The following is a 144,179-nucleotide window of genomic DNA, read 5'->3' as shown; positions in this document are numbered from 1 at the left end:
TTCCATCCTTGTGGCATGACTCTGGTGTTCACTGCATTCAAGACCTCATCCACCAAATCCTCGCCAAGCATATCCCAAAATCGCTTGTAAAATACCGCATGTAATCCATCCGGCCCTGGGGCTTTGAGATCACCAATAGAAAATAGTGCCTTCCTAACTTCCTCTGCGGTATAAGGCGCCAGAAGAGTATTATTCATCTCCTCGGATACACGCCTGTGTACCTTATTCAACACATTTAGATTCGGACTTTGCACTTCTGCCGTAAATAGGTTCATAAAATAACCAGATATGATACTATCCACATCATTAATATCTTCCTTCCATACTCCTGTATCATCCAGAAGTCGCTTTATACAATTTCTTTTTTTCCGAGCACTTGCCGCTTTATGAAAGAACGACGTGTTCCTGTCACCATGGAGGAGCCAATTGGCCCAACCCCACTGCAACCAAATTAACTCCTCTTGATCAAGTAAATTTTCAATAATAATTTGTGACTCTTTTAGTTTCTGACGCACCTCGACTGTCAATGGCCCTCTTCTCAATTTCTCCATCTCTTTCTGCAACTTTCTAATTCTTATTTTCGGACCCTGAAGAGTATCTTTGTCCCACTGGTGTAGTTCAGTCTTAACTGCTTTTGTCCGATCCGCTAGTGAAGGCCCAATACCAGCTAATTTTGCGTGCTCCCAAGCAGTATTAACTATTTCCTCCACGGCTGATTCACTCAACCATCTTGCTTCAAATCTCCTTTCTACTGTTGGTCTTCTTCCCATGGCAGCGGCAAAATAATCTGTATCTAAAAGGAGTGGTCTATGGTCTGAGTGGACATGATGTTCGTGAACTACTGCTGCATACGGAAATATCTCAGCCCACTTCTCATTACAAAGTGCCCTTTCCAGTCGCTCTCTGCTGATTCCACGGCTCCAGGTGAATGGGTCCCCGATTGGCATGACCTCTTGCAACCCACAATCATCTATACAGTCTCTAAAATTTTGCATAAAATGATGAGGTCTAATACTTCCACCTTCCTTCTCACTAGACACAAGAATTTCGTTAAAATCTCCGATAATCATCCATGGTCCTATAGCGTTGTTATGAAGATTCCTCAAATGTGTCCAGGACATATGCTTCATCTCCCAAGAAGGCTCTCCATAAAAGCATGTGAGACGCCACACCACATTGTTACCATCCATCACAGAACAATCTATAAAATTCGGCGAGGAGTAATTTAACACAACTTCATTGGAAAGATTGTAAAAGAGTACAAGCCCTCCCGACCGACCATCACTCTCAACTATATGGATCAAATCAAAACCTAACTTCACTCGGATTTCATTTGCCTTATCAGTATTCAGATGTGATTCAGACAAGAAAACCACATCCGCTTTCACCCACCCTTGTAGATCCAAGAGCTCTCGAACTGCCGTGGCTGAAAGCATTCCACGACAGTTCCATGCCAGGGTTTTCATTGCGTCCGGCGGTCCTCCGCCGTGGAGGCCGCCGATTCTCCTGTAGAAGAACTATCAATGGCTACACCATCTGTACCTTTCAGCTTCTTTCTACTCACATTTTCTTGTGAAGTACCCACAAGCCCTTCCTTTGGTGTCTCTCCACCCCCATCAAACTGAACAACGATGTTTCCTGTGTACCCAGCCGGAACTATTGCCCCGTTGCTCTCATCCAGTGTCATTGCCGAGTTCATTGGGAGTGTGCGTACATAAGCATTTCCTATTCCAGTTATGTTTGCATCTTCAGCAATTCTTTTCCCTTGCATATTCCCTGTCCGAACATCCTGACTTCTATTCAGGATGAATGCACCTGACTCTGTCTCCATGTCCTGCACTCCATCTTTCTCTAACAGTGCATTGTGGCGCCAACTCATCATGTTGCTTGTACCATTGATACTGTCAGACATGTCACCCCTACCATGACCAGGAACAAAGTGGGGAGGACCCCTTCCACGCCCAGGACCAAAGGAGGGATCACCACGTCCGGCTCCTCCTCTACCCCATCCAGAATTTCTCCCTAAACCGCGGCCTCTACCATGTCCTCTTCCTCCATCCATGAGTATAAAATCACCCCACTCTAATTTTGTCACATCATGCTCTCCCGAACCACACTCCTGGTACCAATGTCCAAGCATACCACATTTGCCACAGAAAATATGGATCTTTTCATACTGAACTTGATAGTATTCGGTGACCTCACTTTTTGTTATGGAGACAAATCTGATCAGCTTCCTAGTCACCGTTAATTCCACCCTAACACGAACAAATTCACCAACCAAACCAGCTGGGAGAGTAGTCTGGACTTCGAGTACCTTACCCATCTTGCGACACATGCATTTGATTGCCACCGGAATCAAGAAATTGTCGGGCAGTTTTAGAACCCTAGCCCACACAACGATCTTATCCAGAACCACAGATCGTGGGTTCATGAACCCATCATACTCAGTTATTAGCAGACCTTGATCCCAGAACAGCCACGGTCCCATATTCATGGCAGTATTCCAATCTCCTAAGCATCCAAATTGGACTGTAAACAGATTATCTTCAATCTTGCGCCACCGCACCTCCCTTGCTGGATTCCAAGCCGCTCGCATATCAGAGTACAGAGCTGAGGGACTGAAACCCTTGTCGGTGTGGACCTTGGCAATTGCGAGCCACTTAGCTGTGATCGGCTCTTCCTTGAACTCCTCCTCCCAGACGAATTGCTCTTCCTCATCCTCTTGCAGGTCCAGACGACCTAGTAGATCCTCCACCGGCTCCCTGTCTTGTCTTGCAGAACCTGTCTTTCCTTGTGCCGCCATCTAGATGACTTCCAATTGCCCTAGCCCTCTTACGAGGAGAGAACGAACCCTCCAGATATTCTCGTTCCTAACCAGCCTGATCAGGGGTGAGGAAAGACGAGCTCCGGAGAGGATTGAATTTTATTGATTAAGAATAAAACTCACGGCAGGGGAAGCCGCCGAGAGGAACTCGAAACCCTAACGGGGAAGAAAACGTATTCGATACTTATATTCTCCTCATCGACTTTGTATAGATACTTGGAGAAGAAACTTGACATCATATCCTATGATAGGAATGAAATGAGAGCTAGCCTAGCCATCGTAGCCTTCACATATGTATGGATGACGTGGTGCAAGTTGGATATTTCGTGCGTGCGCAATTCCTACACATATCAATGGTTACCCACTCTTCACCGACTCAACTGAGTTGAGATTTTCCACATAGCACTCTAGCACGAGTCTTCTTCATCTCTGGCAAAGTTCGGTGCTTAAATAACTCGTGGGTGACTTTATCTATCTATCTATCTTCTATCTATCTATTATATAATTAAGATAGAAGACAAATAAGACACCATGTTAATCCACATAGATTAAATTATCTTGACCGTAAAATATAGATATGAACGGTTGAGATTTAAAAGATACAGCGTTACATATAAATATTATTCCATACAAACAGTTGGACATGTCACGTGTCATATACTAATAGTTCAACATGTTATAAGAAAAAAGACGTGTTCATAGGAAAATAAAAAAACACTACCTTACGTTGGCGTTACACAAGAAAAGTACACATGGGGACAGAAAAAGTGAAGTTAGGTAGCCAGCTATGTAAGAGTCCAGTTAAGAAAAAAGGAAAGAGTCCAACCATAGAAAGGAAGGGTTCTGATAGAATATGTCTGCTAATTCCTAAAAAAACAGAGATGACGTCAGATATAGTTTTAGCAAAGTAATTAGGCTAGACGTCTTCCGCGTTAAATAAGTATTCATGTGTCCATATCCCGTACGTTTCTGCGTGCCAAGTAATGCGATGAACTGATTGAAAAAAGAAAAACATGGCGGCGGGTGAGAGTCCAATTACCATACGGCCATGTACCTGTTCAAAAAAAAGGCCATGTATCCCATGCGGGCAGCAGTAAAAAGAGAATAAAGACTCTAAAAAAAGAGAATAAAGAGCATGTAGTGTTCAAAAAAAATCATATACACGATCATCATTGACACGTCTAACATTTTTTTTGCGAGAATTGACAAGTCTAACATGGATACGTACACATTAAAAAACCCTTCCCAAAGAAACTAAAGGGAGGTCCATTCTTTTTCTTTGAACTCTGGGATGGTCTATTCGGAATAAATAAACATGCAGAGATGACACGTACAAGAAGGTTTCTGGAAGAAAAAAATAGACCATGTATGCATTTTAGAAAATAAAACCGCAAGAAGGTTTCTGGAAGGGAAAAAACATCCACATGTAACTCTTCTTACCTATTTTTGTGCGGGTAACTCTTCTTACCTACAAGGAAATATAACTACGAAGCCTTAGACTCCATATGCATAGCGCATGTACTTGCACGAGCAGAATTTTCGCACTATGTTCGCATGCAAAAGGCCATGCAACAAAGAAAAATAGTTGTGCAAAAAAAAATCCAAACAAACAGACAAGCGACCAAATACAATTCATCATGTTTGATAATGTGAGTTTTTCATAATAAAATTACTAGATATGTCTCTTCTTTGATAGACAAAAGAGTACAACTTGATTTATATGTGAATTGCAAAATAATAAATAATAAATAAATTATTAAATATATAAAACTCAACTATAGGGCTTAAATTAACCCGTAAAGTTGAACATGAAATTAAAAATCACATAAATTATTATCCAAATAAATATGCAAAAAATATATAAGATAGCCCAGAACAACGAGTACAAAGAAAAAAAATCTATGACAAGCTATGACAAGACATAATTTAATACCATTTTAAATGAATATACACCAATAGTTACTTGGACTACAACGTAAATAGTTAGGGTGAGAGGACATTGTCATAATCATCTAGAAGCATGCATGGAAGATGGACGTACATGATATTGTGCTATCTAGAATCGTAATTGCAAGAAAGATAGTGGCGAGACAGATTGGGGGAGAGGACATGAATTAGGCATTTAATTACTGATGAAATGTTTCCATGTTGTAAGAAACAAACTTCAGTGCCATTAGTCATCTGCTAACATGCACCGGTGACTTTAATAGCAATAAATACCGGTGGAGAAAACAATATTGAATATATATATATATATATATATATTATTGACTGAATCATATAGAATGTTATATAAAGAACACTTATGCATGTCAAATATGTAATGAATTGTTTTAATTTCCTTCAAAATACAATTACATTAAAAATAAATTGGCATCATCCGAGGTGACAAGCTCCAGCGAGCCCGAGTGAGAGATTGTTTTAGAAAAATTTCCACCATTCGCTGACTACATCCATTTAGAGTAAGAAGTGGTATAGATATTCACGCTATGATGAGAAGACATTGAAGAACATATATTGATATGTGGATATATGAGAATGTACTAACAACACATACAAACACTATATGGCCGGTGTAGAGGCATGTGAGGCAACAAAATAAAAAGGTATGGGTATAAGTCATGAATGTTTATATTTTCTTGGTGAAATTCCCAAAATATATTATGTGAAAAGATAAATTAAAATGGATGAAAATGGGTGGAACACTAAAAACTATATATTAGTACCAAAGCCTATCGCATGGCATTGCTGCTTAATAATGTTTTATGATGATATATATTTTAGCTTATTGTTTTATATAAATACTCATGCAGCTTAAATACGAAGGTAGGGAAACCCACCAAGATAGGAATTCTAGCCACGCAAATGCGCGGGTCACCCCACTAGTTAAAAAAATGACAAAAGATAATCATGCTGGGCAGTTTTACCGTGCACCAAATAACCTGTAATTTTCTGCATGCCATAACAAAATGAAGATTTAATATCCCTACGGAAAACTCCACTGAGTCATTGCAAACTGTGTTGCCGACTTGTTTGCGAATTGTCCATTGGTGATACCTGTGAATTTGTCGGAATTTCTACTTTGGGCCAAATAGACTCAAAATTTATGAGCATGCCGCTGTGTGGGTTGTTTACCCCTCTGGATAATTTCAGAAATATTTACCCTTGGATGATGGACGTTTTGTCCGTTTATCTCAAGGCGGTCTTGAGGTTTGACCTGTAAAATAGAGCACGAGATGGTATGTTTCTCATCTCAATGAACATGGCCATAAAAGGAAGCATGTGGTGCTCATGATCTCATCGCCGCCCTTCCTTCGAAAGAATACGCCACGGGCAATACCTGTTTATCTCCCATCATAAGGGTAACCTGTAAAAATGAAGCGCGAAATGGTAGGTTCCTCATCTCTCCGGTCGTGGCCGTATAGGCTCGCATGCCGTGCTCATAATCTCATCGTCTCCCCTCAGAAGGGTACGCCGCCACGCGCAAAACCAGTTCATCATCTTGAGAAACCTGTTCGCCATGATTTGAACCTGCTATTTTATATCGGTGAACCGATCTGTGCAGGCGGCTCCATTGCGGCACCAGCCATGCATACATATATGCCTTGACACCTCTTTTTGTGCTTGCCGTCACCAAGAGCAAGGACCAACTTTCGGTGGTTTCTTCATCTGTACTTTCAGTGGCATCTGTAAGCCCTATATGCTCGGTCCCTCCTCCTTTCTTCCGGGCTTGGAATCGGCTATGCAAAGATATTAGCATGGGCGGAGTTACCCCCCCCCCCCCCCCACCCCCAACACACAGACACTAAATGACACATGAACCCAACAATTTTAACCACTCGTGTACACAGAGCAAACAAATACTTTTTTTGTGATATGCATTTTCCTTTACTGCAAAAGGCAGTAAAATAAACAAACAATTTTTTTTGCATTTTTAAATTTGCTAAAAAAGAAAAATATAGCAAACAAACACTTCTTTTGGTTTTCTTTTGAATCGGCTTCACTCATTGGGTAATTTCCTCTGACTTCTGCATTACACATGTTCCTTTTCTTTCAGCAAAAGTGAAAGCTAATTTTGTTTCTCCAATCCAGATATGTTTATTTGGAAGGGAGGATTACAAGGCACGGTTCTGATGGCACCTGATATATGCTGCAGAAAGATTCTGAAACCTTCAGTTGATGCACAGCAAGCGTTTCATCAGGGACATTGACACTGTAATTGATAACTACAGCCTTGTGTTTGTGTATGAATCAGGGAAGGTAAGAAATAAGATGGAACATGCTTACTGTTCGATCCCGAACCTTTTGGTAAGTGGCATAATACTGTGCAACTACAACTGTTCTGCAGGCAAGTGTGATAATTTTCAATCTTAACTGCCCTTCACATCACAAAAAGGCACTTGAATTTCAGCATCAGGGTGGTGTCGTGGTTCTAAGTCTGACAGTGATGTAGGGGGGTAAGTATGGAGAGGCTAGATATTAGCTATGTAGGAGTTGTAAGCACACAAGGATTACGAGTTCAGGCCCTTCGCGGAGGAAGTAATAGCCCTACGTCTCGGTGCCCGGAGGCGGTCGATTGGATTATGTGTGTAAGAATAACAGGGGTGCGAACCCTTGATACTGAGGAGGGGGTGGCTTATATAGAGTTCGCCAGGCCCCTCCAGCCCTCAGTAATGCAGGGTTTAAAGTACATTACGGCTGGGCGGTACTGGTAACGCCCCTAATAAAGTGCTATAATGACCATAAGAGCTACTTAATGACCGACCGTTTGTGTGCGGAGTGACTGTAGAACTCCTTGCAGTCGAGTGCTTGGCTTCGTGGTCGAGTGATAGCGCCATGGTCGAGTGTCTTGAATCCGTCGAGTGGGATACCTCCAAGTCGATTGAAAGGTGACTTCTTCTAGGGATGTCCTTGGGTAGGGCACTTAGGACAGGTCCATGCCCCTACCCTAGGTACATAGCTTCATCATTAGCCCCCGAATGGATCGAGGTTTGAGTGGGAAGGAGTCGGGGACCCTTCCGGCTAGTTCTCTGTGCTATATGAGCGCCTTGTTTTGGATCAATTGTCACGGATGACGTCGTCAACCTCTTTCAGTCGCCTTGATCCATTCTAGGACTTTTGTCGAGTGAATTTCCTTACTTGTGAAGTTCCGAGTGATAGTGTGAAAGGGATCTTCTGTCTGACGAGTTGTTCTGCAACCCGCGGATTTTGCGGGATTTGAATTTCGGGAAGCGCGCGGGACGGGAGCGGCCGCAGGAATCGGACGGGATAAGATGGAAGCTCCTCGATCCCCGCTCCATCTTTTTCGCCAAGTACCGCGCGCGCGCCTGTTGCGGGATTTGACGGGATTGCCCGGGCCTACCAGTCAGCCACTCGGAAGTGACCTCTTATAAGCTGCCGGCTCGGGACCTCAGAACAGTGTGCCCTCAACTTTCCTTCTCCCTTCACAAATTCCTCCGCCACCTCCGCTCTCACCCTAGTGCCGTAGGTCTGTTCGAGCCTCGCCGACGACGATGGTGAAGGACAAGACTTCAGCTCTGGAGCGCGCGAAGAAGGCGGCGGTGTAGGGGAAGGGAAAGAAGTCTGCTCGGGGCGGATCTTCCTCGAGGACTGCTCTGCCCAAGGATTGGATCCAGGGCGACTGGATGCCATCGGTGATTCGGCAGGACGACCTTGATGATATGGTCGAGGGGGGAGTCATTCCCCACGAAGCCGCGCGTCTCCCGGGGAAAGAAGTCGAACCCCGGCCTCTCGATGGTGAGTGCATCCTCCTCGCCACACATATCGATCGCGGATTTTCTCTGCCTCCTCATCCTTTTTTTCGGAGTTTTCTGAACTTCTTCGGAGCGCAGCTCCATCACTTCACTCCCAATTCCATCGTGTATCTTGCTGCTTTCGTTTCCTTGTGCGGAAGTTTCTTGGGTTGCCGCCCCCATTGGGGACTCTTCAAGCACATCTTCACTTGTCGCTCTCAATCGGTAAAGAAGGCCAAGTCGAGTGATGAGCAGACGCAGGTGATCCAGCTGTGCGGGGGCCTGGCGATCCAGATGAGGGGAAAAAGTTCTTTTTCGTCTATTACTTTCCCGGAGTCGGTCCGCGGTTGGCAGTCGACCTAGTTTTACTGTAAAGACCAGGCGACCCCAGGGCAGTCGACTGGGCTTCCCCCTTTCTCTCTGGACCGAGCTCAAAAACCTGCCTCTCTGAAAGTGACGCCGGAGGAAAGGGCGCAAGTCAAGGTACTGGTTGGTCGAGTGGTTCAGCTTGTCCGAGAGGGCGTGACCGGCATGGACTTGCTGGAAGTCTTCCTTCGGAGGTGCATCCAACCTCTTCAAGCTCGTGACCACCCGATGTGGCTGTACTCGGGTCTCGAAGACACCACTCGGGTTCACCCAGAGGAGGTCACTGACGAGATGCTGGAAGGGTGGCTGTCGAGCATCACAGGGAACAAGGACAACCCCCGAGGAGCCAGGAGGGTTCCTCCACTTGACAACACATACGAAGTGGACCAGGTCTGACCTTGTGTTCCCGACTGAGATCTTGCTTTCTTCATTTGCTCTCTTTGAATCGGTCGATTGACTTTCGTCTTGTCTGCTGTTCTCCAGGCAACTACAGAGATGTACTCGACACCCAATGGAGCACAGGAGCAGGACGAGGAGGCGAGCGGAGGCGAAAGTGGAGACGAACAAGGAGAGTGGGACTCTGACGGCGAAGGAGAGGGAGACGACGGCGTCGACTCAGCGAAGAGGAGGAGGAGGAGGGAGCTGAACCTCCCCGCTCGGAAAGGCGATCCAAGCTTACACACGACCCTGCGCGGAAACGTGGTAAGGCGACTGCTCCCGTTGGGCAGTCGTCGAAGCGCCCTCGGACCTCTTCTACAGCGCCGACTGAAAAAGCTCCCAAGCACCCACGCGCGGCGCCGTCCAAGCCGCCCAAGGCTATGCCCAAGATGAAGATGACTGTCCCCACCATTTCTGGGTAATAATACAACTTGTTTTCCTTTGTCGACTGTGGACAGATCCTTGGTCGATTCATTGAGCCCACTGACAGACTTTCGAAATTTGCAGTGCTGCTACTTCTGAGATCTCCGCGAAGGACGATGATCAAGAGATGGAAGATGCTGTTACTTCCAACCCTGGTATGATTACTGATGTTCTGCCTTGAGTCGACTGAATATTTCTTATAACTCTGGTCGATTGAATTTTTCTTGTAGCTCCTCCTCATGTTATTAACCTCCCTGATGACGGCGACGAAGTGCCGCTGAGAGTGAGAAGGAACAGGAGGGCGTCGGCTGGCAAGACCCCCCAATCTACTCTGGCGCCTGAGGCCGTAGCTCGGGATGGTGGTGATACCACTCGGGCTTCCGTGACTTTCGCTGTTCCTCTGACGAGCGTGCGGCCTTCGACGTCGACTGCAAATCCGCCTTCGCTTTTTGCCACATACCCCGTCCCTGAGGACCAAGTGGGTGCCGCAAAAGAGGCTATATGCCAGGCGGGAATCATGATGGAGCAAGTGAAAGTGGTTCGGGAAGCCAGCCAAGCAGCTTATGACGCGAGTTCAGCTCTTCAGAGCAACGTCCAGGTCAGTCGACTCAACACTTGTTCTGTTAAGATATGCTGTTTGAAGAATCTCTTTTCCGAAGATCTTTATATCTGTACACCCACTGGGTGTGTCTGTCAATTCTTGGACGAGTGGGGGCACGCTAAGTGCACCCACTGAGTGTAGTCCCCGAGACTACGGTGGACTGCTGGCAGTCGACTGTAGTCTTTATATTGTGTTGCTGTAGTTGTATTTCTTCACTCGGTCTGGTCAGGCCATGTCGAATGGAATTGTATCCGGTCGACTGCGGGCAGTCGATTTTTTTGGTCAAAACAGTGAGGGCACGCTGAGTGCACCCACTGGGTGTAGTCCCCGAGACTACTGTTGACTGTTTTTGATTCAGTTGTAGTCTTAGAAACACCATCATTGTCTCTTAGTTACTCGGAAGCAACTTATCTTGAGCGTCTGTCGACTGATTTTTTGCAGAAATCCCGCGAACTTGTAGCTTGCTACACTGAGTTGGAGAATAAGCAGATCCAGCTTTATTTCTCTGTACCACATACGATTGGGACCCACACAGGATAGAGGTAGAGAGAAAAGGCCACGTAGCGGCAGTTAACAGAGATAGACGAGGCACCGTTATGGTTGATGGAAATTGTACATTACAGATGTAATTAACTCCTTTTCTGAAGTCTGAATTTTTGCGTGTAGTTAGATTCCTTTGCTTTGGCTCTGTTTTCTGTAGAACTGATACGTCTTAGGATGTCTCTCAGATCGGTGATGTGTTATCAGCTGAGAAATGATATGTTAGATTTGAATTTTGAAGTTCGTAGTGTAAGTTTTGTTTTTCTATAATGAACTGTTGGAACAGTGTGAAAATTCAGTGTGAGAGAGAGGGGTTTGTTAGTACATTGTTGAAGATAAGAGAAAATTCACCGATAAGGTGTCTTTTTTTTGCGAAAAGTCCACCGATAAGGTTGTCTACGCCCAAGATGAATATGCCCACTGCAAGTCAACCGTAGCTTGTAGCTACGGATCCAACACATCAAGCTGCGAGAGTGCCTCCACACACTTATAGCTCAGGGACCTCAAGATAATGACCGTTTTAATGTTTGTTTCTGAAGAAAAACGCTTCGCTCCTGCTGTGAGATGTTCATCGAACGACTGCATACTGACTGCTTCGCTCAGGAGACGAAAACTGAGATGAAGGATGAAGCAGCGTAGCTGCCACAGCCAGCCTATTTGTGTAATCGGCACCGATCGTGGCGCAGATCGGATGGCCACCAAGGTTACTCTGTTCTTCAACCACAAGGTAACTGACGGCACAGACAAATTCAGAAACTGAACTTGGCCTTGATTGCTAATTTGGTATTGAATTCGTCTTCTTCTGTAGTTACTGCTCATCTTGATACTACTTGGTGGCTGTAGTTACTGCCCTTTTAACATGGAGAATACACACTAGACTGTGACTGTGTGATAGTACTCAGATCTAATGGCGCCGAATCCACATCAGGAATCCTAGCTGGCTAGGTAGTATAGAACAAACTTACAGATCAAGCCATGACGACTTCACTCCAGCTCTGCAACGAGATGGCGCTGGGGCTACGGGCAACCTCCGCTCGCTGCCACACCGGCATCTCTCTCTCTCTCTCTCTCTCTCTCTCTCCCTCTCTCTCCCTCCCTCCCTCCCTCCCTCTCTCTCTCTGTTATTTGTCGCCACCGAATGCAATCGTTGTTGTGGACGATATCCTGGTCTGTTATTCCTTAAAATAGATAAACCTTGGAGGCTTGCATATTGCCAAGGAAACTTTGAAACTCAATTTTTCTTTGTGGCTTGCTTGTGGAGTACAGTATCTTAACCGAGGCTAGTGTTAGCAGAAGGGGCTGGAAAGGGAGAGCTGAGTGTATGTTGTGTAGTGCTGGAGAACTTGTGAAGCGCTTGTGGCTCTTGTGCTCTGTTTCTAAGTGCACACTGGTGGTCTATTTATGTACGTAGTTGAGTTGTGAAGCTTACTTGCCGGAGGCCCGTTGATGATGGATGCCATCAATTCATTCTGTCGCAACCTCTGCTTTCGCTCTGTTTTCTCAACTCTGCTTTACCTGTAGTTAGCCTCCTCTACTCCTCTGCTCTGTTCTGTATTGTCAACTCTGAACATTTGCAAGTCCTTTCCTCTTCTTTTGCTTTGTTTTATGAGTTCTGAATATTTGGCTGTAGCTTCAGAGCCGTTTCAGGCGTCAGGTTGACTCCACTCGGGGCCTGACAGACAATCATCCTCCTTCTGACCACGGGTCAGACGGATGCAGATGCTGACGGCCTCCTCACGTTAGCGCCCCTTTTCGAAAAAGACTGTGATACGGCGCTGAATCTACTCCACCAAAGGCACACCAGCCAGAATGGTTCAAATGTTCAGTTATTTTCTTTTCCAAAGAATGAGCTATCGAATCAGCGAGATCGGAACGGTCCTGCTCTGGACGGATTGCAACTGCATCGTCTCGAGCCTGGTGTTTTCACTTTCGTCAGTCAGAGAAGTCGACAGGGGCGGTTAATCTCGCTCGAGACAGAGCTGGGGTGTGTTCCAGGTATCAGGTTGGCATTTTAAGTCGCTGCAGCTTCTATTGCCTCGACAGCTGGGTTGCCCTTTATAGCCTTTGGACATTGTGCTATCAATTTCTGATGCGGTAATGACGGATTCTCAGGTGCTGGGTGTACCGCTATGGCTATGGGGATTCGTCTCCTAAAAGACGATAAAGCGCTTCTCATAAGTTTGTCCTGAATGCACATGAGTTTGTTTCTCATGAATTCAGATTTGGTGGCTTCCTGCTATCCTGTGACGGTCCATCATTTTATGTTTATGTTGTTGGACAATGGTTCCATGAATGTAATCAGGACATCACTTGCCGATTATGTGTGTCCTTAATTATGCGTGCTAATTGTGCATACTAATCTTAGTAGTAATACTATTCATCACCCACGATGCAGAATAAGTTATTCTTCATCCAAGGTAATCTTAGGATCGCTTCATAAATAAATTATGTTTGGAATACAAATAGTTACATTTATATTGATTTACTACGTAAAATTTGATATAAGAAAACAAAAATATAGATTATAAGACCAGAAAAATCGCATTTTATGTATGTTTTACGCTATGTTTTTACATTCGTAATTTTTACATAACATAAAATATTTTTTACGGCGAGTATATATTTTCTTACATTCTTTTTTTACGTATAAAATAAGACTAAATTTACAAAAGTAAAAATACGGTGCATTGATGTCAAAATAGAGACCGGGTGAAGAATAACTATTCCTCACCCAGGGTGACGAATAGCGTGCCCCTAATCTTAGAATGAAAATAATATAATACAACGTTGCACTTTACACCAAACACTAGATTTGGTACAAAAATAATAATTTGGGGGATTGCACATGGGAATTCGGGATGGAGGTTTGTTACCCTGCTTGGTAATGGTAACTCATGGTTTTTTTTTTGGAAAAGGAGGATATCCCCCGGCCTCTGCATCAGAACGATGCATGCGGCCATCTTATTACAGATGAAAACACAAATACTGGAGTAGAAAACAAGTTTCCCCATTCTCCTCGCAGTATTTGATTTGCTGCTTGGGACTGAAGAGACGAACAACTCTTCTCTGCTATGCAACTGAAGCTCTTGAACAACATGTTAATGGCGGACCGAGACGCTGCCTGCCCCTCTCCTCGCGTCAATGGCGGATGCTACCTTTTTTCCCTTGGAGCACGGACCGGACTATTTCAGAGTTAATTCCCTCGTCCACCTGATACAAAATGAGGAAACAACGGGTCAGTCGAAAAGGACATGGAATTTTACTCACATACAAGCTGTTTGAATGGATCGTTTGAAGAACTTGGATGACATCCAACTCCAAACAGACCCAGTAGGCTGGAAAACTCTGTTGACCTCCAGCGACATAAGCTGAACTTCCTCTGTTTTTCTGAACTCTGAATATTTGCAAGTATTTAGCTTCATCTGCTTTTGCTCAGTATTCTGAAAATAAGAAGCGTTGGCAACAACAAATGTACTGTATGATTGAACGGAATCAGCAACCTGGTCTGGAAGACCATCACGTAAAGCATGTTGGTGTGCCAGCGAGTGAAGTAAACTCTGTAACAAATGGAAGTGGCGAGACCTGACATAGCCAATGCAGCTGCATCTTTGACAACTGGGACCATCTCTCATTTATCCCGAGAACAACACATGCATGCAATTGGAATCAAACACACCAATTGTTGAAGAAACCACGCGAACGGAACCACTGACTGCATCCCTTGTTGACCCATGCCTTTGTACGAGCTCCATGTGTTGGGGATGTACACGGAACGGAAGGGTATTTCTCAACAGCCCAATGGTGAAGAACGCGGTTGCAAGGAATGGTGGCGTGCTGTGGCGGCTTGGATGTGGTGGCGTTGCGGCGGTTATGAAGCTGTGGTGTGGTGCTGCAGCCCCACCGATGGCGATTTTTGTTGTTGTTGTTCACCATGTTACAGGGCCTTCTCTTTTGCCGAGCATATGAACTTGGAAAATCATCTGTGCCAAGTGGCAACAACGCTGCTGTCCGCTCTGTTCCATCTGGTCTTTTTTTTATGTCGTGTACTGGCTTTTAACACTTAGCAAATGCACGACAAAAAAAAACTCGGCAAGGAGCCCTTTGCTGGAAGTGTGTATGCCGATTGTAAACTTCGGCAAAGCCTTTACCAAGTGTTTTTCATCCTTATTTGGCACTAAACTAACAATTTGATTCCAGCACCGGGCACTAAGCAATACACATCAACTCTATAAGTCAGGTTATAATTACTGACGTGGCAACCAACATGTTACAAAACTATGAGTAGTCAGAGCCAACGCGCAAGCAATACTTGCCAAAGCCAAAAGTTGACAGTGAGCACTAGCGTCAATGTCAGGCACAAAATGCTTGCATAGTTCATCATATGAAAACTAGCTTATCTTTCTAGTTTGATATGAATCATATCACTACCTGCATATTTCGTCATGCTAAAACTACCTTGTATAAATAGGACAAAAACCATCTGAAACTAGCTTGTATAAATGAGTTGTTTGATATGAATCATATCACTAGTAGAAAACCATCTGAAACCATAAACTGAGCCAATAGAAGAAATAATCTGCACTACTTGTATATATCTTCGAGCTAGAATCTAATGTTCGATGCGTACGGAACAAAAAATATGCACCGTTTGGAAGAAAACATGAGGGTAAGGAAGAAAACAAATTAACACGGAGGCTATGTAATCATAAGGAAAGAAACAACAATGTGCTAGCCAGATGAACATTCATGACCAGCAGGCAGGGATGACAATGCCCGTTTGGAGATAATCAAGATGATCAGTAGGTGATCGTTCAACTGTACTTGTTGCATCGTTGGACGGTGTGATGGATCAGGCTCTATGCACCAGACAGCGACGATGATCACTTGAAATATCTCACTTGCGATCACAGCTCCCGGGAGTGGGATCCGTGTGTCCAGCAAATTCCGAAGCAACATAGTTTTGTCGACAATGGATGAAAGGAAATCACCTGGGTGATATCCCATGAACAACTCTAGAACTAGCACTCCGAAGCTGTAAATATCACACTTCTCAGTCACCCTTGTTGTGTATGCAAGCTCTGAAGATATATCAACATTCGAGAGTCAATTTTGCTACCTATATCATCTAAATGCATTGATCAATAAAAACTCTTCTAGTATGTTTATCTAAAAGTACCAACATAGTGATATAATTTTACCTGGGGCAAGATATCCTTTTGTCCCGGCAAGATTTGTGCAGTTTGATCCATTCACATCTAGTATTTTTGCTAGACCAAAATCCGAGATGCAAGCATTAAATTCAAGATCAAGCAAAACATTGCTGCTCTTTATATCTCTGTGGACTATCGGCGCGAAACAACCGTGATGCATGTATGACAAAGCATGAGCAACATCCCCAACAATATTTAACCTCCTCGTCGAATCCATTTCAACTGCAATTTCTAGACAATCTAAAGATGTTGCTAAGCCCCTTCTGTCCATGTATTCATATACAAGGAATCTTCCCTGAGTTGCAGAGCAGTAACCAAATAACTTTGCAATGTTGCGATGTCGAATGTGCACCAATGAGTGTATTTCAAGGTTAAATTGCTCATCATCTTCTGCCACATGGATCTTCTTCACCGCTAATAATTCACCTGTTGGTAAGTAAGCCCTATAGACAGATCCATTCCCTCCAGATCCGATGCAAAAATCATTGCTGAAATTGTTTGTGGCATCAATAATTTTCTTGTACACATCTTTCCCATCAAAGTTCCAGATGGCGTACATCATGGTCTGTTCTACTTCATTTGATGTTTCTATCTTATTCTTCTTCCTTTTGCAATGCCATGTTACTAGTGTAATGACAAACACAAAAGATATAACAACTGGTATAATAACTAGTAAACTAGCATGAGATGTTTTCCCTTGTTTACTACTTCGAGGAAGGTCACAAGGGGGCAAAACTTCCACAACACAACACAACACAATTTCTTATTATTCCTGAACCATTTGATTGGAGCTTCTTCGAAAAACCTAGTATGTGGCACTGACCCTTCTAGTTTGTTGTATGACACATCCATGGATAGGAGACTGGTCATGCTTCGAAATGATGGCGGGATGTTGTCCTTCAGTGCATTGTGAGAAAGATTCAAGGCTTCAAGAATACCAAGACCGCCTAACAAACTTGCAATAGAGCCAACAATTGAATTGTCCCTTAGATCCAACATATCTTGTAGGTTTACTAACATCCCAAGTTCGATAGGAATTGTACCATTTAGGTGATTGTGGCTCAACTTTAGAAAGTGAATCTTTAGGCACTGCTCAATTGATCTTGGTATTTTCCTAGTTAGGTTGTTTGATGACAGATATAGATACTCCAAGTTGTTCAGTGATACAATTTCTTGTGGCATATTTCCCTGGAGCAAGTTACCAGAACAGGCTTAGGCTAAACAACATCGTTACGTTGCTGATTTCTCTCGGAATCTGTCCTTCAAGCTCGTTTGATGAAACATCAAGCATCCCCAAATGAGTTAATTTCCCTATACTTGATGGTATTACTCCAGTTATATTATTGTTTGATGCACGTAGCACAGTAAGTTTGTAGCACTCACCCCAAAGATGAGATTATCTGTGGAACGATTTATTTGAACTGACATCACTATAGAGAAGATTTGGATAAGCTCCCATCCCGGTGATATCTCCTTCAAGGTTATTTCGTTCAAGTCAAACCCTTACTAGGCTCTTACAACTTAGCAAGCTTGATGGTAAGGGTCCAACCAAGTTGTTGCCAGTAGCAGACAAATGTTGTAGCTGACCATCCAGTAGCAGACAAATGGTAGTGGTAGTGGTAGTAGAGCAGGAAGGAGATGTTGCAAGTGTTTTTTGGTGGGCTGCGTTGGGTTGCTGCCGTCCAGATTAAGGGCTCAGCGGGCCTCGAAGCGCCGACTACGATCAGCAGTTCGCACCTACGCGTCCTCGCCGCTTCGTCCGGCGAGGAGCCTGACCCTGAGCTTGGGCTCGGCGGTAGGATCACGGTGTCGGCACTGACTTGGATGACATCGCTCCGGCGCACGCGCTCAGAGCTTGATCTCCAGCGTGGACATGGCGGTACGTGACCACAATTCTAATATGGGCTGCTTTAGTTATTTGTAGGTCGTACATAAACTGAGCCTGATCTCTGGATTTACTAATTAGCCAATACTTTCTGTCTCAGGGTCGTCTGGCGAGCCCAGTCTTGTACACGATGCTACTCCAACGCAGAACATCTTCCCTGCTTAACCGCCCTCCGGCCACCCCGCCACCCTGTCGCCCGCCGGCTACCCTGCCACCATGCCGCAGTAGCCACTTAGCCGGCGGGCCACGCAGGCCTCGTGTAGGGCACTGAGGAGGATGCCGCAGTGGCCATGGTGAAGGGCATGCTCGGCGGCGGGCTGTGCCGGCCTCATGCAGGTCACCAAGGAGGATGCCGCAGTGGCCATGGTGAAGGCGATGCAGAGGTAGAGCAATGTGTTAATATGAGGGGGCCAATGCCCCCCCCCCCCCAGCTAATTTGAACCAATTTTTGAAAGAAAAAAGGGAGGGCTTACACGGGTGTAAATTGCAAAAAATCACCACAATTGGGGACCCTAATTCCGAAAACCACTACCATTCAGATTTTTTTTTCAAAAACCCACCATCTTTGTGATGACAGTTTGCAAAAAATGCTGATCGGTTGATTAAAGCTGTTTGACGAAAAAACTGACAGCTGGGTCCCTCCATATATGATGATGTGTCATGAAACAACTCACAAGTTTGAGTCAAATATTAGGCTGGTGTAGGCACCACCCATCATTCTCACTCCCACTCCTCTTCCTCCTCTGGTCAATACCAACACACTCGTCATGAACGCATCGATGCCCTTGCCATCGTCGTCCCAGCCACGGGTGCTTGCCTGGAGACTCAGGAGAGCGGGAGAAAGGGAAGGCGGAGCTCACCAGGAGTTTGTAGCCGATGCAGGGGTGGCAGGGGAGCTTGGGTTTCGATGGCTTGGAGCGTGGCGGCTACTGCCGGAGCTAGTAGGGTGATGACGGGAGGTAGGAGGAGGTTGTTGGGCTCGTCGTGAAGATGCCCTGTGGCACTGGGGTGTTGATGCAAAGCATCTAGTGGACACGGCGAGGTCTGGCGCTTGACTTCTCGACCAAACCGAGCTTCGCCTCGCCGAGTGGGCAGGGGAGAGGGCGCGCTGGAGCTCGGCCTCGTCGGAGCGGGATGGCGCGATGTGTGTGCCTGAATTTTACTTCTTAAATGTAAACTTAATCACCTAACTGTGATAGTGGCAGGGATGCATATGAGAGAGGCGAAGGTTAGGGTTTTGGCTCCTCCATTCCTGCTAGTTGGATCGGTGTTCCACTCGGCTATGGCACCCTCTTGGAGAAACATGGATGTGTGTGTGTGTGTGGGGGGGGGGGGGTGGGGGGGCTAGCTACCATCTGGTTTGGGTGGGGCAAATTGTTTGGTTTTGGTGGTTTTGGTACCAAGGGGGAGGAGTTGAGACAGCAACGATGACCTCTCTACTAAATAAGTCCTCCTGGCTCCACCTCTGTTCTGGCATTGTGATGTTTGCCAGTGCCGGGGAGCGAATGGAAGTGGTTCTTTGCTGCTTGAATCTACTTGACAGGGTAATTTGTTAATTATCAACGACCGTCGCCACCTCAGCACTTATCATGCAGCAGAAGCTAGGAGCAACATGAAAATAAGAACCCAAGAAGTTGGTTGAATATGCAGACTGAGCTATGTGTTTCATGGCCATGATCTCTTAATGATTGGACTTTTGGTTGCTCTAATGTTGTCCTAAATTTATGATTATTCGTTGGTGTTCCTCTTGGAGTTCAGGCACCTAATGAGGTATCACATTCGTGATTGAAAAAGGTCAATTTATGTTTTTGGACTGATCACCTAATTATTATTATCTCATCGGTCGGATGTTTATCAACAAGTTTTCTTATTGTGCTTCGTAATCATGAAGTATATATTTTTTTTCAATTCAGGTATGCATTGCAGCGAAAATTGTTCTTTTACTATATGTATAGACCAATTGTGCTCACAAGCAGCGCTGATTGAGCGCCAGAGAGTTGAACGACCTTTTTTAATATTATGAAATTGTATTTTGGTTGACAATTGAAAATATATCCCTACTCTTACATATTTGTGCTTTCTTTATAATTGTAACTCTTTAATATACAACAAGTATGTGTGTAGATGATATATGAGAACGTGTTCTAGAGGCTGCCCTCATATTTTCCGCCTTAAATTGTTTATTGGAATGTTATTACTTTTTTTTCAGCCAAATGTGTTTGGTAAGATTTTTTTTCAAATGCATAAACAGGTCAACGACTTATAACATTACTTCTGCCAACCTTCACCACTCAATATCTTTTTGTACAATATCTCTTTATTGACTAAAAATTCCACTAGATGTTTTACTGTGATGAAGTGTAATAATGCTCAAAAACATTATTGGTAGCATATAGTTCCGCAGCAATCGCTCGGGGAATCATCTAGTTAATATATATGACCTTGCCAAGTATAACTGCATGTGGCCGCATCCTCGTGCAGCCAGCCAGGCCACAAGCTCGATGAAAAGGACTTGGGGAGCTGATTCTCCTCATCGACTTTTTTTTTGACAAATAATATATCTTACTCAATCACCAAAACAGTGGCATCATTTACAAGCAAAGGAATGACCGCACTAGGGGCAGTATCCATCCAAAAACCAGGCGTAGAAAATTTAGCTAATCTCGCCATTTCATGAGCTACCTGGTTAGCTTCCCTATTACAATGATCATAAACAACATGATTAAAATCTAATGACATGAAATAACAATCGTCAAAAATTTGCGCTATCAACCGAACAGGGCTCGCCGGAGCTGGGGATCGCCGGCGTGGAGGGAGGAAGAGGCCGGGGCGAGGCCGGCCGGATCCGGGCGATGGCCGGCGACGAGGGGGCAGCGGCGGAGCTGCGGAAGCCGAGGCGGGGCGGCGCGGCTCCCGGAGGCGCGGTCGCCGGCGATGGCGGCGCGACGGCCGGAGGCGACTGGCGCCCGAGGCGGCGGGCGGCGCGAGGCGGCGGAGGGCGAGGTGAGGCGGCTCGGGCCCACGGGGGCTCTCCCCGGGCCGAGCGGGCCGGAGCGGAGGCGGGTGGCGGCGCGCCACGTGGCGCCACGCCACTGGCTGCGGGCGGCGGTGGCGATCCGTCCAGTTGGAACCGGACGTGTCCGGTGACGGCGGGGGCGATTTTAGGGTTTCGGAGAGGGAGAGAGATCCGAATTTCGGGAGGGGGTATTTATAGAGGTAGAGGGAGCTAGGAGTGTCCAAATGAGGTGCGGTTTTCGGCCACGCGATCGTGATCGAACGCTCTAGGACATGGAGCAGAGTTTGGTGGGTTTTGGGCCAAATTGGAGGGATGTTGGGCTGCAACACACACGAGGCCTTTTCGGTCCCTCGGTTAACCGTTGGAGTATCAAACGAAGTCCAAATGGTACGAAACTTGACAGGCGGTCTACCGGTAGTAAACCAAGGCCGCATGGCAAGTCTCGGTCCAATCCGGAAATGTTTAATCCCCACACATGAAAGAAAGCTAGAAATGACCACCGGAGGAGAACGAAGCGTCGGAATGCAAAACGGACAACGGGGAAAATGCTCGAATGCATGAGATGAACATGTATGCGAATGCAATGCACGTGATGACATGATATGAGATGCAAGAAAAAGAAAACAACACACGGCGACAAAGACCCGAACCCGAGAAATAAATATAACTTAATGCCGGAAACGGCAAGAGTTGGAGTACAAATTGGGAAAGTTATAACTGGGGCGTTACAACACTCCACCACTACGAAAAGATCTCGTCCCGAGATCTAGGACTGAAAGAACTTTGGGTACTCAGAACGGAGGTGATCCTCGCGTTCCCAGGTAGCTTCACGGTCGGAATGGTGTGACCACTTGACTTTGAGAAATTTGATTGACTTGTTGCGAGTCCTGCGTTCAGTCTCTTCAAGGATTGCAACTGGGTGCTCACGATAGGAGAGATCTTCTTGGAGCTCAATGTCCTCGAAGTTGACGGTGCGTTCAGGCGTCTTGAAGCACTTTCGGAGTTGGGAGACATGTAACACATCATGAACATTTTCAAAGTTTGAAGGAAGCTCGAGTTGATAGGCGAGGTCGCCTCTCTTGCTGACAATCTTGAAAGGTCCGACGTATCTGGGGGCAAGCTTCCCTTTGATACCGAAGCGACGAGTCCCTTTCATAGGAGAGACGCAGAGGTAAACATGATCTCCGATCTCGAAAGCCAAATCACGGTGCTTACTATCATAGTAGCTCTTCTGGCGGGATTGGGCTGCTTTGAGGTTATCACGAATGACCTTGCACATTTCTTCTGCCTCTGTGATTAAGTCATTACCCAGCAGCTGACGTTCACCGGTTTCAGACCAGTTGAGAGGGGTATGGCACTTCCTACCATACAGAATTTCAAATGGGGCCTTGCCCGAACTTGCTTGAAAACTGTTGTTGTATGAGAATTCAGCATAAGGAAGACAATCCTCCCACTTCATGCCGAAGGAGATAACACAAGCCCTGAGCATATCTTCAAGAATCTGGTTGATACGCTCGACTTGACCGCTTGTTTGAGGATGGAAAGCAGTGCTTAAGCGGATGTTGGTGCCCATGGCCTTCTGAAAAGAATCCCAAAACTTGGAGGTAAAGATGCTGCCACGGTCTGAAGATATCACTTGAGGAATACCGTGCAGAGAGACAATTCGAGAGATATAGAGTTCCGCCAATTGAGCTGCAGTGATTGACTCTTTGATAGGCAGAAAATGAGCCACTTTGGTGAGCTTGTCGATGACAACGAATATAGCATCATTGCCATGCTTGGACTTTGGAAACCCAGTCACGAAGTCCATTTCAATGTGGTCAAACTTCCATTCTGGAATGGCAAGAGGTTGGAGGAGACCTGCTGGCCTTTGGTGTTCTGCCTTCACTCTTCTGCAGACATCACATTCATTCACGAATTGAGCGATTTCGCGCTTCATTCGAGTCCACCAATAAGTTTGCTTGAGATCCTGATACATCTTCGTGCTCCCAGGGTGGATGGAGAGGAGAGAGTTGTGAGCCTCGTTCATGATCACTTTACGAAGTTCACCTTTGGGCACAACAATTCGATCCTCGAAGAAGAGAGTGTCCTTGTCATCAAGGCGGTAGCACTTGTACTTGGACTGACTCTTTGCAATCCCAATCTTCACCTTTTTCACCATAGCATCAAGAAGCTGGGCTTGGCGAATCTGGTCTTCCAAGGTAGGAGAGACTTGAAGGTTGGCGAGGAAACCTTGAGGAACAATTTGCAGATTAAGTTTGCGGAAAGCTTCACAAAGCTCGGGTTGATAAGGCTTCAGAATCAGACTGTTGCAATATGCTTTTCTGCTCAAAGCGTCAGCAATCACATTGGCCTTGCCTGGAGTATACTCGATACTCGGATTATACTCTTGAATCATTTCGACCCATCGAGTCTGCCTGAGGTTGAGATTAGGCTGGGTGAAGATGTACTTGAGACTCTTGTGATCAGTGAATATATCCACTTTCCTTCCCAATAGAAGATGTCTCCAAGTCAACAAAGCATGCACAACTGCCGCCAACTCGAGATCATGAGTGGGGTAGTTCTTCTCATTAGGCTTCAACTGGCGAGAGGTATAAGCAACAACTTTCTTCTCTTGCATCAGTACAGCACCGAGACCTTGGAGAGAGGCATCACAAAAGACCTCGTACGGCTTGGTTTCATCAGGCGGAGTCAGAACTGGAGCAGTGATCAACTTCTCTTTCAAAATGTTGAAAGCAATATCACACTCCGGAGACCAAACGTACTTGACGTGCTTCTGAAGAAGATTTGAGAGAGGCTTCGCGATCTTAGAAAAGTTTTCAACGAATCTTCGGCAGTAGCTTGCAAGACCAAGGAAGCTACAGAGTTGCTTCACGTTCTGAGGAGGTTCCCAATTAACAATTGCAGACACCTTCTCAGGATTCACGGCAATGCCCTTGGCAGAGATGATATGACCAAGATAAAGCACCTCATCGAGCCAAAATTCACACTTGGAGAACTTGGCGTAGAACTGATGTTCCCTGAGCTTGTCAAGAACCAAACGCAAGTGCTTGGCATGATCTTCCTTGTTCTTGGAGAAAACCAGAATGTCGTCGAGATAGACCAAAACGAAGTCATTGGTGTAGGGGTTGAAGATGAAGTTCATCATGCGAGAGAACGTCGGAGGAGCGTTGGCGAGGCCAAAATACATGACAGTGTATTCATATGACCCATAGCTTGTCCTGAAAGCCGTCTTGGGAATATCTTGCTCACGGATTCGAATCTGATGATAACCCATACGGAGATCAAGCTTGGAGAATACTTGGGCACCCTTGAGTTGTTCGAACAGCTCATTGATGTTGGGAAGTGGATATTTGTTCTTGATGGTCTTCTTGTTCAATGGACGATAATCAACACAAAGTCGGTCCGTTCCATCCTTCTTCTTCACAAAAAGAACACCACAACCCCACGGAGAAGTACTAGGCCGAATGAGACCCATTCTTTCTTGAACATCGAGTTGTTTCTTCAACTCCTTCAACTCTTCAGGGCCGAGCTTGTAGGGACGTTTGCACACAGGTTCCGTACCGGGCTCAAGTTCAATAACAAATTCAACCGGCCGGTGCGGAGGCATTCCTGGGAGCTCTTCTGGGAAGATGTCTTGATACTCAAAAACAACCGGAATCTGCGAAATAGCATCCAATTCACCCTTCTCATTGAGAGAAAACAACCGGATGGTATTATCCCGAGCAGCAAAGACAATTACATCCTCAGACGAATGAGTCAGTTGAATCTGCCTGGCTGCACAATCGAGGTGAGCCTTGTGCTTAGAGAGCCAGTCCATGCCAAGAATAAGATCAATATCGGAATCGCCAAGAACAATTGGGGAAGAAAGGAACTTGTAGTCGCCCAAAGTGATAGTAACCTCCGGAACACAGGTGTTAGCTGTCATCTGCTTGCCCGGTGACACAATTTGCAAGGCACTTTGCAGATACTGATAATCACACTCATACTTTGATGCAAAAGGTTTGGAAATGAAACAATGCGATGCACCCATGTCAAAAAGAAATTTTGCAGGAATATCGTTAACAGGAAGGTTACCCATGATGACATCAAACGAATCCTCTGCCTGAGCTGCGTTCATCAAGTTAACCTTGGCGGACTTGGGGTTATGCTTGACCACTGCTGTACTTGCCGATCTGACAGGAGGAGGAGGAGGAAGACGCCTTTGGTTGAAACATTTGTTGGCGTAGTGACCCTTCTGTTGGCACTTGTTGCACGTGACCTCTGAAAGCGGACGGTGGTACGGAGCACTCGATCTTGGAGCTTGAGACGAAGTCTTGTTCTGAAAGCCTGGGTTGGGTGGGTGGGAAGAACCACTGCCACCTTTGCTCTTCTGCTGATACGGCTGACGGAACGGAGGAGGAGGAAGCCTATACTTCTGCTGCTTGGCCACTTGAGTCGAGGAAGAAGGCGTAGTGTCTCTGACTCGCTTCCTGGAAGCATCACACCTCAACTGAGCAGCCTCTTGCTTCAGTGCCATGTTGTAGAACTCATCGTATCTCAACGGCTCAAAAAGGACAAGAGCGAGCTGAATTTCTTCACGGAGACCACCCCTGAACTGGTATATCATGCTCTTCTCATCAGGAACATCCTGCTTGGCAAAACGGGCGAGCTTCTGGAACAACTTATTGTAGTCATAGACAGACAAAGAGCCTTGCTTCAGATTGCGGAATTCTTCACGTTTGCTTTCAGTCACACTCTGAGGAATGTGATGAGCTCGGAAATCTCGACGGAAATCATCCCAAGTGATCAAACATCCACCTCTGGAATCCTTGTACTACTGGAACCACTCTGCAGCCTGATCTTTGAGCTGGAAAGAAGCGAACTTGACGAAATCTTCAGGCCTGACGTTGCTGCATTCAAAATGCTTGCCCAGATCCACTAGCCAATCGTCAGCATCGGTAGCCTCAACACAATTGCTGAACGTCTTTGGACCATTAGCGAGGAACTGGTTCAGTGTAGCAAAATGGTTCTGATTGTTGTCTTGATTCCCTTGACTGCCTTGATTCCGCTCTTGGAGGATTTGCATGATCAACTGTGTGTTTGCATTGGTTGCGGCCATCACAGCTTGCCATGCTTCCGGAGGAGGTAGAGGTGGTGGCGGATCTTGATTCTGGTTCTGACTGGTGCTCTTAGCGGGAGCCATCCTGAAGAGGTTGACCACCGTTAGCACATAGACAGATAAATATTGAAGCTGAATCCAACGGAATGAAAATTGCAACATAAAGTCTTCACATCCGAACAAAATGAACGAATGCACTTCCCTTGAAGTGGTCACATATTCCTAAATTGCGAAGCCACGAAGAATTAGGTAGAAGAGGTAATTCAACAAGGGGTGGAATCAACATATGACTTTGAAGCGGTTCGAATACCACTACTCAAAATAAAACCAAGGATTGGCTTGTGAAATAAGCCGGAACGAACATATGATAGAAATTTCGTCCGAAGTTTTCGTGGTGGGACCTACACGGGCTCGATCGTACAGCACCATCATGTACAAGGCAGTGCACATGACATACGAAGCGTCCCCGAGTCAGCATAGCCAAGGACTCTTTAAGACACAACGAGACCACTGTAAAATCGACCGTGAATAGGAGAACCACTAGACGTCGAACCCCAATTTCATATCATACATCTGTCGGAAAGATATCCTAAGAGCTACTTGAATTCCCACCTATGAAACTCCCGAAATTTTCCGGTTATGCAATCAGGTGTTGAGGATACAGGGGAAGCATAATATCTCACCCAAACTAGCAAATCCTACATCCAGTTGTATCCATCCTTCAACACATAACCAAGAAACCTTCGGAAACCATCTACCTCAACCTTCGAAAAGCATCCGTTATACAAGTTATGGCGATACTCCCGAACTCCCGCCCCAGTACTGTGTGGCGTCGAGGTTATCTCACCAACGAACTGCATAAAGGAGATTTTCGATGTCGACGAACATATCTCAAGTATTCCAGAATTGCAACGATAAAATTATGATGACAACACCTCAGAGCTCAACTCCCCGAGACACTTCCACTAAACCCCTGACAGGAGGCACCAAGACAGTATTCTCATCATAAGCCATCGGAACAAATCCAAGATACTCGCGTGTTCCTAATTTTTTTTTGGTGAAATTTGAGAAGAGAAAAGTCAAAACTCTACGTCAGGATGCCTTACCAGAGCGATGAGGAGACTGGGAAGTAAAAAGAATTCCTAAGCTCTCCGATATATAATTCCTAAAGGACTCAAAACATTTTTCTAGACACAACTCGGCTGCTAAAACTATCAAGCAATGGGGGCTCCTAAGGTCGGGGAAGGCTCTGATTACCAACTTGTAACGCCCTCGACACGTGGGAGATATAGCCGCATCGAGGGCGTTACACCTTTCGAGGCCCCGGGAACCAAGAGACCACAATCGCCACAGTCAGATTGGCCGCGCTAGTAGGCCATGGAGTGCACTTTTTGTTTACGGGATCTTGTAATTTTGTTTCTCCAATGAGAATAATGAAATACTCGTTTCCCACATCCTTTTCTTTGTGTACTACGGTACACTGGCACGCCCGCATACTCATTTTCCTTTCCCCGGCGTATGAGAGAAACACACTCCCTTCTTCCCTTATCCTCAGAGTCCTAGATGTTTTTCTCGTGTCAAACATCCACCTAATCCATTTAGCTCCAAAACCCCTAGAAGTTAGCATCTCTACTAGGAAATCCCAGTTCACCGATCATAGGCCTTCTCATAATCTAACTTAAGCACAATCCCAGGCTCATTTGATTTGTGAACTTCATGAATGGCCTCATGGGAGTAACCACACTTTCTAAAATAAATCTGCCTCTCACAAAAGCAGATTGGCATGGTGATAGGAGCCTATGACCTACATGGGCAACCCTGTTTGTCATAGCTTTACTAAAGATTTTTATAGAGCAGTTGCTCAAACAAATTGGTCTGAGTTTTCTCATATTTTTGGCCTCTGGCTCTTTAGGAATAAGAGTGACAATAGAGTAATTCAATCTCTGGATATCCAGGGTCCCATTTTCAATATCCCTCACCAGAGCCATAAAATCATTTTTGATAACCTCCCAAAAGTGTTGATAAAACAAGAATGAGAGGCCATCAGGGCCAGGGGCCTCATTAGCATATGAGCTCATGATAGCTTCTTTAATTTCCTCCTCTGAAAAAGGCCTTTCAAGTATGGCATTCTCTTCTTCTGTTACCATCTCTTCCTCAGACCAAAACTGGTCATCTAAATGGATATTGGGTCTGTGCTCATAACCAAAGAGGTTTTTATAAAAGTCAGTAGCAACATCTAGCATGTCTTTAGTAGAGTACACAGGTCCATCTGGACCCTCTAAGATAGACAGCTAGTTTTTCCTTCTACATTGGTTGGCAACAGCATGAAAATATGCTGTGTTTCTATCCCCCTCTTTGATCTTCCTATCTCTAGATCTCTGCCACATGGCAGTTTCCTCTTTTCTCCAAATATCTTCAAGTTCTCCCCTGATTTGTTTCATCCTGAGGATATCCCCAGCATTAGTTCTGTTCTGTTCAGCAAAGACATCCAGGATATCAAATTCCTGAAGTAAATCCCTCTTTTTTCTCTTCATGGTAGCTTCCAGGTTTATGCTCCATCCTTTAACACTTCTCCTAAATAGCTTGGTTTTAAATTGCCAGGTCCCAATAGCAGTTGTGGATGGTGAAGGAGTGGCCCAGATTCTCTCTACTAAGGCTCGAAAGTCTGGTTGTTCCAGCCACCACTTCTCAAATTTAAAGGGTCTTGTTGAGTTAAATGTACCCACCCCAGTATCAAGAAGAATTGGGGCATGATCACTTCCCACCCGAGGCAGCGCACACAAGGTGGTGAGAGGTAAGTGACTCCTAGCTAGTGGCAGAGAAAACTCTGTCAATAGTGGCAAAGATGGGGTTGTCCTGATTGTTACTCCAGGTAAAAACCCTATTTGACAGCTTATATTCCATAAGGCCCCATTTGTTTATCCAGTCATTGAACAAGAATGCCCATGAAGTATTAATATTGCCAGAAGTTTTCTCCTTAGCCTCCCTAATCAAATTGAGGTCACCCCCAAATAGAACATGATAGCACAAGCCATCCATACTTTCATGTAGTTCAGCAATAAAATCAAGTTTGTCTACAGCATAAGCTGTTCCATAAACCACAATTAAATGCCAGCAGAAGCCATCCATCTTTTTTTAAGAAATAATAATACAATACTTCTTATTGCTAACATTAAGAACCTCAAAAAGATTGGATTTGGTACCCACATGGATACCCCCTGCAGAGCCCACTACAGGTAGTATATGCCACTCATAAGCAGTAGAGCCAGCTAGGGTATTAAGGAAAGAGTCAGACAAATTTTCTCTCTTAATTTCTTGAAAACCTAAAAAAGCAGGTTTATACTTGTTTACTAAGTCAGACAGGCACTGTAGTTTCCCTTTTTGGCCTAGACCTCTAATATTCCAAAAGATGCCAATCATGGGATTTTGAAGGGATGTGTCAGACTAAAAAGTCCACCTCTCACAGCATTCCCAGAGCTACCTACAGCACTAGCAGTGCCCCCTGGTGTGTTGGTGTTGGGAATGTCTTTTTTTGGAGTACAAACTCTAGTGTCAGCATTAATTTCAGAATCTAAATTGTCAGGCAGAGATATTTCAGGATTCTGGGAAGCAAATAAAAGGCATTTTTCAGTTTCATCTCTAATAATGTCATTGATAATCCGGTTTTTCTCTATCAAATCATCACCAATCTTGATGTTAAATGCAGAGGCATAGGCCTCTAAACTAGATGCAGATTCAGTAGTAAAAGACTTACTTTTAAAGGTAGGGGGATTTCCAGGTTCTGCTTCATTTTGTATGCCGCAGCTTTCTCCATGATGTTTTGCCTACTGTGAACCCTGGAGCTTAGTCTTGGAGCAACAACTGGGCCCCACTTGTTCTTGGGTGTTGGCTTTTCATTAGGCAGAGCCGTTTTCTCCATTAGACCCATTTTCTTCGAACTACTGGCTATAGAGACTTCAACAGTATCCATTTCCTCTTCTGATTTAGCAGCTTCACTAGCAGTATCAGATGCAGAATCCTCCAGTTCTTCCAGCAGGCCAGAGTAGTATACTTTTTGAGCAGACATTGGGGAAGTGACAGCAACACCACCACTCGATGATGCAGCAAGCATACTGACTTCACTTGTTTTGTTGTGGGGAGTACTAAGGATTCTGATTGCCTCAGAGAAAGGTATTGAAGAGCACATGCTCCGAGTCTTAGATTCTCCTTCACTCTTCTTGTTAACTCTCATGGGAGAGACGCATGCCTTCAGAGCAGGAGGATGGAATGTAGCACCATCATCAGTTGTCTTCTTCCCGGTTGGAGTTTTTGTTGGAGCCCTGTTGGCTAGGTCCAGATCATCAATGGGTTCTTCTCCATCATCCAGGATGTCCTTATCCAGCTCCACCTCATCAGTTACTTTGTTGTCATCGTCCACAGCTATGTTAGTAGGTCCATTATCATCATTAGGATCATCAGCCCCTATCTGATCAAAACCCTCCACTGTAAAGGATAAGATATACAGTTTTTTCCACATCTCCAAGATCCATTCGAAGGGGATCTTAGCTGGGTCCCTGCAAGCGATCTTGACTCTCACTTTCTCATAAAAACTCTTCATTAGGCCATTCCAATCTACATCCACAAGGATCCCAAAACAGGAAGCAATCTGAGACAGGACCTTCCATGTGCACCATTTAGATGATAGCCCCTCGATGACAACCCAGGCTGCAGTAAGCTCGCTGAATGGGTCAATTGCACCGGTCCATCTCTCAACAGACACAGCTACGCCATCGATGGGCAAGTCGAAGGCAGGAAATTCAATCAGTTCTTCAACATCTTTCCAGGGTGGGAATCTGACCATGAACTTCTTCTCTGACACTGATCTGATTTGCCATGTCCATTGCTTGTTTTGCAGAATATACCATATAAATTCTTAACCAGATCGGACTTGTCGATGTCACCTTTCATTACCCACACTTTTCCGCAGTTTTTGAAGTTCAGCCAATTTGCTTCTCGACCCACAGGAGCGTCAATGTGATAGAATCCCAGCCCTAGAGAAAAACTATCGAAGAATGTGGCAACTGGATGAGGTTGCGCCCAGGCCACGCAATTGTTGACGTTGTGCCCCTCCAGTCCATAGATGAAGCAAGTTTTCTTCTGAACGCAGTTACCAACATAGTGGCCAGGGCCTCCACAGGTAAAGCAAACCATATCCTTGTATCGCTCATCGAAGACCTGCACCGGTGGGGCAGGCGGGACCGATGGCGGGGGCGCTGCCACGGCTTCTTGAGTAGGGGGGGGGGCAGCACCCTTGCAGGGCACGGTAGCAGTTCGCGCGCCCCCTGCAGCTTGGCGACGTCCGGGGTTCTTCTACGGAGCCGGAGCGCGCTGCTTCAGGCCCCCAGACGGCGCACTCTTGTCCGCCATGACAGCCCGAGCAAAGGACTTGGATCCCTCCCCAATCCCCTCCCTGATGATCTTGAGCTGTGTCGGGGGAGTATCAAACGGTCGGAGATGCTTGACTGGGAATAGATGAGAAGGGGAAAAACATCCAGAACGAGCTAGATCTTTCTGGAGCCATCCTAGAGTGGTGGTGGTTTTGCTTGGTGGAAGAGGGCGAGGCTGGCGACAGCGGGGGGAGGGGATGGACCAGAGCTGTCCAAAAACCCTAGATATAGTTTCATCTGCGCCGTCTTGAGGAGGAGGCATATTCGCCAAAGGCGTTTTCACCCTCTCGCACCTGATTTGTGGGAGGAAAGTAGCAACGGGCCCCACGTTATCCGGCCCAAGTGCTCTTCCTCGCATCCCAGGAGAAAAATCCCCCAACTCCGGCGATTTGGACCTCGCCGCCGACGGTGATTTTTGATTCTCTGAGCACAAGCTCTGCCCAACCTCCATTGGTTCCAACACTATCGTCGACTGCGAGATCATAAGACTAACATGTTTCCTTGGGATACAAATCCCCCTGCGATATCTCGAACGAGCGCCCGGTGGAACCTCGCCGCGGTCTCCAAACCACGGCGGTTCCAGCATGTCACGGCGAGGCAGTGGATCCACCTCACCCGCAACAATCCTCATGCACTCGGCGGAATCACGCCGAGGATGCATTCCCAGCGGAGGGCTCGTCATGGCTCTTCCGATTTTGCCTCCGCCCTCGCCCAAATCACGAGTTCCATCGGTGGGGAGGATGGGAACGGGGGCATCCTTGCCCTCTCCTCCAGCGTGGCCTCCTCGAAGATTCGCCGCGCTAGCTTCCTCTGCTCCACGTCCACCCTCCTTCGATGAATCTCGGCGACCTTCATGGCCGCAGATCTCACCTCCGGCTCGGTCGCCTTCGCAACCGCGCGATCCGCCGCCTTCCATTCCTTCACGCACCGGATCCACTCGAAGGTAGCGTCCCGGATCCTGGTCGCGCGCTCCGTCCACCCCCTGGCTCTGGTCGCCATGAGCACCGCCTGCGGAATCGGAGAAATCAGCCGCAGGATCTCAAGGAATCTCACGAGAACGGCTGGCGCAGGTTGCTGGGGTGGGGGAGGCGTGGGTGCTCGCCGGCGTGGAGGCATGCCGTCGGGTTAGATCTATGGTGGTGGCGGCTATGGCGAGGGGGAGGTGCAGCGTCGCAAGAGCGAGAGGCATAAGTCAAGGAAACATGCATGGGTATAGATTATTTACCAGCAGAAAGAGATGGCACCACTAAACTTGCAATATATCATACCTATATATCACACTAAAATTGCATCTACTTTTCCGGGTACACCTAAAGTCTCCACCCCCTCGTTGGTATTGTCCATATACCATTTGACGGATAATTCATGTACTATATGCGGCTCGTGCGTCTCACACGAGGCCGATCAGGATTTGATGCCTCCCGTCGGCGCCGCCGCAGATCGGCTTCGTCTTCTATGGCCTTAGAGGTATGGAGGCGTGGTGGATCTCGACTCATGCTGGCGGGAGGGCTCCTGATTTGTTTTTTTGGAGGTTTTTCTATGTGTGTTTCGGGTTTGTGTTCTGTTCAAGAAGACGAGACGGCGGCGGCTTTCTGAAGTTGGAATAAGGTTTTCCCCGCCTAGCCTCCGTTCTGGTGGCGCGTCTAGCGTCATCGAAGCGTGTGTGGAAATATGTCTTCGGCGGATCTTGCGGGATTCGGTCGGCGTTTGTCTTCGGTGGATCCACTTGGATCTGGCCTTAGTTGGTCTGTGTTAATGTGTCTTCAGGTTGGATCCTTCTGGTCTACGCTTCTCTTCATGGCGGCGATTGCTATTCTAGTGCGCTGGTCCTTTTGGGCCTTAGCACGACGATTTCCCGACTGTCTACTACAATAAGGTTTGCTCGGCTCCAGTGAGGGAGGGGCAATGATGGCGACATGTCTTCTGCTCGCTCGAGTGCTTGTAATCGTCGCTAGGTGGCCTATGGACCTGGATGTAATTTTCACTCCTAGTGTTCTTTGTACTGCTTTGAAAGATGATGAATAGATTGGAAGTTTATCCCGCAAAAGAAAAAGATATATGTACTTTTTGTTTAGCTGGAACTTATTCTCATAGAAGATATATGGATGTACGTACTATACTTGCCCATGTGACATTACCCGGTATAGTATTCTCAAGAAGGTATTAGTCATGTTATTTGTTATTACAACATTCCATGTATTAGCTAGTTAGCTCACTAGATGCCCACTAGACGAGGGAAATAAACAGAGTAAATAAACTACTTTCTTCTTTTCTAGACATGGTTTATGTTCAGTATCATGATTGTTTAAAAAACATAGGACAGACTAAGATTTATGCTACCTTGTCTCAGCTCCAAGATGGTCATGTATTTTCATATATGTTGATGAGGCTCAAGCTAAACAATCAATTTTATCAATCCCCTCTCTGTTGCTTTTACGTGATATCAACCTAACCCTGATCCAAAACCCTAGCCGCGTGCGTGTCCTCGGAGACCTGGTTGCACGCTAGCTGCTCTACGCCAGCCTGCCACAAAGCTAGTACAACCATCAACCATCAAGCAAGCTGAAGATCTGATTGTTTTGCACCAAGGAGCTTCACGTGACACCAATTATCACTGCAGAAGCAATCTGCTGAAGCTAGCTTTCCGTCTCCAGCCCGCACACCACATCGACCAGCTGCACTTCGTCACCGTCAGCCGAGCAACCATTCATCCTTCCACGCGCACCGTTTGATCAGCGGTTTGCCGCGCCTCCACAGGATCGCATGAAGATCGATCATCATCAGTACACGCATCGAGCAACGGCCGTCGCTGCGTGGCCTTGTCGGGATGCGACCGAGCACTAGTAAAAAACAGGGCTTTGATTCGGCCAGAAAAAAGCATTAATCCCAATTGCATTACGAACCGGGACTAATGTGAGCATTAATACCGGTTCGAACGGCTAGGGCACCGTACAGGCATTAGTTCCGGTTTAAATGGGACTTTTAGTCCCGGTTAGACCTTTAGTCCCGGTTCAAGCCACCAACCGGGACAAATGGGGTTGAGGCACCTTTAGTCCCGGTTGGTGCCACGAATCGGGACTAATGGTGCAATTTTCAAATTCTACCCCTGTGTATCGCCATTTCAGTTTTGAAAAAAAAACAAAAGAAAATGATAAAAACTTTAAAAATTAAAATTCTACGAGATGTAGTTATGTTACTACATCTATTAGTTAGGAAAATTAAAAAACATAAATTTGGACATGTTTTGCAAAAAAATGTTATGAAAAGGTAAAACAGCTATAACTTTTGTATACGATATCGAAAAAAAGTATAATATATCAAAATATTCAGCACGAAAATCCGCATCCGATGTGGACGGCCATAGGCCTGTTTGCAAATTTTTAGAATCCCCAAAATTCTAAAAGGAAAAAAAATTACGCTCAAATTTCAGTTTCTTTTAAATTTTGGTTATATCTGGTCAAACTATGGTTAAACTACTTATTCAAGAAGTATTAGTGGTACTAAATAATTATTCAAGAATATTAGTGTTACTAAATAATTATTTCAGTTTTTTTGAATTTTGGTCATATCTGGTCAAACTGTGGTCAAACCGTGGTCAAACTACTTATTCAAGAAATATTAGTGTTACTAAATAATTATTGTTTTTTAAATAATAGTTTCAAACTCAAACAGTGAAACGGTTGACTTCATGCTCAAGCTAAACTCCTGAGGATTAATAGGATTGACATCTTATTATTGTCAGGAAAACAACAAGTGCAGACTTGGAAACGAGAGATAATAGAACCCGGAAGTTAAGCGTGCTCAGGCTGGAGTACTGAGAGGATGGGTGACCGGCCGAGAAGTTAGATGATTTGGAATGATGAGAGGTGATTAGAGATTAGAGGTTAAATTGAGCAGTGATGAGGAGTGATTAGAGATTAAATTGTAGAATAATTCAAAAATTAAAAAACGGAAAAAATTCAAAGACTGTCCGGTCCACGCCGTTGTTCCGAGACTATCCCCGCGGTTGCACCGACTCGCGCCGCGCTGCGTCGTTGGCCGTAGCACCGCCACGCGCGGTCACCCCGCCCTCCGGGGGCCGTCCTTGTGATTGCACCGACCCACACGCTGTCAATGTGTTGCCCCTTCGCGCCGCGGCGTGCGGTCCACGCCACCGTCCTGAGGACTTCTCCATTGTCGCCCCGACCCGCGCTGTCGCTTCTTCACCCCTTCATGCCGTAGCGCTGTGGCACTCGTTCACTTTGCTGTCCCCGCACGTCGACTTCTATATGGTATACGCCGCGCCGCCTCCCTAGGAGCGGGAACGCCACTGACCGCGCATGTCTTCGTGATGCTGTCGGGTTCTTCTTCGACTACTTCAAGCACCACCGCCGCATTCCTACCAGCGACGGATGTGGCCCCCACGGGTAGCCTCTCGTTCCGCAGCCTACTTTGTCATCCACCCCTTCGTCTTCGTCCCGCATCAACTCATCGCTAGTGTGGCCTTCATCTTCCCCGACCACTTCATCTACTCTGAAAACAGTGGTCGACATCGACACCTTCTACCCCACGTCGACTGGCGCCGCAACCATCATCGGGTCCTTCTCTGCTAGCCTCTCCGACCTAGCGTATAACGCGTCCTAGTCCCCGTCTACGCATGCCCGATGCTGGCAACACCGACAGGTGCCTTCGTCCAATGTGTCCCCGGCCTTGGCAAGCCTGGTGTGGTGCCTTGTCAATGTCGACCTCGTCTGTTTAGGCATGCCCGATGCTGACAACACCGACGCGTGCCTTCATCCACGACATATCCCCTGGCTTGGCAAACCCGGCGTGATACCCCGTCGACAACTCATTCTTCTTCTGGGCGCACCACTTCCAAGTGCCAATGTCTAACTCGCCGCACCACTTCCATGTGCCCATCACTAACTCAGGTCCACGGCGACTACCTCGACAACAACCACCCCGACTCGACATCGACCACGGTGTCCCTCGCACGGCTACCTTGCCCATGGCTACACCACCCTACGCTCTCGGCTACCTCGACAACGGCACAAAGGGCTACCGCCTTGCTTGAGCAACCTCGTCGGTTTCCACTCCAGCCACAACTTACGTGATGCATCAACCATTATGACTGTGGGGCGATGTTTGTCGGCTTATCTTCAGATTCTTCTCTGGTCTCATCGTCTACATCGCTACCGTTGTCACTGCGGAGATGTTGAGTATCGTGATTATTTAGGAAATATAGGATAGACATGGATTTGTTCGGACTTGTCTTGTACTCGAAGATGTTCATGTACTCCTATATATACCCATGAGGCTCAAGCAATAAACAATCAATTCCACCAATTTCCTCTTTAGTTCTTCTACAGTTTACAATAAAATTATAATTGATAATTTGTTGTAGTAGGGAGATGATTTGATATATAGCTATTCGCTGCTCGAAATCCGACATCCAAACTGAAGCACGTTATCTACCTACATATTTATCTATGGACAATCACATTGTTTACCTTGCAATATGAAAAACTACAGGTAACTGAGTGAAGTTGCGTATGTTTCTACATACAAAAATGGCCCATCCATCCTTTTGCGTGTGATGTAACTGGGCTGCTGTCTCAGATGGAGTAACAAAAATCCGCTTCCTGTTGGAGTCCAAAACATTAAAAGAATGATAATTTCAAAATGAGGTACGGGTCTTGCAGAAGACTTCTCCATTTGCATTTGACCCCGAGCATCATCATGTTTACGTCCGAGCGGTAGCCACCGAGCAGCCACATTGCCTCCGCATTGCTGGCGCTTCTCCTCCGTCATCTTCTTGCCCATCGCGAGAGGAGGTTATTGCCTTTGGCGGGGTCCCAGACCCGTCTTGACGGGGAGACGGATGAGTGCTCGCGTTATGGACCTTCCGGAGGTGGACGATATGCAGCAGCGGTGCGCTATGAGGGCGGCCAAGCTTCAAGATGCTGCGATATCTTCTGGTATGCCCGTTAACATATCTAATTCTTTATTGCATTATGCTCCTGAGGAGATTATTAATAATGCAAACCAGTTAGGAGTTTCACTAGGCGCTACTGATAATGAAATTTCCAATTCGGTGAATGATATGTTAGATTTAGAGGCGGAGCGGGCCTTAGAGACTATTCGTTATCTTGTTGCGGTCAAACTCATGAACGATGAGGAAATTGATGCGTTAGGGGTTAGAGTGCTAAATAACCTATCAGGAGTCTGAAGGCGATGATGAGCCCTTAGATGATGTCGCTGTCGGTTCCGTTCAGCCCGGTTATGAGGACCGGGTGACGGAGCCCACTAAACCTAAGCATAAGTGGAAACGAAAGATTTATCCTGACTCTGCAGTGCGTAGGAGTGCTAGGATTCGGACTGCTAAAAAATTCCATGATGAACTATGAAAGAAATCTTTTGGAATAGCAGAGGTTTGAAGGACTTGGCTAAAAGAAGATTTCTTGCTGAAGCTTCTCTGGAACATCGGTTAGATTTTATTGCTTTGTCAGAAACTGGTAGGGAGAATTTTGCGCCGCAATTTCTTTCCTCTCTTGTGGGTGGTATTGATTTCGACTGGCATTGTCTCCCGCCACGAGGTAGATCGGGAGGTATCTTACTGGGTGTGAGGTGCGATTCCCTTGAAGTCCGGAGTGTAGTAATGGGTGACTTCGCGGTAAAGTTTCGAGTTAGGTCTAAAGTTGATGGGTTTAACTGGGCTTTGGTAGCGGTCTATGGTGCCGCCCAACCCAAGCTTAAACCGGAGTTTTTGGCGGATCTTGTTCGGATCTGTGGGTCCGAACAGCTGCTGATTTTGGTCGGGGGTGATTTCAATATCATTAGGAGGAGAGAGGAGAAAAATAATGACAACTTTGACGGCAGGTGGTCGTTTATGTTCAATACCATTATTGAAAGCTTAGATCTAAGGGAGATAGAGCTTTCTGGTAGAAAGTTTACCTGGGCTAATGCTCTGCCAAACCCGACGTATGAAAAGCTTGATCGGGTTCTCGCCAGCGTGGAGTGGGAACAGAAGTTCCCTCTTGTTACAGTGCAAGCTCTCATGCGGGGAATCTCCGATCACACACCATTGTTCGTTGACTCAGGGGAGCCGAACCATATGGGAAACAAAAACACCTTCTCATTTGAGATGGCCTGATTCGAACGCGAGGGGTTCTTAGACATCATAGCCAGGGAGTGTGCCAAGGGTGTTGGAGGAAGGACGGCGGTCGAGCGCTGGTAGAATAAAATTAGGCATTTGAGAAGTTTCTTACGGGGTTGGGCTAAGCACCTCAGTGGGGTGTATAAGATTGAGAAGGATAGGCTCCTCTCTCTTGTACAGGCCTTGGACGTAAAAGCCGAATCCGCGATATTGCTGCCCGCCGAGCTCCAGGTTAAAAATGAGGCGGAGAAGAGGCTGAAAGAACTTCTCCGAAAAGAAGAATTGATGTGGGCTTTGCGTGCCAAGGTCCGCAAAGTAGTCCATGGGGACGCGAACACTCAATTCTTTCACCTCATTGCTAATGGTAAGCACAGAAAGAAGCGGATCTTTCAGCTAGAGCAGGATGAGGGTACTATTTTAGGTCAGGATAATCTCAAAACCTATATTACCGAATACTATAGACAGTTATTTGGACCGCCGGAGGACAATTGTGTGTCCCTCGATGAGTCCAGGATCGAGGACGTGCCTCAATTGTCTGCTGCTGATAATGATATCCTGGTTGCCCCGTTCTCAGAAAAGGAGGTGTTAGATGCTATTGCACAAATGAAAAATAATAAGGCTCCCGGTCCGGATGGGTTCCCGGCTGAGTTCTATAAAAAGTGCTGGCATATTATTAAGGGGGATTTACTACCAATGTTTCATGATTTATTCTCTGGACAGCTTCATTTATTTCACTTGAATTTTGGAACTATCACATTGCTCCCGAAGAAAACGGATGCTGTGAGGATTGAGCAGTTCAGACCGATCTGCCTCCTCAATGTTAGTTTCAAAATCTTCACCAAGGTCGGGACTAATAGGCTCACACAGATTGCGCAGTCTGTGGTGCAGCAATCCCAAACTGCTTTCATGCCGGACAGGAACATCCTTGAAGGGGTGGTTGTTCTTCATGAAACGCTCCATGAAATCTATTCCAAAAAATTAGATGGAGTAATTTTTAAGGTGGATTTCGAAAAAGCGTACGATAAGGTTAAGTGGCCATTCCTCCAACAGGCACTGCGTATGAAAGGTTTTGATGAAGCCTGGCGCCGACCGGTCGAGTCCTTTACGCAAAAAGGGAGTGTGAGAATTAAAGTGAATGACGACATAGGTCATTACTTCCAGACACATAAAGGCCTAAGACAAGGAGATCCGATGTCCCCTATCCTGTTTAACATTCTGGTGGATATGTTAGCAATTTTGATAGGAAGGGCTAAGGAGAATGGTCAAGTGGGTGGTTTGGTACCTCATCTTGTTGAGGGAGGTGTTTCCATCCTTCAGTACGCCGATGATACAATCATCTTTATGGAGCATGATTTGGCCAAGGCGAGAAATATGAAGCTAGTGTTATGCCTATTTGAACAATTGACTGGGTTAAAGATTAACTTTCATAAGAGCGAGTTGTTCTGCTTTGGTAGAGCCAAAGACGACCAGGAGTCTTACAGGCAATTGTTTGGGTGCGAGTTGGGGAGTTTACCCTTCTCTTACCTTGGTATTCCGATTCATCATCGTAGGCTTACAAACAGAGAATGGAAGTGTATCGAGGATCGATTTGAGAAAAAACTGAGCTGTTGGAAGGGTAAGCTCATGTCATACGGAGGCCGCTTGATATTGATTAATTCGGTGCTCATGAGTATGCCTATGTTTCTCTTATCTTTCTTTGAGGTCCCAGTTGGTGTTAGGAAATGACTGGACTTCTATCGGTCGCGTTTCTTTTGGCAGGGTGATGAACTTAAAAGAAAATACCGGCTTGCTAAATGGGACATCATCTGTAGACCGAAAGACCAAGGGGGTCTTGGTATTGAAAATCTTGAAGTTAAAAACAGATGCCTTCTTAGTAAGTGGTTGTGGAAGCTGTCTTCCGGGACTGAGGCCATGTGGGCGCAAATCCTCCGCAACAAGTACCTCCAGACTAAAACATTGTCCCAGGTCGCAGTCAGGCCGACTGATTCGCCTTTCTGGAAAGGACTAATGAAATTCAAACAATCTATGTTCAATAGGACGAGATTTGTTATTGGAAACGGTACAAGTACACGTTTCTGGGAGGATACTTGGCTTGGTGAATCACCTTTAGCCATTCAATATCCGTCTTTATATCGGATTTCTCAACGACACGAGGTGTTCGTGGCAGCGGTATTCCAATCTGTCCCCCTTAATATTCAGTTTCGACGGTCGCTAGCGGGCAATCGTTGGGAAGAATGGCTCCATCTAGTTAGGAGACTGATGGAGGTTCAACTTACTCACCAACCCGATATATTGCGCTGGAAGTTGACTAGCTCTAGAGTATTTACAGTTAAATCAATGTATATTGATGTTATTAATTCAAATGCTATTCCAACTTCCAAGTATGTTTGGGCTGTCAAAGTTCCTTTAAAAATTAAAGTGTTTATGTGGTTTCTCCATAAATAAGTTATTTTAACAAAGGACAACTTGATTAAACGCAATTGGACATGACCTACTAGGTGTAGTTTCTGTGATCGGGATGAGACTATTAAGAATTTATTCTTTGATTGCCCGTTGGCCAAAGTTCTTTGGCGGACGATCCATATTGCTTTTAATATTACTCCACCGACTTCGGTCAATGCTTTATTTGGGACATGGCTTAATGGGGTTGAGCCTGCATTAGCAAGACATATTCGGGTTGGAGTTTGCACTTTGTTATGGACTATCTGGAATTGCAGAAATGATTTGGTTTTTAACAGAACATCACGGATTCATTTTTTGCAGGTTATTTTCCGAGCTACGGCACTGATCCGTTCGTGGTCGCTACTCACTCTGATGGAGGCCAGGGAGCATTTGGTTACTAGATCTATCCGTTGGGAGATGGTAGCTCGGGATATCTTCAACCGGTTTGGATGTCGGTCATGTAATAGGATAGGCAATTAGTTTCCCTATCTATTTTTAGCCAGCCTCCGTGTGAGCTGCATTTTTCCTTTGCTTTTGTCTGGCTAGAGACTGTGGAACCTTGTTCGCACTTTTTTGTTATTTGGTTAATAAGATGGCCGTATGCATCGTTCTGATGCAGAGGCTGGGGAGATCCCCTTTTCGAAAAAGAAAAGAAAATCTTCTTGCCCATCGCGGTAGGGTGGTGACATGTCTGAGTGGAAGCGGCCGAGCAGTCACATCGCCCCGGCGCCCGGTATCGCTAGCGCTCCTCCTTTTTCATCTTCTTGCCCCGCTACGAAGTGGTGGCTAGGGTTTTGGGAGTGAGTAAGAGGGGTGGTGGTGGGATTAAGAATGGGGGCGGGGTCGATCCCTACTCCGGCCCTCAATTTTGGGCCGGTCTGTAGATTCCGGATGTCTAGACATGTCGAATTTAAAATACGCACCCAAATTCAAGGTTTAAAAGTGTCCGGACAGTCCGGTTGGAACATTTGACGTGGGAATGAGGGTTCAAGTTGTAGATTCCGCTTGCATGTGAACGACATGCAGTTGTTATGACTTGACGAGTGCTAGCTGTTTGCAGGGGACAGATGCTTGGCTGGTTGAGTGGTGTGATTCCAGGACAATTCAGACATCTTGGTGGTCTTTGGCAGTTGTCATGTCCTATGTAGTATGAATTTGTTACTGGGCTAGGGTACTTGACGGCTTGACCTGTCTAGCTAGAGCAGTAAGCGGTCTTCCCTTTTTTCCATGTGTTGGAGCTGTAAAAATTAATCAGATACAAAATGTATGTATGATTAGAGTGCACAATTGTCTAAAGGGGTATGATTGGAGCGTACAACTTTCACGACCGACACAACCCGAAGCTTACAGGCAATTGTACGTGGAGGTGCCATGCTAGCTCATGATGTGTCAGAGAGAGAAGACGACCGACCGGGCACACACGGCATGTCAATTCATCTCTGGCCTGGCGCCCAGCTGAACATGCATGGTGTCCACATGGTCATGTGTGCTAACCCAGCTGCAGCGTCAGATGAAGCGCATGGCGTGACGGTGTGGGATGCACGTCTTCGGTCTTCGGTCAAATGTGAGCACTGCTAAAGAATCTGAGAAAATACTCATCAATTGCTCAAACACCACTCATCAACGAAGTAATCCCTTAAATGGATGTATCTAACACTAAGTTAATGCTAAGATATGTCCATTTAAGTGACAAGTAATTCGGAATGAAGGGAATAGTAATCAGATCAATGTGTCCTGTTGTACGTAGCACTCGTGTGGGGGTTAGTTTGCTTTGGTTTGGACAAGCATCGGTCTACAAGCTAGGCTGAGAACCAAGGAGAAGGTGCCCAGCATTTACCTTCATAGTCATAGTCGACCTAGCAATGCTCTACGTACGTAGTGGTATTAAATAGGGGTGCCAACTTCCAAGCATGCAAACACCTCTCACCAACGCCCACACAACCATCGGAGCGATTTCCATCCAGCCAAAATGATAGTCATGGAGACGGAGCCAACCAAAATGCTCCTCTCTCTCGCCACACTTCTCCTGCTGCTGCTGACGACCGCCACCACCGTCACACGCGCGCCGGACCTGGCGGCCGTGCCCGCAGAGCAGGCAAGGGCGCTCCTCACCTGGAAAGCCAGCCTTGATAATCAAAGCCAGTACACCCTGCGGTCCTGGGAGAACACCTCGGCGCCCTGCAGCTGGCGCGGCATCAGGTGCATTGTGCACCGGCGCCGGCGCTGGCCAGTGATCAGCGGCATCTCTCTGCGGGGGAGGCGGCTGAGAGGTTCGTTGGGGTCGCTGAACTTCTCAGCGCTGACGACCATGACGCACCTCGACCTCTCGCACAACCACCTCACCGGGAGCATCCCTCCTGACATCAAGGCCCTCGTGGAGCTTGAGAATCTCCTTCTGCAAGGCAACCAGATAAGAGGCTCAATCCCACTAGGTCTAACAAACCTCACAAAACTCAGTTCCTTGATGCTTGATCAAAATGAAGTCTCTGGTGAAATACCAAGGCACATAGGCAACATGACCAATCTCATGACACTCACCGTGTCAGACAATCACTTAGTTGGTCATATCCCTTCTGAAATAGGCCACCTAAAGCAATTGGTCATGTTAGATTTGTCTAATAATAATCTTTCCGGCTCAATCCCACCCAATGTAGGTAACTTGACCAAACTCACTACATTGCTCCTTTTCCAGAACCAACTGTCTGACCAAATTCCAATAGAACTTTGTCGTTTGGCCAACTTGAATGACTTGCGCCTTAGCTTCAACAAGCTGGTAGGTTCCATCCCAGATAGCTTATCAAATTTGACAAAACTCACTATCTTGTACCTTGGCAAGAACCAACTTTCTGGGCAAATTCCACGAGAATTAGGGTATCTCGTGAACTTGCAGGTTATGTTTCTTAGTGCAAATCAACTTTCGGGAAAAATTCCAAACGACTTGGCTTACACAAAGAATTTAGAAGAATTGCTTCTTAGTCATAACACACTCTCAGGTTCCATCCCAAAGAGTTCAGGGAATTTGACAAAAATCACTAGGTTGGAACTTCAAAGGAATCAATTGTCTGGTCAAGTTCCACGAGAATTAGGTTACCTTGTGAACTTAGAATACTTGAGTCTTAGCAACAACACACTCACAGGTTCCATCTCAAACAACTTAGGAAATTTGACAAAACTCAGCAACTTGTACCTTTACCAAAACCAACTTTCTGGTCAAATTCCACACGAGTTAGGTTACCTTATGAACATAGAAGTGTTGGATCTTAGTTCAAATAGACTCTCAGGTTCCATCCCAAACAGGTTAGGCAATTTGACAAAACTCAGTTCCTTGCACATTTTCCATAACCAACTTTCTGGGCAAATTCCACGAGAATTTGGTTACCTTGTGAACTTAGAAAGCTTGTCTCTTCGTGATAATACGCTTTCTGGTTCCATCCCAAACAGTTTAGGGAATTCGACAAAACTCACTATCTTGCAACTTGACCAAAACCAACTTTTTGGTTCAGTTCCTCAAGAAATTGGCAACTTAACGAGTCTTGTTCTATTGCAACTCGATTTTAACAACCTCTCTGGTGCCTTGCCATCTGGTCTTTGTGCGGGAGGTCGGCTACAAAATTTGACCGCTATGGACAACAAGTTGGTTGGACCCTTCCCGTCAAGCTTGCTAAGTTGTACATGCCTAGTCAGAGTTCGACTTGAGCGGAATAACCTCGAAGGAGATATCACCAGAATGGGAGCTTATCCAAATCTTGACTATATTGACATCAGTTCAAATAGACTATTTGGTAAATTATCTCATCGTTGGGGTGAATCCCACAAACTTACCATGCTACGTGCATCAAACAATAATATAAGTGGAGTAATACCATCAAGCATAGGGAAATTATCTCAATTGAGGATACTTGATGTTTCATCAAATAAGCTTAAAGGACAGATTCCACTAGAAATTGGCAATGTAACGACGTTGTTCAATTTGAGCCTTTCTGGTAACTTACTCCAGGGAAAAGTGCCACAAGAAATTGGATCGCTGAACAATTTGGAGTATCTAGATTTATCATCAAACAACCTAACTGGGCAGTTACCAAGATCAATTGGGCATTGTCTTAAGCTTCACTTTCTAAAGCTTAGCCATAATCACCTCAATGGCACCATTCCTACTGAGCTAGGGATTTTGGTAAACCTACAATATCTGTTGGATCTAAGTGACAATTCAATTGATGGTGCTATTCCGAGTGTGTTAGGTGGTCTTACTATGCTTCAAGCCTTGAATGTTTCTCACAATGCACTCAGCGGCAACATTCCTCCGTCATTTCAGAGCATGACCGGCCTACTGTCCATGGACGTGTCTTACAACAAATTAGAAGGGCCAATGCCACATACTAGGCTCTTTGAAGAAGCTCCGGTCAAATGGTTCTGGCATAATAAGGAATTGTGTGGTGTTGTGAAAGGTTTGCCCCCTTGTGATCTTCCTCGAAGTAGTGGACATGGAAAAAGGTCTGGAGCTATTTTATTAGCTATTATACCCGTTGTTGTATCTTTTGGATTTATCACTGCACTAGCAACATGGGAATGCAAAAAGAAGAAACCCAAGGCGGAAATTGCAAATGTAGTACAACAAACCAAGATGTTCGCCATCTGGAATTTTGATGGTGAAGATGTGTACAGGAAAATTGTTGATGCTACAAATAATTTCAGCGACACTTATTGCATTGGATCTGGAGGAAGTGGATATGTCTACAGAGCTCAGTTACCAACAGGTGAAATATTTGCAGTGAAGAAGATCAATGTGGTGGAAGATGATGATCAATTTAACCGTGAAATACATGCTTTGATGCATATTAGGCATCGCAACATTGCAAAGTTATTTGGTTACTGCTCCGCAACTCAGGGAAGATTCCTTGTGTATGAATACATGGACAGAGGAAGCTTATCAGCATATTTGAAGCATAAGGAAACTGCCGTTGAATTGGATTGGACAAGGAGGCTAGATATTGCTTGGGATGTTGCTCATGCTTTGGCTTACATGCATCACGACTGCTTTGCGCCAATAGTTCACAGAGATATAACAAGCAACAACATTTTGCTTGATCTGGAATTTAAAGCCCACATCTCGGATTTTGGTCTAGCGAAAGTACTAGATGCGGATGCATCGAACTGCACAAGTCTTGCCGGCACAAGAGGATATCTTTCCCCAGGTAAAATTTACCTCTATGTTGGTTACAGCAAAATGTTATCATAATTTGTAAGAACCATGATACGATTTGTCTCTAGTTTATACAATGTACATTAGCATATACCGGTTTTTCAACCATGGCTAGATATTTTACATATTGAATGTTTTTGTCTTCTCTGAGTGGACTACATGTTTAAATCTGCAGGAACGGCATTGATGAAACATTGGCATAGTTTAAATATAGTTCTACCCATCCTGCCTCCAAAGTTTAGATAGCTAGCTTTATATACACAAGGATCGCGCATGCCTCTAATCAAACATGTTAATGGCCGTGTTTCGTTTTCTATTCAAAATTAAGAATTACCAAAGTTAAGTTTCTATGAATTAGTTTAGGTCAATTTTTGCACTGTTTTATAATCATCGAAACTAACTCTCCATTGATGTTTCTTCAGAGCTTGCATACACAACAAGGGTGACAGAGAAGTGTGATGTTTATAGCTTCGGAGTGCTCGTCCTAGAGCTGTTCATGGGACATCATCCAGGGGATCTCCTTTCGTCCATGGACAACCACAACAGAATTACATTACTTGGGAACTTGCTGGACACCCGTCTCCCACTCCCTGAAGCTGACATCGCAAGTAAAATATTTCAAGTGGTTGTCGTTGCTGTTCGGTGCATAGAGCCTGATCCATCGCGCCGTCAAACGATGCAGCAAGTGATTAAGGTGTTCTCAACAGCTAAACGGTCACCTGCTAATAATCTTGATTATCTCCACACTGCCATTGCCATCCCGGCATGCTTGTCCTGACCCATGAACGTCAGTGCAGTTAGCAGACTGTTGTTTTTCTTCGGTTCGATTATGTAGACACTGTCCGTAAGTCATAAGTTTATCTGTATGGTAGTTTGTTCTCTGCATTACCCTTCATGCCCTGTACTAGTACTACATACCATTCGTAGCTGCATATAAATAAATGTGTGTACAGATGATGGAGCTCCTGATATTCCTTCAAAATCATCAATGGATAATCCATTTGTATCTTCTGTCAGACGTCTCCATTTTGGCTGTTGTAGCCAGTACAAAATGATCCACCCTTTAGCTGTTGCATGTCACTTGGGGACTGCAACAAGATCCATTGGTTGTTTATCAACAAGAATATGATGGGTACAATGAAGCACCATTAGAAATAATACATGTATCTTTGTTTTTCTGTGTGCGTGGAACAATTAGATTATAGCTAATTAGATTCTAGCTAGAAAATATGCCACATAGAAATGATTCTAGCAGTGCATATTATTTCTTTTACTGGCTCAGTTTCTGGTTTCAGAAGCAAGAGCAGAGACCGGAAAGAACTGTAAAGACAGAGCCCTAAATTGTAATTTTAGCCTTTTTGGTCTACTAGTGATATGATTCACATCAGGCTAGAAAGATATGTTAGCGATCATTGACCCATGGTCAGGGGGCGCATCAGGAGACATTATTCAAGTTAGAGATAGACTAGGAAGTTTGTTATATATGTACTCCGTATCCTTTTGAGTTAATTACATCTACAATACAAAAACTTGCAGCAAACTAACAAAATCATAAATAAACTAAAAAAACCCCCAGAAAAATGGTACACTAACTTATCTAACAACACGTTTTGATACAATTTCCGTTAATCATAACGGTGCACCTTCATCGCCGTTAACTGCGTCCAGTGACCGTTTTGCTCTCCATCTACCCTGTGTGGGTCCCAACCGTCAGTGGGACAGTGAAAGCTAAATAAAACCAAAGAAAAGTAGTTCGGCCTTGCGGGATTCGAACCGCAGACCAACCAACAAAACGAGTGTTCGCTGACCACCACACCATTTTTTTCCGAGGGGACCACCACCATTTTACCGCTCATGTAAAAAATGAGGCAGACATATTTATTCTAAGTTTCGAACACATACTAGGAAATTTTCTAAAATATATTTTTCCACTGTATCAGAACTTTTTTTATAGAACACATACTAAAAGAAACATGCATATTTCCTAGAGCAACTCCAATATCTTACATAAATTTTAAAAAACTTCATTAAATATAGATCCTGAACAAAACCTCGAAACTTTCTTCTCTTTCAGTAAGGCCAACGCCAACGCGCGGCCCCATCCCGTTTGGATGTGTCCATTTTGGCCCAAACAGACAGACGGCACAACCCAATGCGCAACCCCATCCTCAAAATTTGTCCGGCTGGCGTCCGGCCCGCCCCATTTTCCGGCGCAAACTCGCGCCTGGTTTGCATCCAGACGGACGGAGAGCAGACGCTCACGCGCCCACTCCGCGTCCGCTTCAGTCCCGCGTGGCAGCCGCCCACCTACCTGCCATTGCCCGCATTTACAACGCACGTGCGGGCCGCCCCGTCTGGCAGCCACCCGCGGCCGAGCGGTCGTCATTCTTTTTAATGTGGAAGCCGTGAACCATCGAGTCCACACTTCCACTCCCGGCGACGCTTGCCTCCTCGGAACTCGACACACTCAGCAAACCCTAGCTCTGGCCGCCTCCTCTCCTCCACCTTTCCGCCGGCACCATGGGCTGGCATTGGATCCCCGTTCGCAAGGGGAAGTGCGACGGCGAGGTTGGGTCGTCTTCCGGCCGTCGTAGCCCGCTCCATTCCTCCTCAGAGCCCACCGCGGGCGCCCGCGTGTTCGCGGCATGACGCCCACCCCTTCCTCCTCGCCGTCCCCACCACCACCACCTCCGATTACCGACGAGGAGGGGGCGGAGCTCATGAGGCGGGCGTTGGAGGACTCCGTCCGCAGCCATGACGAGGCCCAATGGGAGGGCCTCGAACAAATGATGGCCCTATCCATGGCCGGCGGCATCGCCATACCGGAGCTCGACCCCGTGGTTAAGGAGGAGACCATAGCTGACGTGCAAGAGGACAACCGCGGACAATCCTGGTCATGGACGGAGATGATGCTGTGCACGCCAGAGTACGTGTCCGTGCTGCCCGTGTGGGTGGGCGCCGCCATTTGCTCACCATCGCCACCAGTGACCAGAGGTTGTGCAGGCACCACCGCAGCCACCTCCAGCCTGGCAGGGGCCGCCATTCCACCTCTGGGAGCCACCACCATACGTCGACCTCACCGGGGACGAAGATGAGGAGGACGGCGGCGGCATCAAGTCTTTTTTTACGTTTTATTATTATTTTAAGTTAAGTTTAATGTGCGGCCGAGACTTGTTTAAATGGTTTAAAGATTATCATACCATTTAATTAAGTTTATTCGTATGATTTTAAACGTATGGCTGGTTTTTTAATTTACCGCAAGCCAGACAAAATGCGATGGCGCTCGGTTGGGTGCCCTAGCAGGCGGACGGACAACACGGCCGTCCGTTTTCCCGACCCAAACGAAAATCCCAACGTCCGTTTGGAGTCAACGGTTGGAGTTGGCCTAAGGGTGTGATATCCCGTGAATGAATTACATCATGTATTCGTGATGAAATTTTATCTTCAAGATAGGGTAGGCTTGACCTGTATAGTACTCCCTTCGTTCCTAAATATAAGTCTTTTTAGAAATTTCATTATGAACTACATACGAAAGAAAATGAGTGAATCTACATTCTAAAATATGTCTATATACATCTGTATGTAGTTTGTAGTGAAAATTTTAGAAAAGCTTACATTTAGGAACGAAGGGAGTATTTGTCTAGTACACCGTATATTGCGAAAAGGTATATAAAAAGAAATGTGCAAAGAAAGAAAAAACGAAGAATCCCAAGATTGGAAAAATATAAAAGAAACAAAAAGAACACATACAAAAACGAAGACAGTCGAAAAAGGCCAGCACGTGTCTGAAGCTAGGAGTATAGAGAGCGCGTGGTGGCGGCAAAATTTCGTGTTTTGATCCTTTTGTCAAACAAAATCGAGATCTGACCCTTTTGCCAACCGCCAGACCTTCAGGCGGTAGGGTTGCACAGTCTACCGCCGCAGGTTCTGGCGGTAGCTGTGGCTGACGACCGTTAAGTCGTTAACGGCTGCTTACGGACCTATCAGCAGAAACCTACCGCTGAGAGCCCTGGCGGTAGGTTATCATAGTGGCATGAAGTTAACTGCTTTGATTTTGTCTTCAATTTTTTTGCCATACACATAAGAAACAATAAGCACAATTTCATAGACATAAGAAGTTTGATCACATCTAAATAGTTTGATCACATAACGTAGTTTGATCACATCCAATTAGTTTTGCCATTACGGACTAAGAAACAAGTACCAAATAACATAGTTTGATCACATAACATAGTTTGATCACATCCAAATAGTTTCACGAAGCCAATATAAGAAGTTTAACAAGTTCAACGGTCATCGACCACATAAAAGGTTTCATCCATAGGTAGCAATCAAACATGACGATCATCAGCAGCCACACGCATATATAGTTTAGATGATATCGATGACGATCATCATCTTCAAGCCTTGACGGTTGGTGTTCCTGATAGTAATTAGGATGGCCTGTCCAACATGAAGATTCTTGTCAATGAGGAAGCTCTTCCACCCAACCGAGCTTAAGTGTGTGCGACCGTCCGTGTCCACGCCGTACGCACAAGTAGTGATGGGGCCCCTTGCGGTAAGGCGTATTCCAGCATAGCCTTCTTCATCAGCCTCGATGCCAAAACTCTCAGATAGGCTCTTTGGCAATTTCTGAATAAGAAAAACATATCAATTAATAAGTATGGATTATCTAAACTATTAACAGTTCCTTGGATTCTACACTAATAACATACGATGACATGTCGATCGATCATGGTACTTGTTAGACGGGTCACGAATGGCACCCCGACCAAGTCAGCACGTGGCAGAAAGTTGTCCCATAGGTTGCACACCTCCTGATCGCTCAGCCTCACTCTTTGAGCACAGATGGCTTCCTCAAGTGGGTCTTCATAGTCATCATCCTCATCAAGTGGTGGTGGTGGCGCCATGTTCCTTATATAAGTATTGATTGGATAAAGTTAATTAAACTTCAATATTTGTTCTAATGCAAGCATTCATCAGATATAGGTAGATTCCACCTAAATCAATGGAGATATATAGCAAAACAAATATCTACAATATTCACACAATAAATCATCACATATGGCTATAAGAAAGACTAAACCTAGGGTTCATCTAGGTTCTAGGGTTCATCATATAACCTAGAGAGGGTTCCTCATATGGCTATAAGAAAGACTAAACCTTCATCTAGGTTCTAGGGTTCATATAGGTTCTAGGGTTCATCTAGGTTCTAGGGTTCATCATACCAACTAGAGAGGGTTCCTCGTATGGCTATAAGAAAGACTAAACCTAGGGTTCATCAACTAGGTTCATCACATTGCAATCATCTAGGTTCTAGGGTTCATCATATCAACTAGAGAGGGTTCCTCATATGGCTATAAGAAAGCGGATTGATTTGACTCAAACTAATTGGGGGATTGGAGGAGCTTACCTTCCTCTTTCCGTAGCCATATCGATCCGCAAAATCCGTGAATCAACGAAGAAGATCAGAGTGGGGAAGTGGAGGAGATGAGAAAATGGGCGAGAGGAAGAAGAAGGCGGCTGGGTGGGTGGGGATTAGGGGTTGGGGTGGGGTGGGCAGGCGGTTGGGTTTATAAATGCCATAACCCTACCGCCATAGGGTGCGGCGGTAGGACACCACACCATCCCGCCATCAGACCCGGAGGTAGGATGCCTCCCCCCATGCCCCCTTCTGTGACCAAAAAATCAAGCAACGCAGCGTAGGGCTGCACACCCTACCGCCGAGGCCCTCGGCGGTAGGATCCTACCGCCAAGCGCCCTGGCGGTAGGGTGTGCAACCCTACCGCTGCGCTGCTCGATTTTTTGGTCACAGGAAGGGGGGCGTGGGGGGAGGCACCCTACCGTCGGGTCTGATGGCGGGAGGATGTACAGACCTAACGCCTTTGTGTGTGGCGGTAGGGTGGTCCACTGTGCATTTTTTGCACCTTCTAACTTCTTTTGTCTTCAATTTTTGGCAGAAAACATTTAAACAGCATATGTATGACATATGAAGCACACAATGTATGATATATGATGCACACACCACAAATCTATAAATAAGGTAGGTTCAATACATAGAAAATCTATAAATAAGGTAGGTTCGATACATAGCAAATTAACAAAACAGTTTCACGAGCAAATTCATATGGTTCACGAAGCAAATATGCAAGTTTTTAGTTCAATGACACGGCAGCAACTTCAGTCCTTCCTTCCCCTCTTTGAATTTCGGTCCTCGTTATCCTTGGATCGCTTCTCGGCCGCCGTCTTCTTGCGGGCCATAGGACGTGCTTTCTGAAACGGGGATGGACTCTTCCAATCCTTCTTCGGCACATTCCTCTTCTCACGCTGGGTTGGCTGAGTTGCTGGAGGTCCATCGTCATCATCGTACTCCTCCTCCTCCTCATCGTCCTCTTCCTCTTCCTCTTCTTCATCTTCCTCTGCATCATCATCGTCGTTGCTCTCCTCCTCATCATCTTGAACCGCCCTAGACGACGAGGCTGCATCCTCGGTGTTTGTAGTGCACCCAAGCAGGCCCACAAGCCGGCGTGCTTTGTTGATGTATTTCTGCAATGATAACGAAACAATATGAACTTCTCAAATGTCCAATGATAACGAAAATGAACTCCGTATTACCTTCACCGTTTCCCTCAACTTGTTCTCACTAGCTCGAGTCTCAGGGACAGCACTAAGCGCATCAGAGACATGAAAAATTCTTTTGTTCAGCTCTGAAGACTGGAAAGTAATAAAATGAGTCAATAGCACGAAAAGCTGATTTCATCCAACCGTCGGTTCAAAAGAGGTAAAAACAACATACCACTCTGTTCATGTGGGGTCCGTACTCCCTAAACCCGCCTTGAAGCTGCCTGATGCTCTCGTTGTAGGTTTCATTCTCTGAGGCGTCATGGAACAGGTCTTCGGCATCTGCTGTCGTCCACTGGGGCCTCAGACACAGACGATGCTTGATGCCATCATCGTACCACAGCATGTGATCCTCGTACTCGTCCCAGTCAATCACTCTCCTCTCCGTGTCTTTGCGTCCTTTCCACTTGTTCCATTCCTTCACGTAACTCGCATGTTCGGCTTCCCAATCCGTGATTGATTGATTCTTCTTCCTGCTCATCCTTCAATGCATAAGAAAGAATGTAAAACACCCTTCTTTTATGAATGTAAAGCATCAAAACAAGAACTTAGAATCGATGAGGGCGGCTTGTGGTACTCACAGGTGTAGCTCGTAGCCACCGGTATCGTGGCCGGCTGGTGGTGTGTGTTGCGCCTTACCAAATTGTGCGGCAACACGCTGTGGCAAGTGGTACTCCACGGCATAGACACAAATCATGGGCACGATACACCGGAAGAGAAGCCAGTCCTGCTTGCACATGATGTTCAGCTCGAACCCACACTCTCGATCATCACTATACGGCCGCCAAGTAACCTATAACCAAACAATGTTAGGCTCAAGTGAAAGTGTTATCGAAACAATGGTAAGCTCAAGTGAAAATGTAGTTCTTATACCTGGAAAGGCGTGAGAGCATCAAGCTCGTTGCTGAAGACCTTGTACAAGGCCTTTGATTCGCCCATGTAGACACACACCACGTCCCAAGCGTATGCGATGGTCGAGGTCCGATCATCTTCGTTATCTTGGCCATAGTCCGTCCATGCACGCGAGCGCAGCTTCTCCGGACGGCCCACCCAGATTCGCTCCCACATCCAAATGGAGAGGCCCCATACACACCCACACATACCCGACGTGACTTCTGCTCTCTGGGTCGCGTCGTCAAGCTACAAACCATGTTCAGATGATAAGATGTCAAAATGTAAAGCATCACACGTCTGATATTTGATAGGAAGTGATATTCACTTACCGAACGGTATAGGTAGGCGAGTCCGGCGCCCCCCCAGTTGTACCCCGCATCCCAGTCCTTTAGGAAGTCGAGATACATCCATAGGGCAGAGTTCCCGGAGCAGTCCGTAAACACTACCTCCGTGAGAATGTACCACAGTAGGCCCTGGCGTACTGCTACACCACCCGGGGCTCGGCAACTTCTGGGCACTTGCTCCGGTGCTCGAGGAGCCATGGCAGCGGTATGCCAGAAGTCCGGTTGCTCTTAGCGGGGGGGGGGGGGGGGGGGTGCAGTCGCCGATGAGGCTGACAACCCTATCGTGCCAGTTCGCCCTCTCCACTCTTCCTGTGAGAGCACGACCCTCGAGCGGTAGTGCCTTAATCATCGCCCAACCCTCGAGGGTCACGGTCATCTCCCCACATGGAAAATGAAAGTTCTGCGTCTCTGGCCGCCACCGGTCGATCAAAGCCGTGAGAGCTGAGTGGACGAGCGTCGGCGGCTTACGCTTGAACTGCAGGACGAAACCCAATAGTCGGGCTCTCCTGAACAACGGTGCGTACCGCTCGTCGTACACCATCTTAACCGTCGTCTTGTGAGCCCTCATCCGTAGTGGTGGCAGCATCTGTGAAAATCAATAACCAAAGCATAATTAGCATGGACATAATAGTTAGCAACTTGTTTTCATCAATTTGAAAGATTTGGTTTAAAATGGTAATTAGCACTCCATTCTCAATGAAACGGGCACGGTGACGCTTGTCGAACCTAGGGTCAAGCATTGTGTACTTCGTGCCGATGTCGTCCGCAAGAGGTGGCCTCCTAAAAGAATTGCATAAGCATATCAAAAGATTTTTCAACATGGACTAGGGTTCAACATTAACTACGAAACATATCGATGCATAACAAAAATTAATCACATCCAACAGAACCTATGAGAGCAATCTTTGAATAATCATATATCAAGATTATCATGAACATGAACTAAATACAATACATATATCAAGAACTAAATAAAATACTTTTATGAAGATGCAATCACCATGGTTCAAATGCATCATAACACATATTTCTCCAACAACATCCAACATGCATCATCTCATATTTTGTTAAAAAATAAAAAAATGAACTAGGGTTCATCTTGAGGATTCATACACTACATATAACAAATATATCAAATATTCATCTCCAATATTCATCATACACTACATCCAATACTTGCATCATAGCATAGGAACATGCATCATCCATCATATCAAAAAAAAAACAATTCAAATCAATTATGAACTAGGGTTCATCTTAACACAACCATACCAACTATTCAATATAGTTCATATCTAACACAATATAACATCTAGAATCAACCTAAATCAATCCTAGGGTTAAAAAAAATTCAAATAGGAGTGATTTGAATCGAATAATGCGACGAATCAAAAGGTGTTTGATTAAAACTTATTGGAGGGATTGAAAGAGCTTACTTTTCTTTCTTCGGGGCCATCTTGATCCGCAAAATACGTCAAGAAACGAAGAAGATCGGAGCGGGGGGGGGGGGGAGTGGAGGGGATGAGAAAGGGCGAGTTGGAGCAACTGCTCTGTTCTTCGTGGTGGGGGCGGCTGGGTGGGGGGGGGAGAAGGGGGTGGGGGCGGCCGGGTGGGGGGGAGAAGGGGTTGGGGGCGGCCGGCCCGCGGTTTATTTATGCCCACACCCTACCGCCAGAGACTCTGGCGGTAGGTTCAGACATCCTACCGCCGGGTGGAGCGGCGGTAGGGTGTGACGGAGGGGGCACAGAGGCCGTTATCGTTGCTGACGTGGACATGTTTGCTACCGCCGCAGCCCTCGTGGTAGGCTATATGATCCTACCTCGGCGGTAGGCTATATGATCCTACCGCCATGCCTCGTGGCGGTAGGGGAAAGGGTCAAATCTCGAAAAACTTTCAAACTGGGGTCAGATCTCGATTTTGTTTGACAAAAGGGTCAAAACACGAATTTTTGCCCGTGGTGGCTACATTGGTCAGCGAGCGCACCGTATTTTGTTCTGTCCCTGGTTCGATTCGTGGAACCAGCGCTTTCTTTTTTGTTGCTTTATTTCTCTGTACCACATACGATTGGGACCCACACAGGATAGAGGTAGAGAGAAAAGGCCACGTAGCGGCAGTTAACAGAGATAGACGAGGCACCGTTATGGTTGATGGAAATTGTACATTACAGATGTAATTAACTCCTTTTCTGAAGTCTGAATTTTTGCGTGTAGTTAGATTCCTTTGCTTTGGCTCTGTTTTCTGTAGAACTGATACGTCTTAGGATGTCTCTCAGATCGGTGATGTGTTATCAGCTGAGAAATGATATGTTAGATTTGAATTTTGAAGTTCGTAGTGTAAGTTTTGTTTTTCTGTAATGAACTGTTGGAACAGTGTGAAAATTCAGTGTGAGAGAGAGGGGTTTGTTAGTACATTGTTGAAGATAAGAGAAAATTCACCGATAAGGTGTCTTTTTTTTGCGAAAAGTCCACCGATAAGGTTGTCTACGCCCAAGATGAATATGCCCACTGCAAGTCAACCGTAGCTTGTAGCTACGGATCCAACACATCAAGCTGCGAGAGTGCCTCCACACACTTATAGCTCAGGGACCTCAAGATAATGACCGTTTTAATGTTTGTTTCTGAAGAAAAACGCTTCGCTCCTGCTGTGAGATGTTCATCGAACGACTGCATACTGACTGCTTCGCTCAGGAGACGAAAACTGAGATGAAGGATGAAGCAGCGTAGCTGCCACAGCCAGCCTATTTGTGTAATCGGCACCGATCGTGGCGCAGATCGGATGGCCACCAAGGTTACTCTGTTCTTCAACCACAAGGTAACTGACGGCACAGACAAATTCAGAAACTGAACTTGGCCTTGATTGCTAATTTGGTATTGAATTCGTCTTCTTCTGTAGTTACTGCTCATCTTGATACTACTTGGTGGCTGTAGTTACTGCCCTTTTAACATGGAGAATACACACTAGACTGTGACTGTGTGATAGTACTCAGATCTAATGGCGCCGAATCCACATCAGGAATCCTAGCTGGCTAGGTAGTATAGAACAAACTTACAGATCAAGCCATGACGACTTCACTCCAGCTCTGCAACGAGATGGCGCTGGGGCTACGGGCAACCTCCGCTCGCTGCCACACCGGCATCTCTCTCTCTCTCTCTCTCTCTCTCTCTCTCTCCCTCTCTCTCCCTCCCTCCCTCCCTCCCTCCCTCTCTCTCTCTCTCTGTTATTTGTCGCCACCGAATGCAATCGTTGTTGTGGACGATATCCTGGTCTGTTATTCCTTAAAATAGATAAACCTTGGAGGCTTGCATATTGCCAAGGAAACTTTGAAACTCAATTTTTCTTTGTGGCTTGCTTGTGGAGTACAGTATCTTAACCGAGGCTAGTGTTAGCAGAAGGGGCTGGAAAGGGAGAGCTGAGTGTATGTTGTGTAGTGCTGGAGAACTTGTGAAGCGCTTGTGGCTCTTGTGCTCTGTTTCTAAGTGCACACTGGTGGTCTATTTATGTACGTAGTTGAGTTGTGAAGCTTACTTGCCGGAGGCCCGTTGATGATGGATGCCATCAATTCATTCTGTCGCAACCTCTGCTTTCGCTCTGTTTTCTCAACTCTGCTTTACCTGTAGTTAGCCTCCTCTACTCCTCTGCTCTGTTCTGTATTGTCAACTCTGAACATTTGCAAGTCCCTTCCTCTTCTTTTGCTTTGTTTTATGAGTTCTGAATATTTGGTTGTAGCTTCAGAGCCGTTTCAGGCGTCAGGTTGACTCCACTCGGGGCCTGACAGACAATCGTCCTCCTTCTGACCACGGGTCAGAAGGATGCAGATGCTGACGGCCTCCTCACGTTAGCGCCCCTTTTCGAAAAAGACTGTGATACGACGCTGAATCTACTCCACCAAAGGCACACCAGCCAGAATGGTTCAAATGTTCAGTTATTTTCTTTTCCAAAGAATGAGCTATCGAATCAGCGAGATCGGAACGGTCCTGCTCTGGACGGATTGCAACTGCATCGTCTCGAGCCTGGTGTTTTCACTTTCGTCAGTCAGAGAAGTCGACAGGGGCGGTTAATCTCGCTCGAGACAGAGCTGGGGTGTGTTCCAGGTATCAGGTTGGCATTTTAAGTCGCTGCAGCTTCTATTGCCTCGACAGCTGGGTTGCCCTTTATAGCCTTTGGACATTGTGCTATCAATTTCTGATGCGGTAATGACGGATTCTCAGGTGCTGGGTGTACCGCTATGGCTATGGGGATTCGTCTCCTAAAAGACGATAAAGCGCTTGTCATAAGTTTGTCCTGAATGCACATGAGTTTGTTTCTCATGAATTCAGATTTGGTGGCTTCCTGCTATCCTGTGACAGTCCATCATTTTATGTTTATGTTGTTGGACAATGGTTCCATGAATGTAATCAGGACATCACTTGCCGATTATGTGTGTCCTTAATTATGCGTGCTAATTGTGCATACTAATCTTAGTAGTAATACTATTCATCACCCACGATGCAGAATAAGTTATTCTTCATCCAAGGTAATCTTACGATCGCTTCATAAATAAATTATGTTTGGAATACAAATAGTTACATTTATATTGATTTACTACGTAAAATTTGATATAAGAAAACAAAAATATAGATTATAAGACCAGAAAAATCGCATTTTATGTATGTTTTACGCTATGTTTTTACATTCGTAATTTTTACATAACGTAAAATATTTTTTACGGCGAGTATATATTTTCTTACATTCTTTTTTTACGTATAAAATAAGACTAAATTTACAAAAGTAAAAATACGGTGCATTGATGTCAAAATAGAGAGCGGGTGAAGAATAACTATTCCTCACCCAGGGTGACGAATAGCGTGCCCCTAATCTTAGAATGAAAATAATATAATACAACGTTGCACTTTACACCAAACACTAGATTTGGTACAAAAATAATAATTTGGGGGATTGCACATGGGAATTCGGGATGGAGGTTTGTTACCCTGCTTGGTAATGGTAACTCATGGTTTTTTTTTTGGAAAAGGAGGATATCCCCCGGCCTCTGCATCAGAACGATGCATGCGGCCATCTTATTACAGATGAAAACACAAATACTGGAGTAGAAAACAAGTTTCCCCATTCTCCTCGCAGTATTTGATTTGCTGCTTGGGACTGAAGAGACGAACAACTCTTCTCTGCTATGCAACTGAAGCTCCTGAACAACATGTTAATGGCGGACCGAGACGCTGCCTGCCCCTCTCCTCGCGTCAATGGCGGATGCTACCTTTTTTCCCTTGGAGCACGGACCGGACTATTTCAGAGTTAATTCCCTCGTCCACCTGATACAAAATGAGGAAACAACGGGTCAGTCGAAAAGGACATGGAATTTTACTCACATACAAGCTGTTTGAATGGATCGTTTGAAGAACTTGGATGACATCCAACTCCAAACAGACCCAGTAGGCTGGAAAACTCTGTTGACCTCCAGCGACATAAGCTGAACTTCCTCTGTTTTTCTGAACTCTGAATATTTGCAAGTATTTAGCTTCATCTGCTTTTGCTCAGTATTCTGAAAATAAGAAGCGTTGGCAACAACAAATGTACTGTATGATTGAACGGAATCAGCAACCTGGTCTGGAAGACCATCACGTAAAGCATGTTGGTGTGCCAGCGAGTGAAGTAAACTCTGTAACAAATGGAAGTGGCGAGACCTGACATAGCCAATGCAGCTGCATCTTTGACAACTGGGACCATCTCTCATTTATCCCGAGAACAACACATGCATGCAATTGGAATCAAACACACCAATTGTTGAAGAAACCACGCGAACGGAACCACCGACTGCATCCCTTGTTGACCCATGCCTTTGTACGAGCTCCATGTGTTGGGGATGTACACGGAACGGAAGGGTATTTCTCAACAGCCCAATGGTGAAGAACGCGGTTGCAAGGAATGGTGGCGTGCTGTGGCGGCTTGGATGTGGTGGCGTTGCGGCGGTTATGAAGCTGTGGTGTGGTGCGGCAGCCCCACCGATGGCGATTTTTGTTGTTGTTGTTCACCATGTTACAGGGCCTTCTCTTTTGCCGAGCATATGAACTTGGAAAATCATCTGTGCCAAGTGGCAACAACGCTGCTGTCCGCTCTGTTCCATCTGGTCTTTTTTTTATGTCGTGTACTGGCTTTTAACACTTAGCAAATGCACGACAAAAAAAAACTCGGCAAGGAGCCCTTTGCTGGAAGTGTGTATGCCGATTGTAAACTTCGGCAAAGCCTTTACCAAGTGTTTTTCATCCTTATTTGGCACTAAACTAACAATTTGATTCCAGCACCGGGCACTAAGCAATACACATCAACTCTATAAGTCAGGTTATAATTACTGACGTGGCAACCAACATGTTACAAAACTATGAGTAGTCAGAGCCAACGCGCAAGCAATACTTGCCAAAGCCAAAAGTTGACAGTGAGCACTAGCGTCAATGTCAGGCACAAAATGCTTGCATAGTTCATCATATGAAAACTAGCTTATCTTTCTAGTTTGATATGAATCATATCACTACCTGCATATTTCGTCATGCTAAAACTACCTTGTATAAATAGGAGAAAACCATCTGAAACTAGCTTGTATAAATGAGTTGTTTGATATGAATCATATCACTAGTAGAAAACCATCTGAAACCATAAACTGAGCCAATAGAAGAAATAATCTGCACTACTTGTATATATCTTCGAGCTAGAATCTAATGTTCGATGCGTACGGAACAAAAAATATGCACCGTTTGGAAGAAAACATGAGGGTAAGGAAGAAAACAAATTAACACGGAGGCTATGTAATCATAAGGAAAGAAACAACAATGTGCTAGCCAGATGAACATTCATGACCAGCAGGCAGGGATGACAATGCCCGTTTGGAGATAATCAAGATGATCAGTAGGTGATCGTTCAACTGTACTTGTTGCATCGTTGGACGGTGTGATGGATCAGGCTCTATGCACCAGACAGCGACGATGATCACTTGAAATATCTCACTTGCGATCACAGCTCCCGGGAGTGGGATCCGTGTGTCCAGCAAATTCCGAAGCAACATAGTTTTGTCGACAATGGATGAAAGGAAATCACCTGGGTGATATCCCATGAACAACTCTAGAACTAGCACTCCGAAGCTGTAAATATCACACTTCTCAGTCACCCTTGTTGTGTATGCAAGCTCTGAAGATATATCAACATTCGAGAGTCAATTTTGCTACCTATATCATCTAAATGCATTGATCAATAAAAACTCTTCTAGTATGTTTATCTAAAAGTACCAACATAGTGATATAATTTTACCTGGGGCAAGATATCCTTTTGTCCCGGCAAGATTTGTGCAGTTTGATCCATTCACATCTAGTATTTTTGCTAGACCAAAATCCGAGATGCAAGCATTAAATTCAAGATCAAGCAAAACATTGCTGCTCTTTATATCTCTGTGGACTATCGGCGCGAAACAACCGTGATGCATGTATGACAAAGCATGAGCAACATCCCCAACAATATTTAACCTCCTCGTCGAATCCATTTCAACTGCAATTTCCAGACAATCTAAAGATGTTGCTAAGCCCCTTCTGTCCATGTATTCATATACAAGGAATCTTCCCTGAGTTGCAGAGCAGTAACCAAATAACTTTGCAATGTTGCGATGTCGAATGTGCACCAATGAGTGTATTTCAAGGTTAAATTGCTCATCATCTTCTGCCACATGGATCTTCTTCACCGCTAATAATTCACCTGTTGGTAAGTAAGCCCTATAGACAGATCCATTCCCTCCAGATCCGATGCAAAAATCATTGCTGAAATTGTTTGTGGCATCAATAATTTTCTTGTACACATCTTTCCCATCAAAGTTCCAGATGGCGTACATCATGGTCTGTTCTACTTCATTTGATGTTTCTATCTTATTTTTCTTCCTTTTGCAATGCCATGTTACTAGTGTAATGACAAACACAAAAGATATAACAACTGGTATAATAACTAGTAAACTAGCATGAGATGTTTTCCCTTGTTTACTACTTCGAGGAAGGTCACAAGGGGGCAAAACTTCCACAACACAACACAACACAATTTCTTATTATTCCTGAACCATTTGATTGGAGCTTCTTCGAAAAACCTAGTATGTGGCACTGACCCTTCTAGTTTGTTGTATGACACATCCATGGATAGGAGACTGGTCATGCTTCGAAATGATGGCGGGATGTTGTCGTTCAGTGCATTGTGAGAAAGATTCAAGGCTTCAAGAATACCAAGACCGCCTAACAAACTTGCAATAGAGCCAACAATTGAATTGTCACTTAGATCCAACATATCTTGTAGGTTTACTAACATCCCAAGTTCGATAGGAATTGTACCATTTAGGTGATTGTGGCTCAACTTTAGAAAGTGAATCTTTAGGCACTGCTCAATTGATCTTGGTATTTTCCTAGTTAGGTTGTTTGATGACAGATATAGATACTCCAAGTTGTTCAGTGATACAATTTCTTGTGGCATATTTTCCTGGAGCAAGTTACCAGAACAGGCTTAGGCTAAACAACATCGTTACGTTGCTGATTTCTCTCGGAATCTGTCCTTCAAGCTCGTTTGATGAAACATCAAGCATCCCCAAATGAGTTAATTTCCCTATACTTGATGGTATTACTCCAGTTATATTATTGTTTGATGCACGTAGCACAGTAAGTTTGTAGCACTCACCCCAAAGATGAGATTATCTGTGGAACGAATTATTTGAACTGACATCACTATAGAGAAGATTTGGATAAGCTCCCATCCCGGTGATATCTCCTTCAAGGTTATTTCGTTCAAGTCAAACCCTTACTAGGCTCTTACAACTTAGCAAGCTTGATGGTAAGGGTCCAACCAAGTTGTTGCCAGTAGCAGACAAATGTTGTAGCTGACCATCCAGTAGCAGACAAATGGTAGTGGTAGTGGTAGTAGAGCAGGAAGGAGATGTTGCAAGTGTTTTTTGGTGGGCTGCGTTGGGTTGCTGCCGTCCAGATTAAGGGCTCGGAGGGCCTCGGAGCGCCGACTACGATCAGCAGTTCGCACCTACGCGTCCTCGCCGCTTCGTCCGGCGAGGAGCCTGACCCTGAGCTTGGGCTCGGCGGTAGGATCACGGTGTCGGCACTGACTTGGATGACATCGCTCCGGCGCACGCGCTCAGAGCTTGATCTCCAGCGTGGACATGGCGGTACGTGACCACAATTCTAATATGGGCTGCTTTAGTTATTTGTAGGTCGTACATAAACTGAGCCTGATCTCTGGATTTACTAATTAGCCAATACTTTCTGTCTCAGGGTCGTCTGGCGAGCCCAGTCTTGTACACGATGCTACTCCAACGCAGAACATCTTCCCTGCTTAACCGCCCTCCGGCCACCCCGCCACCCTGTCGCCCGCCGGCTACCCTGCCACCATGCCGCAGCAGCCACTTAGCCGGCGGGCCACGCAGGCCTCGTGTAGGGCACTGAGGAGGATGCCGCAGTGGCCATGGTGAAGGGCATGCTCGGCGGCGGGCTGTGCCGGCCTCATGCAGGTCACCAAGGAGGATGCCGCAGTGGCCATGGTGAAGGCGATGCAGAGGTAGAGCAATGTGTTAATATGAGGGGGCCAATGCCCCCCCCCCCCAGCTAATTTGAACCAATTTTTGAAAGAAAAAAGGGAGGGCTTACACGGGTGTAAATTGCAAAAAATCACCACAATTGGGGACCCTAATTCCGAAAACCACTACCATTCAGATTTTTTTTTCAAAAACCCACCATCTTTGTGATGACAGTTTGCAAAAAATGCTGATCGGTTGATTAAAGCTGTTTGACGAAAAAACTGACAGCTGGGTCCCTCCATATATGATGATGTGTCATGAAACAACTCACAAGTTTGAGTCAAATATTAGGCTGGTGTAGGCACCACCCATCATTCTCACTCCCACTCCTCTTCCTCCTCTGGTCAATACCAACACACTCATCATGAACGCATCGATGCCCTTGCCATCGTCGTCCCAGCCACGGGTGCTTGCCTGGAGACTCAGGAGAGCGGGAGAAAGGGAAGGCGGAGCTCACCAGGAGTTTGTAGCCGATGCAGGGGTGGCAGGGGAGCTTGGGTTTCGATGGCTTGGAGCGTGGCGGCTGCTGCCGGAGCTAGTAGGGTGATGACGGGAGGTAGGAGGAGGTTGTTGGGCTCGTCGTGAAGATGCCCTGTGGCACTGGGGTGTTGATGCAAAGCATCTAGTGGACACGGCGAGGTCTGGCGCTTGACTTCTCGACCAAACCGAGCTTCGCCTCGCCGAGTGGGCAGGGGAGAGGGCGCGCTGGAGCTCGGCCTCGTCGGAGCGGGATGGCGCGATGTGTGTGCCTGAATTTTACTTCTTAAATGTAAACTTAATCACCTAACTGTGATAGTGGCAGGGATGCATATGAGAGAGGCGAAGGTTAGGGTTTTGGCTCCTCCATTCCTGCTAGTTGGATCGGTGTTCCACTCGGCTATGGCACCCTCTTGGAGAAACATGGATGTGTGTGTGGGGGGGGGGGGGTGGGGGGGCTAGCTACCATCTGGTTTGGGTGGGGCAAATTGTTTGGTTTTGGTGGTTTTGGTACCAAGGGGGAGGAGTTGAGACAGCAACGATGACCTCTCTACTAAATAAGTCCTCCTGGCTCCACCTCTGTTCTGGCATTGTGATGTTTGCCAGTGCCGGGGAGCGAATGGAAGTGGTTCTTTGCTGTTTGAATCTACTTGACAGGGTAATTTGTTAATTATCAACGACCGTCGCCACCTCAGCACTTATCATGCAGCAGAAGCTAGGAGCAACATGAAAATAAGAACCCAAGAAGTTGGTTGAATATGCAGACTGAGCTATGTGTTTCATGGCCATGATCTCTTAATGATTGGACTTTTGGTTGCTCTAATGTTGTCCTAAATTTATGATTATTCGTTGGTGTTCCTCTTGGAGTTCAGGCACCTAATGAGGTATCACATTCGTGATTGAAAAAGGTCAATTTATGTTTTTGGACTGATCACCTAATTATTATTATCTCATCGGTCGGATGTTTATCAACAAGTTTTCTTATTGTGCTTCGTAATCATGAAGTATATTTTTTTTTCAATTCAGGTATGCATTGCAGCGAAAATTGTTCTTTTACTATATGTATAGACCAATTGTGCTCACAAGCAGCGCTGATTGAGCGCCAGAGAGTTGAACGACCTTTTTTAATATTATGAAATTGTATTTTGGTTGACAATTGAAAATATATCCCTACTCTTACATATTTGTGCTTTCTTTATAATTGTAACTCTTTAATATACAACAAGTATGTGTGTAGATGATATATGAGAACGTGTTCTAGAGGCTGCCCTCATATTTTCCGCCTTAAATTGTTTATTGGAATGTTATTACTTTTTTTTCAGCCAAATGTGTTTGGTAAGATTTTTTTTCAAATGCATAAACAGGTCAACGACTTATAACATTACTTCTGCCAACCTTCACCACTCAATATCTTTTTGTACAATATCTCTTTATTGACTAAAAATTCCACTAGATGTTTTACTGTGATGAAGTGTAATAATGCTCAAAAACATTATTGGTAGCATATAGTTCCGCAGCAACGCTCGGGGAATCATCTAGTTAATATATATGACCTTGCCAAGTATAACTGCATGTGGCCGCATCGTCGTGCAGCCAGCCAGGCCACAAGCTCGATGAAAAGGACTTGGGGAGCTGATTCTCCTCATCGACTTTTTTTTTGACAAATAATATATCTTACTCAATCACCAAAACAGTGGCATCATTTACAAGCAAAGGAATGACCGCACTAGGGGCAGTATCCATCCAAAAACCAGGCGTAGAAAATTTAGCTAATCTCGCCATTTCATGAGCTACCTGGTTAGCTTCCCTATTACAATGATCATAAACAACATGATTAAAATCTAATGACATGAAATAACAATCGTCAAAAATTTGCGCTATCAACCGAACAGGGCTCGCCGGAGCTGGGGATCGCCGGCGTGGAGGGAGGAAGAGGCCGGGGCGAGGCCGGCCGGATCCGGGCGATGGCCGGCGACGAGGGGGCAGCGGCGGAGCTGCGGAAGCCGAGGCGGGGCGGCGCGGCTCCCGGAGGCGCGGTCGCCGGCGATGGCGGCGCGACGGCCGGAGGCGACTGGCGCCCGAGGCGGCGGGCGGCGCGCGGGGACGAAGGGCGGCGCGAGGCGGCGGAGGGCGAGGTGAGGCGGCTCGGGCCCACGGGGGCTCTCCCCGGGCCGAGCGGGCCGGAGCGGAGGCGGGTGGCGGCGCGCCACGTGGCGCCACGCCACTGGCTGCGGGCGGCGGTGGCGATCCGTCTAGTTGGAACCGGACGTGTCCGGTGACGGCGGGGGCGATTTTAGGGTTTCAGAGAGGGAGAGAGATCCGAATTTCGGGAGGGGGTATTTATAGAGGTAGAGGGAGCTAGGAGTGTCCAAATGAGGTGCGGTTTTCGGCCACGCGATCGTGATCGAACGCTCTAGGACATGGAGCAGAGTTTGGTGGGTTTTGGGCCAAATTGGAGGGATGTTGGGCTGCAACACACACGAGGCCTTTTCGGTCCCTCGGTTAACCGTTGGAGTATCAAACGAAGTCCAAATGGTACGAAACTTGACAGGCGGTCTACCGGTAGTAAACCAAGGCCGCATGGCAAGTCTCGGTCCAATCCGGAAATGTTTAATCCCCACACATGAAAGAAAGCTAGAAATGACCACCGGAGGAGAACGAAGCGTCGGAATGCAAAACGGACAACGGGGAAAATGCTCGAATGCATGAGATGAACATGTATGCAAATGCAATGCACGTGATGACATGATATGAGATGCAAGAAAAAGAAAACAACACACGGCGACAAAGACCCGAACCCGAGAAATAAATATAACTTAATGCCGGAAACGGCAAGAGTTGGAGTACAAATTGGGAAAGTTATAACTGGGGCGTTACAACACTCCACCACTACGAAGAGATCTCGTCCCGAGATCTAGGACTGAAAGAACTCTGGGTACTCAGAACGGAGGTGATCCTCGCGTTCCCAGGTAGCTTCACGGTCGGAATGGTGTGACCACTTGACTTTGAGAAATTTGATTGACTTGTTGCGAGTCCTGCGTTCAGTCTCTTCAAGGATTGCAACTGGGTGCTCACGATAGGAGAGATCTTCTTGGAGCTCAATGTCCTCGAAGTTGACGGTGCGTTCAGGCGTCTTGAAGCACTTTCGGAGTTGGGAGACATGTAACACATCATGAACATTTTCAAAGTTTGAAGGAAGCTCGAGTTGATAGGCGAGGTCGCCTCTCTTGCTGACAATCTTGAAAGGTCCGACGTATCTGGGGGCAAGCTTCCCTTTGATACCGAAGCGACGAGTCCCTTTCATAGGAGAGACGCAGAGGTAAACATGATCTCCGATCTCGAAAGCCAAATCACGGTGCTTACTATCATAGTAGCTCTTCTGGCGGGATTGGGCTGCTTTGAGGTTATCACGAATGACCTTGCACATTTCTTCTGCCTCTGTGATTAAGTCATTACCCAGCAGCTGACGTTCACCGGTTTCAGACCAGTTGAGAGGGGTATGGCACTTCCTACCATACAGAATTTCAAATGGGGCCTTGCCCGAACTTGCTTGAAAACTGTTGTTGTATGAGAATTCAGCATAAGGAAGACAATCCTCCCACTTCATGCCGAAGGAGATAACACAAGCCCTGAGCATATCTTCAAGAATCTGGTTGATACGCTCGACTTGACCGCTTGTTTGAGGATGGAAAGCAGTGCTTAAGCGGATGTTGGTGCCCATGGCCTTCTGAAAAGAATCCCAAAACTTGGAGGTAAAGATGCTGCCACGGTCTGAAGATATCACTTGAGGAATACCGTGCAGAGAGACAATTCGAGAGATATAGAGTTCCGCCAATTGAGCTGCAGTGATTGACTCTTTGATAGGCAGAAAATGAGCCACTTTGGTGAGCTTGTCGATGACAACGAATATAGCATCATTGCCATGCTTGGACTTTGGAAACCCAGTCACGAAGTCCATTTCAATGTGGTCAAACTTCCATTCTGGAATGGCAAGAGGTTGGAGGAGACCTGCTGGCCTTTGGTGTTCTGCCTTCACTCTTCTGCAGACATCACATTCATTCACGAATTGAGCGATTTCGCGCTTCATTCGAGTCCACCAATAAGTTTGCTTGAGATCCTGATACATCTTCGTGCTCCCAGGGTGGATGGAGAGGAGAGAGTTGTGAGCCTCGTTCATGATCACTTTACGAAGTTCACCTTTGGGCACAACAATTCGATCCTCGAAGAAGTGAGTGTCCTTGTCATCAAGGCGGTAGCACTTGTACTTGGACTGACTCTTTGCAATCCCAATCTTCACCTTTTTCACCATAGCATCAAGAAGCTGGGCTTGGCGAATCTGGTCTTCCAAGGTAGGAGAGACTTGAAGGTTGGCGAGGAAACCTTGAGGAACAATTTGCAGATTAAGTTTGCGGAAAGCTTCACAAAGCTCGGGTTGATCAGGCTTCAGAATCAGACTGTTGCAATATGCTTTTCTGCTCAAAGCGTCAGCAATCACATTGGCCTTGCCTGGAGTATACTCGATACTCGGATTATACTCTTGAATCATTTCGACCCATCGAGTCTGCCTGAGGTTGAGATTAGGCTGGGTGAAGATGTACTTGAGACTCTTGTGATCAGTGAATATATCCACTTTCCTTCCCAATAGAAGATGTCTCCAAGTCAACAAAGCATGCACAACTGCCGCCAACTTGAGATCATGAGTGGGGTAGTTCTTCTCATTAGGCTTCAACTGGCGAGAGGTATAAGCAACAACTTTCTTCTCTTGCATCAGTACAGCACCGAGACCTCGGAGAGAGGCATCACAAAAGACCTCGTACGGCTTGGTTTCATCAGGCGGAGTCAGAACTGGAGCAGTGATCAACTTCTCTTTCAAAATGTTGAAAGCAATATCACACTCCGGAGACCAAACGTACTTGACGTGCTTCTGAAGAAGATTTGAGAGAGGCTTCGCGATCTTAGAAAAGTTTTCAACGAATCTTCGGCAGTAGCTTGCGAGACCGAGGAAGCTACGGAGTTGCTTCACGTTCTGAGGAGGTTCCCAATTAACAATTGTAGACACCTTCTCAGGATTCACGGCAATGCCCTTGGCAGAGATGATATGACCAAGATAAAGCACCTCATCGAGCCAAAATTCACACTTGGAGAACTTGGCGTAGAACTGATGTTCCCTGAGCTTGTCAAGAACCAAACGCAAGTGCTTGGCATGATCTTCCTTGTTCTTGGAGAAAACCAGAATGTCGTCGAGATAGACCAAAACGAAGTCATTGGTGTAGGGGTTGAAGATGAAGTTCATCATGCGAGAGAACGTCGGAGGAGCGTTGGCGAGGCCAAAATACATGACAGTGTATTCATATGACCCATAGCTTGTCCTGAAAGCCGTCTTGGGAATATCTTGCTCACGGATTCGAATCTGATGATAACCCATACGGAGATCAAGCTTGGAGAATACTTGGGCACCCTTGAGTTGTTCGAACAGCTCATTGATGTTGGGAAGTGGATATTTGTTCTTGATGGTCTCCTTGTTCAATGGACGATAATCAACACAAAGTCGGTCCGTTCCATCCTTCTTCTTCACAAAAAGAACACCACAACCCCACGGAGAAGTACTAGGCCGAATGAGACCCATTCTTTCTTGAACATCGAGTTGTTTCTTCAACTCCTTCAACTCTTCAGGGCCGAGCTTGTAGGGACGTTTGCACACAGGTTCCGTACCGGGCTCAAGTTCAATAACAAATTCAACCGGCCGGTGCGGAGGCATTCCTGGGAGCTCTTCTGGGAAGATGTCTTGATACTCAAAAACAACCGGAATCTGCGAAATAGCATCCAATTCACCCTTCTCATTGAGAGAAAACAACCGGATGGTATTATCCCGAGCAGCAAAGACAATTACATCCTCAGACGAATGAGTCAGTTGAATCTGCCTGGCTGCACAATCGAGGTGAGCCTTGTGCTTAGAGAGCCAGTCCATGCCAAGAATAAGATCAATATCGGAATCGCCAAGAACAATTGGGGAAGAAAGGAACTTGTATTCGCCCAAAGTGATAGTAACCTCCGGAACACAGGTGTTAGCTGTCATCTGCTTGCCCGGTGACACAATTTGCAAGGCACTTTGCAGATACTGATAATCACACTCATACTTTGATGCAAAAGGTTTGGAAATGAAACAATGCGATGCACCCATGTCAAAAAGAAATTTTGCAGGAATATCATTAACAGGAAGGTTACCCATGATGACATCAGACGAATCCTCTGCCTGAGCTGCGTTCATCAAGTTAACCTTGGCGGACTTGGGGTTATGCTTGACCACTGCTGTACTTGCCGATCTGACAGGAGGAGGAGGAGGAAGACGCCTTTGGTTGAAACATTTGTTGGCGTAGTGACCCTTCTGTTGGCACTTGTTGCACGTGACCTCTGAAAGCGGACGGTGGTACGGAGCACTCGATCTTGGAGCTTGAGACGAAGTCTTGTTCTGAAAGCCTGGGTTGGGTGGGTGGGAAGAACCACTGCCACCTTTGCTCTTCTGCTGATACGGCTGACGGAACGGAGGAGGAGGAAGCCTATACTTCTGCTGCTTGGCCACTTTAGTCGAGGAAGAAGGCGTAGTGTCTCTGACTCGCTTCCTGGAAGCATCACACCTCAACTGAGCAGCCTCTTGCTTCAGTGCCATGTTGTAGAACTCATCATATCTCAACGGCTCAAAAAGGACAAGAGCGAGCTGAATTTCTTCACGGAGACCACCCCTGAACTGGTATATCATGCTCTTCTCAACAGGAACATGCTGCTTGGCAAAACGGGCGAGCTTCTGGAACAACTTATTGTAGTCATAGACAGACAAAGAGCCTTGCTTCAGATTGCGGAATTCTTCACGTTTGCTTTCAGTCACACTCTGAGGAATGTGATGAGCTCGGAAATCTCGACGGAAATCATCCCAAGTGATCAAACGTCCACCTCTGGAATCCTTGTACTGCTGGAACCACTCTGCAGCCTGATCTTTGAGCTGGAAAGAAGCGAACTTGACGAAATCTTCAGGCCTGACGTTGCTGCATTCAAAATGCTTGCCCAGATCCACTAGCCAATCGTCAGCATCGGTAGCCTCAACACAATTGCTGAACGTCTTTGGACCATTAGCGAGGAACTGGTTCAGTGTAGCAAAATGGTTCTGATTGTTGTCTTGATTCCCTTGACTGCCTTGATTCCGCTCTTGGAGGATTTGCATGATCAACTGTGTGTTTGCATTGGTTGCGGCCATCACAGCTTGCCATGCTTCTGGAGGAGGTAGAGGTGGTGGCGGATCTTGATTCTGGTTCTGACTGGTGCTCTTAGCGGGAGCCATCCTGAAGAGGTTGACCACCGTTAGCACATAGACAGATAAATATTGAAGCTGAATCCAACGGAATGAAAATTGCAACATAAAGTCTTCACATCCGAACAAAATGAACGAATGCACTTCCCTTGAAGTGGTCACATATTCCTAAATTGCGAAGCCACGAAGAATTAGGTAGAAGAGGTAATTCAACAAGGGGTGGAATCAACATATGACTTTGAAGCGGTTCGAATACCACTACTCAAAATAAAACCAAGGATTGGCTTGTGAAATAAGCCGGAACGAACATATGATAGAAATTTCGTCCGAAGTTTTCGTGGTGGGACCTACACGGGCTCGATCGTACAGCACCATCATGTACAAGGCAGTGCACATGACATACGAAGCGTCCCCGAGTCAGCATAGCCAAGGACTCTTTAAGACACAACGAGACCACTGTAAAATCGACCGTGAATAGGAGAACCACTAGACGTCGAACCCCAATTTCATATCATACATCTGTCGGAAAGATATCCTAAGAGCTACTTGAATTCCCACCTATGAAACTCCCGAAATTTTCCGGTTATGCAATCAGGTGTTGAGGATACAGGGGAAGCATAATATCTCACCCAAACTAGCAAATCCTACATCCAGTTGTATCCATCCTTCAACACATAACCAAGAAACCTTCGGAAACCATCTACCTCAACCTTCGAAAAGCATCCGTTATACAAGTTATGGCGATACTCCCGAACTCCCGCCCCAGTACTGTGTGGCGTCGAGGTTATCTCACCAACGAACTGCATAAAGGAGATTTTCGATGTCGACGAACATATCTCAAGTATTCCAGAATTGCAACGATAAAATTATGATGACAACACCTCAGAGCTCAACTCCCTGAGACACTTCCACTAAACCCCTGACAGGAGGCACCAAGACAGTATTCTCATCATAAGCCATCGGAACAAATCCAAGATACTCGCGTGTTCCTAAAATTTTTTTTTGGTGAAATTTGAGAAGAGAAAAGTCAAAACTCTACGTCAGGATGCCTTACCAGAGCGATGAGGAGACCGGGAAGTAAAAAGAATTCCTAAGCTCTCCGATATATAATTCCTAAAGGACTCAAAACATTTTTCTAGACACAACTCGGCTGCTAAAACGATCAAGCAATGGGGGCTCCTAAGGTCGGGGAAGGCTCTGATTACCAACTTGTAACGCCCTCGACACGTGGGAGATATAGCCGCATCGAGGGCGTTACACCTTTCGAGGCCCCGGGAACCAAGAGACCACAATCGCCACAGTCAGATTGGCCGCGCTAGTAGGCCATGGAGTGCACTTTTTGTTTACGGGATCTTGTAATTTTGTTTCTCCAATGAGAATAATGAAATACTCGTTTCCCACATCCTTTTATTTGTGTACTACGATACACTGGCACGCCCGCATACTCATTTTCCTTTCCCCGGCGTATGAGAGAAACACACTCCCTTCTTCCCTTCTCCTCAGAGTCCTAGATGTTTTTCTCGTGTCAAACATCCACCTAATCCATTTAGCTCCAAAACCCCTAGAAGTTAGCATCTCTACTAGGAAATCCCAGTTCACCCGATCATAGGCCTTCTCATAATCTAACTTAAGCACAATCCCAGGCTCATTTGATTTGTGAACTTCATGAATGGCCTCATGGGAGTAACCACACTTTCTAAAATAAATCTGCCTCTCACAAAAGCAGATTGGCATGGTGATAGGAGCCTATGACCTACATGGGCAACCCTGTTTGTCATAGCTTTACTAAAGATTTTTATAGAGCAGTTGCTCAAACAAATTGGTCTGAGTTTTCTCATATTTTTGGCCTCTGGCTCTTTAGGAATAAGAGTGACAATAGAGTAATTCAATCTCTGGATATCCAGGGTCCCATTTTCAATATCCCTCACCAGAGCCATAAAATCATTTTTGATAACCTCCCAAAAGTGTTGATAAAACAAGAATGAGAGGCCATCAGGGCCAGGGGCCTCATTAGCATATGAGCTCATGATAGCTTCTTTAATTTCCTCCTCTGAAAAAGGCCTTTCAAGTATGGCATTCTCTTCTTCTGTTACCATCTCTTCCTCAGACCAAAACTGGTCATCTAAATGGATATTGGGTCTGTGCTCATAACCAAAGAGGTTTTTATAAAAGTCAGTAGCAACATCTAGCATGTCTTTAGTAGAGTACACAGGTCCATCTGGACCCTCTAAGATAGACAGCTAGTTTTTCCTTCTACATTGGTTGGCAACAGCATGAAAATATGCTGTGTTTCTATCCCCCTCTTTGATCTTCCTATCTCTAGATCTCTGCCACATGGCAGTTTCCTCTTTTCTCCAAATATCTTCAAGTTCTCCCCTGATTTGTTTCATCCTGAGGATATCCCCAGCATTAGTTCTGTTCTGTTCAGCAAAGACATCCAGGATATCAAATTCCTGAAGTAAATCCCTCTTTTTTCTCTTCATGGTAGCTTCCAGGTTTATGCTCCATCCTTTAACACTTCTCCTAAATAGCTTGGTTTTAAATTGCCAGGTCCCAATAGCAGTTGTGGATGGTGAAGGAGTGGCCCAGATTCTCTCTACTAAGGCTCGAAAGTCTGGTTGTTCCAGCCACCACTTCTCAAATTTAAAGGGTCTTGTTGAGTTAAATGTACCCACCCCAGTATCAAGAAGAATTGGGGCATGATCACTTCCCACCTGAGGCAGCGCACACAAGGTGGTGAGAGGTAAGTGACTCCTAGCTAGTGGCAGAGAAAACTCTGTCAATAGTGGCAAAGATGGGGTTGTCCTGATTGTTACTCCAGGTAAAAACCCTGTTTGACAGCTTATATTCCATAAGGCCCCATTTGTTTATCCAGTCATTGAACAAGAATGCCCATGAAGTATTAATATTGCCAGAAGTTTTCTCCTTAGCCTCCCTAATCAAATTGAGGTCACCCCCAAATAGAACATGATAGCACAAGCCATCCATACTTTCATGTAGTTCAGCAATAAAATCAAGTTTGTCTACAGCATAAGCTGTTCCATAAACCACAATTAAATGCCAGCAGAAGCCATCCATCTTTTTTTAAGAAATAATAATACAATACTTCTTATTGCTAACATTAAGAACCTCAAAAAGATTGGATTTGGTACCCACATGGATACCCCCTGCAGAGCCCACTACAGGTAGTATATGCCACTCATAAGCAGTAGAGCCAGCTAGGGTATTAAGGAAAGAGTCAGACAAATTTTCTCTCTTAATTTCTTGAAAACCTAAAAAAGCAGGTTTATACTTGTTTACTAAGTCAGACAGGCACTGTAGTTTCCCTTTTTGGCCTAGACCTCTAATATTCCAAAAGATGCCAATCATGGGATTTTGAAGGGATGTGTCAGACTAAAAAGTCCACCTCTCACAGCATTCCCAGAGCTACCTACAGCACTAGCAGTGCCCCCTGGTGTGTTGGTGTTGGGAATGTCTTTTTTTGGAGTACAAACTCTAGTGTCAGCATTAATTTCAGAATCTAAATTGTCAGGCAGAGATATTTCAGGATTCTGGGAAGCAAATAAAAGGCATTTTTCAGTTTCATCTCTAATAATGTCATTGATAATCCGGTTTTTCTCTATCAAATCATCACCAATCTTGATGTTAAATGCAGAGGCATAGGCCTCTAAACTAGATGCAGATTCAGTAGTAAAAGACTTACTTTTAAAGGTAGGGGGATTTCCAGGTTCTGCTTCATTTTGTATGCCGCAGCTTTCTCCATGATGTTTTGCCTACTGTGAACCCTGGAGCTTAGTCTTGGAGCAACAACTGGGCCCCACTTGTTCTTGGGTGTTGGCTTTTCATTAGGCAGAGCCGTTTTCTCCATTAGACCCATTTTCTTCGAACTACTGGCTATAGAGACTTCAACAGTATCCATTTCCTCTTCTGATTCAGCAGCTTCACTAGCAGTATCAGATGCAAAATCCTCCAGTTCTTCCAGCAGGCCAGAGTAGTATACTTTTTGAGCAGACATTGGGGAAGTGACAGCAACACCACCACTCGATGATGCAGCAAGCATACTGACTTCACTTGTTTTGTTGTGGGGAGTACTAAGGATTCTGATTGCCTCAGAGAAAGGTATTGAAGAGCACATGCTCCGAGTCTTAGATTCTCCTTCACTCTTCTTGTTAAATCTCATGGGAGAGACGCATGCCTTCAGAGCAGGAGGATGGAATGTAGCACCATCATCAGTTGTCTTCTTCCCGGTTGGAGTTTTTGTTGGAGCCCTGTTGGCTAGGTCCAGATCATCAATGGGTTCTTCTCCATCATCCAGGATGTCCTTATCCAGCTCCACCTCATCAGTTACTTTGTTGTCATCGTCCACAGCTATGTTAGTAGGTCCATTATCATCATTAGGATCATCAGCCCCTATCTGATCAAAACCCTCCACTGTAAAGGATAAGATATACAGTTTTTTCCACATCTCCAAGATCCGTTCGAAGGGGATCTTAGCTGGGTCCCTGCAAGCGATCTTGACTCTCACTTTCTCATAAAAACTCTTCATTAGGCCATTCCAATCTACATCCACAAGGATCCCAAAACAGGAAGCAATCTGAGACAGGACCTTCCATGTGCACCATTTAGATGATAGCCCCTCGATGACAACCCAGGCTGCAGTAAGCTCGCTGAATGGGTCAATTGCACCGGTCCATCTCTCAACAGACACAGCTACGCCATCGATGGGCAAGTCGAAGGCAGGAAATTCAATCAGTTCTTCAACATCTTTCCAGGGTGGGAATCTGACCATGAACTTCTTCTCTGACACTGATCTGATTTGCCATGTCCATTGCTTGTTTTGCAGAATATACCATATAAATTCTTAACCAGATCGGACTTGTCGATGTCACCTTTCATTACCCACACTTCTCCGCAGTTTTTGAAGTTCAGCCAATTTGCTTCTCGACCCACAGGAGCGTCAATGTTATAGAATCCCAGCCCTAGAGCAAAACTATCGAAGAATGTGGCAACTGGATGAGGTTGCGCCCAGGCCACGCAATTGTTGACGTTGTGCCCCTCCAGTCCATAGATGAAGCAAGTTTTCTTCTGAACGCAGTTACCAACATAGTGGCCAGGGCCTCCACAGGTAAAGCAAACCATATCCTTGTATCGCTCATCAAAGACCTGCACCGGTGGGGCAGGCGGGACCGATGGCGGGGGCGCTGCCACGGCTTCTTGAGTAGGGGGCGGGGGGGCAGCACCCTTGCAGGGCACGGTAGCAGTTCGCGCGCCCCCTGCAGCTTGGCGACGTCCGGGGTTCTTCTACGGAGCCGGAGCGCGCTGCTTCAGGCCCCCAGACGGCGCACTCTTGTCCGCCATGACAGCCCGAGCAAAGGACTTGGATCCCTCCCCAATCCCCTCCCTGATGATCTTGAGCTGTGTCGGGGGAGTATCAAACGGTCGGAGATGCTTGACTGGGAATAGATGAGAAGGGGAAAAACATCCAGAACGAGCTAGATCTTTCTGGAGCCATCCTAGAGTGGTGGTGGTTTTGCTTGGTGGAAGAGGGCGAGGCTGGCGACAGCGGGGGGAGGGGATGGACCAGAGCTGTCCAAAAACCCTAGATATAGTTTCATCTGCGCCGTCTTGAGGAGGAGGCATATTCGCCAAAGGCGTTTTCACCCTCTCGCACCTGATTTGTGGGAGGAAAGTAGCAACGGGCCCCACGTTATCCGGCCCAAGTGCTCTTCCTCGCATCCCAGGAGAAAAATCCCCCAACTCCGGCGATTTGGACCTCGCCGCCGACGGTGATTTTTGATTGTCTGAGCACAAGCTCTGCCCAACCTCCATTGGTTCCAACACTATCGTCGACTGCGAGATCATAAGACTAACATGTTTCCTTGGGATACAAATCCCCCTGCGATATCTCGAACGAGCGCCCGGTGGAACCTCGCCGCGGTCTCCAAACCACGGCGGTTCCAGCATGTCACGGCGAGGCAGTGGATCCACCTCACCCGCAACAATCCTCATGCACTCGGCGGAATCACGCCGAGGATGCATTCCCAGCGGAGGGCTCATCATGGCTCTTCCGATTTTGCCTCCGCCCTCGCCCAAATCACGAGTTCCGTCGGTGGGGAGGATGGGAACGGGGGCATCCTTGCCCTCTCCTCCAGCGTGGCCTCCTCGAAGATTCGCCGCGCTAGCTTCCTCTGCTCCACGTCCACCCTCCTTCGATGAATCTCGGCGACCTTCATGGCCGCAGATCTCACCTCCGGCTCGGTCGCCTTCGCAACCGCGCGATCCGCCGCCTTCCATTCCTGCACGCACCGGATCCACTCGAAGGTAGCGTCCCGGATCCTGGTCGCGCGCTCCGTCCACCCCCTGGCTCTGGTCGCCATGAGCACCGCCTGCGGAATCGGAGAAATCAGCCGCAGGATCTCAAGGAATCTCCCGAGAACGGCTGGCGCAGGTTGCTGGGGTGGGGGAGGCGTGGGTGCTCGCCGGCGTGGAGGCATGCCGTCGGGTTAGATCTATGGTGGTGGCGGCTATGGCGAGGGGGAGGTGCAGCGTTGCAAGAGCGAGAGGCATAAGTCAAGGAAACATGCATGGGTATAGATTATTTACCAGCAGAAAGAGATGGCACCACTAAACTTGCAATATATCATACCTATATATCACACTAAAATTGCATCTACTTTTCCGGGTACACCTAAAGTCTCCACCCCCTCGTTGGTATTGTCCATATACCATTTGACGGATAATTCATGTACTATATGCGGCTCGTGCGTCTCACACGAGGCCGATCAGGATTTGATGCCTCCCGTCGGCGCCGCCGCAGATCGGCTTCGTCTTCTATGGCCTTAGGGGTATGGAGGCGTGGTGGATCTCGACTCATGCTGGCGGGAGGGCTCCTGATTTGTTTTTTTGGAGGTTTTTCTATGTGTGTTTCGGGTTTGTGTTCTGTTCAAGAAGACGAGACGGCGGCGGCTTTCTGAAGTTGGAATAAGGTTTTCCCCGCCTAGCCTCCGTTCTGGTGGCGCGTCTAGCGTCATCGAAGCGTGTGTGGAAATATGTCTTCGGCGGATCTTGCGGGATTCGGTCGGCGTTTGTCTTCGGTGGATCCACTTGGATCTGGCCTTAGTTAGTCTGTGTTAATGTGTCTTCAGGTTGGATCCTTCTGGTCTACGCTTCTCTTCATGGCGGCGATTGCTATTCTAGTGCGCTGGTCCTTTTGGGCCTTAGCACGACGATTTCCCGACTGTCTACTACAATAAGGTTTGCTCGGCTCCAGTGAGGGAGGGGCAATGATGGCGACATGTCTTCTGCTCGCTCGAGTGCTTGTAATCGTCGCTAGGTGGCCTATGGACCTGGATGTAATTTTCACTCCTAGTGTTCTTTGTACTGCTTTGAAAGATGATGAATAGATTGGAAGTTTATCCCGCAAAAGAAAAAGATATATGTACTTTTTGTTTAGCTGGAACTTATTATCATAGAAGATATATGGATGTACGTACTATACTTGCCCATGTGACATTACCCGGTATAGTATTCTCAAGAAGGTATTAGTCATGTTATTTATTATTACAACATTCCATGTATTAGCTAGTTAGCTCACTAGATGCCCACTAGACGAGGGAAATAAACAGAGTAAATAAACTACTTTCTTCTTTTCTAGACATGGTTTATGTTCAGTATCATGATTGTTTAAAAAACATAGGACAGACTAAGATTTATGCTACCTTGTCTCAGCTCCAAGATGGTCATGTATTTTCATATATGTTGATGAGGCTCAAGCTAAACAATCAATTTTATCAATCCCCTCTCTGTTGCTTTTACGTGATATCAACCTAACCCTGATCCAAAACCCTAACCGCGTGCGTGTCCTCGGAGACCTGGTTGCACGCTAGCTGCTCTACGCCAGCCTGCCACAAAGCTAGTACAACCATCAACCATCAAGCAAGCTGAAGATCTGATTGTTTTGCACCAAGGAGCTTCACGTGACACCAATTATCACTGCAGAAGCAATCTGCTGAAGCTAGCTTTCCGTCTCCAGCCCGCGCACCACATCGACCAGCTGCACTTCGTCACCGTCAGCCGAGCAACCATTCATCCTTCCACGCGCACCGTTTGATCAGCGGTTTGCCGCGCCTCCACAGGATCGCATGAAGATCGATCGTCATCAGTACACGCATCGAGCAACGGCCGTCGCTGCGTGGCCTTGTCGGGATGCGACCGAGCACTAGTAAAAAACAGGGCTTTGATTCGGCCAGAAAAAAGCATTAATCCCAATTGCATTACGAACCGGGACTAATGTGAGCATTAATACCGGTTCGAACGGCTAGGGCACCGTACAGGCATTAGTTCCGGTTTAAATGGGACTTTTAGTCCCGGTTAGACCTTTAGTCCCGGTTCAAGCCACCAACCGGGACAAATGGGGTTGAGGCACCTTTAGTCCCGGTTGGTGCCACGAATCGGGACTAATGGTGCAATTTTCAAATTCTACCCCCTGTGTATCGCCATTTCAGTTTTGAAAAAAAAACAAAAGAAAATGATAAAAACTTTAAAAATTAAAATTCTACGAGATGTAGTTATGTTACTACATCTATTAGTTAGGAAAATTAAAAAACATAAATTTGGACATGTTTTGCAAAAAAATGTTATGAAAAAGTAAAACAGCTATAACTTTTGCATACGATATCGAAAAAAAGTATAATATATCAAAATATTCAGCACGAAAATCCGCATCCGATGTGGACGGCCATAGGCCTGTTTGCAAATTTTTAGAATCCCCAAAATTCTAAAAGGAAAAAAAATTACGCTCAAATTTCAGTTTCTTTTAAATTTTGGTTATATCTGGTCAAACTATGGTTAAACTACTTATTCAAGAAGTATTAGTGGTACTAAATAATTATTCAAGAATATTAGTGTTACTAAATAATTATTTCAGTTTTTTTGAATTTTGGTCATATCTGGTCAAACTGTGGTCAAACCGTGGTCAAACTACTTATTCAAGAAATATTAGTGTTACTAAATAATTATTGTTTTTTAAATAATAGTTTCAAACTCAAACAGTGAAACGGTTGACTTCATGCTCAAGCTAAACTCCTGAGGATTAATAGGATTGACATCTTATTATTGTCAGGAAAACAACAAGTGCAGACTTGGAAACGAGAGATAATAGAACCCGGAAGTTAAGCGTGCTCAGGCTGGAGTAGTGAGAGGATGGGTGACCGGCCGAGAAGTTAGATGATTTGGAATGATGAGAGGTGATTAGAGATTAGAGGTTAAATTGAGCAGTGATGAGGAGTGATTAGAGATTAAATTGTAGAATAATTCAAAAATTAAAAAACGGAAAAAATTCAAAGACTGTCCGGTCCACGCCGTTGTTCCGAGACTATCCCCGCGGTTGCACCGACTCGCGCCGCGCTGCGTCGTTGGCCGTAGCACCGCCACGCGCGGTCACCCCGCCCTCCGGGGGCCGTCCTTGTGATTGCACCGACCCACACGCTGTCAATGTGTTGCCCCTTCGCGCCGCGGCGTGCGGTCCACGCCACCGTCCTGAGGACTTCTCCATTGTCGCCCCGACCCGCGCTGTCGCTTCTTCACCCCTTCATGCCGTAGCGCTGTGGCACTCGTTCACTTTGCTGTCCCCGCACGTCGACTCCTATATGGTATACGCCGCGCCGCCTTCCTAGGAGCGGGAACGCCACTGACCGCGCATGTCTTCGTGATGCTGTCGGGTTCTTCTTCGACTACTTCAAGCACCACCGCCGCATTCCTACCAGCGACGGATGTGGCCCCCACGGGTAGCCTCTCGTTCCGCAGCCTACTTTGTCATCCACCCCTTCGTCTTCGTCCCGCATCAACTCATCGCTAGTGTGGCCTTCATCTTCCCCGACCACTTCATCTACTCTGAAAACAGTGGTCGACATCGACACCTTCTACCCCACGTCGACTGGCGCCGCAACCATCATCAGGTCCTTCTCTGCTAGCCTCTCCGACCTGGCGTATAACGCGTCCTAGTCCCCGTCTACGCATGCCCGATGCTGGCAACACCGACAGGTGCCTTCGTCCAATGTGCCCCCGGCCTTGGCAAGCCTGGTGTGGTGCCTTGTCAATGTCGACCTCGTCTGTTTAGGCATGCCCGATGCTGACAACACCGACGCGTGCCTTCATCCACGACATATCCCCTGGCTTGGCAAACCCGGCGTGATACCCCGTCGACAACTCATTCTTCTTCTGGGCGCACCACTTCCAAGTGCCAATGTCTAACTCGCCGCACCACTTCCATGTGCCCATCACTAACTCAGGTCCACGGCGACTACCTCGACAACAACCACCCCGACTCGACATCGACCACGGTATCCCTCGCACGGCTACCTTGCCCATGGCTACACCACCCTACGCTCTCGGCTACCTCGACAACGGCACAAAGGGCTACCGCCTTGCTTGAGCAACCTCGTCGGTTTCCACTCCAGCCACAACTTACGTGATGCATCAACCATTATGACTGTGGGGCGATGTTTGTCGGCTTATCTTCAGATTCTTCTCTGGTCTCATCGTCTACATCGCTACCGTTGTCACTGCGGAGATGTTGAGTATCGTGATTATTTAGGAAATATAGGATAGACATGGATTTGTTCGGACTTGTCTTGTACTCGAAGATGTTCATGTACTCCTATATATACCCATGAGGCTCAAGCAATAAACAATCAATTCCACCAATTTCCTCTTTAGTTCTTCTACAGTTTACAATAAAATTATAATTGATAATTTGTTGTAGTAGGGAGATGATTTGATATATAGCTATTCGCTGCTCGAAATCCGACATCCAAACTGAAGCACGTTATCTACCTACATATTTATCTGTGGACAATCACATTGTTTACCTTGCAATATGAAAAACTACAGGTAACTGAGTGAAGCTGCGTATGTTTCTACATACAAAAATGGCCCATCCATCCTTTTGCGTGTGATGTAACTGGGCTGCTGTCTCAGATGGAGTAACAAAAATCCGCTTCCTGTTGGAGTCCAAAACATTAAAAGAATGATAATTTCAAAATGAGGTACGGGTCTTGCAGAAGACTTCTCCATTTGCATTTGACCCCGAGCATCATCATGTTTACGTCCGAGCGGTAGCCACCGAGCAGCCACATTGCCTCCGCATTGCTGGCGCTTCTCCTCCGTCATCTTCTTGCCCATCGCGAGAGGAGGTTATTGCCTTTGGCGGGGTCCCAGACCCGTCTTGACGGGGAGACGGATGAGTGCTCGCGTTATGGACCTTCCGGAGGTGGACGATATGCAGCAGCGGTGCGCTATGAGGGCGGCCAAGCTTCAAGATGCTGCGATATCTTCTGGTATGCCCGTTAACATATCTAATTCTTTATTGCATTATGCTCCTGAGGAGATTATTAATAATGCAAACCAGTTAGGAGTTTCACTAGGCGCTACTGATAATGAAATTTCCAATTCGGTGAATGATATGTTAGATTTAGAGGCGGAGCGGGCCTTAGAGACTATTCGTTATCTTGTTGCGGTCAAACCCATGAACGATGAGGAAATTGATGCGTTAGGGGTTAGAGTGCTAAATAACCTATCAGGAGTCTGAAGGCGATGATGAGCCCTTAGATGATGTCGCTGTCGGTTCCGTTCAGCCCGGTTATGAGGACCGGGTGACGGAGCCCACTAAACCTAAGCATAAGTGGAAACGAAATATTTATCCTGACTCTGCAGTGCGTAGGAGTGCTAGGATTCGGACTGCTAAAAAATTCCATGATGAACTATGAAAGGAATCTTTTGGAATAGCAGAGGTTTGAAGGACTTGGCTAAAAGAAGATTTCTTGCTGAAGCTTCTCTGGAACATCGGTTAGATTTTATTGCTTTGTCGGAAACTGGTAGGGAGAATTTTGCGCCGCAATTTCTTTCCTCTCTTGTGGGTGGTATTGATTTCGACTGGCATTGTCTCCCGCCACGAGGTAGATCGGGAGGTATCTTACTGGGTGTGAGGTGCGATTCCCTTGAAGTCCGGAGTGTAGTAATGGGTGACTTCGCGGTAAAGTTTCGAGTTAGGTCTAAAGTTGATGGGTTTAACTGGGCTTTGGTAGCGGTCTATGGTGCCGCCCAACCCAAGCTTAAACCGGAGTTTTTGGCGGATCTTGTTCGGATCTGTGGGTCCGAACAGCTGCCGATTTTGGTCGGGGGTGATTTCAATATCATTAGGAGGAGAGAGGAGAAAAATAATGATAACTTTGACGGCAGGTGGTCGTTTATGTTCAATACCATTATTGAAAGCTTAGATCTAAGGGAGATAGAGCTTTCTGGTAGAAAGTTTACCTGGGCTAATGCTCTGCCAAACCCGACGTATGAAAAGCTTGATCGGGTTCTCGCCACCGTGGAGTGGAAACAGAAGTTCCCTCTTGTTACAGTGCAAGCTCTCATGCGGGGAATCTCCGATCACACACCATTGTTCGTTGACTCAGGGGAGCCGAACCATATGGGAAACAAAAACACCTTCTCATTTGAGATGGCCTGATTCGAACGCGAGGGGTTCTTAGACATCATAGCCAGGGAGTGTGCCAAGGGTGTTGGAGGAAGGACGGCGGTCGAGCGCTGGTAGAATAAAATTAGGCATTTGAGAAGTTTCTTACGGGGTTGGGCTAAGCACCTCAGTGGGGTGTATAAGATTGAGAAGGATAGGCTCCTCTCTCTTGTACAGGCCTTGGACGTAAAAGCCGAATCCGCGATATTGCTGCCCGTCGAGCTCCAGGTTAAAAATGAGGCGGAGAAGAGGCTGAAAGAACTTCTCTGAAAAGAAGAATTGAAGTGGGATTTGCGTGCCAAGGTCCGCAAAGTAGTCCATGGGGACGCGAACACTCAATTCTTTCACCTCATTGCTAATGGTAAGCACAGAAAGAAGCGGATCTTTCAGCTAGAGCAGGATGAGGGTACTATTTTAGGTCAGGATAATCTCAAAACCTATATTACCGAATACTATAGACAGTTATTTGGACCGCCGGAGGACAATTGTGTGTCCCTCGATGAGTCCAGGATCGAGGACGTGCCTCAATTGTCTGCTGCTGATAATGATATCCTGGTTGCCCCGTTCTCAGAAAAGGAGGTGTTAGATGCTATTGCACAAATGAAAAATAATAAGGCTCCCGGTCCGGATGGGTTCCCGGCTGAGTTCTATAAAAAGTGCTGGCATATTATTAAGGGGGATTTACTACCGATGTTTCATGATTTATTCTCTGGACAGCTTCATTTATTTCACTTGAATTTTGGAACTATCACATTGCTCCCGAAGAAAACGGATGCTGTGAGGATTGAGCAGTTCAGACCGATCTGCCTCCTCAATGTTAGTTTCAAAATCTTCACCAAGGTCGGGACTAATAGGCTCACACAGATTGCGCAGTCTGTGGTGCAGCAATCCCAAACTGCTTTCATGCCGGACAGGAACATCCTTGAAGGGGTGGTTGTTCTTCATGAAACGCTCCATGAAATCTATTCCAAAAAATTAGATGGAGTAATTTTTAAGGTGGATTTCGAAAAAGCGTACGATAAGGTTAAGTGGCCATTCCTCCAACAGGCACTGCGTATGAAAGGTTTTGATGAAGCCTGGCGCCGACCGGTCGAGTCCTTTACGCAAAAAGGGAGTGTGAGAATTAAAGTGAATGACGACATAGGTCATTACTTCCAGACACATAAAGGCCTAAGACAAGGAGATCCGATGTCCCCTATCCTGTTTAACATTGTGGTGGATATGTTAGCAATTTTGATAGGAAGGGCTAAGGAGAATGGTCAAGTGGGTGGTTTGGTACCTCATCTTGTTGAGGGAGGTGTTTCCATCCTTCAGTACGCCGATGATACAATCATCTTTATGGAGCATGATTTGGCCAAGGCGAGAAATATGAAGCTAGTGTTATGCCTATTTGAACAATTGACTGGGTTAAAGATTAACTTTCATAAGAGCGAGTTGTTCTGCTTTGGTAGAGCCAAAGACGACCAGGAGTCTTACAGGCAATTGTTTGGGTGCGAGTTGGGGAGTTTACCCTTCTCTTACCTTGGTATTCCGATTCATCATCGTAGGCTTACAAACAGAGGATGGAAGTGTATCGAGGATCGATTTGAGAAAAAACTGAGCTGTTGGAAGGGTAAGCTCATGTCATACGGAGGCCGCTTGATATTGATTAATTCGGTGCTCATGAGTATGCCTATGTTTCTCTTATCTTTCTTTGAGGTCCCAGTTGGTGTTAGGAAATGACTGGACTTCTATCGGTCGCGTTTCTTTTGGCAGGGTGATGAACTTAAAAGAAAATACCGGCTTGCTAAATGGGACATCATCTGTAGACCGAAAGACCAAGGGGGTCTTGGTATTGAAAATCTTGAAGTTAAAAACAGATGCCTTCTTAGTAAGTGGTTGTGGAAGCTGTCTTCCGGGACTGAGGCCATGTGGGCGCAAATCCTCCGCAACAAGTACCTCCAGACTAAAACATTGTCCCAGGTCGCAGTCAGGCCGACTGATTCGCCTTTCTGGAAAGGACTAATGAAATTCAAACAATCTATGTTCAATTTAACCATGTTATTGGAAACGGTACAAGTACACGTTTCTGGGAGGATACTTGGCTTGGTGAATCACCTTTAGCCATTCAATATCCGTCTTTATATCGGATTTCTCAACGACATGAGGTGTTCGTGGCAACGGTATTCCAATCTGTCCCCCTTAATATTCAGTTTCGACGGTCGCTAGCGGGCAATCGTTGGGAAGAATGGCTCCATCTAGTTAGGAGACTGATGGAGGTTCAACTTACTCACCAACCCGATATATTGCGCTGGAAGTTGACTAGCTCTAGAGTATTTACAGTTAAATCAATGTATATTGATGTTATTAATTCGAATGCTATTCCAACTTCCAAGTATGTTTGGGCTGTCAAAGTTCCTTTAAAAATTAAAGTGTTTATGTGGTTTCTCCATAAATAAGTTATTTTAACAAAGGACAACTTGATTAAACGCAATTGGACATGACCTACTAGGTGTAGTTTCTGTGATCGGGATGAGACTATTAAGCATTTATTCTTTGATTGCCCGTTGGCCAAAGTTCTTTGGCGGACGGTCCATATTGCTTTTAATATTACTCCACCGACTTCGGTCAATGCTTTATTTGGGACATGGCTTAATGGGGTTGAGCCTGCATTAGCAAGACATATTCGGGTTGGAGTTTGCACTTTGTTATGGACTATCTGGAATTGCAGAAATGATTTGGTTTTTAACAGAACATCACGGATTCATTTTTTGCAGGTTATTTTCCGAGCTACGGCACTGATCCGTTCGTGGTCGCTACTCACTCTGATGGAGGCCAGGGAGCATTTGGTTACTAGATCTATCCGTTGGGAGATGGTAGCTCGGGATATCTTCAACCGGTTTGGATGTCGGTCATGTAATAGGATAGGCAATTAGTTTCCCTATCTATTTTTAGCCAGCCTCCGTGTGAGCTGCATTTTTCCTTTGCTTTTGTCTGGCTAGAGACTGTGGAACCTTGTTCGCACTTTTTTGTTATTTGGTTAATAAGATGGCCGTATGCATCGTTCTGATGCAGAGGCTGGGGAGATCCCCTTTTCGAAAAAGAAAAGAAAAAAAATCTTCTTGCCCATCGCGGTAGGGTGGTGACATGTCTGAGTGGAAGCGGCCGAGCAGTCACATCGCCCCGGCGCCCGGTATCGCTAGCGCTCCTCCTTTTTCATCTTCTTGCCCCGCTACGAAGTGGTGGCTAGGGTTTTGGGAGTGAGTAAGAGGGGTGGTGGTAGGATTAAGAATGGGGGCGGGGTCGATCCCTACTCCGGCCCTCAATTTTGGGCCGGTCTGTAGATTCCGGATGTCTAGACATGTCGAATTTAAAATACGCACCCAAATTCAAGGTTTAAAAGTGTCCGGACAGTCCGGTTGGAACATTTGACGTGGGAATGAGGGTTCAAGTTGTAGATTCCGCTTGCATGTGAACGACATGCAGTTGTTATGACTTGACGAGTGCTAGCTGTTTGCAGGGGACAGATGCTTGGCTGGTTGAGTGGTGTGATTCCAGGACAATTCAGACATCTTGGTGGTCTTTGGCAGTTGTCATGTCCTATGTAGTATGAATTTGTTACTGGGCTAGGGTACTTGACGGCTTGACCTGTCTAGCTAGAGCAGTAAGCGGTCTTCCCTTTTTTCCATGTGTTGGAGCTGTAAAAATTAATCAGATACAAAATGTATGTATGATTAGAGTGCACAATTGTCTAAAGGGGTATGATTGGAGCGTACAACTTTCACGACCGACACAACCCGAAGCTTACAGGCAATTGTACGTGGAGGTGCCATGCTAGCTCATGATGTGTCAGAGAGAGAAGACGACCGACCGGGCACACACGGCATGTCAATTCATCTCTGGCCTGGCGCCCAGCTGAACATGCATGGTGTCCACATGGTCATGTGTGCTAACCCAGCTGCAGCGTCAGATGAAGCGCATGGCGTGACGGTGTGGGATGCACGTCTTCGGTCTTCGGTCAAATGTGAGCACTGCTAAAGAATCTGAGAAAATACTCATCAATTGCTCAAACACCACTCATCAACGAAGTAATCCCTTAAATGGATGTATCTAACACTAAGTTAATGCTAAGATATGTCCATTTAAGTGACAAGTAATTCGGAATGAAGGGAGTAGTAATCAGATCAATGTGTCCTGTTGTACGTAGCACTCGTGTGGGGGTTTGTTTGCTTTGGTTTGGACAAGCATCGGTCTACAAGCTAGGCTGAGAACCAAGGAGAAGGTGCCCAGCATTTACCTTCATAGTCATAGTCGACCTAGCAATGCTCTACGTACGTAGTGGTATTAAATAGGGGTGCCAACTTCCAAGCATGCAAACACCTCTCACCAACGCCCACACAACCATCGGAGCGATTTCCATCCAGCCAAAATGATAGTCATGGAGACGGAGCCAACCAAAATGCTCCTCTCTCTCGCCACACTTCTCCTGCTGCTGCTGACGACCGCCACCACCGTCACACGCGCGCCGGACCTGGCGGCCGTGCCCGCAGAGCAGGCAAGGGCGCTCCTCACCTGGAAAGCCAGCCTTGATAATCAAAGCCAGTACACCCTGCGGTCCTGGGAGAACACCTCGGCGCCCTGCAGCTGGCGCGGCATCAGGTGCATTGTGCACCGGCGCCGGCGCTGGCCAGTGATCAGCGGCATCTCTCTGCGGGGGAGGCGGCTGAGAGGTTCGTTGGGGTCGCTGAACTTCTCAGCGCTGACGACCATGACGCACCTCGACCTCTCGCACAACCACCTCACCGGGAGCATCCCTCCTGACATCAAGGCCCTCGTGGAGCTTGAGAATCTCCTTCTGCAAGGCAACCAGATAAGAGGCTCAATCCCACTAGGTCTAACAAACCTCACAAAACTCAGTTCCTTGATGCTTGATCAAAATGAAGTCTCTGGTGAAATACCAAGGCACATAGGCAACATGACCAATCTCATGACACTCACCGTGTCAGACAATCACTTAGTTGGTCATATCCCTTCTGAAGTAGGCCACCTAAAGCAATTGGTCATGTTAGATTTGTCTAATAATAATCTTTCCGGCTCAATCCCACCCAATGTAGGTAACTTGACCAAACTCACTACATTGCTCCTTTTCCAGAACCAACTGTCTGACCAAATTCCAATAGAACTTTGTCGTTTGGCCAACTTGAATGACTTGCGCCTTAGCTTCAACAAGCTGGTAGGTTCCATCCCAGATAGCTTATCAAATTTGACAAAACTCACTATCTTGTACCTTGGCAAGAACCAACTTTCTGGGCAAATTCCACGAGAATTAGGGTATCTCGTGAACTTGCAGGTTATGTTTCTTAGTGCAAATCAACTTTCGGGAAAAATTCCAAACGACTTGGCTTACACAAAGAATTTAGAAGAATTGCTTCTTAGTCATAACACACTCTCAGGTTCCATCCCAAAGAGTTCAGGGAATTTGACAAAAATCACTAGGTTGGAACTTCAAAGGAATCAATTGTCTGGTCAAGTTCCACGAGAATTAGGTTACCTTGTGAACTTAGAATACTTGAGTCTTAGCAACAACACACTCACAGGTTCCATCTCAAACAACTTAGGAAATTTGACAAAACTCAGCAACTTGTACCTTTAGCAAAACCAACTTTCTGGTCAAATTCCACACGAGTTAGGTTACCTTATGAACATAGAAGTGTTGGATCTTAGTTCAAATAGACTCTCAGGTTCCATCCCAAACAGGTTAGGCAATTTGACAAAACTCAGTTCCTTGCACATTTTCCATAACCAACTTTCTGGGCAAATTCCACGAGAATTTGGTTACCTTGTGAACTTAGAAAGCTTGTCTCTTCGTGATAATACGCTTTCTGGTTCCATCCCAAACAGTTTAGGGAATTCGACAAAACTCACTATCTTGCAACTTGACCAAAACCAACTTTTTGGTTCAGTTCCTCAAGAAATTGGCAACTTAACAAGTCTTGTTCTATTGCAACTCGATTTTAACAACCTCTCTGGTGCCTTGCCATCTGGTCTTTGTGCGGGAGGTCGGCTACAAAATTTGACCGCTATGGACAACAAGTTGGTTGGACCCTTCCCGTCAAGCTTGCTAAGTTGTACATGCCTAGTCAGAGTTCGACTTGAGCGGAATAACCTCGAAGGAGATATCACCAGAATGGGAGCTTATCCAAATCTTGACTATATTGACATCAGTTCAAATAGACTATTTGGTAAATTATCTCATCGTTGGGGTGAATCCCACAAACTTACCATGCTACGTGCATCAAACAATAATATAAGTGGAGTAATACCATCAAGCATAGGGAAATTATCTCAATTGAGGATACTTGATGTTTCATCAAATAAGCTTAAAGGACAGATTCCACTAGAAATTGGCAATGTAACGACGTTGTTCAATTTGAGCCTTTCTAGTAACTTACTCTAGGGAAAAGTGCCACAAGAAATTGGATCGCTGAACAATTTGGAGTATCTAGATTTATCATCAAACAACCTAACTGGGCAGTTACCAAGATCAATTGGGCATTGTCTTAAGCTTCACTTTCTAAAGCTTAGCCATAATCACCTCAATGGCACCATTCCTACTGAGCTAGGGATTTTGGTAAACCTACAATATCTGTTGGATCTAAGTGACAATTCAATTGATGGTGCTATTCCGAGTGTGTTAGGTGGTCTTACTATGCTTCAAGCCTTGAATGTTTCTCACAATGCACTCAGCGGCAACATTCCTCCGTCATTTCAGAGCATGACCGGCCTACTGTCCATGGATGTGTCTTACAACAAATTAGAAGGGCCAATGCCACATACTAGGCTCTTTGAAGAAGCTCCGGTCAAATGGTTCTGGCATAATAAGGAATTGTGTGGTGTTGTGAGAGGTTTGCCCCCTTGTGATCTTCCTCGAAGTAGTGGACATGGAAAAAGGTCTGGAGCTATTTTATTAGCTATTATAACCGTTGTTGTATCTTTTGGATTTATCACTGCACTAGCAACATGGGAATGCAAAAAGAAGAAACCCAAGGCGGAAATTGCAAATGTAGTACAACAAACCAAGATGTTCGCCATCTGGAATTTTGATGGTGAAGATGTGTACAGGAAAATTGTTGATGCTACAAATAATTTCAGCGACACTTATTGCATTGGATCTGGAGGAAGTGGATATGTCTACAGAGCTCAGTTACCAACAGGTGAAATATTTGCAGTGAAGAAGATCAATGTGGTGGAAGATGATGATCAATTTAACCGTGAAATACATGCTTTGATGCATATTAGGCATCGCAACATTGCAAAGTTATTTGGTTACTGCTCCGCAACTCAGGGAAGATTCCTTGTGTATGAATACATGGACAGAGGAAGCTTATCAGCATATTTGAAGCATAAGGAAACTGCCGTTGAATTGGATTGGACAAGGAGGCTAGATATTGCTTGGGATGTTGCTCATGCTTTGGCTTACATGCATCACGACTGCTTTGCGCCAATAGTTCACAGAGATATAACAAGCAACAACATTTTGCTTGATCTGGAATTTAAAGCCCACATCTCGGATTTTGGTCTAGCGAAAGTACTAGATGCGGATGCATCGAACTGCACAAGTCTTGCCGGCACAAGAGGATATCTTGCCCCAGGTAAAATTTACCTCTATGTTGGTTACAGCAAAATGTTATCATAATTTGTAAGAACCATGATACGATTTGTCTCTAGTTTATACAATGTACATTAGCATATACCGGTTTTTCAACCATGGCTAGATATTTTACATATTGAATGTTTTTGTCTTCTCTGAGTGGACTACATGTTTAAATCTGCAGGAACGGCATTGATGAAACATTGGCATAGTTTAAATATAGTTCTACGCATCCTGCCTCCAAAGTTTAGATAGCTAGCTTTATATACACAAGGATCGCGCATGCCTCTAATCAAACATGTTAATGGCCGTGTTTCGTTTTCTATTCAAAATTAAGAATTACCAAAGTTAAGTTTCTATGAATTAGTTTAGGTCAATTTTTGCACTGTTTTATAATCATCGAAACTAACTCTCCATTGATGTTTCTTCAGAGCTTGCATACACAACAAGGGTGAAAGAGAAGTGTGATGTTTATAGCTTCGGAGTGCTCGTCCTAGAGCTGTTCATGGGACATCATCCAGGGGATCTCCTTTCGTCCATGGACAACCACAACAGAATTACATTACTTGGGAACTTGCTGGACACCCGTCTCCCACTCCCTGAAGCTGACATCGCAAGTAAAATATTTCAAGTGGTTGTCGTTGCTGTTCGGTGCATAGAGCCTGATCCATCGCGCCGTCCAACGATGCAGCAAGTGATTAAGGTGTTCTCAACAGCTAAACGGTCACCTGCTAATAATCTTGATTATCTCCACACTGCCATTGCCATCCCGGCATGCTTGTCCTGACCCATGAACGTCAGTGCAGTTAGCAGACTGTTGTTTTTCTTCGGTTCGATTATGTAGACACTGTCCGTAAGTCATAAGTTTATCTGTATGGTAGTTTGTTCTCTGCATTACCCTTCATGCCCTGTACTAGTACTACATACCATTCGTAGCTGCATATAAATAAATGTGTGTACAGATGATGGAGCTCCTGATATTCCTTCAAAATCATCAATGGATAATCCATTTGTATCTTCTGTCAGACGTCTCCATTTTGGCTGTTGTAGCCAGTACAAAATGATCCACCCTTTAGCTGTTGCATGTCACTTGGGGACTGCAACAAGATCCATTGGTTGTTTATCAACAAGAATATGATGGGTACAATGAAGCACCATTAGAAATAATACATGTATCTTTGTTTTTCTGTGTGCGTGGAACAATTAGATTATAGCTAATTAGATTCTAGCTAGAAAATATGCCACATAGAAATGATTCTAGCAGTGCATATTATTTCTTTTACTGGCTCAGTTTCTGGTTTCAGAAGCAAGAGCAGAGACCGGAAAGAACTGTAAAGACAGAGCCCTAAATTGTAATTTTAGCCTTTTTGGTCTACTAGTGATATGATTCACATCAGGCTAGAAAGATATGTTAGCGATCATTGACCCATGGTCAGGGGGCGCATCAGGAGACATTATTCAAGTTAGAGATAGACTAGGAAGTTTGTTATATATGTACTCCGTATCCTTTTGAGTTAATTACATCTACAATACAAAAACTTGCAGCAAACTAACAAAATCATAAATAAACTAAAAAAAACCCCAGAAAAATGGTACACTAACTTATCTAACAACACGTTTTGATACAATTTCCGTTAATCATAACGGTGCACCTTCATCGCCGTTAACTGCGTCCAGTGACCGTTTTGCTCTCCATCTACCCTGTGTGGGTCCCAACCGTCAGTGGGACAGCGAAAGCTAAATAAAACCAAAGAAAAGTAGTTCGGCCTTGCGGGATTCGAACCGCAGACCAACCAACAAAGCGAGTGTTCGCTGACCACCACACCATTTTTTTCCGAGGGGACCACCACCATTTTACCGCTCATGTAAAAAATGAGGCAGACATATTTATTCTAAGTTTCGAACACATACTAGGAAATTTTCTAAAATATATTTTTCCACTGTATCAGAACTTTTTTTATAGAACACATACTAAAAGAAACATGCATATTTCCTAGAGCAACTCCAATATCTTACATAAATTTTAAAAAACTTCATTAAATATAGATCCTGAACAAAACCTCGAAACTTTCTTCTCTTTCAGTAAGGCCAACGCCAACGCGCGGCCCCATCCCGTTTGGATGTGTCCATTTTGGCCCAAACAGACAGACGGCACAACCCAATGCGCAACCCCATCCTCAAAATTTGTCCGGCTGGCGTCCGGCCCGCCCCATTTTCCGGCGCAAACTCGCGCCTGGTTTGCATCCAGACGGACGGAGAGCAGACGCTCACGCGCCCACTCCGCGTCCGCTTCAGTCCCGCGTGGCAGCCGCCCACCTACCTGCCATTGCCCGCATTTACAACGCACGTGCAGGCCGCCCCGTCTGGCAGCCACCCGCGGCCGAGCGGTCGTCATTCTTTTTAATGTGGAAGCCGTGAACCATCGAGTCCACACTTCCACTCCCGGCGACGCTTGCCTCCTCGGAACTCGACACACTCAGCAAACCCTAGCTCTGGCCGCCTCCTCTCCTCCACCTTTCCGCCGGCACCATGGGCTGGCATTGGATCCCCGTTCGCAAGGGGAAGTGCGACGGCGAGGTTGGGCCGTCTTCCGGCCGTCGTAGCCCGCTCCATTCCTCCTCAGAGCCCACCGCGGGCGCCCGCGTGTTCGCGGCATGACGCCCACCCCTTCCTCCTCGCCGTCCCCACCACCACCACCTCCGATTACCGACGAGGAGGGGGCGGAGCTCATGAGGCGGGCGTTGGAGGACTCCGTCCGCAGCCATGACGAGGCCCAATGGGAGGGCCTCGAACAAATGATGGCCCTATCCATGGCCGGCGGCATCGCCATACCGGAGCTCGACCCCGTGGTTAAGGAGGAGACCATAGCTGACGTGCAAGAGGACAACCGCGGACAATCCTGGTCATGGACGGAGATGATGCTGTGCACGCCAGAGTACGTGTCCGTGCTGCCCGTGTGGGTGGGCGCCGCCATTTGGTCACCATCGCCACCAGTGACCAGAGGTTGTGCAGGCACCACCGCAGCCACCTCCAGCCTGGCAGGGGCCGCCATTCCACCTCTGGGAGCCACCACCATACGTCGACCTCACCGGGGACGAAGATGAGGAGGACGGCGGCAGCATCAAGTCTTTTTTTACGTTTTATTATTATTTTAAGTTAAGTTTAATGTGCGGCCGAGACTTGTTTAAATGGTTTAAAGATTATCATACCATTTAATTAAGTTTATTCGTATGATTTTAAACGTATGGCTGGTTTTTTAATTTACCGCAAGCCAGACAAAATGCGATGGCGCTCGGTTGGGTGCCCTAGCAGGCGGACGGACAACACGGCCGTCCGTTTTCCCGACCCAAACGAAAATCCCAACGTCCGTTTGGAGTCAACGGTTGGAGTTGGCCTAAGGGTGTGATATCCCGTGAATGAATTACATCATGTATTCGTGATGAAATTTTATCTTCAAGATAGGGTAGGCTTGACCTGTATAGTACTCCCTTCGTTCCTAAATATAAGTCTTTTTAGAAATTTCATTATGAACTACATACGAAAGAAAATGAGTGAATCTACATTCTAAAATATGTCTATATACATCTGTATGTAGTTTGTAGTGAAAATTTTAGAAAAGCTTACATTTAGGAACGAAGGGAGTATTTGTCTAGTACACCGTATATTGCGAAAAGGTATATAAAAAGAAATGTGCAAAGAAAGAAAAAACGAAGAATCCCAAGATTGGAAAAATATAAAAGAAACAAAAAGAACACATACAAAAACGAAGACAGTCGAAAAAGGCCAGCACGTGTCTGAAGCTAGGAGTATAGAGAGCGCGTGGTGGCGGCAAAATTTCGTGTTTTGATCCTTTTGTCAAACAAAATCGAGATCTGACCCTTTTGCCAACCGCCAGACCTTCAGGCGGTAGGGTTGCACAGTCTACCGCCGCAGGTTCTGGCGGTAGGTGTGGCTGACGACCGTTAAGTCGTTAACGGCTGCTTACGGACCTATCAGCAGAAACCTACCGCTGAGAGCCCTGGCGGTAGGTTATCATAGTGGCATGAAGTTAACTGCTTTGATTTTGTCTTCAATTTTTTTGCCATACACATAAGAAACAATAAGCACAATTTCATAGACATAAGAAGTTTGATCACATCTAAATAGTTTGATCACATAACGTAGTTTGATCACATCCAATTAGTTTTGCCATTACGGACTAAGAAACAAGTACCAAATAACATAGTTTGATCACATAACATAGTTTGATCACATCCAAATAGTTTCACGAAGCCAATATAAGAAGTTTAACAAGTTCAACGGTCATCGACCACATAAAAGGTTTCATCCATAGGTAGCAATCAAACATGACGATCATCAGCAGCCACACGCATATATAGTTTAGATGATATCGATGACGATCATCATCTTCAAGCCTTGACGGTTGGTGTTCCTGATAGTAATTAGGATGGCCTGTCCAACATGAAGATTCTTGTCAATGAGGAAGCTCTTCCACCCAACCGAGCTTAAGTGTGTGCGACCGTCCGTGTCCACGCCGTACGCACAAGTAGTGATGGGGCCCCTTGCGGTAAGGCGTATTCCAGCATAGCCTTCTTCATCAGCCTCGATGCCACAACTCTCAGATAGGCTCTTTGGCAATTTCTGAATAAGAAAAACATATCAATTAATAAGTATGGATTATCTAAACTATTAACAGTTCCTTGGATTCTACACTAATAACATACGATGACATGTCGATCGATCATGGTACTTGTTAGACGGGTCACGAATGGCACCCCGACCAAGTCAGCACGTGGCAGAAAGTTGTCCCATAGGTTGCACACCTCCTGATCGCTCAGCCTCACTCTTTGAGCACAGATGGCTTCCTCAAGTGGGTCTTCATAGTCATCATCCTCATCAAGTGGTGGTGGTGGCGCCATGTTCCTTATATAAGTATTGATTGGATAAAGTTAATTAAACTTCAATATTTGTTCTAATGCAAGCATTCATCAGATATAGGTAGATTCCACCTAAATCAATGGAGATATATAGCAAAACAAATATCTACAATATTCACACAATAAATCATCACATATGGCTATAAGAAAGACTAAACCTAGGGTTCATCTAGGTTCTAGGGTTCATCATATAACCTAGAGAGGGTTCCTCATATGGCTATAAGAAAGACTAAACCTTCATCTAGGTTCTAGGGTTCATATAGGTTCTAGGGTTCATCTAGGTTCTAGGGTTCATCATACCAACTAGAGAGGGTTCCTCGTATGGCTATAAGAAAGACTAAACCTAGGGTTCATCAACTAGGTTCATCACATTGCAATCATCTAGGTTCTAGGGTTCATCATATCATCTAGAGAGGGTTCCTCATATGGCTATAAGAAAGCGGATTGATTTGACTCAAACTAATTGGGAGATTGGAGGAGCTTACCTTCCTCTTTCCGTAGCCATATCGATCCGCAAAATCCGTGAATCAACGAAGAAGATCGGAGTGGGGAAGTGGAGGAGATGAGAAAATGGGCGAGAGGAAGAAGAAGGCGGCTGGGTGGGTGGGGATTAGGGGTTGGGGTGGGGTGGGCAGGCGGTTGGGTTTATAAATGCCATAACCCTACCGCCATAGGGTGCGGCGGTAGGACACCACACCATCCCGCCATCAGACCCGGAGGTAGGATGCCTCCCCCCATGCCCCCTTCTGTGACCAAAAAATCAAGCAATGCAGCGTAGGGCTGCACACCATACCGCCGAGGCCCTCGGCGGTAGGATCCTACCGCCAAGCGCCCTGGCGGTAGGGTGTGCAACCCTACCGCTGCGCTGCTCGATTTTTTGGTCACAGGAAGGAGGGCGTGGGGGGAGGCACCCTACCGTCGGGTCTGATGGCGGGAGGATGTACAGACCTACCGCCTTTGTGTGTGGTGGTAGGGTGGTCCACTGTGCATTTTTTGCACCTTCTAACTTCTTTTGTCTTCAATTTTTGGCAGAAAACATTTAAACAGCATATGTATGACATATGAAGCACACAATGTATGATATATGATGCACACACCACAAATCTATAAATAAGGTAGGTTCAATACATAGAAAATCTATAAATGAGGTAGGTTCGATACATAGCAAATTAACAAAACAGTTTCACGAGCAAATTCATATGGTTCACGAAGCAAATATGCAAGTTTTTAGTTCAATGACACGGCAGCAACTTCAGTCCTTCCTTCCCCTCTTTGAATTTCGGTCCTCGTTATCCTTGGATCGCTTCTCGGCCGCCTTCTTGCGGGCCATAGGACGTGCTTTCTGAAACGGGGATGGACTCTTCCAATCCTTCTTCGGCACATTCCTCTTCTCACGCTGGGTTGGCTGAGTTGCTGGAGGTCCATCGTCATCATCGTACTCCTCCTCCTCCTCATCGTCCTCTTCCTCTTCCTCTTCTTCATCTTCCTCTGCATCATCATCGTCGTTGCTCTCCTCCTCATCATCTTGAACCGCCCTAGACGACGAGGCTGCATCCTCGGTGTTTGTAGCGCACCCAAGCAGGCCCACAAGCCGGCGTGCTTTGTTGATGTATTTCTGCAATGATAACGAAACAATATGAACTTCTCAAATGTCCAATGATAACGAAAATGAACTCCGTATTACCTTCACCGTTTCCCTCAACTTGTTCTCACTAGCTCGAGTCTCAGGGACAGCACTAAGTGCATCAGAGACATGAAAAATTCTTTTGTTCAGCTCTGAAGACTGGAAAGTAATAAAATGAGTCAATAGCACGAAAAGCTGATTTCATCCAACCGTCGGTTCAAAAGAGGTAAAAACAACATACCACTCTGTTCATGTGGGGTCCGTACTCCCTAAACCCGCCTTGAAGCTGCCTGATGCTCTCGTTGTAGGTTTCATTCTCTGAGGCGTCATCAAACAGGTCTTCGGCATCTGCTGTCGTCCACTGGGGCCTCAGACACAGACGATGCTTGATGCCATCATCGTACCACAGCATGTGATCCTCGTACTCGTCCCAGTCAATCACTCTCCTCTCCGTGTCTTTGCGTCCTTTCCACTTGTTCCATTCCTTCACGTAACTCGCATGTTCGGCTTCCCAATCCGTGATTGATTGATTCTTCTTCCTGCTCATCCTTCAATGCATAAGAAAGAATGTAAAACACCCTTCTTTTATGAATGTAAAGCATCAAAACAAGAACTTAGAATCGATGAGGGCGGCTTGTGGTACTCACAGGTGTAGCTCGTAGCCACCGGTATCGTGGCCGGCTGGTGGTGTGTGTTGCGCCTTACCAAATTGTGCGGCAACACGCTGTGGCAAGTGGTACTCCACGGCATAGACACAAATCATGGGCACGATACACCGGAAGAGAAGCCAGTCCTGCTTGCACATGATGTTCAGCTCGAACCCACACTCTCGATCATCACTATACGGCCGCCAAGTAACCTATAACCAAACAATGTTAGGCTCAAGTGAAAGTGTTATCGAAACAATGGTAAGCTCAAGTGAAAATGTAGTTCTTATACCTGGAAAGGCGTGAGAGCATCAAGCTCGTTGCTGAAGACCTTGTACAAGGCCTTCGATTCGCCCATGTAGACACACACCACGTCCCAAGCGTATGCGATGGTCGAGGTCCGATCATCTTCGTTATCTTGGCCATAGTCCGTCCATGCACGCGAGCGCAGCTTCTCCGGACGGCCCACCCAGATTCGCTCCCACATCCAAATGGAGAGGCCCCATACACACCCACACATACCCGACGTGACTTCTGCTCTCTGGGTCGCGTCGTCAAGCTACAAACCATGTTCAGATGATAAGATGTCAAAATGTAAAGCATCACACGTCTGATATTTGATAGGAAGTGATATTCACTTACCGAACGGTATAGGTAGGCGAGTCCGGCGCCCCCCCAGTTGTACCCCGCATCCCAGTCCTTTAGGAAGTCGAGATACATCCATAGGGCAGAGTTCCCGGAGCAGTCCGTAAACACTACCTCCGTGAGAATGTACCACAGTAGGCCCTGGCGTACTGCTACACCACCCGGGGCTCGGCAACTTCTGGGCACTTGCTCCGGTGCTCGAGGAGCCATGGCAGCGGTATGCCAGAAGTCCGGTTGCTCTTAGCGGGGGGGGGGGGGGGGGTGCAGTCGCCGATGAGGCTGACAACCCTATCGTGCCAGTTCGCCCTCTCCACTCTTCCTGTGAGAGCACGACCCTCGAGCGGTAGTGCCTTAATCATCGCCCAATCCTCGAGGGTCACGGTCATCTCCCCACATGGAAAATGAAAGTTCTGCGTCTCTGGCCGCCACCGGTCGATCAAAGCCGTGAGAGCTGAGTGGACGAGCGTCGGCGGCTTACGCTTGAACTGCAGGACGAAACCCAATAGTCGGGCTCTCCTGAACAACGGTGCGTACCGCTCGTCGTACACCATCTTAACCGTCGTCTTGTGAGCCCTCATCCGTAGTGGTGGCAGCATCTGTGAAAATCAATAACCAAAGCATAATTAGCATGGACATAATAGTTAGCAACTTGTTTTCATCAATTTGAAAGATTTGGTTTAAAATGGTAATTAGCACTCCATTCTCAATGAAACGGGCACGGTGACGCTTGTCGAACCTAGGGTCAAGCATTGTGTACTTCGTGCCGATGTCGTCCGCAAGAGGTGGCCTCCTAAAAGAATTGCATAAGCATATCAAAAGATTTTTCAACATGGACTAGGGTTCAACATTAACTACGAAACATATCGATGCATAACAAAAATTAATCACATCCAACAGAACCTATGAGAGCAATCTTTGAATAATCATATATCAACATTATCATGAACATGAACTAAATACAATACATATATCAAGAACTAAATAAAATACTTTTATGAAGATGCAATCACCATGGTTCAAATGCATCATAACACATATTTCTCCAACAACATCCAACATGCATCATCTCATATTTTGTTAAAAAATAAAAAAATGAACTAGGGTTCATCTTGAGGATTCATACACTACATATAACAAATATATCAAATATTCATCTCCAATATTCATCATACACTACATCCAATACTTGCATCATAGCATAGGAACATGCATCATCCATCATATCAAAAAAAAACAATTCAAATCAATTATGAACTAGGGTTCATCTTAACACAACCATACCAACTATTCAATATAGTTCATATCTAACACAATATAACATCTAGAATCAACCTAAATCAATCCTAGGGTTAAAAAAAATTCAAATAGGAGTGATTTGAATCGAATAATGCGACGAATCAAAAGGTGTTTGATTAAAACTTATTGGAGGGATTGAAAGAGCTTACTTTTCTTTCTTCGGGGCCATCTTGATCCGCAAAATACGTCAAGAAACGAAGAAGATCGGAGCGGGGGGGGGGGGAGTGGAGGGGATGAGAAAGGGCGAGTTGGAGCAACTGCTCTGTTCTTCGTGGTGGGGGCGGCTGGGTGGGGGGGAGAAGGGGGTGGGGGCGGCCGGCCCGCGGTTTATTTATGCCCACACCCTACCGCCAGAGACTCTGGCGGTAGGTTCAGACATCCTACCGCCGGGTGGAGCGGCGGTAGGGTGTGACGGAGGGGGCACAGAGGCCGTTATCGTTGCTGACGTGGACATGTTTGCTACCGCCGCAGCCCTCGTGGTAGGCTATATGATCCTACCTCGGCGGTAGGCTATATGATCCTACCGCCATGCCTCGTGGCGGTAGGGGAAAGGGTCAAATCTCGAAAAACTTTCAAACTGGGGTCAGATCTCGATTTTGTTTGACAAAAGGGTCAAAACATGAATTTTTGCCCGTGGTGGCTACATTGGTCAGCGAGCGCACCGTATTTTGTTCTGTCCCTGGTTCGATTCGTGGAACCAGCGCTTTCTTTTTTGTTGCTTTATTTCTCTGTACCACATACGATTGGGACCCACACAGGATAGAGGTAGAGAGAAAAGGCCACGTAGCGGCAGTTAACAGAGATAGACGAGGCACCGTTATGGTTGATGGAAATTGTACATTACAGATGTAATTAACTCCTTTTCGGAAGTCTGAATTTTTGCGTGTAGTTAGATTCCTTTGCTTTGGCTCTGTTTTCTGTAGAACTGATACGTCTTAGGATGTCTCTCAGATCGGTGATGTGTTATCAGCTGAGAAATGATATGTTAGATTTGAATTTTGAAGTTCGTAGTGTAAGTTTTGTTTTTCTGTAATGAACTGTTGGAACAGTGTGAAAATTCAGTGTGAGAGAGAGGGGTTTGTTAGTACATTGTTGAAGATAAGAGAAAATTCACCGATAAGGTGTCTTTTTTTTGCGAAAAGTCCACCGATAAGGTTGTCTACGCCCAAGATGAATATGCCCACTGCAAGTCAACCGTAGCTTGTAGCTACGGATCCAACACATCAAGCTGCGAGAGTGCCTCCACACACTTATAGCTCAGGGACCTCAAGATAATGACCGTTTTAATATTTGTTTCTGAAGAAAAACGCTTCGCTCCTGCTGTGAGATGTTCATCGAACGACTGCATACTGACTGCTTCGCTGAGGAGACGAAAACTGAGATGAAGGATGAAGCAGCGTAGCTGCCACAGCCAGCCTATTTGTGTAATCGGCCACCAAGGTTACTCTGTTCTTCAACCACAAGGTAACTGACGGCACAGACAAATTCAGAAACTGAACTTGGCCTTGATTGCTAATTTGGTATTGAATTCGTCTTCTTCTGTAGTTACTGCTCATCTTGATACTACTTGGTGGCTGTAGTTACTGCCCTTTTAACATGGAGAATACACACTAGACTGTGACTGTGTGATAGTACTCAGATCTAATGGCGCCGAATCCACATCAGGAGTCCTAGCTGGCTAGGTAGTATAGAACAAACTTACAGATCAAGCCATGACGACTTCACTCCAGCTCTGCAACGAGATGGCGCTGGGGCTACGGGCAACCTCCGCTCGCTGCCACACCGGCATCTCTCTCTCTCTCTCTCTCTCTCTCTCTCTCTCTCTCTCTCTCCCTCCCTCTCTCTCCCTCCCTCCCTCCCTCCCTCCCTCTCTCTCTCTCTCTCTGTTATTTGTCGCCACCGAATGCAATCGTTGTTGTGGACGATATCCTGGTCTGTTATTCCTTAAAATAGATAAACCTTGGAGGCTTGCATATTGCCAAGGAAACTTTGAAACTCAATTTTTCTTTGTGGCTTGCTTGTGGAGTACAGTATCTTAACCGAGGCTAGTGTTAGCAGAAGGGGCTGGAAAGGGAGAGCTGAGTGTATGTTGTGTAGTGCTGGAGAACTTGTGAAGCGCTTGTGTCTCTTGTGCTCTGTTTCTAAGTGCACACTGGTGGTCTATTTATGTACATAGTTGAGTTGTGAAGCTTACTTGCCGGAGGCCCGTTGATGATGGATGCCATCAATTCATTCTGTCGCAACCTCTGCTTTCGCTCTGTTTTCTCAACTCTGCTTTACCTGTAGTTAGCCTCCTCTACTCCTCTGCTCTGTTCTGTATTGTCAACTCTGAACATTTGCAAGTCCCTTCCTCTTCTTTTGCTTTGTTTTATGAGTTTTGAATATTTGGCTGTAGCTTCAGAGCCGTTTCAGGCGTCAGGTTGACTCCACTCGGGGCCTGACAGACAATCGTCCTCCTTCTGACCACGGGTCAGACGGATGCAGATGCTGACGGCCTCCTCACGTTAGCGCCCCTTTTCGAAAAAGACTGTGATACGGCGCTGAATCTACTCCACCAAAGGCACACCAGCCAGAATGGTTCAAATGTTCAGTTATTTTCTTTTCCAAAGAATGAGCTATCGAATCAGCGAGATCGGAACGGTCCTGCTCTGGACGGATTGCAACTGCATCGTCTCGAGCCTGGTGTTTTCACTTTCGTCAGTCAGAGAAGTCGACAGGGGCGGTTAATCTCGCTCGAGACAGAGCTGGGGTGTGTTCCAGGTATCAGGTTGGCATTTTAAGTCGCTGCAGCTTCTATTGCCTCGACAGCTGGATTGCCCTTTATAGCCTTTGGACATTGTGCTATCAATTTCTGATGCGGTAATGATGGATTCTCAGGTGCTGGGTGTACCGCTATGGCTATGGGGATTCGTCTCCTAAAAGACGATAAAGCGCTTCTCATAAGTTTGTCCTGAGTGCACATGAGTTTGTTTCTCATGAATTCAGATTTGGTGGCTTCCTGCTATCCTGTGACAGTCCATCATTTTATGTTTATGTTGTTGGACAATGGTTCCATGAATGTAATCAGGACATCACTTGCCGATTATGTGTGTCCTTAATTATGGGTGCTAATTGTGCATACTAATCTTAGTAGTAATACTATTCATCACCCACGATGCAGAATAAGTTATTCTTCATCCAAGGTAATCTTACGATCGCTTTATAAATAAATTATGTTTGGAATACAAATAGTTACATTTATATTGATTTACTACGTAAAATTTGATATAAGAAAACAAAAATATAGATTATAAGACCAGAAAAATCGCATTTTATGTATGTTTTACGCTATGTTTTTACATTCGTAATTTTTACATAACGTAAAATATTTTTTACGGCGAGTATATATTTTCTTACATTCTTTTTTTACGTATAAAATAAGACTAAATTTACAAAAGTAAAAATACGGTGCATTGATGTCAAAATAGAGAGCGGGTGAAGAATAACTATTCCTCACCCAGGGTGACGAATAGCGTGACCCCTAATCTTAGAATGAAAATAATATAATACAACGTTGCACTTTACACCAAACACTAGATTTGGTACAAAAATAATAATTTGGGGGATTGCACATGGGAATTCGGGATGGAGGTTTGTTACCCTGCTTGGTAATGGTAACTCATGGTTTTTTTTTTGGAAAAGGAGGATATCCCCCGGCCTCTGCATCAGAACGATGCATGCGGCCATCTTATTACAGATGAAAACACAAATACTGGAGTAGAAAACAAGTTTCCCCATTCTCCTCGCAGTATTTGATTTGCTGCTTGGGACTGAAGAGACGAACAACTCTTCTCTGCTATGCAACTGAAGCTCCTGAACAACATGTTAATGGCGGACCGAGACGCTGCCTGCCCCTCTCCTCGCGTCAATGGCGGATGCTACCTTTTTTCCCTTGGAGCACGGACCGGACTATTTCAGAGTTAATTCCCTCGTCCACCTGATACAAAATGAGGAAACAACGGGTCAGTCGAAAAGGACATGGAATTTTACTCACATACAAGCTGTTTGAATGGATCGTTTGAAGAACTTGGATGACATCCAACTCCAAACAGACCCAGTAGGCTGGAAAACTCTGTTGACCTCCAGCGACATAAGCTGAACTTCCTCTGTTTTTCTGAACTCTGAATATTTGCAAGTATTTAGCTTCATCTGCTTTTGCTCAGTATTCTGAAAATAAGAAGCGTTGGCAACAACAAATGTACTGTATGATTGAACGGAATCAGCAACCTGGTCTGGAAGACCATCACGTAAAGCATGTTGGTGTGCCAGCGAGTGAAGTAAACTCTGTAACAAATGGAAGTGGCGAGACCTGACATAGCCAATGCAGCTGCATCTTTGACAACTGGGACCATCTCTTATTTATCCCGAGAACAACACATGCATGCAATTGGAATCAAACACACCAATTGTTGAAGAAACCACGTGAACGGAACCACCGACTGCATCCCTTGTTGACCCATGCCTTTGTACGAGCTCCATGTGTTGGGGATGTACACGGAACGGAAGGGTATTTCTCAACAGCCCAATGGTGAAGAACGCGGTTGCAAGGAATGGTGGCGTGCTGTGGCGGCTTGGATGTGGTGGCGTTGCGGCGGTTATGAAGCTGTGGTGTGGTGCGGCAGCCCCACCGATGGCGATTTTTGTTGTTGTTGTTCACCATGTTACAGGGCCTTCTCTTTTGCCGAGCATATGAACTTGGAAAATCATCTGTGCCAAGTGGCAACAACGCTGCTGTCCGCTCTGTTCCATCTGGTCTTTTTTTTATGTCGTGTACTGGCTTTTAACACTTAGCAAATGCACGACAAAAAAAAACTCGGCAAGGAGCCCTTTGCTGGAAGTGTGTATGCCGATTGTAAACTTCGGCAAAGCCTTTACCAAGTGTTTTTCATCCTTATTTGGCACTAAACTAACAATTTGATTCCAGCACCGGGCACTTAGCAATACACATCAACTCTATAAGTCAGGTTATAATTACTGACGTGGCAACCAACATGTTACAAAACTATGAGTAGTCAGAGCCAACGCGCAAGCAATACTTGCCAAAGCCAAAAGTTGACAGTGAGCACTAGCGTCAATGTCAGGCACAAAATGCTTGCATAGTTCATCATATGAAAACTAGCTTATCTTTCTAGTTTGATATGAATCATATCACTACCTGCATATTTCGTCATGCTAAAAGTACCTTGTATAAATAGGAGAAAACCATCTGAAACTAGCTTGTATAAATGAGTTGTTTGATATGAATCATATCACTAGTAGAAAACCATCTGAAACCATAAACTGAGCCAATAGAAGAAATAATCTGCACTACTTGTATATATCTTCGAGCTAGAATCTAATGTTCGATGCGTACGGAACAAAAAATATGCACTGTTTGGAAGAAAACATGAGGGTAAGGAAGAAAACAAATTAACACGGAGGCTATGTAATCATCAGGAAAGAAACAACAATGTGCTAGCCAGATGAACATTCATGACCAGCAGGCAGGGATGACAATGCCCGTTTGGAGATAATCAAGATGATCAGTAGGTGATCGTTCAACTGTACTTGTTGCATCGTTGGACGGTGTGATGGATCAGGCTCTATGCACCAGACAGCGACGATGATCACTTGAAATATCTCACTTGCGATCACAGCTCCCGGGAGTGGGATCCGTGTGTCCAGCAAATTCCGAAGCAACATAGTTTTGTCGACAATGGATGAAAGGAAATCACCTGGGTGATATCCCATGAACAACTCTAGAACTAGCACTCCGAAGCTGTAAATATCACACTTCTCAGTCACCCTTGTTGTGTATGCAAGCTCTGAAGAAATATCAACATTCGAGAGTCAATTTTGCTACCTATATCATCTAAATGCATTGATCAATAAAAACTCTTCTAGTATGTTTATCTAAAAGTACCAACATAGTGATATAATTTTACCTGGGGCAAGATATCCTTTTGTCCCGGCAAGATTTGTGCAGTTTGATCCATTCACATCTAGTATTTTTGCTAGACCAAAATCCGAGATGCAAGCATTAAATTCAAGATCAAGCAAAACATTGCTGCTCTTTATATCTCTGTGGACTATCGGCGTGAAACAACCGTGATGCATGTATGAAAAAGCATGAGCAACATCCCCAACAATATTTAACCTCCTCGTCGAATCCATTTCAACTGCAATTTCTAGACAATCTAAAGATGTTGCTAAGCCCCTTCTGTCCATGTATTCATATACAAGGAATCTTCCCTGAGTTGCAGAGCAGTAACCAAATAACTTTGCAATGTTGCGATGTCGAATGTGCACCAATGAGTGTATTTCAAGGTTAAATTGCTCATCATCTTCTGCCACATGGATCTTCTTCACCGCTAATAATTCACCTGTTGGTAAGTAAGCCCTATAGACAGATCCATTCCCTCCAGATCCGATGCAAAAATCATTGCTGAAATTGTTTGTGGCATCAATAATTTTCTTGTACACATCTTTCCCATCAAAGTTCCAGATGGCGTACATCATGGTCTGTTCTACTTCATTTGATGTTTCTATCTTATTTTTCTTCCTTTTGCAATGCCATGTTACTAGTGTAATGACAAACACAAAAGATATAACAACTGGTATAATAACTAGTAAACTAGCATGAGATGTTTTCCCTTGTTTACTACTTCGAGGAAGGTCACAAGGGGGCAAAACTTCCACAACACAACACAACACAATTTCTTATTATTCCTGAACCATTTGATTGGAGCTTCTTCGAAAAACCTAGTATGTGGCACTGACCCTTCTAGTTTGTTGTATGACACATCCATGGATAGGAGACTGGTCATGCTTCGAAATGATGGCGGGATGTTGTCGTTCAGTGCATTGTGAGAAAGATTCAAGGCTTCAAGAATACCAAGACCGCCTAACAAACTTGCAATAGAGCCAACAATTGAATTGTCACTTAGATCCAACATATCTTGTAGGTTTACTAACATCCCAAGTTCGATAGGAATTGTACCATTTAGGTGATTGTGGCTCAACTTTAGAAAGTGAATCTTTAGGCACTGCTCAATTGATCTTGGTATTTTCCTAGTTAGGTTGTTTGATGACAGATATAGATACTCCAAGTTGTTCAGTGATACAATTTCTTGTGGCATATTTCCCTGGAGCAAGTTACCAGAACAGGCTTAGGCTAAACAACATCGTTACGTTGCTGATTTCTCTCGGAATCTGTCCTTCAAGCTCGTTTGATGAAACATCAAGCATCCCCAAATGAGTTAATTTCCCTATACTTGATGGTATTACTCCAGTTATATTATTGTTTGATGCACGTAGCACAGTAAGTTTGTAGCACTCACCCCAAAGATGAGATTATCTGTGTAACGATTTATTTGAACTGACATCACTATAGAGAAGATTTGGATAAGCTCCCATCCCGGTGATATCTCCTTCAAGGTTATTTCGTTCAAGTCAAACCCTTACTAGGCTCTTACAACTTAGCAAGCTTGATGGTAAGGGTCCAACCAAGTTGTTGCCAGTAGCAGACAAATGTTGTAGCTGACCATCCAGTAGCAGACAAATGGTAGTGGTAGTGGTAGTAGAGCAGGAAGGAGATGTTGCAAGTGTTTTTTGGTGGGCTGCGTTGGGTTGCTGCCGTCCAGATTAAGGGCTCGGCGGGCCTCGGAGCGCCGACTACGATCAGCAGTTCGCACCTACGCGTCCTCGCCGCTTCGTCCGGCGAGGAGCCTGACCCTGAGCTTGGGCTCGGCGGTAGGATCACGGTGTCGGCACTGACTTGGATGACATCGCTCCGGCGCACGCGCTCAGAGCTTGATCTCCAGCGTGGACATGGCGGTACGTGACCACAATTCTAATATGGGCTGCTTTAGTTATTTGTAGGTCGTATATAAACTGAGCCTGATCTCTGGATTTACTAATTAGCCAATACTTTCTGTCTCAGGGTCGTCTGGCGAGCCCAGTCTTGTACACGATGCTACTCCAACGCAGAACATCTTCCCTGCTTAACCGCCCTCCGGCCACCCCGCCACCCTGTCGCCCGCCGGCTACCCTGCCACCATGCCGCAGCAGCCACTTAGCCGGCGGGCCACGCAGGCCTCGTGTAGGGCACTGAGGAGGATGCCGCAGTGGCCATGGTGAAGGGCATGCTCGGCGGCGGGCTGTGCCGGCCTCATGCAGGTCACCAAGGAGGATGCCGCAGTGGCCATGGTGAAGGCGATGCAGAGGTAGAGCAATGTGTTAATATGAGGGGGCCAATGCCCCCCCCCCCCCCAGCTAATTTGAACCAATTTTTGAAAGAAAAAAGGGAGGTCTTACACGGGTGTAAATTGCAAAAAATCACCACAATTGGGGACCCTAATTCCGAAAACCACTACCATTCAGATTTTTTTTTTAAAAACCCACCATCTTTGTGATGACAGTTTGCAAAAAATGATGATCGGTTGATTAGAGCTGTTTGACGAAAAAACTGACAGCTGGGTCCCTCCATATATGATGATGTGTCATGAAACAACTCACAAGTTTGAGTCAAATATTAGGCTGGTGTAGGCACCACCCATCATTCTCACTCCCACTCCTCTTCCTCCTCTGGTCAATACCAACACACTCGTCATGAACGCATCGATGCCCTTGCCATCGTCGTCCCAGCCACGGGTGCTTGCCTGGAGACTCAGGAGAGCGGGAGAAAGGGAAGGCGGAGCTCACCAGGAGTTTGTAGCCGATGCAGGGGTGGCAGGGGAGCTTGGGTTTCGATGGCTTGGAGCGTGGCGGCTGCTGCCGGAGCTAGTAGGGTGATGACGGGAGGTAGGAGGAGGTTGTTGGGCTCGTCGTGAAGATGCCCTGTGGCACTGGGGTGTTGATGCAAAGCATCTAGTGGACACGGCGAGGTCTGGCGCTTGACTTCTCGACCAAACCGAGCTTCGCCTCGCCGAGTGGGCAGGGGAGAGGGCGCGCTGGAGCTCGGCCTCGTCGGAGCGGGATGGCGCGATGTGTGTGCCTGAATTTTACTTCTTAAATGTAAACTTAATCACCTAACTGTGATAGTGGCAGGGATGCATATGAGAGAGGCGAAGGTTAGGGTTTTGGCTCCTCCATTCCTGCTAGTTGGATCGGTGTTCCACTCGGCTATGGCACCCTCTTGGAGAAACATGGATGTGTGTGTGGGGGGGTGGGGGGGCTAGCTACCATCTGGTTTGGGTGGGGCAAATTGTTTGGTTTTGGTGGTTTTGGTACCAAGGGGGAGGAGTTGAGACAGCAACGATGACCTCTCTACTAAATAAGTCCTCCTGGCTCCACCTCTGTTCTAGCATTGTGATGTTTGCCAGTGCCGGGGAGCGAATGGAAGTGGTTCTTTGCTGTTTGAATCTACTTGACAGGGTAATTTGTTAATTATCAACGACCGTCGCCACCTCAGCACTTATCATGCAGCAGAAGCTAGGAGCAACATGAAAATAAGAACCCAAGAAGTTGGTTGAATATGCAGACTGAGCTATGTGTTCCATGGCCATGATCTCTTAATGATTGGACTTTTGGTTGCTCTAATGTTGTCCTAAATTTATGATTATTCGTTGGTGTTCCTCTTGGAGTTCAGGCACCTAATGAGGTATCACATTCGTGATTGAAAAAGGTCAATTTATGTTTTTGGACTGATCACCTAATTATTATTATCTCATCGGTCGGATGTTTATCAACAAGTTTTCTTATTGTGCTTCGTAATCATGAAGTATATTTTTTTTTCAATTCAGGTATGCATTGCAGCGAAAATTGTTCTTTTACTATATGTATAGACCAATTGTGCTCACAAGCAGCGCTGATTGAGCGCCAGAGAGTTGAACGACCTTTTTTAATATTATGAAATTGTATTTTGGTTGACAATTGAAAATATATCCCTACTCTTACATATTTGTGCTTTCTTTATAATTGTAACTCTTTAATATACAACAAGTATGTGTGTAGATGATATATGAGAACGTGTTCTAGAGGCTGCCCTCATATTTTCCGCCTTAAATTGTTTATTGGAATGTTATTACTTTTTTTTCAGCCAAATGTGTTTGGTAAGATTTTTTTTCAAATGCATAAACAGGTCAACGACTTATAACATTACTTCTGCCAACCTTCACCACTCAATATCTTTTTGTACAATATCTCTTTATTGACTAAAAATTCCACTAGATGTTTTACTGTGATGAAGTGTAATAATGCTCAAAAACATTATTGGTAGCATATAGTTCCGCAGCAACGCTCGGGGAATCATCTAGTTAATATATATGACCTTGCCAAGTATAACTGCATGTGGCCGCATCGTCGTGCAGCCAGCCAGGCCACAAGCTCGATGAAAAGGACTTGGGGAGCTGATTCTCCTCATCGACTTTTTTTTTGACAAATAATATATCTTACTCAATCACCAAAACAGTGGCATCATTTACAAGCAAAGGAATGACCGCACTAGGGGCAGTATCCATCCAAAAACCAGGCGTAGAAAATTTAGCTAATCTCGCCATTTCATGAGCTACCTGGTTAGCTTCCCTATTACAATGATCATAAACAACATGATTAAAATCTAATGACATGAAATAACAATCGTCAAAAATTTGCGCTATCAACCGAAGAAGAATTTCTGTCTTTAAGAGCTTCGATGACCTCAATGTTGTCGGAGTTGATCTCAATTTTACTGCATCCAACTGTACGAGCAAGATTCATGCCAAACCGAACTGCAGTTGCCTCGGCTGTAAATGAATCAAAACATATATCAATTTTTTTTCGTTTGCAGCAGCTATGAACCGGCCATTGTGGTCCCTAAGAACAACACCAACCGAACCCTGTAGTGTATCCATATCATATGCAGCATCAACATTCAGTTTGGCATATCCAATTCTAGGCTTCATCCATACTGCCGACTTCTGTTTAGCTTTGGGTGCACATGAAATAATATAGTTCGCCGACAAAGCTCTCACAGCCAGGTTTATTTGAGGAGCGCTTTGTGTAGATTCCCCATGAATTAATTTTCGTCTTTCGTACCACAAGAACCACGCTGTAGTTGCCACTACTTCTCTCAACTTTGACAAGCCCAGAATATGAATGTCATGGTCTTTTAAGCACAACAAATGTTCCAGAATAGCCTCACCGGCCCTGTCCACCAAGCATGCCTTTTTAATTATATCTTCCATACCTAATAATTTCCACACATCGGTTGCAAACTTGCACTCAAACAGCAGGTGCTTGACATTGTCAGGACCTAAGTTGCACGCCGGACAACTGGGATTTATTTTGATATGCTTATTTGCAAGAATTGATCGGCAAGGAATCGCACTATGAAGTGCCCTCCAGATGAAAAATTTTAATCTTTGCTGGGCACAATAACGTCCAAACCGAATCCCAAATATCTCTCTGATTCGAAGTTCCCTCTGAAGATTGTATTTTACTACCGAATTGAGATTCCCAAATACCATGGTAAGCTGAACGCACCGTGAACACACCTGTTCTTGTTAGATTCCATGCCAGAAAATCGGTCATTTCATGCAGTGGTAATGGGATTGCAAGTATACGTTCAGCGTCCACCTCCTAGAAGGTTTGCCGAACTAGCTGTTCATCCCAGTCCCCTGTCAAAGGATTAATGAGGTCATTTACTCGTGACAAAAGGTGATTTCCATTAACAATTATCACCTTTCTGGAAGGCGATTGAGGAATCCATTCATCATCCCAAATCTTAATTTTTGCCCCATCACCTACTCTCCATATGTGCCCAATCTTTAGGGCCTCGACACCAGCCATTATACTTTGCTAGGTATACGAAGCTTTCTTCTTTAAAGTTGTATCGAGAAGGTCTCTACCAGGGAAATATTTCGCTTTCAGAATCCTTGCACACAAAGAGTCTGGATTATCAATGAGTCTCCAAGCCTGTTTTGCCAATAAAGCCAAATTAAAGCAGTGGATGTCTCTAAATCCCATTCCACCTTTCTTTTTTGGAATCCACATCTTCCACCATGCGAACCAGTGCATCCTATTGTGAGTTGCATCATCACCCCACCAAAAACGAGAAATCGCATCCGTCATTCCTTTGCAATTTTTTTTAGGAATTTTAAAGACGGACATCGCGTAAGTTGGTATTGCTTGTGCTACTGACTTAATAAGGATCTACTTCTCTCCTGAAGACAGGCACTTTTCCTTCCATCCACTAAGTCTCAGGACTAGACGGTCAATCAAAAATTGAAAACTCTCACTTTTTTCAAACCCAAGAGTAGCTGGTAATCCCAGATATCTATCATTCAAAGCTTCAGTCATAATATTTAGAGTAGAGCAAACCTCAGCCTTCATATCCACTCGTGTGCTAGGGCTAAAAAGATACTAGACTTGTCCACACTGACAATATGTCCAGAGGCCACACAATATGTGTCTAAGATTGTTCTCAATCAGACGGGATTTTGTACATTGGCCTTCATCAATACTAATGAATCATTAGCAAACAGTACATTTGTGACAGCCGGTGCATCATGACAAACCTTAACTCCCACTAATTCTCCAACCTGCTCAGCATGGGATAATAAAGATGTTAGTCCTTCAGTACAAAGGAGGAACAAATATGGGAAGAGAGGGCCCCCCTGTCGTAAACCTCTGGTAGGTTTGAAAGTATCAGTCTCAACGGAATTATATCTCACTCTATACTCCACCGAAGAAACACATAACATGATCAATTTTATCCAATCATCATGAAACCCAAGTTTTGATAGAATTGCTTCCAGGAAAACCCACTCAACTCTATCATATGATTTATGCATATCGAGCTTAACAGCACACCACCCTTCCTTACCCACCTTCTTCTGTTTGATTGCATGTAAACTTTCATATGCGATGAGCACATTGTCAGTAATAAGCCTTCCAGGAACAAATGCACTTTGAGTTGGGCTAATTATCTCTGGCAGAAACACCTTTAATCTCGCAGCAATCATCTTTGAGATAACCTTATAGACTACATTACATAGGCTAATAGGTCTAAATTGTGTAACATTCTCTGGATTAATTACCTTTGGTACCATAACAATCTTTGTATCGTTCCATCCTTGTGGCATGACTCTGGTGTTCACTGCATTCAAGACCTCATCCACCAAATCCTCGCCAAGCATATCCCAAAATCGCTTGTAAAATACCGCATGTAATCCATCCGGCCCTGGGGCTTTGAGATCACCAATAGAAAATAGTGCCTTCCTAACTTCCTCTGCGGTATAAGGCGCCAGAAGAGTATTATTCATCTCCTCGGATACACGCCTGTGTACCTTATTCAACACATTTAGATTCGGACTTTGCACTTCTGCCGTAAATAGGTTCATAAAATAACCAGATATGATACTATCCACATCATTAATATCTTCCTTCCATACTCCTGTATCATCCAGAAGTCGCTTTATACAATTTCTTTTTTTCCGAGCACTTGCCGCTTTATGAAAGAACGACGTGTTCCTGTCACCATGGAGGAGCCAATTGGCCCAACCCCACTGCAACCAAATTAACTCCTCTTGATCAAGTAAATTTTCAATAATAATTTGTGACTCTTTTAGTTTCTGACGCACCTCGACTGTCAATGGCCCTCTTCTCAATTTCTCCATCTCTTTCTACAACTTTCTAATTTTTATTTTCGGACCCTGAAGAGTATCTTTGTCCCACTGGTGTAGTTCAGTCTTAACTGCTTTTGTCCGATCCGCTAGTGAAGGCCCAATACCAGCTAATTTTGCGTGCTCCCAAGCAGTATTAACTATTTCCTCCACGGCTGATTCACTCAACCATCTTGCTTCAAATCTCCTTTCTACTGTTGGTCTTCTTCCCATGGCAGCGGCAAAATAATCTGTATCTAAAAGGAGTGGTCTATGGTCTGAGTGGACATGATGTTCGTGAACTACTGCTGCATACGGAAATATCTCAGCCCACTTCTCATTACAAAGTGCCCTTTCCAGTCGCTCTCTGGTGATTCCACGGCTCCAGGTGAATGGGTCCCCGATTGGCATGACCTCTTGCAACCCACAATCATCTATACAGTCTCTAAAATTTTGCATAAAATGATGAGGTCTAATACTTCCACCTTCCTTCTCACTAGACACAAGAATTTCGTTAAAATCTCCGATAATCATCCATGGTCCTATAGCGTTGTTATGAAGATTCCTCAAATGTGTCCAGGACATATGCTTCATCTCCCAAGAAGGCTCTCCATAAAAGCATGTGAGACGCCACACCACATTGTTACCATCCATCACAAAACAATCTATAAAATTCGGCGAGGAGTAATTTAACACAACTTCATTGGAAAGATTGTAAAAGAGTACAAGCCCTCCCGACCGACCATCACTCTCAACTATATGGATCAAATCAAAACCTAACTTCACTCGGATTTCATTTGCCTTATCAGTATTCAGATGTGATTCAGACAAGAAAACCACATCCGCTTTCACCCACCCTTGTAGATCCAAGAGCTCTCGAACTGCCGTGGCTGAAAGCATTCCACGACAGTTCCATGCCAGGGTTTTCATTGCGTCCGGCGGTCCTCCGCCGCGGAGGCCGCCGATTCTCCTGTAGAAGAACTATCAATGGCTACACCATCTGTACCTTTCAGCTTCTTTCTACTCACATTTTCTTGTGAAGTACCCACAAGCCCTTCCTTTGGTGTCTCTCCACCCCCATCAAACTGAACAACGATGTTTCCTGTGTACCCAGCCGGAACTATTGCCCCGTTGCTCTCATCCAGTGTCATTGCCGAGTTCATTGGGAGTGTGCGTACATAAGCATTTCCTATTCCAGTTATGTTTGCATCTTCAGCAATTCTTTTCCCTTGCATATTCCCTGTCCGAACATCCTGACTTCTATTCAGGATTAATGCACCTGACTCTGTCTCCATGTCCTGCACTCCACCTTTCTCTAACAGTGCATTGTGGCGCCAACTCATCATGTTGCTTGTACCATTGATACTGTCAGACATGTCACCCCTACCATGACCAGGAACAAAGTGGGGAGGACCCCTTCCACGCCCAGGACCAAAGGAGGGATCACCACGTCCGGCTCCTCCTCTACCCCATCCAGAATTTCTCCCTAAACCGCGGCCTCTACCATGTCCTCTTCCTCCATCCATGAGTATAAAATCACCCCACTCTAATTTTGTCACATCATGCTCTCCCGAACCACACTCCTGGTACCAATGTCCAAGCATACCACATTTGCCACAGAAAATATGGATCTTTTCATACTGAACTTGATAGTATTCGGTGACCTCACTTTTTGTTATGGAGACAAATCTGATCAGCTTCCTAGTCACCGTTAATTCCACCCTAACACGAACAAGTTCACCAACCAAACCAGCTGGGAGAGTAGTCTGGACTTTGAGTACCTTACCCATCTTGCGACACATGCATTTGATTGCCACCGGAATCAAGAAATTGTCGGGCAGTTTTAGAACCCTAGCCCGCACAACGATCTTATCCAGAACCACAGATCGTGGGTTCATGAACCCATCATACTCAGTTATTAGCAGACCTTGATCCCAGAACAGCCACGGTCCCATATTCATGGCAGTATTCCAATCTCCTAAGCATCCAAATTGGACTGTAAACAGATTATCTTCAATCTTGCGCCACCACACCTCCCTTGCTGGATTCCAAGCCGCTCGCATATCAGAGTACAGAGCTGAGGGACTGAAACCCTTGTCGGTGTGGACCTTGGCAATTGCGAGCCACTTAGCTGTGATCGGCTCTTCCTTGAACTCCTCCTCCCAGACGAATTGCTCTTCCTCATCCTCTTGCAGGTCCAGACGACCTAGTAGATCCTCCACCGGCTCCCTGTCTTGTCTTGCAGAACCTGTCTTTCCTTGTGCCGCCATCTAGATGACTTCCAATTGCCCTAGCCCTCTTACGAGGAGAGAACGAACCCTCCAGATATTCTCGTTCCTAACCAGCCTGATCAGGGGTGAGGAAAGACGAGCTCCGGAGAGGATTGAATTTTATTGATTAAGAATAAAACTCACGGCAGGGGAAGCCGCCGAGAGGAACTCGAAACCCTAACGGGGAAGAAAACGTATTCAATACTTATATTCTCCTCATCGACTTTGTATAGATACTTGGAGAAGAAACTTGACATCATATCCTATGATAGGAATGAAATGAGAGCTAGCCTAGCCATCGTAGCCTTCACGTATGTATGGATGACGTGGTGCAAGTTGGATATTTCGTGCGTGCGCAATTCCTACACATATCAATGGTTACCCACTCTTCACCGACTCAACTGAGTTGAGATTTTCCACATAGCACTCTAGCACGAGTCTTCTTCATCTCGGCAAAGTTCGGTGCTTAAATAACTCGTGGGTGACTTTATCTATCTATCTATCTTCTATCTATCTATTATATAATTAAGATAGAAGACAAATAAGACACCACGTTAATCCACATAGATTAAATTATCTTGACCGTAAAATATAGATATGAACGGTTGAGATTTAAAAGATACAGCGTTACATATAAATATTATTCCATACAAACAGTTGGACATGTCACGTGTCATATACTAATAGTTCAACATGTTATAAGAAAAAAGACGTGTTCATAGGAAAATAAAAAAACACTACCTTACGTTGGCGTTACACAAAAAAAGTACACATGGGGACAGAAAAAGTGAAGTTAGGTAGCCAGCTATGTAAGAGTCCAGTTAAGAAAAAAGGAAAGAGTCCAACCATAGAAAGGAAGGGTTCTGATAGAATATGTCTGCTAATTCCTAAAAAAACAGAGATGACGTCAGATATAGTTTTAGCAAAGTAATTAGGCTAGACGTCTTCCGCGTTAAATAAGTATTCATGTGTCCATATCCCGTACGTTTCTGCGTGCCAAGTAATGCGATGAACTGATTGAAAAAAGAAACACATGGCGGCGGGTGAGAGTCCAATTACCATACGGCCATGTACCTGTTCAAAAAAAAGGCCATGTATCCCATGCGGGCAGCAGTAAAAAGAGAATAAAGACTCTAAAAAAAGAGAATAAAGAGCATGTAGTGTTCAAAAAAAATCATATACACGATCATCATTGACACGTCTAACATTTTTTTTGCGAGAATTGACAAGTCTAACATGGATACATACACATTAAAAAACCCTTCCCAAAGAAACTAAAGGGAGGTCCATTCTTTTTCTTTGAACTCTGGGATGGTCTATTCGGAATAAATAAACATGCAGAGATGACACGTACAAGAAGGTTTCTGGAAGAAAAAAATAGACCATGTATGCATTTTAGAAAATAAAACCGCAAGAAGGTTTCTGGAAGGGAAAAAACATCCACATGTAACTCTTCTTACCTATTTTTGTGCGGGTAACTCTTCTTACCTACAAGGAAATATAACTACGAAGCCTTAGACTCCATATGCATAGCGCATGTACTTGCACGAGCAGAATTTTCGCACTATGTTCGCATGCAAAAGGCCATGCAACAAAGAAAAATAGTTGTGCAAAAAAAAATCCAAACAAACAGACAAGCGACCAAATACAATTCATCATGTTTGATAATGTGAGTTTTTCATAATAAAATTACTAGATATGTCTCTTCTTTGATAGACAAAAGAGTACAACTTGATTTATATGTGAATTGCAAAATAATAAATAATAAATAAATTATTAAATATATAAAACTCAACTATAGGGCTTAAATTAACCCGTAAAGTTGAACATGAAATTAAAAATCACATAAATTATTATCCAAATAAATATGCAAAAAATATATAAGATAGCCCAGAACAACGAGTACAAAGAAAAAAAATCTATGACAAGCTATGACAAGACATAATTTAATACCATTTTAAATGAATATACACCAATAGTTACTTGGACTACAACGTAAATAGTTAGGGTGAGAGGACATTGTCATAATCATCTAGAAGCATGCATGGAAGATGGACGTACATGATATTGTGCTATCTAGAATCGTAATTGCAAGAAAGATAGTGGCGAGACAGATTGGGGGAGAGGACATGAATTAGGCATTTAATTACTGATGAAATGTTTCCATGTTGTAAGAAACAAACTTCAGTGCCATTAGTCATCTGCTAACATGCACCGGTGACTTTAATAGCAATAAATACTGGTGGAGAAAACAATATTGAATATATATATATATTATTGACTGAATCATATAGAACGTTATATAAAGAACACTTATGCATGTCAAATATGTAATGAATTGTTTTAATTTCCTTCAAAATACAATTACATTAAAAATAAATTGGCATCATCCGAGGTGACAAGCTCCAGCGAGCCCGAGTGAGAGATTGTTTTAGAAAAATTTCCACCATTCGCTGACGACATCCATTTAGAGTAAGAAGTGGTATAGATATTCACGCTATGATGAGAAGACATTGAAGAACATATATTGATATGTGGATATATGAGAATGTACTAACAACACATACAAACACTATATGGCCGGTGTAGAGGCATGTGAGGCAACAAAATAAAAAGGTATGGGTATAAGTCATGAATGTTTATATTTTCTTGGTGAAAATTCCCAAAATATATTATGTGAAAAGATAAATTAAAATGGATGAAAATGGGTGGAACACTAAAAACTATTTATTAGTACCAAAGCCTATCGCATGGCATTGCTGCTTAATAATGTTTTATGATGATATATATTTTAGCTTATTGTTTTATATAAATACTCATGCAGCTTAAATACGAAGGTAGGGAAACCCACCAAGATAGGAATTCTAGCCACGCAAATGCGCGGGTGACCCCACTAGTTAAAAAAATGACAAAAGATAATCATGCTGGGCAGTTTTACCGTGCACCAAATAACCTGTAATTTTCTGCACGCCATAACAAAATGAAGATTTAATATCCCTACGGACAACTCCACTGAGTCATTGCAAACTGTGTTGCCGACTTGTTTGCGAATTGTCCATTGGTGATACCTGTGAATTTGTCGGAATTTCTACTTTGGGCCAAATTGACTCAAAATTTATGAGCATGCCGCTGTGTGGGTTGTTTACCCCTCTGGATAATTTCAGAAATATTTACCCTTGGATGATGGACGTTTTGTCCGTTTATCTCAAGGCGGTCTTGAGGTTTGACCTGTAAAATAGAGCACGAGATGGTATGTTTCTCATCTCAATGAACATGGCCATAAAAGGAAGCATGTGGTGCTCATGATCTCATCGCCGCCCTTCCTTCGAAAGAATACGCCACGGGCAATACCTGTTTATCTCCCATCATAAGGGTAACCTGTAAAAATGAAGCGCGAAATGGTAGGTTCCTCATCTCTCCGGTCGTGGCCGTATAGGCTCGCATGCCGTGCTCATAATCTCATCGTCTCCCCTCAGAAGGGTACGCCGCCACGCGCAAAACCAGTTCATCATCTTGAGAAACCTGTTCGCCATGATTTGAACCTGCTATTTTATATCGGTGAACCGATCTGTGCAGGCGGCTCCATTGCGGCACCAGCCATGCATACATATATGCCTTGACACCTCTTTTTGTGCTTGCCGTCACCAAGAGCAAGGACCAACTTTCGGTGGTTTCTTCATCTGTACTTTCAGTGGCATCTGTAAGCCCTATATGCTCGGTCCCTCCTCCTTTCTTCCGGGCTTGGAACCGGCTATGCAAAGATATTAGCATAGGCGGAGTTACCCCCCCCCCCACCCCCAACACACAGACACTAAATGACACATGAACCCAACAATTTTAACCACTCGTGTACACAGAGCAAACAAATACTTTTTTTGTGATATGCATTTTCCTTTACTGCAAAAGGCAGTAAAATAAACAAACAATTTTTTTTGCATTTTTAAATTTGCTAAAAAAGAAAAATATAGCAAACAAACACTTCTTTTGGTTTTCTTTTGAATCGGCTTCACTCATTGGGTAATTTCCTCTGACTTCTGCATTACACATGTTCCTTTTCTTTCAGCAAAAGTGAAAGCTAATTTTGTTTCTCCAATCCAGATATGTTTATTTGGAAGGGAGGATTACAAGGCACGGTTCTGATGGCACCTGATATATGCTGCAGAAAGATTCTGAAACCTTCAGTTGATGCACAGCAAGTGTTTCATCAGGGACATTGACACTGTAATTGATAACTACAACCTTGTGTTTGTGTATGAATCAGGGAAGGTAAGAAATAAGATGGAACATGCTTACTGTTCGATCCCGAACCTTTTGGTAAGTGGCATAATACTGTGCAACTACAACTGTTCTGCAGGCAAGTGTGATAATTTTCAATCTTAACTGCCCTTCACATCACAAAAAGGCACTTGAATTTCAGCATCAGGGTGGTGTCGTGGTTCTAAGTCTGACAGTGATGTAGGGGGGTAAGTATGGAGAGGCTAGATATTAGCTATGTAGGAGTTGTAAGCACACAAGGATTACGAGTTCAGGCCCTTCGCGGAGGAAGTAATAGCCCTACGTCTCGGTGCCCAGAGGCGGTCGATTGGATTATGTGTGTAAGAATAACAGGGGTGCGAACCCTTGATACTGAGGAGGGGGTGGCTTATATAGAGTTCGCCAGGCCCCTCCAGCCCTCAGTAATGCAGGGTTTAAAGTACATTACGGCTGGGCGGTACTGGTAACGCCCCTAATAAAGTGCTATAATGACCATAAGAGCTACTTAATGACCGACCGTTTGTGTGCGGAGTGACTGTAGAACTCCTTGCAGTCGAGTGCTTGGCTTCGTGGTCGAGTGATAGCGCCATGGTCGAGTGTCTTGAATCCGTCGAGTGGGATACCTCCAAGTCGATTGAAAGGTGACTTCTTCTAGGGATGTCCTTGGGTAGGGCACTTAGGACAGGTCCATGCCCCTACCCTAGGTACATAGCTTCATCATTAGCCCCCGAATGGATCGAGGTTTGAGTGGGAAGGAGTTGGGGACCCTTCCGGCTGGTTCTCTGTGCTATATGAGCGCCTTGTTTTGGATCAATTGTCACGGATGACGTCGTCAACCTCTTTCAGTCGCCTTGATCCATTCTAGGACTTTTGTCGAGTGAATTTCCTTACTTGTGAAGTTCCGAGTGATAGTGTGAAAGGGATCTTCTGTCTGACGAGTTGTTCTGCAACCCGCGGATTTTGCGGGATTTGAATTTCGGGAAGCGCGCGGGACGGGAGCGGCCGCAGGAATCGGACGGGATAAGATGGAAGCTCCTCGATCCCCGCTCCATCTTTTTCGCCAAGTACCGCGCGCGCGCCTGTTGCGGGATTTGAAGGGATTGCCCGGGCCTACCAGTTAGCCACTCGGAAGTGACCTCTTATAAGCTGCCGGCTCGGGACCTCAGAACAGTGTGCCCTCAACTTTCCTTCTCCCTTCACAAATTCCTCCGCCACCTCCGCTCTCACCCTAGTGCCGTAGGTCTGTTCGAGCCTCGCCGGCGACGATGGTGAAGGACAAGACTTCAGCTCTGGAGCGCGCGAAGAAGGCGGCGGTGCAGGGGAAGGGAAAGAAGTCTGCTCGGGGCGGATCTTCCTCGAGGACTGCTCTGCCCAAGGATTGGATCCAGGGCGACTGGATGCCATCGGTGATTCGGCAGGACGACCTTGATGATATGGTCGAGGGGGGAGTCATTCCCCACGAAGCCGCGCGTCTCCCGGGGAAAGAAGTCGAACCCCGGCCTCTCGATGGTGAGTGCATCCTCCTCGCCACCCATATCGATCGCGGATTTTCTCTGCCTCCTCATCCTTTTTTTCGGAGTTTTCTGAACTTCTTCGGAGCGCAGCTCCATCACTTCACTCCCAATTCCATCGTGTATCTTGCTGCTTTCGTTTCCTTGTGCGAAAGTTTCTTGGGTTGCCGCCCCATTGGGGACTCTTCAAGCACATCTTCACTTGTCGCTCTCAATCGGTAAAGAAGGCCAAGTCGAGTGATGAGCAGACGCAGGTGATCCAGCTGTGCGGGGGCCTGGCGATCCAGATGAGGGGAAAAAGTTCTTTTCCGTCTATTACTTTCCCCGAGTCGGTCCGCGGTTGGCAGTCGACCTAGTTTTACTGTAAAGACCAGGCGACCCCAGGGCAGTCGACTGGGCTTCCCCCTTTCTCTCTGGACCGAGCTCAAAAACCTGCCTCTCTGAAAGTGACGCCGGAGGAAAGGGCGCAAGTCAAGGTACTGGTTGGTCGAGTGGTTCAGCTTGTCCGAGAGGGCGTGACCGGCATGGACTTGCTGGAAGTCTTCCTTCGGAGGTGCATCCAACCTCTTCAAGCTCGTGACCACCCGATGTGGCTGTACTCGGGTCTCGAAGACACCACTCGGGTTCACCCATAGGAGGTCACTGACGAGATGCTGGAAGGGTGGCTGTCGAGCATCACAGGGAACAAGGACAACCCCCGAGGAGCCAGGAGGGTTCCTCCACTTGACAACACATACGAAGTGGACCAGGTCTGACCTTGTGTTCCCGACTGAGATCTTGCTTTCTTCATTTGCTCTCTTTGAATCGGTCGATTGACTTTCGTCTTGTCTGCTGTTCTCCAGGCAACTACAGAGATGTACTCGACACCCAATGGAGCACAGGAGCAGGACGAGGAGGCGAGCGGAGGCGAAAGTGGAGACGAACAAGGAGAGTGGGACTCTGACGGCGAAGGAGAGGGAGACGACGACGTCGACTCAGCGAAGAGGAGGAGGAGGAGGGAGCTGAACCTCCCCGCTCGGAAAGGCGATCCAAGCTTACACACGACCCTGCGCGGAAACGTGGTAAGGCGACTGCTCCCGTTGGGCAGTCGTCGAAGCGCCCTCGGACCTCTTCTACAGCGCCGACTGAAAAAGCTCCCAAGCACCCACGCGCGGCGCCGTCCAAGCCGCCCAAGGCTATGCCCAAGATGAAGATGACTGTCCCCACCATTTCTGGGTAATAATACAACTTGTTTTCCTTTGTCGACTGTGGACAGATCCTTGGTCGATTCATTGAGCCCACTGACAGACTTTCGAAATTTGCAGTGCTGCTACTTCTGAGATCTCCGCGAAGGACGATGATCAAGAGATGGAAGATGCTGTTACTTCCAACCCTGGTATGATTACTGATGTTCTGCCTTGAGTCGACTGAATATTTCTTATAACTCTGGTCGATTGAATTTTTCTTGTAGCTCCTCCTCATGTTATTAACCTCCCTGATGACGACGACGAAGTGCCGCTGAGAGTGAGAAGGAACAGGAGGGCGTCGGCTGGCAAGACCCCCCAATCTACTCTGGCGCCTGAGGCCGTAGCTCGGGATGGTGGTGATACCACTCGGGCTTCCGTGACTTTCGCTGTTCCTCTGACGAGCGTGCGGCCTTCGACGTCGACTGCAAATCCGCCTTCACTTTTTGCCACATACCCCGTCCCTGAGGACCAAGTGGGTGCCGCAAAAGAGGCTATATGCCAGGCGGGAATCATGATGGAGCAAGTGAAAGTGGTTCGGGAAGCCAGCCAAGCAGCTTATGACGCGAGTTCAGCTCTTCAGAGCAACGTCCAGGTCAGTCGACTCAACACTTGTTCTGTTAAGATATGCTGTTTGAAGAATCTCTTTTCCGAAGATCTTTATATCTGTACACCCACTGGGTGTGTCTGTCAATTCTTGGACGAGTGGGGGCACGCTAAGTGCACCCACTGAGTGTAGTCCCCGAGACTACGGTGGACTGCTGGCAGTCGACTGTAGTCTTTATATTGTGTTGCTGTAGTTGTATTTCTTCACTCGGTCTGGTCAGGCCATGTCGAATGGAACTGTATCCGGTCGACTGCGGGCAGTCGATTTTTTTGGTCAAAACAGTGAGGGCACGCTGAGTGCGCCCACTGGGTGTAGTCCCCGAGACTACTGTTGACTGTTTTTGATTCAGTTGTAGTCTTAGAAACACCATCATTGTCTCTTAGTTACTCGGAAGCAACTTATCTTGAGCGTCTGTCGACTGATTTTTTGCAGAAATCCTGCGAACTTGTAGCTTGCTACACTGAGTTGGAGAATAAGCAGATCCAGCTTTATTTCTCTGTACCACATACGATTGGGACCCACACAGGATAGAGGTAGAGAGAAAAGGCCACGTAGCGGCAGTTAACAGAGATAGACGAGGCACCGTTATGGTTGATGGAAATTGTACATTACAGATGTAATTAACTCCTTTTCTGAAGTCTGAATTTTTGCGTGTAGTTAGATTCCTTTGCTTTGGCTCTGTTTTCTGTAGAACTGATACGTCTTAGGATGTCTCTCAGATCGGTGATGTGTTATCAGCTGAGAAATGATATGTTAGATTTGAATTTTGAAGTTCGTAGTGTAAGTTTTGTTTTTCTGTAATGAACTGTTGGAACAGTGTGAAAATTCAGTGTGAGAGAGAGGGGTTTGTTAGTACATTGTTGAAGATAAGAGAAAATTCACCGATAAGGTGTCTTTTTTTTGCGAAAAGTCCACCGATAAGGTTGTCTACGCCCAAGATGAATATGCCCACTGCAAGTCAACCGTAGCTTGTAGCTACGGATCCAACACATCAAGCTGCGAGAGTGCCTCCACACACTTATAGCTCAGGGACCTCAAGATAATGACCGTTTTAATGTTTGTTTCTGAAGAAAAACGCTTCGCTCCTGCTGTGAGATGTTCATCGAACGACTGCATACTGACTGCTTCGCTCAGGAGACGAAAACTGAGATGAAGGATGAAGCAGCGTAGCTGCCACAGCCAGCCTATTTGTGTAATCGGCACCGATCGTGGCGCAGATCGGATGGCCACCAAGGTTACTCTGTTCTTCAACCACAAGGTAACTGACGGCACAGACAAATTCAGAAACTGAACTTGGCCTTGATTGCTAATTTGGTATTGAATTCGTCTTCTTCTGTAGTTACTGCTCATCTTGATACTACTTGGTGGCTGTAGTTACTGCCCTTTTAACCTGGAGAATACACACTAGACTGTGACTGTGTGATAGTACTCAGATCTAATGGCGCCGAATCCACATCAGGAATCCTAGCTGGCTAGGTAGTATAGAACAAACTTACAGATCAAGCCATGACGACTTCACTCCAGCTCTGCAACGAGATGGCGCTGGGGCTACGGGCAACCTCCGCTCGCTGCCACACCGGCATCTCTCTCTCTCTCTCTCCCTCTCTCTCCCTCCCTCCCTCCCTCCCTCCCTCCCTCTCTCTCTCTCTCTGATATTTGTCGCCACCGAATGCAATCGTTGTTGTGGACGATATCCTGGTCTGTTATTCCTTAAAATAGATAAACCTTGGAGGCTTGCATATTGCCAAGGAAACTTTGAAACTCAATTTTTCTTTGTGGCTTGCTTGTGGAGTACAGTATCTTAACCGAGGCTAGTGTTAGCAGAAGGGGCTGGAAAGGGAGAGCTGAGTGTATGTTGTGTAGTGCTGGAGAACTTGTGAAGCGCTTGTGGCTCTTGTGCTCTGTTTCTAAGTGCACACTGGTGGTCTATTTATGTACGTAGTTGAGTTGTGAAGCTTACTTGCCGGAGGCCCGTTGATGATGGATGCCATCAATTCATTCTGTCGCAACCTCTGCTTTCGCTCTGTTTTCTCAACTCTGCTTTACCTGTAGTTAGCCTCCTCTACTCCTCTGCTCTGTTCTGTATTGTCAACTCTGAACATTTGCAAGTCCTTTCCTCTTCTTTTGCTTTGTTTTATGAGTTCTGAATATTTGGCTGTAGCTTCAGAGCCGTTTCAGGCGTCAGGTTGACTCCACTCGGGGCCTGACAGACAATCATCCTCCTTCTGACCACGGGTCAGACGGATGCAGATGCTGACGGCCTCCTCACGTTAGCGCCCCTTTTCGAAAAAGACTGTGATACGGCGCTGAATCTACTCCACCAAAGGCACACCAGCCAGAATGGTTCAAATGTTCAGTTATTTTCTTTTCCAAAGAATGAGCTATCGAATCAGCGAGATCGGAACGGTCCTGCTCTGGACGGATTGCAACTGCATCGTCTCGAGCCTGGTGTTTTCACTTTTGTCAGTCAGAGAAGTCGACAGGGGCGGTTAATCTCGCTCGAGACAGAGCTGGGGTGTGTTCCAGGTATCAGGTTGGCATTTTAAGTCGCTGCAGCTTCTATTGCCTCGACAGCTGGGTTGCCCTTTATAGCCTTTGGAGATTGTGCTATCAATTTCTGATGCGGTAATGACGGATTCTCAGGTGCTGGGTGTACCGCTATGGCTATGGGGATTCGTCTCCTAAAAGACGATAAAGCGCTTCTCATAAGTTTGTCCTGAATGCACATGAGTTTGTTTCTCATGAATTCAGATTTGGTGGCTTCCTGCTATCCTGTGACAGTCCATCATTTTATGTTTATGTTGTTGGACAATGGTTCCATGAATGTAATCAGGACATCACTTGCCGATTATGTGTGTCCTTAATTATGCGTGCTAATTGTGCATACTAATCTTAGTAGTAATACTATTCATCACCCACGATGCAGAATAAGTTATTCTTCATCCAAGGTAATCTTACGATCGCTTCATAAATAAATTATGTTTGGAATACAAATAGTTACATTTATATTGATTTACTACGTAAAATTTGATATAACAAAACAAAAATATAGATTATAAGACCAGAAAAATCGCATTTTATGTATGTTTTACGCTATGTTTTTACATTCGTAATTTTTACATAACGTAAAATATTTTTTACGGCGAGTATATATTTTCTTACATTCTTTTTTTACGTATAAAATAAGACTAAATTTACAAAAGTAAAAATACGGTGCATTGATGTCAAAATAGAGAGCGGGTGAAGAATAACTATTCCTCACCCAGGGTGACGAATAGCGTGACCCCTAATCTTAGAATGAAAATAATATAATACAACGTTGCACTTTACACCAAACACTAGATTTGGTACAAAAATAATAATTTGGGGGATTGCACATGGGAATTCGGGATGGAGGTTTGTTACCCTGCTTGGTAATGGTAACTCATGGTTTTTTTTTTTGGAAAAGGAGGATATCCCCCGGCCTCTGCATCAGAACGATGCATGCGGCCATCTTATTACAGATGAAAACACAAATACTGGAGTAGAAAACAAGTTTCCCCATTCTCCTCGCAGTATTTGATTTGCTGCTTGGGACTGAAGAGACGAACAACTCTTCTCTGCTATGCAACTGAAGCTCCTGAACAACATGTTAATGGCGGACCGAGACGCTGCCTGCCCCTCTCCTCGCGTCAATGGCGGATGCTACCTTTTTTCCCTTGGAGCACGGACCGGACTATTTCAGAGTTAATTCCCTCGTCCACCTGATACAAAATGAGGAAACAACGGGTCAGTCGAAAAGGACATGGAATTTTACTCACATACAAGCTGTTTGAATGGATCGTTTGAAGAACTTGGATGACATCCAACTCCAAACAGACCCAGTAGGCTGGAAAACTCTGTTGACCTCCAGCGACATAAGCTGAACTTCCTCTGTTTTTCTGAACTCTGAATATTTGCAAGTATTTAGCTTCATCTGCTTTTGCTCAGTATTCTGAAAATAAGAAGCGTTGGCAACAACAAATGTACTGTATGATTGAACGGAATCAGCAACCTGGTCTGGAAGACCATCACGTAAAGCATGTTGGTGTGCCAGCGAGTGAAGTAAACTCTGTAACAAATGGAAGTGGCGAGACCTGACATAGCCAATGCAGCTGCATCTTTGACAACTGGGACCATCTCTCATTTATCCCGAGAACAACACATGCATGCAATTGGAATCAAACACACCAATTGTTGAAGAAACCACGCGAACGGAACCACCGACTGCATCCCTTGTTGACCCATGCCTTTGTACGAGCTCCATGTGTTGGGGATGTACACGGAACGGAAGGGTATTTCTCAACAGCCCAATGGTGAAGAACGCGGTTGCAAGGAATGGTGGCGTGCTGTGGCGGCTTGGATGTGGTGGCGTTGCGGCGGTTATGAAGCTGTGGTGTGGTGCGGCAGCCCCACCGATGGCGATTTTTGTTGTTGTTGTTCACCATGTTACAGGGCCTTCTCTTTTGCCGAGCATATGAACTTGGAAAATCATCTGTGCCAAGTGGCAACAACGCTGCTGTCCGCTCTGTTCCATCTGGTCTTTTTTTTATGTCGTGTACTGGCTTTTAACACTTAGCAAATGCACGACAAAAAAAAACTCGGCAAGGAGCCCTTTGCTGGAAGTGTGTATGCCGATTGTAAACTTCGGCAAAGCCTTTACCAAGTGTTTTTCATCCTTATTTGGCACTAAACTAACAATTTGATTCCAGCACCGGGCACTAAGCAATACACATCAACTCTATAAGTCAGGTTATAATTACTGACGTGGCAACCAACATGTTACAAAACTATGAGTAGTCAGAGCCAACGCGCAAGCAATACTTGCCAAAGCCAAAAGTTGACAGTGAGCACTAGCGTCAATGTCAGGCACAAAATGCTTGCATAGTTCATCATATGAAAACTAGCTTATCTTTCTAGTTTGATATGAATCATATCACTACCTGCATATTTCGTCATGCTAAAACTACCTTGTATAAATAGGAGAAAACCATCTGAAACTAGCTTGTATAAATGAGTTGTTTGATATGAATCATATCACTAGTAGAAAACCATCTGAAACCATAAACTGAGCCAATAGAAGAAATAATCTGCACTACTTGTATATATCTTTGAGCTAGAATCTAATGTTCGATGCGTACGGAACAAAAAATATGCACCGTTTGGAAGAAAACATGAGGGTAAGGAAGAAAACAAATTAACACGGAGGCTATGTAATCATAAGGAAAGAAACAACAATGTGCTAGGCAGATGAACATTCATGACCAGCAGGCAGGGATGACAATGCCCGTTTGGAGATAATCAAGATGATCAGTAGGTGATCGTTCAACTGTACTTGTTGCATCGTTGGACGGTGTGATGGATCAGGCTCTATGCACCAGACAGCGACGATGATCACTTGAAATATCTCACTTGCGATCACAGCTCCCGGGAGTGGGATCCGTGTGTCCAGCAAATTCCGAAGCAACATAGTTTTGTCGACAATGGATGAAAGGAAATCACCTGGGTGATATCCCATGAACAACTCTAGAACTAGCACTCCGAAGCTGTAAATATCACACTTCTCAGTCACCCTTGTTGTGTATGCAAGCTCTGAAGAAATATCAACATTCGAGAGTCAATTTTGCTACCTATATCATCTAAATGCATTGATCAATAAAAACTCTTCTAGTATGTTTATCTAAAAGTACCAACATAGTGATATAATTTTACCTGGGGCAAGATATCCTTTTGTCCCGGCAAGATTTGTGCAGTTTGATCCATTCACATCTAGTATTTTTGCTAGACCAAAATCCGAGATGCAAGCATTAAATTCAAGATCAAGCAAAACATTGCTGCTCTTTATATCTCTGTGGACTATCGGCGTGAAACAACCGTGATGCATGTATGAAAAAGCATGAGCAACATCCCCAACAATATTTAACCTCCTCGTCGAATCCATTTCAACTGCAATTTCTAGACAATCTAAAGATGTTGCTAAGCCCCTTCTGTCCATGTATTCATATACAAGGAATCTTCCCTGAGTTGCAGAGCAGTAACCAAATAACTTTGCAATGTTGCGATGTCGAATGTGCACCAATGAGTGTATTTCAAGGTTAAATTGCTCATCATCTTCTGCCACATGGATCTTCTTCACCGCTAATAATTCACCTGTTGGTAAGTAAGCCCTATAGACAGATCCATTCCCTCCAGATCCGATGCAAAAATCATTGCTGAAATTGTTTGTGGCATCAATAATTTTCTTGTACACATATTTCCCATCAAAGTTCCAGATGGCGTACATCATGGTCTGTTCTACTTCATTTGATGTTTCTATCTTATTTTTCTTCCTTTTGCAATGCCATGTTACTAGTGTAATGACAAACACAAAAGATATAACAACTGGTATAATAACTAGTAAACTAGCATGAGATGTTTTCCCTTGTTTACTACTTCGAGGAAGGTCACAAGGGGGCAAAACTTCCACAACACAACACAACACAATTTCTTATTATTCCTGAACCATTTGATTGGAGCTTCTTCGAAAAACCTAGTATGTGGCACTGACCCTTCTAGTTTGTTGTATGACACATCCATGGATAGGAGACTGGTCATGCTTCGAAATGATGGCGGGATGTTGTCATTCAGTGCATTGTGAGAAAGATTCAAGGCTTCAAGAATACCAAGACCGCCTAACAAACTTGCAATAGAGCCAACAATTGAATTGTCACTTAGATCCAACATATCTTGTAGGTTTACTAACATCCCAAGTTCGATAGGAATTGTACCATTTAGGTGATTGTGGCTCAACTTTAGAAAGTGAATCTTTAGGCACTGCTCAATTGATCTTGGTATTTTCCTAGTTAGGTTGTTTGATGACAGATATAGATACTCCAAGTTGTTCAGTGATACAATTTCTTGTGGCATATTTCCCTGGAGCAAGTTACCAGAACAGGCTTAGGCTAAACAACATCGTTACGTTGCTGATTTCTCTCGGAATCTGTCCTTCAAGCTCGTTTGATGAAACATCAAGCATCCCCAAATGAGTTAATTTCCCTATACTTGATGGTATTACTCCAGTTATATTATTGTTTGATGCACGTAGCACAGTAAGTTTGTAGCACTCACCCCGAAGATGAGATTATCTGTGGAACGATTTATTTGAACTGACATCACTATAGAGAAGATTTGGATAAGCTCCCATCCCGGTGATATCTCCTTCAAGTTTATTTCGTTCAAGTCAAACCCTTACTAGGCTCTTACAACTTAGCAAGCTTGATGGTAAGGGTCCAACCAAGTTGTTGCCAGTAGCAGACAAATGTTGTAGCTGACCATCCAGTAGCAGACAAATGGTAGTGGTAGTGGTAGTAGAGCAGGAAGGAGATGTTGCAAGTGTTTTTTGGTGGGCTGCGTTGGGTTGCTGCCGTCCAGATTAAGGGCTCGGCGGGCCTCGGAGCGCCGACTACGATCAGCAGTTCGCACCTACGCGTCCTCGCCGCTTCGTCCGGCGAGGAGCCTGACCCTGAGCTTGGGCTCGGCGGTAGGATCACGGTGTCGGCACTGACTTGGATGACATCGCTCCGGCGCACGCGCTCAGAGCTTGATCTCCAGCGTGGACATGGCGGTACGTGACCACAATTCTAATATGGGCTGCTTTAGTTATTTGTAGGTCATATATAAACTGAGCCTGATCTCTGGATTTACTAATTAGCCAATACTTTCTGTCTCAGGGTCGTCTGGCGAGCCCAGTCTTGTACACGATGCTACTCCAACGCAGAACATCTTCCCTGCTTAACCGCCCTCCGGCCACCCCGCCACCCTGTCGCCCGCCGGCTACCCTGCCACCATGCCGCAGCAGCCACTTAGCCGGCGGGCCACGCAGGCCTCGTGTAGGGCACTGAGGAGGATGCCGCAGTGGCCATGGTGAAGGGCATGCTCGGCGGCGGGCTGTGCCGGCCTCATGCAGGTCACCAAGGAGGATGCCGCAGTGGCCATGGTGAAGGCGATGCAGAGGTAGAGCAATGTGTTAATATGAGGGGGCCAATGCCCCCCCCAGCTAATTTGAACCAATTTTTGAAAGAAAAAAGGGAGGGCTTACACGGGTGTAAATTGCAAAAAATCACCACAATTGGGGACCCTAATTCTGAAAACCACTACCATTCAGATTTTTTTTTCAAAAACCCACCATCTTTGTGATGACAGTTTGCAAAAAATGCTGATCGGTTGATTAAAGCTGTTTGACGAAAAAACTGACAGCTGGGTCCCTCCATATATGATGATGTGTCATGAAACAACTCACAAGTTTGAGTCAAATATTAGGCTGGTGTAGGCACCACCCATCATTCTCACTCCCACTCCTCTTCCTCCTCTGGTCAATACCAACACACTCATCATGAACGCATCGATGCCCTTGCCATCGTCGTCCCAGCCACGGGTGCTTGCCTGGAGACTCAGGAGAGCGGGAGAAAGGGAAGGCGGAGCTCACCAGGAGTTTGTAGCCGATGCAGGGGTGGCAGGGGAGCTTGGGTTTCGATGGCTTGGAGCGTGGCGGCTGCTGCCGGAGCTAGTAGGGTGATGACGGGAGGTAGGAGGAGGTTGTTGGGCTCGTCGTGAAGATGCCCTGTGGCACTGGGGTGTTGATGCAAAGCATCTAGTGGACACGGCGAGGTCTGGCGCTTGACTTCTCGACCAAACCGAGCTTCGCCTCGCCGAGTGGGCAGGGGAGAGGGCGCGCTGGAGCTCGGCCTCGTCGGAGCGGGATGGCGCGATGTGTGTGCCTGAATTTTACTTCTTAAATGTAAACTTAATCACCTAACTGTGATAGTGGCAGGGATGCATATGAGAGAGGCGAAGGTTAGGGTTTTGGCTCCTCCATTCCTGCTAGTTGGATCGGTGTTCCACTCGGCTATGGCACCCTCTTGGAGAAACATGGATGTGTGTGGGGGGGGGGGGGGGTGGGGGGGCTAGCTACCATCTGGTTTGGGTGGGGCAAATTGTTTGGTTTTGGTGGTTTTGGTACCAAGGGGGAGGAGTTGAGACAGCAACGATGACCTCTCTACTAAATAAGTCCTCCTGGCTCCACCTCTGTTCTGGCATTGTGATGTTTGCCAGTGCCGGGGAGCGAATGGAAGTGGTTCTTTGCTGTTTGAATCTACTTGACAGGGTAATTTGTTAATTATCAACGACCGTCGCCACCTCAGCACTTATCATGCAGCAGAAGCTAGGAGCAACATGAAAATAAGAACCCAAGAAGTTGGTTGAATATGCAGACTGAGCTATGTGTTTCATGGCCATGATCTCTTAATGATTGGACTTTTGGTTGCTCTAATGTTGTCCTAAATTTATGATTATTCGTTGGTGTTCCTCTTGGAGTTCAGGCACCTAATGAGGTATCACATTCGTGATTGAAAAAGGTCAATTTATGTTTTTGGACTGATCACCTAATTATTATTATCTCATCGGTCGGATGTTTATCAACAAGTTTTCTTATTGTGCTTCGTAATCATGAAGTATATTTTTTTTTCAATTCAGGTATGCATTGCAGCGAAAATTGTTCTTTTACTATATGTATAGACCAATTGTGCTCACAAGCAGCGCTGATTGAGCGCCAGAGAGTTGAACGACCTTTTTTAATATTATGAAATTGTATTTTGGTTGACAATTGAAAATATATCCCTACTCTTACATATTTGTGCTTTCTTTATAATTGTAACTCTTTAATATACAACAAGTATGTGTGTAGATGATATATGAGAACGTGTTCTAGAGGCTGCCCTCATATTTTCCGCCTTAAATTGTTTATTGGAATGTTATTACTTTTTTTTCAGCCAAATGTGTTTGGTAAGATTTTTTTTCAAATGCATAAACAGGTCAACGACTTATAACATTACTTCTGCCAACCTTCACCACTCAATATCTTTTTGTACAATATCTCTTTATTGACTAAAAATTCCACTAGATGTTTTACTGTGATGAAGTGTAATAATGCTCAAAAACATTATTGGTAGCATATAGTTCCGCAGCAACGCTCGGGGAATCATCTAGTTAATATATATGACCTTGCCAAGTATAACTGCATGTGGCCGCATCGTCGTGCAGCCAGCCAGGCCACAAGCTCGATGAAAAGGACTTGGGGAGCTGATTCTCCTCATCGACTTTTTTTTTGACAAATAATATATCTTACTCAATCACCAAAACAGTGGCATCATTTACAAGCAAAGGAATGACCGCACTAGGGGCAGTATCCATCCAAAAACCAGGCGTAGAAAATTTAGCTAATCTCGCCATTTCATGAGCTACCTGGTTAGCTTCCCTATTACAATGATCATAAACAACATGATTAAAATCTAATGACATGAAATAACAATCGTCAAAAATTTGCGCTATCAACCGAAGAAGAATTTCTGTCTTTAAGAGCTTCGATGACCTCAATGTTGTCGGAGTTGTTCTCAATTTTACTGCATCCAACTGTACGAGCAAGATTCATGCCAAACCGAACTGCAGTTGCCTCGGCTGTAAATGAATCAAAACATATATCAATTTTTTTTCGTTTGCAGCAGCTATGAACCGGCCATTGTGGTCCCTAAGAACAACACCAACCGAACCCTGTAGTGTATCCATATCATATGCAGCATCAACATTCAGTTTGGCATATCCAATTCTAGGCTTCATCCATACTGCCGACTTCTGTTTAGCTTTGGGTGCACATGAAATAATATAGTTCGCCGACAAAGCTCTCACAGCCAGGTTTATTTGAGGAGCGCTTTGTGTAGATTCCCCATGAATTAATTTTCGTCTTTCGTACCACAAGAACCACGCTGTAGTTGCCACTACTTCTCTCAACTTTGACAAGCCCAGAATATGAATGTCATGGTCTTTTAAGCACAACAAATGTTCCAGAATAGCCTCACCGGCCCTGTCCACCAAGCATGCCTTTTTAATTATATCTTCCATACCTAATAATTTCCACACATCGGTTGCAAACTTGCACTCAAACAGCAGGTGCTTGACATTGTCAGGACCTAAGTTGCACGCCGGACAACTGGGATTTATTTTGATATGCTTATTTGCAAGAATTGATCGGCAAGGAATCGCACTATGAAGTGCCCTCCAGATGAAAAATTTTAATCTTTGCTGGGCACAATAACGTCCAAACCGAATCCCAAATATCTCTCTGATTCGAAGTTCCCTCTGAAGATTGTATTTTACTACCGAATTGAGATTCCCAAATACCATGGTAAGCTGAACGCACCGTGAACACACCTGTTCTTGTTAGATTCCATGCCAGAAAATCGGTCATTTCATGCACTGGTAATGGGATTGCAAGTATACGTTCAGCGTCCACCTCCCAGAAGGTTTGCCGAACTAGCTGTTCATCCCAGTCCCCTGTCAAAGGATCAATGAGGTCATTTACTCGTGACAAAAGGTGATTTCCATGAACAATTATCACCTTTCTGGAAGGCGATTGAGGAATCCATTCATCATCCCAAATCTTAATTTTTGCCCCATCACCTACTCTCCATATGTGCCCAATCTTTAGGGCCTCGACACCAGCCATTATACTTTGCTAGGTATACGAAGCTTTCTTCTTTAAAGTTGTATCGAGAAGGTCTCTACCAGGGAAATATTTCGCTTTCAGAATCCTTGCACACAAAGAGTCTGGATTATCAATGAGTCTCCAAGCCTGTTTTGCCAATAAAGCCAAATTAAAGCAGTGGATGTCTCTAAATCCCATTCCACCTTTCTTTTTTGGAATACACATCTTCCACCATGCGAACCAGTGCATCCTATTGTGAGTTGCATCATCACCCCACCAAAAACGAGAAATCGCATCCGTCATTCCTTTGCAATTTTTTTTAGGAATTTTAAAGACGGACATCGCGTAAGTTGGTATTGCTTGTGCTACTGACTTAATAAGGATCTACTTCTCTCCTGAAGACAGGCACTTTTCCTTCCATCCACTAAGTCTCAGGACTAGACGGTCAATCAAAAATTGAAAACTCTCACTTTTTTCAAACCCAAGAGTAGCTGGTAATCCCAGATATCTATCATTCAAAGCTTCAGTCATAATATTTAGAGTAGAGCAAACCTCAGCCTTCATATCCACTCGTGTGCTAGGGCTAAAAAAGATACTAGACTTGTCCACACTGACAATATGTCCAGAGGCCACACAATATGTGTCTAAGATTGTTCTCAATCAGACGGGATTTTGAACATTGGCCTTCATCAATACTAATGAATCATTAGCAAACAGTACATTTGTGACAGCCGGTGCATCATGACAAACCTTAACTCCCACTAATTCTCCAACCTGCTCAGCATGGGATAATAAAGATGTTAGTCCTTCAGTACAAAGGAGGAACAAATATGGGAAGAGCGGGCCCCCCTGTCGTAAACCTCTGGTAGGTTTGAAAGTATCAGTCTCAACGGAATTATATCTCACTCTATACTCCACCGAAGAAACACATAACATGATCAATTTTATCCAATCATCATGAAACCCAAGTTTTGATAGAATTGCTTCCAGGAAAACCCACTCAACTCTATCATATGATTTATGCATATCGAGCTTAACAGCACACCACCCTTCCTTACCCACCTTCTTCTGTTTGATTGCATGTAAACTTTCATATGCGATGAGCACATTGTCAGTAATAAGCCTTCCAGGAACAAATGCACTTTGAGTTGGGCTAATTATCTCTGGCAGAAACACCTTTAATCTCGCAGCAATCATCTTTGAGATAACCTTATAGACTACATTACATAGGCTAATAGGTCTAAATTGTGTAACATTCTCTGGATTAATTACCTTTGGTACCATAACAATCGTTGTATCGTTCCATCCTTGTGGCATGACTCTGGTGTTCACTGCATTCAAGACCTCATCCACCAAATCCTCGCCAAGCATATCCCAAAATCGCTTGTAAAATACCGCATGTAATCCATCCGGCCCTGGGGCTTTGAGATCACCAATAGAAAATAGTGCCTTCCTAACTTCCTCTGCGGTATAAGGCGCCAGAAGAGTATTATTCATCTCCTCGGATACACGCCTGTGTACCTTATTCAACACATTTAGATTCGGACTTTGCACTTCTGCCGTAAATAGGTTCATAAAATAACCAGATATGATACTATCCACATCATTAATATCTTCCTTCCATACTCCTGTATCATCCAGAAGTCGCTTTATACAATTTCTTTTTTTCCGAGCACTTGCCGCTTTATGAAAGAACGACGTGTTCCTGTCACCATGGAGGAGCCAATTGGCCCAACCCCACTGCAACCAAATTAACTCCTCTTGATCAAGTAAATTTTCAATAATAATTTGTGACTCTTTTAGTTTCTGACGCACCTCCACTGTCAATGGCCCTCTTCTCAATTTCTCCATCTCTTTCTGCAACTTTCTAATTCTTATTTTCGGACCCTGAAGAGTATCTTTGTCCCACTGGTGTAGTTCAGTCTTAACTGCTTTTGTCCGATCCGCTAGTGAAGGCCCAATACCAGCTAATTTTGCGTGCTCCCAAGCAGTATTAACTATTTCCTCCACGGCTGATTCACTCAACCATCTTGCTTCAAATCTCCTTTCTACTGTTGGTCTTCTTCCCATGGCAGCGGCAAAATAATCTGTATCTAAAAGGAGTGGTCTATGGTCTGAGTGGACATGATGTTCGTGAACTACTGCTGCATACGGAAATATCTCAGCCCACTTCTCATTACAAAGTGCCCTTTCCAGTCGCTCTCTGGTGATTCCACGGCTCCAGGTGAATGGGTCCCCGATTGGCATGACCTCTTGCAACCCACAATCATCTATACAGTCTCTAAAATTTTGCATAAAATGATGAGGTCTAATACTTCCACCTTCCTTCTCACTAGACACAAGAATTTCGTTAAAATCTCCGATAATCATCCATGGTCCTATAGCGTTGTTATGAAGATTCCTCAAATGTGTCCAGGACATATGCTTCATCTCCCAAGAAGGCTCTCCATAAAAGCATGTGAGACGCCACACCACATTGTTACCATCCATCACAAAACAATCTATAAAATTCGGCGAGGAGTAATTTAACACAACTTCATTGGAAAGATTGTAAAAGAGTACAAGCCCTCCCGACCGACCATCACTCTCAACTATATGGATCAAATCAAAACCTAACTTCACTCGGATTTCATTTGCCTTATCAGTATTCAGATGTGATTCAGACAAGAAAACCACATCCGCTTTCACCCACCCTTGTAGATCCAAGAGCTCTCGAACTGCCGTGGCTGAAAGCATTCCACGACAGTTCCATGCCAGGGTTTTCATTGCGTCCGGCGATCCTCCGCCGCGGAGGCCGCCGATTCTCCTGTAGAAGAACTATCAATGGCTACACCATCTGTACCTTTCAGCTTCTTTCTACTCACATTTTCTTGTGAAGTACCCACAAGCCCTTCCTTTGGTGTCTCTCCACCCCCATCAAACTGAACAACGATGTTTCCTGTGTACCCAGCCGGAACTATTGCCCCGTTGCTCTCATCCAGTGTCATTGCCGAGTTCATTGGGAGTGTGCGTACATAAGCATTTCCTATTCCAGTTATGTTTGCATCTTCAGCAATTCTTTTCCCTTGCATATTCCCTGTCCGAACATCCTGACTTCTATTCAGGATTAATGCACCTGACTCTGTCTCCATGTCCTGCACTCCATCTTTCTCTAACAGTGCATTGTGGCGCCAACTCATCATGTTGCTTGTACCATTGATACTGTCAGACATGTCACCCCTACCATGACCAGGAACAAAGTGGGGAGGACCCCTTCCACGCCCAGGACCAAAGGAGGGATCACCACGTCCGGCTCCTCCTCTACCCCATCCAGAATTTCTCCCTAAACCGCGGCCTCTACCATGTCCTCTTCCTCCATCCATGAGTATAAAATCACCCCACTCTAATTTTGTCACATCATGCTCTCCCGAACCACACTCCTGGTACCAATGTCCAAGCATACCACATTTGCCACAGAAAATATGGATCTTTTCATACTGAACTTGATAGTATTCGGTGACCTCACTTTTTGTTATGGAGACAAATCTGATCAGCTTCCTAGTCACCGTTAATTCCACCCTAACACGAACAAATTCACCAACCAAACCAGCTGGGAGAGTAGTCTGGACTTCGAGTACCTTACCCATCTTGCGACACATGCATTTGATTGCCACCGGAATCAAGAAATTGTCGGGCAGTTTTAGAACCCTAGCCCACACAACGATCTTATCCAGAACCACAGATCGTGGGTTCATGAACCCATCATACTCAGTTATTAGCAGACCTTGATCCCAGAACAGCCACGGTCCCATATTCATGGCAGTATTCCAATCTCCTAAGCATCCAAATTGGACTGTAAACAGATTATCTTCAATCTTGCGCCACCGCACCTCCCTTGCTGGATTCCAAGCCGCTCGCATATCAGAGTACAGAGCTGAGGGACTGAAACCCTTGTCGGTGTGGACCTTGGCAATTGCGAGCCACTTAGCTGTGATCGGCTCTTCCTTGAACTCCTCCTCCCAGACGAATTGCTCTTCCTCATCCTCTTGCAGGTCCAGACGACCTAGTAGATCCTCCACCGGCTCCCTGTCTTGTCTTGCAGAACCTGTCTTTCCTTGTGCCGCCATCTAGATGACTTCCAATTGCCCTAGCCCTCTTACGAGGAGAGAACGAACCCTCCAGATATTCTCGTTCCTAACCAGCCTGATCAGGGGTGAGGAAAGACGAGCTCCGGAGAGGATTGAATTTTATTGATTAAGAATAAAACTCACGGCAGGGGAAGCCGCCGAGAGGAACTCGAAACCCTAACGGGGAAGAAAACGTATTCGATACTTATATTCTCCTCATCGACTTTGTATAGATACTTGGAGAAGAAACTTGACATCATATCCTATGATAGGAATGAAATGAGAGCTAGCCTAGCCATCGTAGCCTTCACATATGTATGGATGACGTGGTGCAAGTTGGATATTTCGTGCGTGCGCAATTCCTACACATATCAATGGTTACCCACACTTAACCGACTCAACTGAGTTGAGATTTTCCACATAGCACTCTAGCACGAGTCTTCTTCATCTCGGCAAAGTTCGGTGCTTAAATAACTCGTGGGTGACTTTATCTATCTATCTATCTTCTATCTATCTATTATATAATTAAGATAGAAGACAAATAAGACACCACGTTAATCCACATAGATTAAATTATCTTGACCGTAAAATATAGATATGAACGGTTGAGATTTAAAAGATACAGCGTTACATATAAATATTATTCCATACAAACAGTTGGACATGTCACGTGTCATATACTAATAGTTCAACATGTTATAAGAAAAAAGACGTGTTCATAGGAAAATAAAAAAACACTACCTTACGTTGGCGTTACACAAAAAAAGTACACATGGGGACAGAAAAAGTGAAGTTAGGTAGCCAGCTATGTAAGAGTCCAGTTAAGAAAAAAGGAAAGAGTCCAACCATAGAAAGGAAGGGTTCTGATAGAATATGTCTGCTAATTCCTAAAAAAACAGAGATGACGTCAGATATAGTTTTAGCAAAGTAATTAGGCTAGACGTCTTCCGCGTTAAATAAGTATTCATGTGTCCATATCCCGTACGTTTCTGCGTGCCAAGTAATGCGATGAACTGATTGAAAAAAGAAAAACATGGCGGCGGGTGAGAGTCCAATTACCATACGGCCATGTACCTGTTCAAAAAAAAGGCCATGTATCCCATGCGGGCAGCAGTAAAAAGAGAATAAAGACTCTAAAAAAAGAGAATAAAGAGCATGTAGTGTTCAAAAAAAATCATATACACGATCATCATTGACACGTCTAACATTTTTTTTGCGAGAATTGACAAGTCTAACATGGATACGTACACATTAAAAAACCCTTCCCAAAGAAACTAAAGGGAGGTCCATTCTTTTTCTTTGAACTCTGGGATGGTCTATTCGGAATAAATAAACATGCAGAGATGACACGTACAAGAAGGTTTCTGGAAGAAAAAAATAGACCATGTATGCATTTTAGAAAATAAAACCGCAAGAAGGTTTCTGGAAGGGAAAAAACATCCACATGTAACTCTTCTTACCTATTTTTGTGCGGGTAACTCTTCTTACCTACAAGGAAATATAACTACAAAGCCTTAGACTCCATATGCATAGTGCATGTACTTGCACGAGCAGAATTTTCGCACTATGTTCGCATGCAAAAGGCCATGCAACAAAGAAAAATAGTTGTGCAAAAAAAAATCCAAACAAACAGACAAGCGACCAAATACAATTCATCATGTTTGATAATGTGAGTTTTTCATAATAAAATTACTAGATATGTCTCTTCTTTGATAGACAAAAGAGTACAACTTGATTTATATGTGAATTGCAAAATAATAAATAATAAATAAATTATTAAATATATAAAACTCAACTATAGGGCTTAAATTAACCCGTAAAGTTGAACATGACATTAAAAATCACATAAATTATTATCCAAATAAATATGCAAAAAATATATAAGATAGCCCAGAACAACGAGTACAAAGAAAAAAAATCTATGACAAGCTATGACAAGACATAGTTTAATACCATTTTAAATGAATATACACCAATAGTTACTTGGACTACAACGTAAATAGTTAGGGTGAGAGGACATTGTCATAATCATCTAGAAGCATGCATGGAAGATGGACGTACATGATATTGTGCTATCTAGAATCGTAATTGCAAGAAAGATAGTGGCGAGACAGATTGGGGGAGAGGACATGAATTAGGCATTTAATTACTGATGAAATGTTTCCATGTTGTAAGAAACAAACTTCAGTGCCATTAGTCATCTGCTAACATGCACCGGTGACTTTAATAGCAATAAATACCGGTGGAGAAAACAATATTGAATATATATATATATATATATATTATTGACTGAATCATATAGAATGTTATATAAAGAACACTTATGCATGTCAAATATGTAATGAATTGTTTTAATTTCCTTCAAAATACAATTACATTAAAAATAAATTGGCATCATCCGAGGTGACAAGCTCCAGCGAGCCCGAGTGAGAGATTGTTTTAGAAAAATTTCCACCATTCGCTGACTACATCCATTTAGAGTAAGAAGTGGTATAGATATTCACGCTATGATGAGAAGACATTGAAGAACATATATTGATATGTAGATATATGAGAATGTACTAACAACACATACAAACACTATATGGCCGGTGTAGAGGCATGTGAGGCAACAAAATAAAAAGGTATGGGTATAAGTCATGAATGTTTATATTTTCTTGGTGAAAATTCCCAAAATATATTATGTGAAAAGATAAATTAAAATGGATGAAAATGGGTGGAACACTAAAAACTATATATTAGTACCAAAGCCTATCGCATGGCATTGCTGCTTAATAATGTTTTATGATGATATATATTTTAGCTTATTGTTTTATATAAATACTCATGCAGCTTAAATACGAAGGTAGGGAAACCCACCAAGATAGGAATTCTAGCCACGCAAATGCGCGGGTCACCCCACTAGTTAAAAAAATGACAAAAGATAATCATGCTGGGCAGTTTTACCGTGCACCAAATAACCTGTAATTTTCTGCATGCCATAACAAAATGAAGATTTAATATCCCTACGGACAACTCCACTGAGTCATTGCAAACTGTGTTGCCGACTTGTTTGCGAATTGTCCATTGGTGATACCTGTGAATTTGTCGGAATTTCTACTTTGGGCCAAATAGACTCAAAATTTATGAGCATGCCGCTGTGTGGGTTGTTTACCCCTCTGGATAATTTCAGAAATATTTACCCTTGGATGATGGACGTTTTGTCCGTTTATCTCAAGGCGGTCTTGAGGTTTGACCTGTAAAATAGAGCACGAGATGGTATGTTTCTCATCTCAATGAACATGGCCATAAAAGGAAGCATGTGGTGCTCATGATCTAATCGCCGCCCTTCCTTCGAAAGAATACGCCACGGGCAATACCTGTTTATCTCCCATCATAAGGGTAACCTGTAAAAATGAAGCGCGAAATGGTAGGTTCCTCATCTCTCCGGTCGTGGCCGTATAGGCTCGCATGCCGTGCTCATAATCTCATCGTCTCCCCTCAGAAGGGTACGCCGCCACGCGCAAAACCAGTTCATCATCTTGAGAAACCTGTTCGCCATGATTTGAACCTGCTATTTTATATCGGTGAACCGATCTGTGCAGGCGGCTCCATTGCGGCACCAGCCATGCATACATATATGCCTTGACACCTCTTTTTGTGCTTGCCGTCACCAAGAGCAAGACCAACTTTCGGTGGTTTCTTCATCTGTACTTTCAGTGGCATCTGTAAGCCCTATATGCTCGGTCCCTCCTCCTTTCTTCCGGGCTTGGAACCGGCTATGCAAAGATATTAGCATAGGCGGAGTTACCCCCCCCCCCCCCCCACCCACAACACACAGACACTAAATGACACATGAACCCAATAATTTTAACCACTCGTGTACACAGAGCAAACAAATACTTTTTTTGTGATATGCATTTTCCTTTACTGCAAAAGGCAGTAAAATAAACAAACAATTTTTTTTGCATTTTTAAATTTGCTAAAAAAGAAAAATATAGCAAACAAACACTTCTTTTGGTTTTCTTTTGAATCGGCTTCACTCATTGGGTAATTTCCTCTGACTTCTGCATTACACATGTTCCTTTTCTTTCAGCAAAAGTGAAAGCTAATTTTGTTTCTCCAATCCAGATATGTTTATTTGGAAGGGAGGATTACAAGGCACGGTTCTGATGGCACCTGATATATGCTGCAGAAAGATTCTG

The 144,179-nt window shown here is 45.2% G+C and overlaps 5 protein-coding genes and 7 pseudogenes across 5 annotated transcripts; 2 read left to right on the top strand and 10 right to left on the bottom strand.

Moving 5' to 3' along the window:
- Positions 1-14,130: 14,130 nt before the first annotated feature.
- On the bottom strand, positions 14,131-18,408 carry LOC147956750 (putative LRR receptor-like serine/threonine-protein kinase RPK1; annotated as a pseudogene).
- Positions 18,409-28,451: 10,043 nt separating this feature from the next.
- On the bottom strand, positions 28,452-31,566 carry LOC147956749 (uncharacterized; annotated as a pseudogene).
- A 349-nt stretch (positions 31,567-31,915) lies between these two features.
- On the bottom strand, positions 31,916-32,775 carry LOC147956748 (uncharacterized; annotated as a pseudogene).
- A 10,322-nt stretch (positions 32,776-43,097) lies between these two features.
- LOC147956747 (uncharacterized) lies at positions 43,098-47,312 on the top strand. Its single transcript, XM_087532838.1, has 2 exons — positions 43,098-46,355; positions 46,786-47,312. Exons 1-2 carry the CDS (start codon positions 43,133-43,135, stop codon positions 47,139-47,141), a joined length of 3,579 nt encoding a protein of 1,192 aa, XP_087388964.1. The 5' UTR covers positions 43,098-43,132; the 3' UTR covers positions 47,142-47,312.
- A 3,319-nt stretch (positions 47,313-50,631) lies between these two features.
- On the bottom strand, positions 50,632-51,273 carry LOC147956746 (uncharacterized). The gene is made up of 2 exons (XM_087532836.1): positions 51,079-51,273; positions 50,632-50,995 (listed from the first exon to the last, which is right to left on the bottom strand). The coding sequence occupies exons 1-2, from the start codon at positions 51,271-51,273 to the stop codon at positions 50,735-50,737; spliced, it is 456 nt and encodes a 151-aa protein (XP_087388962.1). The 3' UTR covers positions 50,632-50,734.
- Positions 51,274-52,543: 1,270 nt separating this feature from the next.
- Positions 52,544-53,723, bottom strand: LOC147956745 (uncharacterized). Its single transcript, XM_087532830.1, has 4 exons — positions 53,566-53,723; positions 53,160-53,466; positions 52,979-53,077; positions 52,544-52,909 (listed from the first exon to the last, which is right to left on the bottom strand). The coding sequence occupies exons 1-4, from the start codon at positions 53,721-53,723 to the stop codon at positions 52,544-52,546; spliced, it is 930 nt and encodes a 309-aa protein (XP_087388956.1).
- Positions 53,724-61,061: 7,338 nt separating this feature from the next.
- On the bottom strand, positions 61,062-137,959 carry LOC147956739 (uncharacterized; annotated as a pseudogene).
- LOC147956744 (uncharacterized) lies at positions 74,960-76,952 on the bottom strand (annotated as a pseudogene).
- LOC147956743 (uncharacterized) lies at positions 77,302-78,161 on the bottom strand (annotated as a pseudogene).
- On the top strand, positions 88,485-92,628 carry LOC147956742 (uncharacterized; annotated as a pseudogene).
- Positions 96,019-96,660, bottom strand: LOC147956741 (uncharacterized). The gene is made up of 2 exons (XM_087532835.1): positions 96,466-96,660; positions 96,019-96,382 (listed from the first exon to the last, which is right to left on the bottom strand). The coding sequence occupies exons 1-2, from the start codon at positions 96,658-96,660 to the stop codon at positions 96,122-96,124; spliced, it is 456 nt and encodes a 151-aa protein (XP_087388961.1). The 3' UTR covers positions 96,019-96,121.
- On the bottom strand, positions 97,931-99,107 carry LOC147956740 (uncharacterized). The gene is made up of 4 exons (XM_087532831.1): positions 98,950-99,107; positions 98,544-98,850; positions 98,363-98,461; positions 97,931-98,293 (listed from the first exon to the last, which is right to left on the bottom strand). The coding sequence occupies exons 1-4, from the start codon at positions 99,105-99,107 to the stop codon at positions 97,931-97,933; spliced, it is 927 nt and encodes a 308-aa protein (XP_087388957.1).
- Positions 137,960-144,179: the final 6,220 nt, after the last annotated feature.

The sequence above is a fragment of the Triticum urartu genome, chromosome 7A, assembly GCF_056163025.1.
Source record: "Triticum urartu cultivar PI428250 chromosome 7A, HENAU_Tu73, whole genome shotgun sequence".
Classification (NCBI taxonomy): domain Eukaryota; kingdom Viridiplantae; phylum Streptophyta; class Magnoliopsida; order Poales; family Poaceae; genus Triticum; species Triticum urartu.
The sequence above is the reverse complement of the archived record's forward strand: the minus strand, read 5'-3'. Positions and strand labels throughout refer to the sequence as shown.

Bases quoted from the DNA above. Each gene is read 5' to 3' on its own strand.
- LOC147956747 (XM_087532838.1), top strand. From the start codon at position 43,133: ATGATAGTCATGGAGACGGAGCCAACCAAAATGCTCCTCTCTCTCGCC. The intron at 46,356-46,785 runs GTAAAATTTACC...ATGTTTCTTCAG, and splicing joins AAGAGGATATCTTTCCCCAG to AGCTTGCATACACAACAAGG.
- LOC147956746 (XM_087532836.1), bottom strand. From the start codon at position 51,273: ATGGCGCCACCACCACCACTTGATGAGGATGATGACTATGAAGACCCA. The intron at 50,996-51,078 runs GTATGTTATTAG...TTTCTTATTCAG, and splicing joins TGATCGATCGACATGTCATC to AAATTGCCAAAGAGCCTATC.
- LOC147956745 (XM_087532830.1), bottom strand. From the start codon at position 53,723: ATGTGCAAGCAGGACTGGCTTCTCTTCCGGTGTATCGTGCCCATGATT. The intron at 53,467-53,565 runs GTGAGTACCACA...TATGCATTGAAG, and splicing joins GGTGGCTACGAGCTACACCT to GATGAGCAGGAAGAAGAATC. The intron at 53,078-53,159 runs GTATGTTGTTTT...ATTACTTTCCAG, and splicing joins GACCCCACATGAACAGAGTG to TCTTCAGAGCTGAACAAAAG.
- LOC147956741 (XM_087532835.1), bottom strand. From the start codon at position 96,660: ATGGCGCCACCACCACCACTTGATGAGGATGATGACTATGAAGACCCA. The intron at 96,383-96,465 runs GTATGTTATTAG...TTTCTTATTCAG, and splicing joins TGATCGATCGACATGTCATC to AAATTGCCAAAGAGCCTATC.
- LOC147956740 (XM_087532831.1), bottom strand. From the start codon at position 99,107: ATGTGCAAGCAGGACTGGCTTCTCTTCCGGTGTATCGTGCCCATGATT. The intron at 98,851-98,949 runs GTGAGTACCACA...TATGCATTGAAG, and splicing joins GGTGGCTACGAGCTACACCT to GATGAGCAGGAAGAAGAATC. The intron at 98,462-98,543 runs GTATGTTGTTTT...ATTACTTTCCAG, and splicing joins GACCCCACATGAACAGAGTG to TCTTCAGAGCTGAACAAAAG.